This window comes from Dryas octopetala, chromosome 1 (genome assembly GCF_963921425.1).
Source record: "Dryas octopetala chromosome 1, drDryOcto1.1, whole genome shotgun sequence".
NCBI classification, from domain to species: domain Eukaryota; kingdom Viridiplantae; phylum Streptophyta; class Magnoliopsida; order Rosales; family Rosaceae; genus Dryas; species Dryas octopetala.
This window is the reverse complement of record NC_141366.1, coordinates 30,228,949-30,351,882: the sequence shown is the minus strand read 5'-3', so window position 1 is coordinate 30,351,882 and position 122,934 is coordinate 30,228,949. Positions and strand designations below refer to the sequence as shown.

Here is a 122,934-nt window from a genome sequence, read left to right as displayed (position 1 = left end):
GGATTTTCTTTTGCTTGCAAAGTTTATGGGTTTTGTGGTTTTTATATTACTTTTGAAATTTTGAGTTAAATAATGAAATATTGATTTGAGTGAAGTCTGTTTTGTATTAATAAATATTTTAAATGAATTGAATTATATGCCATGTTGATCTAAGGGTTATTAAATAATTAAACAAATTATTTAATAGGTCGTCTAAGTACCCACCGATTATTAAGTAGGTCTTTGGGATCCATCACGGCACACACATAGGCTTTGGGCCGTGTGCCGGGATGCCTTGCCCTTTGGGGGTAGTTTACGTGCACGTGCGACACTTTGGCTTATTGTATGACGGCGATTCGACGGTACAAGGGCCACCATGTGTCCTCTTGTATGACAGCGATTCGACGGTACAAGGGACACCATAAGTCTACTCGCATGACGGCGTTGCGACGGTGCGGGTGGAAGGGCAATCTACGTGCATGTACGACACTTTGGCTTATTGTACGACGGCGATTCGACGGTACAAGGGCCACCCTGTGTCCACTTGTATGACGGCGTTGCGACGGTACAAGGGACACCGTAAATCCACTCGCATGACGGCGTTACGACGGTGCGAGTGGAAGGTTAAGTAGACGCTTCACTTGGTGCGACGGTCTTGTACAGTACCAATGTGGAGCCCGTCAAATGGGTACTTATATGGCCCACGATAATCCTAAAAACTTTATTAAATAAAAATATTTTAGTCATTCTGTTTATCAGTTCAAAGCATATTTTAAATGGGGGAAATCTATTGTGTTTGTGCAATTGAGATTATTAATAAAATGTTTTAACTTATTAACTTTGTTATCATTTGATTTGTTCACCCACTCACTGAGTCCTTCTCACCGTGAGTCATTTTCTTTGTGTTTTAATGGTTCCCCAGGTGGAAGCGGCAGCCAGTCACAATTTTCTCGTCGAGGCAGGCTTTCTCTTCGTATTGTATAGTGTAGGATTTCCTGTAAAACTTATCTTGTAGTTTGGCTCTGATATTTGGTTGTAACCTTATAAAATTGTAAATTTTATGTTGGGTCGGAGACCCAAATTGGTTGTGGTAGGGAAGTTGGAAACTTAGAAGTGTGTTTTAACAGGTTATAAAATTTTGGGTTAGTCCTTTTTTAGGGGAGGTGCTGCCGAATTTTCGGTAGGATTTTCCTTTTTTTTTTTGGATCCCGCAGGACCTCTTTGGGTTTCAGGGTGGAAATCTGGGGGCGGTCTTGTCATATAGCCTTCTAGGGACCCTTAGAAGTCACCCCACCAGTCTTTAAAGAATTCAAACGTTTTATCCAAACCAAATATGCTTTTTATTACAGTGTGCTACAAAGATCTTCTCTTAATTCCTGTATGTGTGTCTCATTGATTTTGTCACGTTGGCCAGGGTTATGTGTCTGTAACTGCACTTTTGTGTGTTTTTGTTGTGTTCAAGTGTTGACCTTATACAACATCTAGCCACAAAATCAAGTTGGTCGCTTAATGCACGCATATGTTTTTTACTTTAATTTCTGTTTATGGTTTGAGTGATAACAATTTGCATGGGCTTACATGGAAATATGTTTTCATAATCAATGATTTCAGGTCTTTGTGACTTGTAAATTAATTAATAAATATGATTATATGTAATGATTTACTTACATAGTAATTATGTTCATGATTTTGCTCTTTACTTTTTAGAGTTTTATGTTTTGCTTGACAAAGACTGAAATTATGTTCTTGCATACAAAAGTTGACCTGGTGGTAACTCTTAGCGGTGATGGAATTGTCCTCTGGGTATGTGCAAATAATGTGTAAATAATTTACTTAAGCTTCACTTTAGTTTATTTCAGATTGTTCAGAACATTAAAGTTCTTTATTTTTTAACGATATAAAGTCATCGCATGTCAGTGATTCTATACTATTACTAGAAAATGAGTTGTGCCACCTTTTGGTGCCTTTTTAATAGATAACTTTCCCTGTCAATGAACTAATAGCTGAGTTCTGACCCATATATGTTATTCCTTGTTGTTGAATGATATTTTTAGTGAAAGAATATTTCAAGATGGTTGTTATTTGTTTGTGAAAGAATTTTCATAGATGTTGATAACTTGCCTAACATCGTGCTCTATCCAAATAAATGAAAATCTTGTTTAAAAACTAAAGGGTTAAATACAAAAATGGTTTACAAACTTTACAATGAATTTCAATTTAATCCATTAACTATAAAAAATGTTAATTTGGTCCACAAACTTTCTAAGTTGTACCAAAACAGTACAAACGCTAACTTGTATTAGAAAATTAACGAAATTGGTCACATGAAAATGTGATGAATGGACGAAAATGTGGTTACTTGATGTGCACATGACCAGTTTTTGTTAAAGTTTTCGATGGAAGTTAACATTTGTACTGCTTTGATACAACTGACAAAGTTTGTGGACCAAATTGACACATTTTATAGATAATGGACTAAATTGAAATTCATTATAAAGTTCGTGAACTATTTTTATATTTAACTCAAAACTAAAACCTTTAATTTGATGATTTTGATCAAATAAAGTCAACTTTAAAATAATTTATTTAAAACATAAACGTTCTTAAATAACAAAATATTTTTGAAAACCTTCATTTCGAATTTTATAAAAGGAACAAATAAGGAAATTGTTTTTGAGAAAATTTGTTTTTCTCAATTAAAATCCAAACAGTTATTGCTGAAAATCCAGGGCCTCACACAAATCGACACCAACAATGGTTAGAATTGCTGGATTTCGAAGAGAGAGAAAGTTTGAGGTTAGGGTTTCAAATTGGGGTTTTCTAATTGGACTATAATCAGACACATGCAACCACATGGGTAGGTAGAACAGAGGGTGTGGAGCAAAACCCACTAAGAATTGCCGTCATCCGCCACTGAAGATCGGCGGTGGAAGGCCACGGCTTTAGAGCTTTGATCCGTTACCTACGGCTGTTGGACGAACAACCCAAAGATACCGAGAGACTCAACTTGACGATAAGAGGCGCTGGGTACCAACGAGAAAGCCACGACGACGCCGAAAAAAGTGAGCTCAATGGGGTGTAGTTCTCGGACTTGTTTGGGTTTGATTCTCTGTGATGGAGCAAATTATGTGTGGTTGGAAGCTAGGGGAAAAAAAAAAGGAGAGGGAGGTGATCATTTTGGCGGTGGTCTCGCTGCCATTAGTCACCGGACAGAGGGAGTGGCCGGAGAAGACTTACAGTAATGGAGAGAGAAGAGAGAAAACGAAAGGGTGACGAGCTGGGAAGAGAGAAATGAGAAATGGGCTAGGCTCGGGGGTTTTTAAGTTTCAAAGCCCAATTTGCAAATTTACCAATTTGCCCTTTAATAAAAACATCCATAAGTCGTTAACTGTAGCTCCGATTTACGTATTCTTTGTGTCTATTGCTCGTAGTCCCGAGCTCTTTCCAATTACACCAAAAATTCATTTAAAATCTAAGAATTTAATTTTGTCAAAGAAAGAACCTTAAATCAATTTGAAAAATAAAATTATTTCTTTTAAAACAATTAATTTTGTAAATTCTCACAAAAACATTTTTATTAAAATACCAAATAAAAAATAAATTCAAAATGTTCGAAACTGTTGAATAAATTTCAAATATCAAAAAACAAATTTTTCAGGATCTCACAATCTTATAGAAAAATATTTAAGTTAAATAACTTTGCAATAATTTTTTTGTAAAAGTCAAATGTTGTCTATAAATTTTAAATATGTTAGAACCTCCTAAATTGGACGTAGATACACTACTTTTTTTTTTTTTGGTCAAGCACGTAGATACACTACTTGGATAATGTATTAGCATTGCTTTTATTTCAATGTTTTTATTAATTAATAAATTTTCATGTTTTTTCGACCAGAAATAAATAAATAAATAAATTTTCATGTTTTAAATTTAATCTTAACACTTCCATAAAATTAACGACTTTGAAATACTTGCAGTGAGTGAGGGCAGTGGGCCTCACCGACACGACCACCAACACGTCCAAAACTCTTCCTAACTATAAACGAATATCAAACAACAGCCGTCGATTCGTGAGGTTCCATCTTAAGCCAGAGCTCGACCTTGCATTCGCTTCCGCTCTCGAACTTCGCTCTCACGTCTGACACTCAAATCCGACGTGGCATTTAACTGCATTTAAAATCCGGATTTGAAATCCGGAATATATAAAATCCAAAGCATAAGACAATTAGTTAAACAAAAATAAATAAAAAAGAAATCGAAGCATAATGTTTGAGAGAGAAAGAGAGAAGAGGCACTGAGAGTGGGACTCGAAGACTTTTCTCGCTGAAGCTCCAAATCACCAGCAAAGATTCAAATCTCTGTAACTTTCGCATCCTACACTAATTTTTTTGTTTTTTTGAATTATTATTATTATTGTTGCTAATTTTATTGTTTGAAAATTTGCGATTTTTTGTGAGGTATTTGGGAGAAATTGTGGTGCAGAGCTTAGGGTTTCGAGCGTTTGTTGCAGCTCTTAAAATTGGTGAATTTTGGCTGGTTTTTACTGATTATTGTGCAAAATTGTTTTTGCATGGCTCTGTTTGGTTGCTGAGAAAGTGCAAACTGAAGAAGTGATTTGCAGTTTTGAATTTCAAATCTCTCGGACCCAAGGTGGTCTTAATAGAATTCCTTTATTTTTCTTCTCTCGTGGTTTGGTGAAGATGAACTTTACATCAGTTAAAGCAGTATAGAAGCTAAAGATTCGAAATTTGTTTCACTTACTTTGTCTCCTGTTTACTTAGTAAACAAACGGAGGGGTTTTGGTGTATATTAAAAATGCTTTTGTGTTTAGTCTCATGTTTTTATTTTTTATTTTTTGTTTTTATCCTTTTGGGGCTATGCGCAAGTTACCAACTTTGTCTAGATTTAGTTAGGGCTTTCAATTTGCTGGGGATTGTTATTTTATACTTGCCATGCATTTTTCTCCGAAATTCTATTTTCATTCTTTGGAATGTTTTTTGATAGCAAAGTGAAGTTCATAGTTGTTGCGTTTTCAAATTTAATGTATTTTGTTTAAATATTTCTTCAAACTTTGCTATTTGGATGAATAGTAGTAACCCTTTAAATTTCTATTAGAAGTCTTTATATTTTTAGTGTTTCCTCTCTTGGGGGGTTTATGTATGCCCTAAGTAAATAATAACATTCTCTTTCAGGAGATATTTACTGGTCAAATTTGGGAGAAAAGGAATCTGTTGTTTGAGATTAATTGAGATTGGTGTGATAATGGGTGATGAAGTGACTAATGGCACAGAAACAGTGGCGAATGGGACAAGCCAGTCAGAGAAAACTGGTGAAGCTGTCACTGGGAAGAAGGAGGAGGAAACTGTTGGGGTAAAAGGAATGGATGTAGATAAGAAAGGTGAAGAGAAAGGTGAAGTTGAGAAAATGGATGAAGACCTAGAGGCCAATGGAAACAAAGATGAAAAAGTGAAAGAAGAAACAGAAGAACCCAAAGGTGAGGAAATAGCAGAAGAAAGTGGTCCAAATAAAGATAGCAAAGGTGACAAGAAAGCTGAAGTCGAGAACATGGATGAAGACCTAGAGGCCAATGGAAGCAAAGGTGATGCAAAAGCTGAAGTTGAGAAAATGGATGAAGACCTAGAGGCCAATGGAAGCAAAGTTGAAAAAGTGAAAGAAGAAACAGAGGAACCCAAAGTTGAGCAAAGGGAAGAACAAACTGGTCCAAATGAGAATGAGAAGACTGAAGAAAAGAGAGAAATTGAAGTGGAAGATGAGAAGGTTGATGGGCCTAACGAGGAAGTAGGGAAGGAAGAGGAGAAAGAAGAAGAGAAGGAGGAAGAGAAGGAAGAAGAAATGGAAGCAGATAAGGAAGAAGAAATGGAAGAAGATAAGGAACAACAAAAGGTGGAGGAGAAGAGGGCAAAAGAAGCTAAGGTGGAGAAAGGGTCGAAGAAGCGTGGAAAAGGAAAGAGTGCGGGGAAATCCAAAGAGAAGAAAAAAAAAGTAGAAGAAAAGGAGCCAGAGCAAAGGACTCCTGCTACTGATCGTCCTGTACGTGAGCGGAAATCAGTTGAAAGGCTAGTGGCATCTATTGAGAAAGATGCTGTCAGGGAATTCCAAATAGAAAAGGTGTACTTTTTACTTATTTATTTATTTTTTGTTCTATAAGGTTTTAGTTATGTATTACTGAGGATTATTGTGCTTATAGTCTTACCTTAAATTATTGTAGGGACATGGTACACCATTGAAAGACATACCCAATGGTATGGTTCCTGCCCTATTGTTTTGTTCTTTTTTATACTATTGTTGTTGAACCTCACTTTTTCTTTTCTCTGTCAAAGTTAATCTTTTACAATTTTTGATCTTTTTAATTGAAATTACATGATATTAAATCCAGTAATCCACTTGCCTATTCTTTTGACGTTTTAAGGTCCTTTCAGTAGTCACGATATTGAAATTCTTTTAGCTTTTAATTTTTCTTTTTCAATGATCAAATCATTCAACAGGGCTGTGAAAGGGGTTAGAGCTTTGAATGCTCATTTTTGTTCAGGACGATATTTTTGGTTGTTGTCTATGAGCCCTAAAATATGAACTATATCTTCTTAATATTAACTGTCACTAATTATGTCATTCTTTCCTTTTTCTTCCGTATTAAAGCACAGATGTTCAAATGCCAAAATATGAAAAATTTTAGTGAGTGGAGAGTATGGAAATTTTGACTATCATCCACCTTTACCTAAATCTTTCACTAATAAATGATGTAGATTCTATGTGTAGGTATTGTTAATGATTTTATTTTTTCTTATTGTAGATTCAATTTTCTCTGTTTATATCTAAGTGTTTTTTTCCTTTTTATCTAGTTTGCTTGGAAGAAATCCATATAGAACTCTTTCAAGTGATATATAGTATCAAAATAATTATTTGTAGAAAGACTGAAGTCTTGTCTTCCTTAGCCTTTTGGTTTCTCTGCAACCAATGCGTGAAGCTAAATATTGTTGCTTGATTCACAAGAACCTAGTCTTGCAATTGGGGGGTTACTTAAGACCCTTACAAGCAAAATTAATTATGGTAATGCAAAATTTTTATGTTTCTCTTATTCGAATTGTTCAGTGGCTTTCAAGTTATCAAGAAAGAAAATGGATGATACCCTTAAACTACTTCATACGATTCTTTTTGGTGGAAGGAGAGGAAAGGTAATCCCTATATTGTTAACTTCTTATGTGTTCTGTTACATTATTTTTTTCCTCCACGTCTACTTGGTAATGAGGATGTCTGAACAGTCATATCCATACTGCTTAATTAAACTTTACTGATAGAAATATCTTGGGAGATTCTGAAGCTGGTATTCCTCATATGTTGTCATTGAATATTGAAAGGTTGCTCCTATGTGACTTTCATTTAATTTTGCAGGCAGTTCAGGTCAAGAGTAATATATCCAGATTTTCTGGTTTTGTATGGCATGGAAATGAGGTAAAAGGATGTATAATTAATTTTTCTTCTTGCATGTAATTTATGTTTGTATGACATGGTTTAGCACTTTGAGGAGTAATTTGTTTACCACTGAAGCATTAACATCTTTCTTTAACTCATGAAGTGTGGTTCAAATGCTGTTATTATTGCAGGACAAGCAAAAGACTAAAGTAAAAGAAAAACTTGACAAGTGTAATAAAGAGAAGTTATTGGAATTCTGTGATTTGCTCGACTTAGTAATTTCCAAAGCTACTACTAGGAAGGTTTGTTGACTTGCTGGAGCTGTGGCCTGTTCGGTTTGGATTGTTTGTCTTTAAATTTTGGGGATTAAATATCTGGTGAATCTATTGCTAAATTCATTACCCGTCTAAGTAGCAACTTTCTCATTAGGAGCGATTCATCAAATTGTTCAATATAGAGATATAGCCCTTTCACACAAGATGTGATAATCTAAGTGTGAGTGGACGTACAGATGAGATAATCCTTTTCGTTTTCTTGTCTGGGAAAAAAATAAAAGGTGATGCATACTGGGATTATCTCAACGCTATGGTTTTGGTTCTCACTGGGGGGGCATGTCAGAATGAATTTTTAGCCTAAGTTTGAACACTAATTTTGATATTGTCAAAGTTGGAAGTGCAATTGCTTAAATCCGGAAATGCAAATACAGGAGGATATAGTTGCAAAGCTTATAGACTTTTTGGTGGCCCCTCATGCTACAACTACTGTGCTACTTGCAGAAAAAGAGAAGGTTTGTTTACTTGGTTGCAAACTTTCTCCCCCCATTAAGAGAATTGTTTTCCTATACAGTATCTTATTTTTTTCATTTCTTGTTTGATTTCCAGTCAAGTAAGGGCCAAAAGCGCAAGAGGGCGACTAAAGGAAGCTCATCAACATCTGGGGGCTCAAAGCGCTCAGCAAAGGTGTTTTTTTCTCATCCCATTATATCATAGATAAATTTGTGACTTAAGCATCAGTGTAACTGCCTAATTGGCAATTCAATATTTGTGTCATCTTACTGTAACTGTAGAAGATTGCACCTGCAATCAGTAGAAGTAAGTTTTTTTGTTTTAGAAGAAAAATCGTATTTTTAATTTATTTTGGTGTTTCTTTTTTGGTGCATTAATCTATTGCACTTGGACAACACTTTGTCTCGTCATTTTGGTGTATCTTGAGTCCTTCGGTGAAGGTTAGCAGTTCCTTTGTCAAATTCGCAAGAGTTTCTGAGGGGTCCAGTATTCCATGGCCTCTGTGTAGACTGGCTTTTCTTTGAATATATGTACCATTGTTTTTTCCATAATTAGTATTGGTGGAGCTTAAGATAAGAATATCTAGTATGCCCATGCTGAAGGCTTTTGTACTGGATATGAATTTTAGTGCAATTCTACGTTCAAAGGAGAGACTTTTAAAAACTAAACTGAGATTTGGACTAGGAAGAAAAAAGCATGCATGCAAACCTGTATACCATTTTCTCTCTTCAGTCTATTTAGAGAGCTTTATACCATTTATTGCTGTTTCTCATATTTATCTGTACAATTTTTATTTTTTCTGAAAATTTTCCAGAATCGTAGAAAGAATGATGATGATTCAAAATTGGAGGACAAGAGTACACCAGATACAGAAGATGAGTCAGAGGAAGAGAAGGAAGAAGATGAAGAAAACGTTGAGGAGGAAAACGAAAATGGTGTTCCAGAAAAGTCTGAGGATGAGATGCCTGAACATTCAGAAAGTGAGGATAAACATGATTCTTCAGATGATACTGAAGAAGAAGTGGAAAAAAAGAAGCGAATTTCAAAATCATCATCCAGAAAGAAGGAATCTGCTGGAAAAGCTAAAAATAAAAAAGCCGCAGTTCCTACCAAATCTACTCCGCCGCCTAATAAAATACCCAAGAAGTCATCAACAAAACGCACTCCAGTGGATGATGACAGTGATACGAGTCCAAAGGCCTCCTCAAGGAAGAAGAAAAATGAGAAAGTGCCTAAAGCCTCACCTCCAACAAAATCTGCCTCAAAGGAGAAAACTGGTATAAATGAAAATCTCTCTTTCCATTTATAGTAGTAGTAGTAGTAGTTATAATAATAATAATAATAATAATAATAATAATAATAATAATAATAATTTGAAGTAAATTTTTTGTCACTTAATAATAATAATAATAAAAATTATTATTATTATTATCATTATGACAACTACTATTATTATTGTTATCATCATTATCACTATCACTATTATTATATATTGCTGCATTAACTGTGAAGTACTTGTATACCTTTTTTTGGTCTTTTTTGTCTCATTAAAATGTTAAAGAACGGTGGTTTATTTGGTCAAATTTTTGTAAGCTTTGAAAATGTTATAGTTGTATATGAATAATTTTCATAAGCAATTGACTCTTGTTGTGAATCCTTTCATAAGAATTGGAGCTTTTCTGTCACTCCATCCTTGACATCCACACTAAATCTTTTTGGTTATTTAAAGGGAAAAAGGTTGCTAAAGGGAAGGACAAGACCAAGGAGGAAAAATTGAGGCCAAGTGATGATGAGTTGAGAGATGCAATATGTGAAATCCTCAAAGAAGTTGACTTCAATACGGTAAGCCATCAGTATGAGTATTGTCTACCATGGTTGTAATGGCATAGTTCTTGAATAAACTGGTGAACATGTCTGCTTCTAAATTCACCTGAACTACCCTTTAGGTCCATAGAATATTAATGTTATTTCTTGACTTGAAGGCATTGATAAGGTTTAGTATGCAGACACATGCACGCCGCCCATGTGTTTAGGTTTGTATATCATTGTTCTGGCATGTACACCCTAGTTGTCGCTAGGTGGCATTTGAGAAGTAGCTCGGCTGCCTCGCTATGATAGTAATGATTTTTGTCTTCCCACTCATGGGTTGTATTTTCTTTATCTTGCAGGCTACTTTCACCGACATTCTGAAGCAACTTGGTATGCACTCTCAATTTTATTGTTTTATATCAAACTTAAGATTTTTTTTTGGGCCTGAATGTTACTGATATCTAATGGTACCACCTTGGGCTTAGCTTCTAAGATGGCCCTCCAACAAATTTTGCTATATTTGTTGATGCTTTATGCATCTATTAATTTGGTTAAAAATTTTGTGAACATTCATCTGCTGCATAAGAATAGTGGATGATAGAATAATAATCATCTTTGTTAAAGCAGGATATAAAATATTGCTTATGGTTTTAGGTTTTGATTGTAAAACAGAGTATCAACCTGCCTTTCCTCTTATTCGAGGATATTAAGAGTATTACTCAGAAATAGGGGAATGGTGGAATTTTTTACTTTTTCAAACTTAGTGTTTGATTAAATCAATGCCCATCGATTTTCTTATAGGGTGCCTTCCTAACTGCTGTCCTTTTTTCAGCTCGGAAATTTGATACAGATCTCACCCTGAGAAAGTCATCTATAAAGCTCGTGATCCAGGAAGAGCTTACCAAGTTAGCTGATGAGGCAGATGATGAAGAAGAAGGGGACGCAGAGAAAGATGAAACCCAGTCTGCTGGGCAAGAGGTGGAAGTTTGACCAAGAAGATGGTACATGACTGCATGGAAATAGTATAGCTATTTATGCCCCTTTTTGCTTTTTGGCCTTTTGACTTGGTCTGTCACGGTAAGCTGGCTGTAATTTATTGTTAGTGCTCCGTTTGCTGGCAAGTAAAACTAGTAAATTAAAAACCAGTGGATGTGAAACTACAACTACTCAAGTTGTGCTGCAGGATGGCAGCTTGTTATGTACACATTAACATAATTTGTAGGAAATTACTATCTAATACAACCAACCTTTTTGGATGGCAATGAGTTGCCATTACTCTCTTGTTTTACATCCTGATTTTCTGATTCATAACAGTGGCCCCCCATTTTTGGATGTTAATGCTTGATCGTTTGCTTCATGTTGAACTGACCACACCTTGCTTGTCAGTTGTCATTGAGTGCTGAATCAGTAATTTGTTAGGTATATCCAGTCATTTTTGTTGGGTCACGACTGTTTTTATGTTTTGGATAAAGGTAGCATTATAATTTGGCTGGCCACACATCATATATGATTGGTACCCGAAAGGTGAAGATTTCTGTGATTTCTTTTTCAGCTGTTTGTTTGAGAGCGGCAGTCACTTTTCGTGGTGTGAGAAAAGATAGTATGGATATTAGGAGACTTGCTAGCAGGGGGTTTGAGGTGCTTATACCACGGTTTCATTTCTGCTTTCTTTGTGGTTGTGGCTCTGTGCCAAAATATACAGGAGAGTCGGTGCATCTTAAGCTTTATGATTTGTCAAAAATTAGTCGCAGAGCTCAGTCTATTAGTTGGATTTCGTTTTCAATCGAGTCCCAGCCTTAAACAGATGTGCTGCGTTACACACCCTACCCCCTCTTCCGGTTATGCCATTACCAATCGCGGGCTATCCTTGGCCAGCCCCTCTTCTGGTTATGCCATTACCAATTGACCTCGACGAGATTTTGAGGTGTCATGCCTGAGTGTCGAAAACCCTTACACTCTTTCATGCGGCCTTCATGTGGCATTTCTATGTATTTAATTGACGGGTTCTTTAATCTCTCCTTAATGAAAACGAAATTGACCAAACTAATTATTGGTCTAACAATATTTTTTTTCTACAATGTTGGAGAAGTCTCAAGTTTGAATCCCTTCTCTCATTAGAAAACAAAATTTAATTACAGATACTTGATTCAAAAAATTAGAACTAGAGGGCCCAACTGAAAAAACATCTGAAGTATAAGAACCAAATTTGGTCATTCACTTTCCCCAGTTTGTAAGGCCTTGTAATATGACTGGTTTGTAAGGCCTTGTAATATGACTGGTTTGTAAGGCCTTGTAATATGTCATTTACCAAATCAGGTTTAGATTTAGAAAGCTCTAGCAAATGTAGGGGATTATGAAATATATTAGGAACTTTCACTAAGCCCAAATCCCACTCCTTTCTCGGCCTCATTCATTTTGCAGAAACTTCTCCTTTTACCTCTTTTCTTGTGTCCATCTACGTTCAACATTTCATGGCCCTCCCCTATTCCCTTTCCCCTTTATTTGGACAGAAAACTGACCCTTCGATTGCACCAGTTGTATTTATTTATTTATCTTTTATTAGGGGCGAAAGGGATTGAACTTAGGTGCATAATAAGCAATTCTAAGTCATTCCAACTAGGCTTACCCCACCAAGTGTTTCAATTGCACCAGTTCAGGCGCATATCTTGAGGCCATACCAACATGTGTAATAATTGACAAGTAGGGCCCTGAAGTAAACAAATCGAACTGTTTATGTTTGTTTCCTAAGAAACAATTCAAGTTCGACCCTCGTTTTCATGCTTTACATATAAACAATCCAAACGCAAATATATTAATCTGTTCAGGAAGAAGCTCGCGTGATTTTATTGTTCTCAAATATATGTCAAAAGTAATATTCTCTTAGATGTTATATTGTTGAACAATCATTTAGTAGCACATATACCTTCTTTTTTTTTTTTTTTTTTTTGGCCATAGTAGCACATATTCAAATATGATTTTAGCCTGTATCGCAAAGCTAGTTGACACTAGTTGTAATGGTTGAAAAAAGGCGACTCCCCCGGGCATATGGAGATCCTTAAAGAAGTGCCCACTTCATCTCTCCCCTTCCCCACTAACTTCTGCTGGAATGAGTGGGCCTTGAAGGGATTATGGCTATAGTAGTATCTTGATTAACAATTTGACAAAATAACATATTCAATTATATCACAGTTGATCATTATTGTCAATGTTAAATAAGAAAATACAAGATTTGAAAAAGAAATTCATTCCAATGCCAAACCAATCAATCCCAAACATAAATAAATATACTATATCTTGGAGAGTCATGATCCATGAGTCGGCGGTGGAGTTGGTGTTGGAGATTGTTAATGTGAAGGTCTTGGCACTATCTTTAGTTGCCTTCACAGTCAGTCACTGTGTGTGACCAATACTCAATACCCCACTGCCCACTACAAACTAGAAAGTAGAAGCCCACTTCGATCACCAGTAGCAAGCATTCAAGAGGAGGGTGGTGCTTTGCCTAGTAACAAAAAATAAATAAATAAATAGACATTATTATTTTATTGACAATGTATATAGTCATAGAAATGTTGTTTGTTTCTTAATCTAAACAATTAATTAATTTTTGTCCCCCCTAAAGCTCTTTGGGACCATAAACTTATTTAATTCAAAATTTTCATCAATGATAAAGACAGTTTATGAAGAAATAAAAAAGTAGAGCTTCTTAGCCTTGGAGGTGTCCACTGGTGATTTGCATTCTGAAGCTGCAAGTCATACAATGCATAAAATAAGTAAAAATAAATAAAGAATTCTTGGAGTGAACTCAAGGAGTGAGTGAGAAATGGTAGAAAAATAAGTGAACTTTGAAGATTGGCTTGATAAAATAATCCACTTCATGTGTTTATTGTAAAAAAGTTCAACCTATTACTTTTAAAATATTAATCGGCCACATTATAAAAAGTTCAACTATTATGTTTACAAGGCTGAGTGATTGGTAAGATGCCGAGCGCTCGATAAATTTTTCTTTCTATAGGCCGATTGAAATTGAAGAACAGTTTTTAGGGTCAGATTGAAAATGTTAAATAGTTTCTAGAGTGGGGAAATTTCTATGATAAAAAAGTCTGGCATGTATGTTAATTTGTTATTAAGGCGAATTACAAATAAATCAATAAAATTTTTCAAAGTTATATATTAATCAATGCATTTTTTTTTATAATTTCATGAAAAAAAAAAAAATTATAATAGATCAATAAACATACATTACTATGCACAGGGGCCTTTCAATGAGGAATCTCTCATTTAACACTAAATGAAGGATCCCCCTTGTGGGGCCCACACGAGTCATTTTATGTTAATCTGAACTGTTCATTTTTTATATCTTTATTGATATATTATCCTTGCAAAAACTAAGTCAAATCAGAAATTAGTTGCCTATCTAACTTTGCAAAAACCAATGGACGATTTTATCGAAAATATTTGGTTCATCTATTTGTTTGATCAAAGTTAGATAGGCAAATGATTTTCGATTTGGTTGATTTTTTGCAAAGATGATCTATCAATGGAGATGTAAAAAATGAATGGTTTGGATCGACACAAAACGACTCGTATGAACCTCATAGGGGGATCCCTCATTTAGTGTTAAATAAGGGATCCCTCATTAGAAGGCCTATGTTACTATGCATATTTAGATTTGTATTAGGTTTGTGTTTGACTGCTATACATCAAAACGACCTAGGGTTTAGCTCCCGGGTTTTGGGCAGAGAGACCTAAACCTAAGCCATAAGCTCTAAAACCCTAATTCTAAACCCTAAACCTCATTTATATGTATAACAAATTAAGGGTAACATCATAATTTTACGCCTAGCTATAAGTAATAAAAAAAAAATGAAATGGACAAATTGGTATTTTTCAAAACATAAAAATATATGAAATCAGCAAATGGATTGAGCTTAGTGACTAAAGTGGGATAAAATTTCAAAACTCATTGACTTTATGAGAAAAAAAAAATTTACATTGACCATTATGTAATATTGAAATATTTTATTGATTTAAATATAATTTTCTATTGTTATTAATCGAAATTATTAATTAGATTGATTTTAATTTCAATGTATGCTGCAATACTAATAGTCTAATGATATTATATACAAAATTCTTAGTATGCGTTGTGGATGCATGTTAAGAGTTTATTTTGTTATTATTATTGTACAACAGTTTTCTTTTATTTTTTATTGTAGAGTATATGGGTAGTTGGTGATGTGGATTGCTTGAAAAATAAGGTAACGTGATTTCCTATTTTGTTAGAAAGTGGTTTTGTTTCATTGTTTTTAATTTTTTATTCACTGTTATTTTACTGTTTACTCTTCATAAAGTAATTGCTCTCTTCTAATATTTTAATTAATTTAAAAAAAATCTTAGGGTTTTGAATGTTTTGCCTTATCATGTCAAAAAAAAAAATGTTTCACCTTATTTATATAGAAGTTTATAAATAATGAGGGCTCTTTCGTTGAGGCAATCTCATTTTAGACATAATGAGGTATGACTTGTAAGACCCACTCTGTTTTGTACTTCGATGATCGGAGACGTTTATTTTTTAAGTCTTAATTCAAGAATCATCCATACAAAAAAATTAGACAAATAAGAAATTATTTAACCATTTGATCAAATAGTCATCATTTCAAGTGTTTACTAAAATCAATATGTTCATCTATTTATTCAATCACAATTGGATGTCTTAATGGTTTCTGATATATCTAATTTTTTGCAAAGACGATCCTTGTATAGAGACTTAGAAAATAGAAGACTCAGAGATTAAATAAACAGCGAAAATTGAGTTTTTCTTAAATAAGAAAATTATAACAACACTAACTCATCGAGGTTACACAGATTAAAAGATATAACCTCGAATTACATTTTCAGAAATTATTTAATGAGCCTGAAGCAATTTATAAAATGATTTACAATTTGAAATCCAAAATAGAAAGAAGTAACTGCCTTCACTGCCATGCCTTCCTCGCTCTGCCTCTTCAGTCTAGTTATCATGCAAAACAACCAACTATACCGTGAAATGGTACGTACACCGGGTTACATGAAAAACCTGGTAAGCTATAAAGCTCGTACGGGTAAACCAACACATACTCAAACCATATCAATTAGATCCATACAAAACTCAGTTATTAAAGATAACCATCATGAGTTTTTGTAGTCATCATGTCAATTATTTCGCAATTAAGCACTCTGGGAAATTCATCATTGAAATCAACACTCAGGCTGTCACACGAGACATTGGCATGATCATCATATCTCACATACAGCATAACAGATATGCAATGCTGATAACAAACCATCAACAAATGTAACAACATGCAATTAATGGTGTCTCAGACTGTTTGCCTCAAAATCTATGCGGCCACTTGTCGACTAGGCCGCGGATCAAGGAAATTGTGTCTTTCTTATATGCGTTGGGCATGCCAGTACGCGGCTGCAGGCCAAGTGTACAATATGATGATATGCGCGAGGAAGGAACGGGATCTCGGTCTTAGGTTCTCACTGCCTTGATGATGCAAGGACTTTTGGGAGCGTGTAATGAGATAAAAGTGATTTGGTGGTTGGTGGGTGATTAAGGGTGTATGGATGATGTTGATGGGTGTGAAATTGATGAAAATTAAAATAAAATAAAAATGTGCAATAAACAAGTAGATGCAGGGAAAAGTAAAGTGCAATTAAAACAAAAGTAATCTCTAAAATTAATAGAACTAATACGAGTGTGAACTAATAAAGTGCTTAAATATCTAACACTATTCTAAACTATGAAAGCGATAAAGAAAGCAATAAACTTAATTATGTGCAAAAAATAAACCTAATTAACGATATGCAAATTAGAAATCACACTCATATTAAAACTAAGAAATCTATTGAAAAACCAAACATTCTGAAACACTAAACCTTTAAGGAAAACCATGAGATCTCCTCAAGAACGATCTACAAAATACTTGAAAAGAAAACTACAATCCTAATAAGTTCATGAGATTAATCTCAATCCCTCAATCCCTCAAGAACAAGAGAAAATACTAAATCATGATAACTAAAAAGCTTGATAGAGTTGAATGATATTTGATTCTGGGAAAAAGTATGGAGCTTAATTTGATTGGTTTTTTCTTGATTGATTTTTCGGGGGGGAGGGGGGGGGGTGTCTTGTTGCCTTTATGCTTCTCCAACTGCTTGTATTTATAGGGTTCAATGACAATCCTAATGGGAAGAAAAATCCTCTAGCCAATCTCAGGGATTTGATGGGATCGATAAGATCCTTATCTTCTATTGACTTGATCTCCAAGACTATCCAAACTCTTTCCATGGTGGGCTCGGAGTAGATTGGGCTTGAAGCTAACATCTTTGGCATTAAATTCTTGAAATACTTCTTGAGTACGGTCTTGATCTTGGTAATAAATATATAATTAGGTTGTTGGCCGTGGCTCATCGTCCTTGGGCATTGAATAGACTTCCATGATGCTCTTGAATCACTTCTACAGACCACAGTCGAAACCTCATTGTCAACATAAGCTGCTCACTTGCTCATTTGGAATAGCTTGACCGCAATCTAGCTTGGCTGTAATCTAGCTTGGTCGTAATCAAGCTTGGCCATAATCAAGCTTAGCCGCAATCAAGTTTGGCTTCAGCCATAAATTAGGTGAGATTGCTATGCATATATGACCGTCCATGTGGTTGATGACCGTAATAACATTCAACCTAAATATTGATTCACTTCTTAATTTGGCTGAAATAGAGGTCAGCCTAAACTAGAATCAAAATAATGATATAATACATCTCAAAGCCCAATCTTTGACTTTACTTTGGTCGTCGGGCTACGACCTAAATTTATAGCTATCTGAGTACGAGAACTCGGCTCTAAAGTCGCGGCCTAAATACATTTCAATCCAGGCCGCACAAGGATTAATACATAATAATCGCGGCCTAAATACATCGCAGCCCAAATACATCTTAATCCAGGCCGTACAAGAATATCTATTATATGATTTTCAACCCAAATTCACTCCAGCCGTTAGATTGCAACCTAAAATATATTTTGGCCCACGAGTAAAATTACAGTTCAAACACAGACACTACACAATCCACACGTATAATAAAGCGTACCGGATTATCTGAAGTAGAATTATTGTATTGATATGCAATAAGGCACGAATAACCAACCCATACGAGTCCACTGAGAGACCAATCCCATAATCAAAAACTCCAACGACTAAACTCATAGTGGCCAACTACCATCAACTTAAATATCAGTAAAAACTAATTGGTAGCGAAAGTATCCATTTCTGATTGTACAACTTGACTAACTGGCACATACAATTGCCTCTGAAAGTTTAGGGGATCGAAACCCAAGATTAACCATTACGTGACCCCTTACTCTCAGGTCGTACCAGTCTGTATATCGGCCTACCTGACCCATCAAACTGTATCTGGCATACCTGGCCTATCAACTGTACCTGGCCCATCAACTGTACCCGACCTACCTGGCCTATCAACTGCATAGCTCATAACAAAGTAACATCTCTATATGTCACAGTTAAATAATGGAGTCTCTTTCATTTTTTAAGAAAATGGTTATAATGAATACTAGGCCAAAGACCTCTCCGTTGATCTAACGATACCGGAGAGTTTACATAATCTTCCGTTGATCAGGCCGTAACCGTTTTTTTATAAAACTTGAGACTTCCATTGATTCCACTATAATGACACGAGAGATATTAGTTAACAAGAAAAGTGTGGAAATACACACTCACAACAAGCAGTTATCAAACAGGTAATTATTACCGTCATCACCGAATAATTGGCTAATCACATTATGATGTCCAATTATGAAAAGTAGGGTCACACATCAAGCCAAACAAGAGTTTATGTAAAATCTCTAGAGGGTGCCCTAATTCATTTCAAGTGATTAACAAGTATATATACAAAATAACTCATCATTGATCCGGTTGTTGAAAGCCTTAGCCATTATTCAAAGTAAGCATTAATATACTATTATGCCCTTCTCACACCCAGTCATGCCCCAATCCGGGATTAAGAATTAATCTCAGATTAAGGTGTGAATCACATTCTAATTATAGAATTCACTTCTATAACCAGAATGTGAAGGAGGAAAATAAAATAAATAGAAATAAACTTTGTCCTATTATTGTGCCACAAACTGGATTCAAGCTTAATATACAAAATAAGTCGTACTTCTGTAGATTACATGCTTCTCAGTTTCAAAATCAAAACAAACTCTGACTTGGTTCATGCCTAATCACTTTAATTACTCCAGGTCGATTTCACACTATCTCTCGCTAGAGAACCTGCAAAGTATATGATGGGGTGAGCTCTAACCAAAGGCTCAGTAGGGATATTCAACCTTATCATGAAAAATTAATTATCCTGAAGCTCAGTGAAAATATACAACATGAAGCTGATAATATATAATAGTAATATTACTGATGCATGAATGTTATGACTTCCTCGATTTAATCCCTTGAAAAGTAAATTGCATCACATCTTCACTTTAATCCGCAACTATAGTGCAAGACATCCTAATTTAAATACGCAATCGAAGGTTTCAATGCGCCTTGGAAAAATAGATTGTTTTATCCGTACGCAACGGAAGGGGCTTCACTCCCCACGCACACTACGAAATTTAAATTTAACTTCCAATCCCTTTTCACCACCATAATCTTCAATTCTCAATGAATCATGCTTCACGTTCAAATAAATGTCACATTCAAATAAATGCACATAATTATATATAATAATTAACTAACTCATATCATGCTCAAGTAATTCAGATAATTCATATTATTCACGTATTAGTACACATATCGCATTTTTGTTAACAAAGATTCAATACAATCAAATTTGCAGTCAAAGGTTCCCCAGATCCCCCTACCTCGAATACGAGCTTACCCCGCCGTTAGAAATAGCCTCATGTCTCCGAGTCGTTCTTCGAGCCTCTTTAACTCAGGGGCTCTCTTCCACGTCCAGTTTTCTCTCTCTCTCTCTCTCTCTCTCTCTCTCTCTCTCTCTCTCTCGGGTTGGCTGGGTTTGTTGCAAACCCAGTTTCTTAAACACACCCACACACCACCATCTAGCACACACACACCTCTTCCATCGCCCATCCCCTTAACCAACCAATAATTTTTTTTACTTTAAACCAAAATGAAGAAGTGTAGAAGCTGCTGGGCTTCTACACGTTCAACTTTTTTTTTTTTAATATATAATATAAATATAAATAAATAAATACAAAATATTCAAATAAAAGATAATTATAAACTTAAATGTAATTGTAATTAATTTAAACTTAATTAAAAAAAATTATTCTTATTATTAATTTATTTTTTATTTTTTTATTTTTAAATCTAGGTTATTACAATCCAACCCCCTTACAAAAATTTAGTCCTCGAAATTTGGCACTTACCCAAAAGTTAAAGAAATTGCTCAGGGTACTTCCTAAGTCATTTCTTCGGCATTCCCATTTTTCCACAATACCTTAACTAACGGGATTGTCTCTAATAATAATTGTTCGTCAAATTGTAATTAACATTGAAACATGGAAGATATGTGTCAAATCATCAATTATCAAGTTCTATCTATCTAGACTAGAATGAAATCATAAATCTCAATGAATTTTCTTGTTCTCCATGATTCACATTTCAAACCCTGAAAAGAAATCTCGTCCTTGAGATTTATAAACTCTTAATCATCAAGCAACCACTACTACTATCCAATTCACAAACGATAAGGTAATCACTTCTATCGATCATCTTTAAGAAATAAAATTCATAACCTCAAGTAATACTTCAATCATCGAGATCAGATTGAGATTTCACACTTTATTGTCTCCTAGAACTGTTTAAATTGAATCCACAAATAGATCACCAATATCTTATATCCAAAATGACCTTCGCACTTCATAATTCAAATACACCATAACCACAATAATAGATATCTTCTTCCTCTAATCCGATTGGTGTTATCCAGCAACTGATCAGGAAATCAGTGACACTCAGTAGCTACAATTTCAGCTTATCAGTCATAACTCATCATCTTAATTCTCAACTAAAACCTCAAAGTGCATTAGATCACCGCTCATAGTCAAACTTATGTTCTAAGTACATCTACATATATCGATCATCAAACTTAAAGAATATATAAATCTGCTTCACAAGAACATAAAATTCTCTCAAATAAATCCTCCATAGTAATTTAGTATCACGAACTTTAAGGGAAAAACAATCCTTAAGATTTGTCACAAATTCAGTTACTTAAATATCCAATCCACTCTTCATGACTAAAGAAAGATTCATAAATCTAAGGTACGCACTAGCATCAAGTAAATCACCAATCCCACTTTCACTATGCTCAGAAGAGCTTAAAAGATCTATGTTCTCGCAAGAGTTCTTCCAACCCAAAGTTCCCAACATCTAAATCTCCCAAGAATTAAATATCTTTGACATGATCTCCTTCTTATTATAATATTGTCCAATCTATCTCTTATAGTAGCCACCAAAACACACTTACAAATTATCACTCTCTATCTAGATCCACAATTCTCTTAACTCATTAGTAACATACTAAGGTCATTAGTAACATATAGATTCACCTTAGTATGTTACTCATTTCATCAACTTCCATGTAGTTCCAAGTCTACAAATTCCACCACAAGTCTTATTGTCTAAATTCTTCAGATATTCACCTTAACATCTTTCACAAATTGGTCTCCACTAAACTTGAAATAAGATGAGTATCTTAATCAGGTCGACTAGTTCTCTTCAATGCAATGTCACCATTTTCATTTCTCAAATGTCCTCGAGTTCAACTTAATTATATATAACTCCCAAATATAATTTTCTTTCACAAATTCATAACAAGCATCTTTCGTATCTCCAAGTTAAAATACTTCAGAATCTCTAATAATCATGAAAACCATCAAAACTTTTGCATTTCACTTCAAACCTAATTACTCCACAAATATCAATCCAGAATTAAAAAAACAAAATTACTTAACATGTCATCCATATTAGAATAAGTAATCCTCAAAGTAACAAAGAGTTGTTCTCAAAATTTCATTCCTTAATATCTAGTATGAGAATACAATTCTCCAAAGCAAACCACTCAGAGTTTGTAGTACCTGACAATTATTCTCAAAATAATTTCTCAATCAACATGATCACCATCGTTCTTCTATCCTTACTCCTCAATTCTTTCCATGCATTCCTCAATTCTATTCTTCCATTCCTCAATTCCATCTAACTCTATGCAACACAACAATCATAAACCATATAATCTTTCAATCCCAACTCTTATTCATATTCCACTTGTTTCATCTACCAAGATCATGAATAAGTCTAAACATAGTATCATAATATCAAACCTTTTTATGCTTCCAATATCACTTGCCATTTCCCGAAGAGCCACAACCACATCTTGATTAACATTCGTGTTATCTTATTGGGATCCATCTCTTTCCGTCATCTCTTAAAGGGATTTAATCAACAACCAACTTAAATGTAAATATAAATTTCTCAAAATAAAACTTTAAATTGCTTTGAAATAAAATTTACTTAAATAAAGAACACAAATAAAATTAATAAATAAGAAATGCACAACAAACATACATATTATATATAAAAATATATAATTCAAAATAATTTACACATTACATAAAACTTTTTACGAAAGAGCAAACAAAGTTCAGCAAAACTTCACCATCCTAACTAAGCACAAAAGTTCAACTCTAGGGTCTTGTACCACTAAGTTCACATTTTACCAACTTCCTATCACCTAGGCTACTAACTCCTTTAACTGACACAACAAAAGTAGCATCATCCTCCGTATCCTCCAAAGCTACAAGGCCTATTACAGAACCTCGAGATTCAACTTGTCCAAGGTGGGCTATGGTGATGGATTCAAATTCCAGCGGTAGGTCTGGATCTTTACTAAGGTCTTCCTTTTCTGTAGATATTTCTTGAGGTGATTTCAGGGTAAATCTATCCATTCTGGTGATCCATATTCATTAATCAAAATATTCACCTTTCGGTATCAGGGATCCGGTGGCCAGTCGTTTCCCCAAACCCAAAACCAAAATCGTAATTATATGAATACATATATCGTTTTCTCACTGACAATCATACTAGCTTCCGACAAAACTAACTACCTACCAACACTCTGGAAGCATGCCACACTCATCTCTAATAAAGATTACTTTTCCTTAATCAACTATGAAGTCACAATCTTAATAAATACTAAATTCCTCTATAGTATAGATCCAATCATCAAAAACACAATCCTAAAATCTAAGGGCACTAAAACTCAATGATTCAAACTTATTCCATGTAATTAACTCATCTACACCGGCTCTACCCAAAGCTATCCTTACACTTAGCACATCTCCACAGGTTCTACCCAAGGTTATCTAATCCCTGGACTCTGATACCATTCTTTCATGCCCCAATCCGGGATTAAAAATTAATCTCATATTAAGGTGTGAATCACACTCTAATTATAAAAATTAACTTCTATAATTAGAATATGGAGGAAAATAAAATAAATAGAAATAAACTTCATGTTATTATTGTGCCACAAACTTGATTCAAGCTTAATATACAAAATAAGTCGTACTTCTGTATATTACATCCTTCTCAGTTTCAAAATCAAAACCAACTTTGACTCGATTTCACACTATCTCTCGCTAGAGTACCTGCAAAGTCTATGAGGAGGTAAGCTTTAACCAACGGCTTAGTAGGGACATTCAACCTTATCATGCAAAATTAATTATACTGAAGCTCAGTGAAAACATACAACATGGATATGATAATATATAATATAATAATATTACTGATGCATAAATGTTTTGTTGCACTTCCTCGATTTAATCCCTTGAAAAATAAATTGCATCACATCTTCACTTTAATCCGCAACTAAAGTGCAAGACATCCTAACTTCAATACGCAATCGAAGGTTCCAATGTGCCTTGGAAAAATAAATCGTTTTATCCGTACGCAACGGAAGGGGATTCACTCCCCACGCACACTATGAAATTTAAATTTAACTCTCAATCCCTTCTCACCACCATAATCTTCAATTCTCAATGAATCATGCTTCACGTTCAAATAAATGTCACATTCAAATAAATGCATATAATTATATATAATATTTAACTAACTCATATCATATATGCTCAAGTAATTCAGATAATTCATATTAGTCACGTATTAGCACACATATAGCATTTTTTTAACAAAAATTCAATACAATCAAATTTGCGGTCAAAGGTTCCCCAGATCCCCTATCTCGAATACAAGCTTACTCCGCCGTTAGAAATAGCCACATGTCTCCGAGTCGTTCTCTAAGCCTCTTCAACTCATGGGCTCTTTTCCACGTCCAATTCTCTCTCTCTCTCTCTCTCTCTCTCTCTCTCTCTCTCTCTCTCTCTCTCTCTCTCTCTCTCTCTTTTTCTCTCTCTTTCTCTCTTTTTCTCGAGTTGGCTGGGTTTTGGTTTGGTGCTTGCTGGGTTTGTTGCAAACCCAGTTTCTTAAACACACACACATACACCACCATCTAGCACCCACACACCTCTTCCACCGCCTAGCCCCTTAACAAACCAATAATTTTTTTTACTCTAAACCAAAATAAAGAAGTGTAGAAGCTATTGGGCTTCTACACGTTCAGTCAATTTTTTTAATATATAATATAAATATAAATATATATATATACAAAATATTCAAATAAAATATAATTATAAACTTAAATAAACAAAATTATTATTATTATTCTCAATTTAATTTTTTTTTAAATCTAGGTTATTACACACCCCAAAACAAGGTATGCATCAAAACACTTGCCTTCAGGATACTCGAGACCTCAACGCTCGTAACGAGTGCGTTTAAGCCCCCAATTGCTCCTGAAACAAGTGAATGATACATCCAAGTTTCAAAGTTCAAGAGATCTCTATGTGTCCACGTCCACACAACAACACATCATAAATAATCTCGCAGATTCAATAAAAGTGAATCATAAAACAATTCCAGTGCTCGAATACTATTTGGCAGGATTATAATCAACAACTCAAACTAAGTCAAATCATCCAACAAGCACACATTCACTTGGTATATGCATTATTTAAACATATACAATTCACCAGAACAAACAAGCCAAAGGCAAGGTTTTACCCACCTAAGTTTCGAGCAAGTCTCCACTTAGCTCATACAACACCAACAACACATAAGATCAACCACTTAACGTGTCATTCCTCGAAGGGTCACGTAAAATGACCATTTTGACCTTACAAACAAACAAGAGCAAAAGAATTAGCGAATGATGAATCCGAGTTCAACTTCGGAAGAATAGCATCAAGGACGAGTCGGGTAGACTCTAACATTTGTCGGAAACACCCGATCAATGTTCCGGATCGGTCTTCCATTCGGGAATCGAAATGGTCTTTCACTTTGACCGAACAAATCAGGTTTGGCTAAACCGAACGGATCAAACTCACGATGATAAAAAAATGAGTCTCGGGAAAGAATACAAAATGACCAAACTACCCTTTTGACCTAACCGAAGGTTTAGAGTCCCATCAAAGATCGATCCAAGGCTAGATCAGTTTGGAACGAGAATCAATACCCGTGACTTGAGAAATCAAACCAGCAAAACATAGGCTCCAAACTTATTCCAAAAAAGCCACCATGGTGGCAGATGGCGATTAGACTAGATTTTTCGATTTAGTGACTCCTGGGCACATGCAAGTGCACCAGCAGATATGAGAAGCCAAGAAGAGTCGTAGCATGCCCGAGTTGGGCTGGGCGGCCATCGGGATTGCGAGAAATTGGAGAGGAACCGCTGCAGGCTTCGAGACTTTGATATGCTGCACACGATGGTTGGATTGGTGATCCAAGGACACCATCAGACTCATCTCAACAAGAGGAAGAAAAAGGTGGTGGTGAAGGGTTGCAATGCCGCCGAAAAAGTCGAGTCGAAGAAAGAGGCCATCATCTTCTTCTCTTCAAGGCGAGGACACCCTCATACTTGTCGTAAGGAGGGGAAGAAGATGGCGGTGGTTTGTCACCCTATCGTCGCCGGAAAAGGGGACTTGCCGCTGAAAGGGTTTTAGACCTTCTTGGTTTCAATATGAGTTTTGAATGGAAATCTAGGCGAGTGATCCACTCTGTGAGGTAGAGGAGAGAGCGACAAAGAAATAGAGACCGAGAACGCCGACAATGGTGGCTCGACAACGCCTCACGCGCCGGCGAAGCTGCACGGGAGGAGAGAGAAGAGAAAGATGCGGCTTGGGCTGCTTTGTGGTTACTGAAAAATGGAAGGGACATTTCAGTAAAGTTGGTATTTATACCCATAAACCCTAGAGTGCAAAATTACAAGTTTTCTCCTAAACTTCGCACGTCCATAACTCTTGAATTGTAACTCTGATTCACGCGTTCTTCGAGTTTACGCGCTCGTAGAGTCGAGCTCTACGCAACAAGACCAATGTTGGGTTCAAAAACAAAATATTTATCCAGGTCAAAAAAAAAAGGGTCAAACAAAATATTTATCCAGGTCAAATATTTTGGTATAGAAAAATAGAAAGATAGATGTGGAAAATTCTCAATTCTCAAATAAAATTCGAAAAAATTTCAGGGTATCATATGCATGTTATGTTTTAACTTTGAGATTTTGGGTTTCGTCCAAAATATCAGAGTTAAAACCTAACATAAACTAAGTGTCATTTGATTAATCTAAGGACTCTTATAATATAGTACGTCCCTCACAGTCCCTCATATTATAGTCGAAGTCTCTATATATATAAAGCAAATGCTTCTCGAAGGTAAAACATTCATAATTCCAAAAAATTCATAATGTGTGGAAAATTATTGAAAAAAATAACAATTTCATTCAAAAATGGTAAAAGAGTGAAAAACACTGAACAATGTTACTCTTATAACTATCCACTATTAATATTTCAAATATAATAAGTGATTTCTCAAATAAAAGATCAAAACAAAAACAAAATAAAATAAACAAGACAAGTTCATGTTGCACTGGTAAAATTAAAAGTCAATTGACGTGCATGTGAGCTCATGCCAAAAGACTAATATATATTTTATAGAAAAAATTACAAGTTACGTTAATGAGGTTTGAGGTGATTCACATCTTTTTAATTTTTTCTATTGAGTAATCTACTATTTTAATTTTGATACAATTTGGCATTGTCATTTTCTTGATCATTAATTAGGCGTTAAATACTGTAAGGCCCACGTTTTGACATCAAATTAGACATCAAAACATCCAGGGCCCACATTTTGGCCAACCTGTAAGGCTGATCAACATCCTTTTAGGGGTTGTGAGGTCTAGGCAAGCTACTGGTTACATATCTAATAAAATGCATGTTAGAGCATGTACAATGGCATGGCTAAATGATATACTATATGCTAAATATAGCATAATTGATAAAAAAAAGCTCACCACAATAGCATTGCTAAATTTAGAATTTGCTATGCTATTGCTAAATTTTTCACTATATATAGCAAAAAATTTAGCAATTGCTATTGAGGAACTCCAGAAAAAAGTAGACCCATCATTTGAAAAGTATGGGTAAAGAAAGAATTAAAAATCAAGTGAAAGAAAGTAATTGGTTGAAAAAGTGCTGGGTCCCACGAGGAGAAAGAGAAAGAAAGAGAGAGAGAGAGAGAGGAAAAGATATTCACATGGATGGAAAAAGTTGCAGCAAGAGGCATGAGGATGGGCAGCTGTCATGAGTTGATTGGCCATTGTATTCAAATTTTACAATTCTTAAATTTGACTTTGACATGAAAAATACAAAAATATTAATTTGGGTATTAAACTAATAATATTTAATTATAAACATACTAACATATAGCTATACCTTTTGTGTCATTGGAGCAAAAAGCACAAAAGCTATTGCTAAATGCTAAAAGTTATGCAAAATATAGCATATAGCATATAGCATAACATATAGCAAAAAGCAAGGAATAAAATTTCGGGTTTCGAGGAAATTTCAATGGAAATTTTGATGGAAATTTCGACGGAAATTTCGAAGATTTTTAAATTTCGACAAAAATTTGACGGAAATGATGGAAATTGATATCAAAATACGAAAATTTTGAATGAAACTTTACCATATGTTTATTTATCATATTATCTACTAAATTGATAAAAAAATATTGAAGAAACCAAATTATATAGTAGGTTTCATGTGATATAAGATAAATATAATGCACGCTGAAGACAATTACTGTTAAATAAAATTAGTATAAAATGAAATTAGTATATTATCTATACTCTATAATATATACACTAAACCCTATATATTTTATAATCTATATTCTATATCGTTTAGGATATGGTATATGATACTAGGGTTTAAGCCCTTTAGGGTACTTTAAATTATTTTTTATATAAAAATATATTATAGTTTACTAGTTTAGGGTTTAAAAATAACCAAACGAAACTCCAAAACGGCAAATGAAACTCCAAACTATTTTTTTTCTTCACAATTAACCCAAAGGCCCCAAACCCCAAACAATCCTAAACCTTTTAATTTTTTTTTCTTTTTTTTTCTTCTTTTTCTTTTTTTTCTTTTCTTTTTTTTTTTCTTCTTTTTCTTTCCTTCCTTTCCCTTTCCTTTCTTTTCCCCCGAGGCTCCACTGCTCCAGCAACCCCCTCTGTTTTCTTCATTTCTTCTCTCTCTCTCTCTCTCTCTCTCTCTCTCTCTCTCTCTCTCTGCATCTCCCCCCGCCGTCGCCCCTGCCCTCGCCCCGTCGCCCCCTGCCCTCGCCCGCGTCGCCCGCGTCGCCTCTCTCCCTCGATCTCCCCCTGCCGCCGCCTGCCACCACCCCTCTTTCTCCCCCCTGCCACCTCTCCATTTTTCTGCAAAAACCCAGCTCCAAAACCAGATCTCAAATTCAGTGTAGGGGCAAGTGGGCAACCGACTTATGGGAATGGGTTATGGGCACCGTCGAAATTTCGGCGAAATTTCGACGATTTCGGTGAAATTTCGATAATTTCGACAATTTCGACGAAATCATCCCGAAATTTTAGCAAATATGGGTTTCGATTTCGACACCCCTAAAAATCGAAATTTTCGGCGAAATTTCGCCGAAAACTTCGAAATTTAACACCCTGACAAAAAGTCATTGTACATGCTCTTAATAAATTAAAATTATTAAAGTACTTCAACGTTTATTTTTTAAAAAATAAATAAATACTTGAATGTTTGGAAAGGGCTTTTGTACAAAATATTATCCACGTCCTATCCATACTCGTGGCACTATAACAAGCACTCGTATTTTGTTAATATTTTTTTTTTCTTTTTGCTGATATGTTTTGTCATATTCTCTGTTACATTTTCACAAACACAATATTTTATGGAAAAACTTTTAAGAAAGGTGACCTTATTGGCACGTTTTATTTTTGTTCTAAGAAATTATTGGCATTTCACTCATGCCAACCCGCACTTCGATGGACTTGCAAATAAAGCATTACAAGAATTCAAATGATGAAGAAATCAAATTTGTAAATGATGAAGATAAATAAGTATTTAATAGCGTAAGTTGTTCACGCGCGTTTGAACACGAATTTTTACATCCCGCAGGCCGCAACAAAGTATTCTTCCTTTTTTCTTTCAAGATTTGTAGAGCTAGTTGTAAGAAAATTTGGTGAGAATTTAAATATAATGAGCTGAATAGAGAGGGTACGTTTGAGCCCCACACACAGTTGAATATCTTCTGAAAAAAGAAAGTGTCCAGGTCAGACCAACCACGTGCCGGATTCCAAAACGACGGTCCAGATCATCCACCTCAACCAATCGAACGGCACTAGTGCCTTGGGTGCAAACTCACACTTATCGGCAAACAACGGCCTACATTCATCCACGTCACCAAAGGATAGGCGTTATTAACGCCACGATCCAACGGACCCAACTCAAAACTTATTCGCTCCCATACACAAACACCCTCTCTCTCTCTCTCTCTCTCTCTCTCTCAAAATTCCATCGAATTCTCAAAGCTTTTGATTTAAAATTTTCCATAATTTTCTAAAAAATCTCATTTCCACTCTCTCTTTTCTCAGTGAATTTCAAGAATTCGATCAAATTCAAAGCTCAAGTCAAGTCCTTCAAAACAAATTCTCAAAAACGAAAAAAAAAACAAAAAAAAAGTCCAAAATCCAAAGACTCTTCCACTGAATTCCAAAACTCAAAGGTTCATTTCTAGTTACTGGAAATTAATTAAACCTATATATATACAACTATTAAAGAAAATAATCTAATTTTTAATTAAGAAGAAAAAAAAAAAAGTTTCAACAGCTTCATCAATGGCGGACTCGGACAACGACTCGGGAGGAGGGAACAACAGTAAAGCGAACAGCGAGCTCTCACCTCGAGAACAGGACCGGTTGCTGCCGATAGCGAACGTGAGCCGGATCATGAAGAAGGCTCTGCCGGCAAACGCGAAGATCTCAAAGGACGCGAAGGAGACTGTGCAGGAGTGCGTGTCGGAGTTCATCAGCTTCATCACCGGCGAGGCCTCCGACAAGTGCCAGAGGGAGAAGCGGAAGACGATCAACGGCGACGATTTGCTCTGGGCGATGACGACGTTGGGGTTCGAGGAGTACGTGGAGCCTCTCAAGGTTTACTTGCAGCGGTTTCGGGAGATGGAAGGAGAGAAGAGCAACATGGCCGCGCGTGATAAGGACGCGCCTAGTGGTGCGAATGGTGGGTTTGAGTCTGGTGCTGGTGGAGGAAGTGGTGTATATTGGCAGCAACAACAACAGCAGCAGCATCAGGGACACGTGTACGGCGGGAGTGGGTTTCATCATCAGATGGGTGTGAGTGGGGTTGGGCTTGGGAAGAGTGGGCCTGGATCTAACATGGGTAGGCCCAGATAATTAATTACAATGTTATATAGTTTCATTCTATGTGTATGTGTGGCTTTTCTATATATAATTTTAATGCTAATTTTCTACTAATGTGTCTCAGACACTGTCTATGTAAACTCTCCTACTTATTACTACTTAGTGCTTTTGGACAAGTGTTTTATTTATCACAAATACTTTGATTTTGGGATTACAGAGAGAAGAGATCAATAGAATTTGAGTAGATTGTGGTTCATGTTCTCAAATGAGTCTGCCTATGATTTGAGTAGAGTAGGAGGAGTTTTCTTTGCTTGCCCACGTTATTTCATTTTAATTTATTTTTCTGTTTTTCCTTTCTTTATTGTTAGCAAAGAATAATGATGATGATTTCATTGACCATAAAAATCTAAAATGAAAATGGAGTCTTGCAAAACCCATCATATGAATGATATGATGACCCTGTAATGGTTTGGTTGAACCTCATCCATCCTGTTATTTTCTCTTTTGGATAAAGGTGAAGTGTGGGACTAGACTGGAATGCTCAAAGACTCAAGTCACTCAACTGTCACTTTAACTTCAACTACAAGTCTACAAATAGTAGGAGGCATTTTTTTTTTTTAGGAGGGGAGGAGGGCATAAATAACTAGAAGGAAGCTAGAAAACCAGTCAACCCCAACAGTTTGCTGCTCAAAAGTCAGAATTATCAGTAAAGCAAATAAGCAATGGCTTTCCAATTCTGCACTATATTGTGTTTTTAATTTGGATGCCAAATTATGTGACAGTGTATTTCAGTTTTGGGGCTCATTTATTTATAAGTAAAATACTTACACATACATCACCACATCATTTTAGATCTTTTGGATCTCTAACAATACTCATTAGGCCTTCTACTATGGTAAGACCCATTTTTTGTGACCCAAAATGGGACAAATAGTGCTATGACCCATTTTTAGGTCACAGTGTTTTATACCTATTTAAAAAATGACTAATATTGATTAAGTGATACTTTATTTATAATTTAAAACTCAAATAATTATAAAAATTATATCATTGGTATTATTTTAATGAGATCTTTAAAATAATGTCAACATTGAATATATTTAAAATAAAAAAATTTCATAAATTAGACAACATAAGCCGTACAACATTGGGACTTCAACAACCATAAACAACAAGAACAACACACATTAAGATTTAAAGAAAAAACAACAACAACAACAACTGCATTAGACATGACAAAAAATGAAGTGAACTTCTTATTCGGAGTTCGATGATGAAGAATTGACACCCACGTAATTATACCAATCTGAGATCTTCTGTTCGGTTTCACTCTCGTCATATGGTTGAACCGGAGGGTTCTTCCCGTAGGTGCATGGCACGATTGGTTTGGGCTTTGGCAGGTGGTTCAACCATTGGTGGCGAATATTTGGGTGACTGGCCAAATCCTTGAGCTCCAATCTCATGCAAAATTCACACAAATGGACCAAAATATCATCTGAACACTTGCAGAACCTTCAGTCTGGTTCTTTTGCACGCTCCATCATTAAACAATAATTGCACAATAGTGCAGCACAGTTAGGGAGGCACTTATACAAGCTTTGATCGCACTGTTGTTTGGAGCTCTCACCAACGCCTTGCTTGGAGGAGGAAGCCATTTCTAAACGATAGTTATGTGGATGTGCTGGCCTACTAGTTAAACCTTGGTATTTATAGGGGAAAAAGACATGACAACTTGCCCATTGGATTCCCTGATAGATTCACAGATACTCGAATCTCACATGTGAAGCAACAGTATTGTGCATGGGATGAAGTGTGGAGTCAATGTATGGTCTTGTCATTGGTTGAGTGAATTATTTTGCAAGCATGTGATGGTTGTGTTATGTCAAGCCAGCTAAGAGAAATCAATGCCTTTATTTCATTTCACAAACTGCAACCGACAGACACAAACACACTTAAACAGCAAACACAAAGACAAGAAACAAACTTCGAAGATAAACAACGAAGATTAACCTAACATACGATAATGAGAACAACATTGACGGACCATGATTCCGATCTCAATGTGTTGGTGTAAGTGGTGGGTTCCTTTTTCGGATCCAAATGTGCTCAATCAAATTGGCTTTTAGGGATTCGTTGACATTTTCGAGCCCTAAGCAAAATCCGACGAGCATTCATCTCAGGTAATGATGATAGAGCGGCACCGATCGGACATGGTTCTACACCTTCGTATTCTTGTTCTGCCCTTCTAGTGCTCACTTCTGGGTCTTCTAGGTCACTTCTGGGTCTATTGGGCCATCCTCCACAATCATATTATGCAATATTATGCACGCCTTCATGATATACCCAAGGTCAATCGGACGCCAACAACGAGCATATTGTTTTATAATCTGCCACCGGGCTTTTAGAATCCCAAACGCCCTTTTCACATCCTTCCGGTATCCCTCCTGTCTAGCGGAAAACAACTTGTGGTGGGGAAGAACAGGACTGTGCAATGGAGTAATAAGAGTTGACCATTGAGAGTAGATTTCGTCTGCAAGATAGTATGGAATGCTGTACTCTATCCCATTCACAGTGAATTTCACCATGTGGTTCCAGCCGGAAATCATATTATCAAAGAGATGCGAATAGTCCAACACGTTGATATCATTATTCGACCCAGGTATACCAAAATTTGCATGCCATATCCCTGTTTCGTACGAGGCAACTGCTCCAAGGATAATTGTTGGGACGCGACAATGCCTACGGTAAACAGCTAGCTTGCTCGGCCATTGGGCAATTTTGTCATACCCAATGCATGCAATCTAAGCTACCAATCATACCTGGAAATCCTCTCAAGTTCCCATTTCGCAAAAGTTTTCTCAAATCAGTCGGAGTAGGCCTCTGGAGATACTCTGGTCCGAATATATCAGTGATGGCTTTCACGAACTTCTGGAATGATTATCGTATAGTGGATTGGCTAATGGTCAGTGACTCTGAGACCAAATCAAACGGAATGCCATATGCCATCACCCGCAGTGCCGCAGTCACCTTTTGGTGAGGTGTGCAACCCACTCCACCAAGGGCGTCAGCTCTTGGACGAAAATACTCATCCTGGAGGCAAACTGCTTCGAGAATCCTATTGAATAGCGGTTGGTGCATGTGGTATCGCCTGCGAAAAGTCACGGTGTCCTCGATTGGAGAGGGGATGAAGTAGTTGTCCATGAGACTTTCGTGGGCGGCTTCTCTATTCCAGTATATGTACCGACAACTTGAAGACGTACCGCTATGCCTTGGACGTCCGGCAACGACGGTATGACCCATTGACATGATCAACTGCCCACCATTTCCCTTCCATCCTTTTCCCTATCTCATTCAGCATCAGAGTCCGAAAACGAGGAGGAGGATGAATACAAGTATAAAGGATTCATCTTAGTGTTTATAGAATGAGAAATTATCCTGAAAAGAGATTGAGTGTAACATGGTAAATATAGTGATATTTATAATGAAACCACATGCATTTGAGATAAGGATTGAATGGTCCACATTCATTTGCTTTAGGATGGTGTAGTCATTTCATGTAGTTTGATTGAGTAGTCGTGTTCAACAGTAGGCCTGTTATGCAGTAATGGTAGCATGCATCAGTTTTATCTACTGTAGCATGCATGCATTCATTGGAGTTGTACCGCAATAAGTGGGAATCCAATGCTGGGTGAAAATGCAATCAAGATTAAGAATACAATTAAAAAGAAAACATGACTTAAAACAAAATTAACATTCAAAATAAAAAATACAATTAAAGAGCAAACATGACTTAAAACAAGATTAACATTCAAACTAAAAAATACAATTAAAGAGCAAACATAATACAAGGTTTCATTCTAATTGTTAGGCGGGTACCCTTGGTTTGACTGATTGAGGTTGGAAAAATTCGGATAGTATCCAGATGGAGTGTACTCCGAGCTGTGGTTAGCACGCATTTGCCTCATTGCAATGACTTCAGCCATCTTTTGCTCCCAATACATCCGTTGCCCCTCATTCATCTTGGAGAGGTCTTGGCCCATAATATTTTGTTCTTCCCATTCTAGCCGCCTCTCGATCCTCACCCTCTCTGTTGCTTCCTTTGCGGCGTCTCTTTCACTTTTTTCACGCTCCCTGTCAAGTCTCGTTTGTATGAAAATCCTTGAATTTTTATTATAATGATAAACTACCTCAACCATATGAGTTTGGATTGGCTCAGCTGCCTTGGCCCGTTTTGCATGGTTTCTCCCTAGTGGACTTGGCCGCGATGGACCTACTGGTTAGAATGGTAGTGGGTTTCGTCCTCATAAAGTGGTATGATTGGATTGGCATTGTCATTCTCGAGATCATCATCGGCGGGAGTGTTGGCATCGTCGGTGGCGAGGGTCTCTGGATTACTAAACCGAACAGGAGCATGAGCCGCAGCGTACTTCGCACTTTCCTTTATTTGTTCCCAAATGTGCACCCATGGAAACTTGAATCCAATCTTGTTTCGAAAGCCTTCAAGTGCTTGCGTAAACTATAATAATAAAATAATAATACAAATATATAAATATGCTTGATAAATAAATAAAACAAAAAATAATAATACCATTTTATAAATATGCTTCATAAATAAGCAAAACAAAAAATAATCATACACCTATATAAATATGCTTAATAAATAAACAAAACAAAAAATAATAATACTATTATATAAATATGCTTGATAATTTGATAAAACAAAAAATAATCATACAAATATATAAATAAATAAAACTTACCACATTGGCATCATTTACACCGCTTGCGCGCATTCGCTCAACCTCCAATAGGCAACCATAAAATTTGTTGCAATCACGCACGGTATCTTTGAATTGTGCTTTAACGCCGCCAACCTTACGAATGGTTTCACCCCCCATGTTACGCTTGAAAATTTGATAAATTTGTTCCCAAAGCACGGCGGCTCTTGCTTGGGCACCAAGACAACCGTCGGGAGACCTTTCTAGGTATGCCATCACTAGGGTTTCATCTTCAGCTACCCCCCAAGCATTTCCTCTAGGAGTCATGACAAAGAAAATATTTTTTTGTGCAAATTTGGTAAACAAAGGTTGATGTTTGTGATGAAAAACTATGGGTGTTGTATAGTATATATACACCCATTTGAGAATATAGTTGTTGGAGGGTTTGGGGAATTTTTAAATATTTTTCTGAAATTTTTTAAAATTTTTTCAATTGTTAATTTTATTTTTACATTATTTGTTTAAAAAAAATAATTGTAGTGCGATCTGAACCGTTGATTATCAACGGTCTGTTCATCTAGCTCGTTTATTTCAAAATGGGCTTTAAAAAAAAAAGAGCCCAATGGCCAATAAATCTCAGCAACACATCACCAACGGTCAAACAATCCAAGTCGTAGGTGATGTGCACACGGGATGTACTGGGGTGGAACAGGTTGCAGCCGACAGCCACTATGCACGCGTCAGTCTCTTCTCTCTCCTCTGCTGGATCACGTGGTGGGCCCCAGCTTCAATTTGGGTCTCATTCATTTTGGGTCACATTGTGACCTTGAAGTGGGTTACACTTTGGGTTACACCTGGATTTAGCTCCCTTTTTCCGGCCCATAGTGAGTGGGTGTGACACAATTGTGACCCATTTTGGATTTTTGGGTCCCTTTTTCGGGTGCATAGTGGTAGGCCTTAGAGTACTTATATTTTCACCCACCTGTCATACTTTCCCACCCACCATTAAATTTGAAAAAAATATAAAAACATTATTCTCACATCCCATTATTCTTATAATACCCTTTGTATACTAACTCAAACACTCATCTATTAAACATCTTCCCACCCTTCTTAACTATCATTCCACCCACTCATCTTTTTCCAAATAGAAGAAAAAGAATCTTATACCCATCCTATAATTCATTCCTAAATTTCAAATTAAATCACTAAAATTAATATTTAGTTCATAAATCAATAGAATCATTAAAATAGAATGACTTATTGATCTAAAACTATAAATAAATAAATAAATAAAACGGGTTTAAGGTAATCATACATTTTAATAGATGTATGGGCATCAAACAAATAATATAATCGATTTTAAGTTTTGGTGGCAGAGTAGAATTAGAGTTTATGGAAGAAAAGAATTATGGAAAAAGATGGGTGAGATGATAATTAAGGAGGGTGAGAAAAGTGTTTAGTAGATGGGTGTTTGAGTTAGTATATCAAATAATATTATAAGAATAATAAGAGGTAGGAATAGCCTTTATATTTTTTCAAATTGAATAGTGAGTGTAAAATAAGATGGGTGGAGAAATATAGCAAGAGGTGAGAATATAAGCACTCTAATCCTTATATATATTTTAAAGAAAATTTTTCATACAATCACTGTATGGTGTACAATCACTTTTTGGTTCTTAATTGTTGAGGAATTCACTTTCTCACTTTAGATATGGTTTTATTGTCATGCAAGTAATGATCCAATATAGTAAACTCATGATATACTAGAATGACCCTACTTAAGAGGACACCAAGGACGTAGGTGTCGGGTATGGGTTTACCGTCAAGCAAGGGAAAACCTTACAACTAGTATAAGATAGCATACTAGTTTAAGTAAGAAAGACAGACTCATTTGGTTATAAAGACCCATCCATGAAGGTAGCAGACATTCCCCAAGATTCCAAATGAAGCATGCCTCAATGCTTTCAAGGAGTGATGTTTGTATTTCATGCATCATTATAACAAAACAAATGCTGGTATGCCTCGTTTTGAAGAGTATTCAAAATAATAAATTAGCAAAACATTGGTGAGTAGGCACCAAGAACAAATCTGCATCTTTGACAAAGTTCAGAAAGGAATCCATGCAAAAAGAAAGAGAAGATAGACTTTGAAGAGGAGGGCAGGAGATCATAAAAATGAATCTATTCAACAAAGAATTCACTATGTACAAGATAGGATACACCAGCTTTTTGCTATGTACATAATGGGGAATATACAATTCTCAGGTTCTAGATAACTGCTTTAAAAGAATGGTTAGTTTCCTACATCTTCACAAAAATTTGGCACAATCAGCATGGTGGTAAACCCAAAACAAAAAAAGGGGGGAAAAGATGATACAACAACTAGCCAATCAGAACAAGGCACATTAGCAACATCCTCTGCTAAATCCTATTACAACGTTCATATATCAAGTTCCAAAACAATCTACCACATTTCAGACTTCAGCAGTTTCAAGCCATAACAACATCCACAACATCTATTTGATCAAGTGCTGATTAACTAAAACATAAAGGCAAAAGAAATCTAAAACTAAAAGCAAGAAGAGTTCAGCTTCTAAATCCAAGTAGAGAAAGGGAAACGGAAACGCCATGCATCATCTCTTCAATGTAGAAGTTTGAGGTCCTCTTCATCTCCAAGGCAACTCTGAGTCCTAATTAGCAGCTTCAATTCTCAAGATAGAAGGCCCTTCAAACTATTAGACAGTGAAACAAGAGAGAGTAATATTTTCAATAAGCAGGCCAGAAATAAGCATAATCATCAGGAAGCAATACAATTCTAAAATATATAACAACACAGCAGTAAAATTAAGTTATAAAGGGTTTAATGCCAGTCTGGCAAAAAAATATTGCAGAACAGGATGAAAATATGAAATATAAAAAAATAATAAAAAGTAACAACATCCTCAAAATACAACGATAGGATCCCAAACAGTTACATCACAATTGCAAGAAAAATTACTAGATTCTATAGATCTGGTGGCCAAAGTTAATCTAGAAAATTACATGTGATGCAGAACCTTTAGCACAATGGAGACCAGAAGCACCCTACACGCCGCCTACACTGAATTCTTCAATTTGAAACCCACAATCATCACAAATATAAAGAACAAGTTTTCATTATATTTATAACACAGGGAAATCACTGGAAAGTAGATATGTTCAGCTTTGCAAAGACAAGTCTGTGTTAATCCAAATCAATTTACTCCTACCACATGTCCTGAAGAAGTGTCTAGCACAGACATTAGAACCAATAAACTATTATAACCGCACCATCCAGTAGAACTATCCAAGTTTCCAGGTCACTGTTGTCTAGGGTGATTATTTAATTTTAAATTTAGAACAGTGACATATCAAATAAGCTTAGCAGCCTTGAATTTTGGAAAATCATTGAGGGGAGGAATGGATAAATTCCTACAGCACTAAAAATTGTTATAATCCCCGGTCCCCACATTCATTTCCAACTGAATGTTATAATTCCTACAGCACTCAAAGATGTCATGAAGTTACAATTTAACAAAGAATTTGAGCAAGTATTTAACAATGATACTACAGTGCTTAAATTTGAGCAGACGTATTTAATATCTGAGAAAATACTTATAACATATGACCAACACTTAACGCATTGTTAAGAACAACTTAACAATGCGAGTAAGAGAAACTATAATTCGTGAATTAGGCAAAGTCCAAAAACAGATCAACTTTTTGAATAGTTGAAGCATGGTAAAATCAGAACAAGGGCATGAAAAAATCTCAAGATAAATCAACATAGCACCAATATGACTATGCAGACAACACACAAGAGCTTTACTGGTATATAACAGAGTAGTGACGTATAATAAAAGCATAACAACACAAGTATTACACATCCAGACAGACAAACGAACATTCAAAACTATAAGAAAAGAAAATTAAATTGAATTTTAAAGGCTTACCTTTTTCCACACAAGAATTAAACTGTGCTCCTGTTAGACAGAGGCAATGAAGCAAGAGCAGCCATTGGATGAATCAAGGACCCAAAAACACCACTTAAAAGAGAGTCCAAATGAGCATGGCGAACCAACAGTTTCTTTTACTTTCTATTTCTCTTCTTTCTCAATAGGAAGAAAAGTATGAAGCAACAAAGCATTTACTCGGAAGTAAGCCGCCGCCTCTTTCCATAATCAGCATCCCTTGATCTCGAACGACGTTCATTCTCCTGAGATAACCGTGCCTTACTATGAGTCCTTGATGACCGTCCCCTTTCCCATTCATCCTCATGTTCTGGTTCACGGTCTCTGTACTTATGATGATCAGCATATCTGTCTCTGTCTTCCCTGTACCTGTCACGGTCCCGTTCCCGTTCCCGTTCACGATCTCTATCACGGTCACGATCACGATCTCGAGAACGTTCTCGGCCCCTATCACGCTCTCTATCCCGTTCTCGACTAACATCTACATCATCACGATACCTTTTTTCAGACCATTCATTGTCATGACCCACATCTTTCTCTCTAGGCATGTCTCTGTCATATCCCTGATCCCTATCATCCCGATACCTTCTATCAGAAGATCCAGACCAGTCCCTCTCTGAACCTCTATCTTTCTCCTTTATGGCATTAGGCCACCCACCTCTCTCATGACTACCCTCACCATATTGATGGTCAGAAGCAGCTTCCTCACCATAACTAGATTCCCCGGCTCTCCCACCACCATGGTCCTCACCACCCCATCCACCCATATTAGGATCCGACCACATTCCCATATTAGGTCCATCAACACCTGATGTGGGGATCATTCCCATTCCATTCATGGGCATCCCTCTTCCAAAAAATGCAGGATTCACGTGAGGGGCTACTCCAGGCAGCCCAACACCCCCAACAGGTGGGAATGAAGACAAAATTCCTGAGAAAGGAGGCGTAGGAGCACCAGGAAAGCCTCCATAACTGCCCATTCTCCCCATTGGTGCACCAAAAGCTGGATCAAAACCCTGACCCATCATTGACTGAGGGTGCAACAAAGGAGGGGTTGCACCAATACCTTGCCCAAACCCATTTCCACCATTCCCCATTATACCTCTGCCACCCATCCCACCACCCCTATTCCGCATTGGACCAATCGGCCCTCTATTTCCCATACCCTGAGCATTACCTCTCCCCCAGTTACCTCTCCCATAACCTCTATTGTTATCCCCACCTTGATAATTCCCGCCTGTTGCAATGTTACTCCCACCCGTTTTATTCCCAGCATCATTAGGGCCCCTCCTTGCTTGAGCTATTGAAGTTTGGGCTACCTGCTGGTTCCTGTTCACTTGAGCCTCCCCCATTCTCTTAACACTATATGGTGATGCAAAAGCAACAACACATGGCCGCCCATTAAACACATACCCATGCATCCCTTCCTTGCAGGCTGTTGCAGCAGCAGGATCAAAAAACTCAACCTGGCAATATCCTTTTGACTTCCCACTCGCTTTCTCATCAAAGAACTTCACTTCCTTCACCGGTCCATATTTACATAACTCTGACTCCAGCTCTGCATCTGTAGTCCACCAATGCAAATCACCCACAAACAAGATTGTCCCACCTCCACCACCACCACCACCAAATCCTCCTACAGGGCCACTATTCCCACCAACCCCATTCACATTCCCACCTCCAACACCACCAACTTGCCTCAGCAAGCCCTCATTTCCCACATTCCCAACAGCAGCAGCACTATGCAATTGTTGCTGTTGCTGTTGCTGTTGCTGTTGGGGTTGTGGTTGCTGTTGTTGTTGTTGTTGTTGTAATTTTTGCTGCTGTGGAGCAACAACCCCTTGAACCCCAACACTACTATTATTCCCACTTTGCTGCTCAAACTCATTCATTTTACTTGACGCTGGCCCTAATTCAACCCTAATCCCACCTCCGCTGCCCCCAATGGGACCCAACCCACCACTCCCTTTCACACCCATCTCGTTCCCTCTAAACCCTAGATTCTGATTATTATTATTATACCCAGAACCCCTAACCCCTCCATCGGCCCCACCAGTACCCTCACCGCTACCGCCACCAACACCTGGTATCGGAACACCGTGATGCTGTTCCGGTGCCGCCGCAACCTCAGGTGACTCCCCTATCTTCTTCTCCTCCACCACCTCATTTCTAAACCCTAAATCCTCGTTCTTTCTCATAGACTGATAAAAGCCCTCACCGACATTGACATCGTTGTAAAGGTCCTCGTAATCATCGTCCTCTTCGGCTAAAAACCCATCGTCAGCCACGGCCGAGATCGCCTCGTTACGGTGGAACTGATCCATCTGATCGGCTCCGTCGCCTTCATCCATTATTAGTTTTTCTTCTTCTTTGTCTTTGAATGTTAGGGTTTTCTTTCTTTTCAAGTGGGTAGTGAAAGAAAGTGTTTTCAGAAATCAAACGAAAGCATTTGATGAAAGCAATGAAAGGAAAGAAAAAGTAAATTCAAGAAATGATTTGGGTTGGAGATCTTACCAGTAAAGATTCAGTGAGTGAGGGTTCGAAAGAGCAAACCCTAATCTGGAAACTTGAGACTTGAGAGAGAGACACAGAAGACAGGTGAGTTTTCTGGTAATCTATTCTCTCTTAATTCTTTAGTTCCTTGGATGTTTTGCTAACGTACGCCTCTGTGCGTAATGTTTTTGTTTTGTTTTGTGTTTTTTTTTTTTTTTTTTTATGTTACGTGCGTGATGCGCACTGTGACTATTGTCCATCACCTTTTTACACACCCACCTAATTTCACAATTGCTTGTTTTGTTTTTATTTGTTTAATTTTAAAAAATAAATAAATCAATCAAACTCAAATATTTTTAGATGATGATCCAAAAGTCTTTTTTAAGTTTTAATTCTTTAATTAATCTCATTAATTTAATTTATGTTAAACATGTTTAGAAGCTTTAAAATCATGACCCAAAAAAAAATTGTGACAACCATCCTAAGCCATGAATAGGTATATGTCGATCCAAAATAAAATTTTTCTAAACTTTTACTTGATAAATTGATTGACATACATTTACCAAAGGTTTTTTTTATCACAAATGGTCCCTCAACTTTCACCAATATATCAACTTGGTTCTTAAAGTTTATTTTCGCTCAATATGGTCCTCCATATTTACCACCACACATCAATGTGGTCCCTCTGTTATTTAAACCTCAAATAAATTACATAGAACCACCAAAAAAAAAAAAATTCATTGTCTCCAAAATCATTTAGAAAAATTCCCCAAAGATCAATAATATCTATAAGGATGTATTTATAGAGAAACACAAGCAGCTGAATGACCTAAATAATCTGACACTCCTAAGAGGAGATCACATATCTCGAGTTTCAGATAAGCACAATAGGACTGTTAGACAAAGATATAGAACTTAAATAATTGATCAATACACTGGCCTAGTGTATCAATTGAAAATTCATGTAGGCTTTTTGTACTGATTGAAGAAAAATAAGGTTTTTAGGGACTCTATCAATTGAGCATGTGACCCCATAAATTTTTCTAAATGATTTTGGGACAATGGTAATTTTTTGTGGATTCATGGGATTTATTTGAGGTTAATGTAATTTTTGGAGAATTATTAGAGGTTGTTAGAATTTAATTTGGATTATTAAGAATTATTTGAAGATGTAAGAATTTTGATTTAAATTTTTGGAAGTCAAATCCTAAAATTGAGGTCATAGGAAAATAATACTACTTGAGAGGAGTCTGTAGGATTTTTCGGAACATTTTTGGGACTCCCGAGCTATTTTTAGTGAAAATTTGAAATTAGAGGATTTTAGAAAAATAGATAATAGGAAAATGCTGACGTGGACTGGCCATTTTTGACGGAATATCTAATGGATGGAACACATTGATGTGCAGTGGTAAATATGGAGGACCACATTGAGCAAAAATGAACTTTAATTAAGGACTTCAGTGATTCCATCCACATCCCAACACTCATTTTTAATTTTGAAGTTATATTTACCTTTCATTTTATAATTGAATCAATGCATATTGTAAGGTAAGACTTTATATGTTGATGTATTCTCAACACGTTCTCTAACCAAACGCTCACTCTTGTAATACATTTTATTATATTAATCTTAATTACACAACTAAATGATTTATAGATGATTGATGGTTTACATGTACAATGGATAGATGAACATTAAAAAATGACATGCTCGAATATTGGGTAATAGATCAATAATTGAATTAGGTATCACTAACTTCAATCAATTAATACAACTTGATTGAAGTTAGTCGATATTGAGGATACAACAATTGATAGCCCTCTTACACCACCCTCTAGTGATCAGTGATATATTTGCGAGTTGCCATGTCGATAATGTGGTGATAAGGATGAGTTTCAGTGTAATTACTAAATAAACATACTGCTACTGACCATTGATTTTGTTTATTTATACTCAATTACTTCATCGATCATCCATTTCACTTGATGATTACACATGTTGTATGTTAATTTATTACTCCATATAAATGACAATATAGGCATGCATGGTTGGACTGATTTCTAATTATCATTTATTACTACATAAATGATAATGGTTGTTGTGGATCGGTAAGCAAGTAGGGTTGTTTTTTCTTCAATTCGAATACAACCATCTATGCAGTGCAACACTTCTCGCATGTTGTAAGGAAGTCTTTTCACCAAAGATTGATGCATCTTTGATCCAGGTGTTAGCCCTTTCCGAAAAGCCATAGCAGCCGTTTTTGTGTCACATTCCTCGAGGGTTAATATCTCAGTAACGAACCGCCCGAGGTAATCATTCAGCTTTTCGCTAAGGTTCTGCTTGGTGCTGAACAGGATGCTGATATCCTTTTTCCTTTTCGAATTGCAGATATACTGGGCGATGAAAGCTTCGTAGAGTTCTGCGAAGTTTCTGATGGATCTTGGCCTAAGTTGCCTAAACCATGTCAGGGCCGATCCTGACAAGCTCAAATGAAATAGCATACACATCAAGGCCTCATCATGTGCCTTTAGGATCATCTGTTGTTGGAAGTGATAAATGTGTTTGACCGAGTCGGTGGTTTCGTTGAACATCTTGAACTTAGGATGTATGAATTTAGTAGGTCTTTTTGCGTTCAAGATTTCTTCCGTGAAGGGAGATCGGCATATTCCCCTCGTAGCTTCCAGGGCAAGTTCAGCATGAGTTTTTGCCTTGAGACCTTTCACCATTTTGTGGATTACCTCCCTTAGCTCTCCTTCCTTCTGTCTTTTCCTGTGTTCATGCCTAGATAGGCCCGAACCGTTTCCCCCATGGCTTCTTTGAACATTTCTCTCGTCCGAACTTGCCTCAGTGGATGATCCTCCTTCCTCGAGATCTTCTGGTTCAATCATCCGCTCCTTCCATTTTTCTCACCTATTTTTTTCATCTCGTTGTCTCTCATGTTCTCCGAATTTCTTCAGTGCGTATTCCGCTATCTTTCGAGTTTCTCGAAGTTCATTGAGCAGTTGCCTTATGTATGAGGGTGCATCCCCTGCTCCTTAAGAGCCTGAGTTTTGATGTTGCACAGTAGCAGCAGCAGTGGTAGCAACAGTAGCAGTAGGTGACCTTGAGTCGAGTCCGATTCCGCCAGTCATGGTATTTGAAGAACGGCTTTTTGTTCTAAAATTCCCACATACGGCGCCAACTGTTGGATCCAAAATTTTCAAAGAAGATAACTTGACCTACAGGTTGTTGATGTTGACTTCAGAATTGAACTTTGGATCATGCCCGCTATGTGACTTTAGTTTGAGTTTGTTTTTGAACGGGGGTGGGGTACCTGCAAAAGATACTCCGACGCTCAAGTCAGTTTATGTCGGATGTTAATGAATGCTCAAATGGTTCGATTGCGTACCTTTTCCAATGACTATGATTACGTATATATAGTTGAGGATTTCTTGTGGGTAAAGTTTACGACGTAATGCGCAAGTTTCCCCTTCCAAGTGTCTTCCGTCCCGACGTTTGCATGATGTTACTTTCACTTCACGCCTACATTCTCAATTGAATTTAGTCACGAGGATAAACTCAACCACGTCCTGGGCTTTTTGACCATAATAGCTTTACAAACCCAAACTCAATTAAATTACTCTTATGGGTTCAGCCCAAATGTCATTTGTTATTCTCGGCTTCACGCTTTTAATTTGAATTTTGGGTTAAGAAAAAACCTCCCCCACAAACAGTTATTTTGTTTTGATAGGTACACGAACATGAAGTTGGGTGAACCAAAGAAGTTCTATGTTGTGATTAGGGGCCTAAACCTATATATTCATAGCCAATAACTCCAAAAGAAAAGCAAATATTTTGAATCCTAACCCCAAAGGTCAGAGTGGTTTCTCTCATTCTATATTTCTTTTAATTTAATCAGGAATTTTATTTTCAGTTATTGATCCTTTGTTTTATTTATGAGAAACTAGCTTTAAGGAAAAAAGAACCATTTTAGTAGTATTCTTGCAGTTTATCTTGAATTAGAGAGAATTATGGATTTAAGATTATGATTAATTTGTTAGGAAAATATTGCAGTTGAGGATTAATCTGATTTCACTTTGTTCCAATTAAGAACTATAATTAAATGTTAGTCTCAATCAAGGAATTTCTGTTAAATCTGTTAAAATATCTGTTAAGTTGGTTACGTGACCAACTTTTAGAGGCAAAAACATTTAACCATTAAAAAATAGTTATAAAAAACTAAAAAAAAAACCTAAAAACAGTGAAAAAAATAAAAAGAATGAAAAACAAATTGGGAGGGAGAATGCAGAACCCTCCCCTCCCCTCTCCGGCCGGCTGGTGACTCTCCACCCCCACTGCGGTGACGCCTTCCTCTCCCCTCTGCCACATCTCTTTCTCTCTCTACTAGGCGCGATGCTGCCGGACCCAAGGGATGCTAGCGGCTTCACCGACCTCTCTCTTAATAAAGAAAAATATAGGCTATAGATACTGTAAAAGAATAACAATGGCACTACAAAGAGTAGGATGATTCATTTCCCTAAAAATTTGCAACTAATTCACTACCGTAATGATTGATAGCCAAAAACCAACTACCAAAGTTCAACCTGGCCTTTCCCATCTTTGATGGGTAGACCACTAGTTTCCTTATGCATCACAACATTCACCTTTTGAATCGAATTCACCTTAGTTAACAATAATTTTACTAGTATATTGAATGAATCAGGTGGTTGTTTTCAACCTCTCAAAAGGTTCGGTAGTCTGTCAACTCAACATCATTTAAAGGTTTAATGGATCTGCCTCGATATCCCTTTCCTTCAATGCTAAGCTATCTTTAGTCTTTATTAACAAAACCAAATAATTCCAACCATAAGCACCAAATAATTCTGATTTGGAGATCGAAGAAGCCACCGGCACCCCTTGGGTCTGCGGCATCGCGACCAGTAGAGAGAGAGAGAGAGAGAGAGAGAGAGAGAGAGAGAGAGAGAGAGAGAGAGAGAGAGAGAGAGAGAGAGAGAGAGAGAGAGAAGTGGAAGAGGGGAGAGGAGGGCGCCGTCGCCGCTACCGTGGGGGTGGGGAGTCGTCGGCCGGCCGAAAAGGGAAGGGTGGTGGGTTGGGGGAGTTGGTGGTGGGGGGGTTTCTGCATCCCCTACCCTTTTTTATTATTTTAAAATTTTTTATTATATTTTTGTTTTATTATATTAGTTTTATTTTTAAAACCATTTTAGTTTCATTTTTTTGTAATTTTTTTTTAGAGGAACATACACTTTTACCCTTAAAAATTGGTCATGTGCTTGACACATGATCAAGTTTTTACGGAAGTTATAACAGTATTAACGGAAAATCTTTAATTGAGACTAACAATTAATTATAATCATTAATTGGAACAAAATGAAATCAGAATCCTCAACTGCAAAATATGATATAATTGGAGTCATTTTGGTAAAAGTTTCCTAATTTTGTTTTATTCATTTCTTAGCTGCCACACAGTGTATTAGTGAGTTAATCTCTTGTTCTCTATTTTATTTATTTAATCACGAAGTTGTGATATCTCAAAACCATTTGACGTATATGTTTTTAGTTGAAGGTACATCATCCTTTTCCAAGCACATCAATTGTATTCTTCAATCCCAAATTTTTTTGATATTCAAGTCCTCAATTTTTTAACCATCTTCTAGGCTCATGATCTTCTACTCTTCAAGTCCTCTATTTTCATATTCAATTCCTTCAATTCTTCTTAGCAGACCATTTATAATGTTCTTCGAACATGCACATATTTCGGGATCAATCCAAGCCCAGTAATCACAAGCTTCATGTCTCTGAAAAAATGGAAAAAATTATCTCAAAATTCAACTCAAAATTCCAAGAAAAACCACACCCGAATATCAAAACACCCAAATCTTAGAGGACAAAAAAGATAAGAAATAACCTCTGTTTGTGGATAAATCCACCTGGATTATTCGGACCAACCACATGCTTACACACAATCTGGCAAAAGTCTTATATGGCATGTTGACTTTTCAACGACTGACACGGTCAACACTTCAGATCCACGTCACGACTCATGACCTAACTAATGGAGGCACCGCCTCCACCAACACTAGTGGCTTGCCTTTCCCTTCAGTTAATTATGCTCGATCGAGCACCAAGATCCCTTAGCGGAGCGCGAGCTCAACAACCCTACCAGTCATCGCCAAACAACTTGTGCAGATAGTTCAGTTCAATTCGGCTCGACTATGCGAGGCACCTTACCGACTCGACCACATGGGACTTCATTCTACAATGATGATCAACAATCTGTGGTGAGTGACACTCGGCTCGGCTGCCATGCCAAGTAAACTGCCATTCCAAAATGATAAGATATTATTCTGGAATACACTCAAGTACCTATAACCTGGCACTCTATACCATATGAATTCTGACAGTCTAGCCTCATATGGGACATTTGCCTCCACCAACTCCCATGGAGGCATGCTCACATTGAATGCTTCTTTCATTGGTGGTTGTGCATGTTACTATTTCGAGCTGGTGACGTGTCCTTATCTCCACCGTTCATCAACATGCAGGTAAATATCTTTTTTACCTCCTTTCTGCCTATATACATGAACCGTCACAAAACATGAGAGGGGTTCACAACCCTAAACACTTACACAAAATCTCATAGAGAATACGTACCCAAAAGTTATTGCATGTTCTTTCTTGTTCTTACCTGACTTAACCATCAGAGTATAGTTGGCTAGTACCATACTGGTACTACTTTCGGTGACCTTTTGTTCACGCAGGTGACTTCCACTGGAGCTTTCAACAAGATAGTTCATCCAAACTCTTGAGATCATCCAAGAGAAGACTAAACAGAAGACTTGATCCATGGTTTGAAGTTATTGCATTGACTCATCGATTTTTGCATCAACAACCCCAAATATCAAAAATCCCAAATCTCAACCTTATACCAAAACCACATAAACCTTACCCCATCAATGCTACAAATAACAAATCTTCTCCTTGGGTGGCACGGTGTCCATGAAGTTCTTAGTTGGACAGCCAAGCCACACTTGCAAAATCTTTTACTCGAAATAGAGTTGCCACTCGTATGCTATTTGGACTTCATCCTCTCAGTTTTTCTCCCAAATATGTCAGTAACCCTTTTCCATATACTCTTCCCTCCATTTTTGTGATATATACCATATTGTTGTCTAGGGCAAGCTTTTCATGTGTTAAGCTTAAATTATAACATATTTCATATCCTTAAATCTTACATTTTAGTCCTTGTGTTTTAGCAATTTTAGTATTTTAATTCTCATTTAAATTATCTAGTTATTTATTAGGTTGCATTGATTTTTATGTTATTTTAAAGATTTTATTAGGTTTTATTTTTCTAGTTGGGATTTAATTTTTCACTAATTAATGTATTTTTATTTTGTAGGATTTTTAATAAAACCCAAAAAAAAAATAAAAAATAAGAGAGAAGAGAGATGGAAGCCCAAAGCCAGCCGGCCCAGCCCAGAAGAAAGAAGAAATGATGCCTAGCTGTAGCCCAAATTCATGCACTAGGCCCAGCCCAAGAGGAAATAAAAAGAATGAAGACAACAGCCCAGGCTCGCGGGAGGCGAAGGGTTACAACTGGAGGAAGCTTCCTCCTCTCCTTCCTTTCGCCTCCCAGCTGTCTCTCTCTCTCTCTCCATAGATTTGCTGACACGCGTCCCAGCCACTCATGCAGCCAAGCTTCAATCAACGCCAGCAGTCACGCCCAGCAATTGTTTGATTAATCTTCTCTGCAGCTATCTATTTAGTGACACGTGGCACAGGCAGCTGTGCACTCACTCAGTTTTTCGTCGAGAGATGCCGCACTGGGGCATGCCCCATACAAGATTTAGTCATTTTTCGTCCGCTTCTCTCACTAATCTTCCTCTCCTCTAATCAATAGGCAACACGTGGCGCGGGTCAGCTATTCCCAGTTTCCAGCCAGCCTTCCTCCCGTGCGTTCCTCTCTCTCTTCCCAGCCTGTTGTTGCGCGACACGTGGCAAAAATCCCAGATATTTCCAGCCTTGCACCAGCCTTTGTGTTGATCCTTTCCTCATCACATGACCTAGTCTTTGCCTATTTAAAGAAGCTTTCAGCCCCTCCTTCACATCTTTTTTCTTCTGCATTTAATTTTCTGCCTCTTTTAGCTACTATTAGGATTTCTCTTTCAAAGCCTTTTGGCTATGATGTTTGAGAGAGAATAGGAATGTTATTTATTTTGTTGCACTTTTATTTAATGAAATGAAATTTTAATTCATGTCTCTATTCACTCTTTTCTTTATCTTTTATTTACCTTATGCTATTTAGTTATTTATTTAATATCTAGTTGCTTATTTAATTTTTCCTTGTTCTCTCTTAGTTTAGTTGTTATTTTGTTTCATCTTATCCTTTTATTTTAGTTCTAAGCTCATGGGTGGTCACTAACCCCCTTACCAAGGTAAGGGGAAAGCACCACCATGAATATTATCAAGTTGAGGCTTTTATATTAATTTTTCCCTTGCCTAGATCCTACAAGTTCTAGATCTTGTTTATAAAATGAGAAAGAAATCATCTTTCACCCATAATGTCATATATTATAAGTAGTTAGAGCCTTTTTCCACATTTTTACTTCATGATTAATCTTTTAAACACAAACCTTTTTGAACTCTAGTTGTTTCTTAGTCTTTGGTTCACTTGGATTGCTTAAAGTTTGTATTTTTAAGCAAAAACAAGGTCTACCATATAAATCTTCAATTTTTGTGCTTAAATCATAAATATCTTTGGAAGAGGGCATCAAGTTAACTCTTGGGTGCCCTCTTTTTTAGAAAATTACTAAAAAGCTCACTTGATGTGTTCATAGTGGTGTGGAACCCTAACCTTGGTTTTTATACTATTGTTTAACTTCCAATACCAAAAAGTTGTTATTTTTCCTCTCTATATTTAATATTTAAATTCTTGCCCCTTTATTTACTTTATTTTCCTTTCATCTACTTTATTGTTTTATATTTTAGTTGTATTTTGTTTTAGTTACCTCACAAACTAACAATCTTTCAAACTAGGTTAATTTTAAATTAATTTAGAGTTTTAAATTTAATGTATCTTTTTGCAACACTCCTCGAGGTTCGACCTTGTTAGTATACAACTTTTACTACAAGACTTGTATATTTGCGAGTAATAAATAAATTACAACAAGTTTTTGGTGCCGTTGCCAGGGAGTGTTCAATACATTAGTTTAGGCTCTTGTTAGTTTAAATCTTTCACTAGTTTTCATTTACTTTGCTTTTCTAAACAAAAAGAAAAAATAAATATATATTTAAAAACAAAAAACAAAAAAAATTTCGACAAAAAAAAAATAGGGAGCTGTGAGGATAAAAATAACCCTCAAAATTGGAGCACGTGATGATTTTATACAAAAATTTTAACTATGTTGACAGAGAGGACTAAATTAAGACACGATTAAAAGTTCATATACTCCAGAATTTAAAAGGAGAATTGGAAAACCAAAGTGAGAATCTTGGAACAAATAGGGGACATAGCTGCAATAAACCCGTTAATTTATTAAAAGTTGAAGTAATTAATGACAAAGTGTAGTAAACAAAAAGTACATAATAGAAAACACAAATTGGGGAAATATTGGTCTCCCCCTCTCGCTTAACCAAACTCTCCCTTCACGCAGGGCCGGTCCGAGGATTTAGGGGGCCCTAGGCGAGAAAAAAATTTGAGGCCCTTTACCCATTCATTAACTAAAATTAATTGACCAAAAAATCAATAAGCAATTTCTAACTTGATAACCATCAATTTAGTAAGAGAAATTAAAAAATAGAACTGATTTGAATTAATTGAGAATTATTAAGTACACAAAAGTTGGAGTCAGTTTTAAAGATAACTAATACATGTAGCAAGCTTTAGGCTGTAAGAAGCAAGCTTCTTAGCAATCTATATTCCAAATTCCCTGCTAACAAACCTTTGTTACCAAATTAGAGAGCTTCTTTACTTCTTGATATTAATTAAAGGAGGCAAAGTATAAAGCAACTAAGTTCATGTTTATATTCCAAATTTAATTATTTATTCATGCATTAGTATTCTCATACTACTGTCTGCATAACAAGCTAATTATTAATCATATGTATTAGGATTCTCACACATGTAAGTCATTATAGAGCAATCAGCCACATTAAAGTAGTTCACCATGATATTAAAAAAAATGATATAAAAACAAACACAAAACATGAAAAACTGAAATGTTTTTTTTTTTTTTTTAAGAAGCCTAACTTAAAAAGTAGGAGGCCCTTTGGGTGGGTGGGCCCTAGGCGGTCGCCCAGCTCGCCTATTCTGAGGGCCGGCCCTGCCTTCGCTTTATATATAAAGATAATACATGTTTTACCCTTAAAAAGGCAAATAACCATTCTAGTTCATGTAACTTGGCCATTCTATCATTGGGATCCCCGTAATAGCGTAATGTCATTTTTTCCAATCAAATCCTCGTTTACATTTGGTTACAATCAAATTCAAAATTAAAAGTTTATCCAAATTTTAGACGGTAAACCCTTGCTTTGTCAACATTAGAGTGCAATTGTTCAAATTTTATGAACGCTTTGCCCCTAAACTTACAAAAGCTAACATTTCGCGTGGTTTCCACATGAAAATTCCATCTAAAATTTGGATGAAGTTTTATATTTGGACTTGATTATAACAAATATAAACTACGAGGACTTGATTGAAAAATTTAAGACTACAGAAACCCAAGTGAAACAATGACCAAACTGTGGAGACCAAATTTATTAATTAGCCCAAAAAATATTGGATTTTGAAAATTAACTTATTCTTTCGATTATCGAAATGTTAATTTTGTCAGGTCCATGAAATCCTTATGTTTTACGACTCAACCCCACCAAATGGATTTAAACTCTAATTGTGCATTTGGATAAGTATGTTTGGAAATGCTAGGAAATTTTAAAATGACAAAATTTAGATTCATAGAATTTGTAAAGCTTTTTGTTTGACTTACTTATTTGGCATGATGAAACTAAAAGCAATATAGGTGGTGGGTGGTGGAAATAGTGCTGGTGGTAGTGGTAGCATGGATGGTGATAATGGTGACAATGGTATGATCCGAACGAATCTAAACATCCATCCCAAACCAATTGGTTATAAAAGAAGAGACCCAAGACCCTTATAAGAACTTTTTTTTTTCCAGGACACTTATAAGAACTTACACAATACTTGTAATTTTCTAATGTGGGAAATTATACTCCACATTCTCACACACTCCCGCATGTGCGGCTTTACTTAAGTCAAACACGTGAATAACTCGTATTGGGTGACATATAACACATGTGGCCATTCAGCCTAACACACTTAGGTCAACTTGCTATGGCCATTGAAGGAAGTTGGTGCATCCAACACAACTAGCACAACTAACTAGTGGTGGTGGTGGCGGCGCTGGATATGAGGGTGGTAGCAATGGTGTTGAGGTGTGGAAACCCAACTTAAACAATGACCAAACTAGGAAGACCAATTTTGTAATTTACCCCCAAAAAATATTGGCTTTATTGATTTTTTTATTTTTCTGTTGTCAAAATGTTAATTTTGCCAGGTTAAATCCTCATGTTTAATGGCTTAACCCCACCAATATAAAATTACACTATAATTGTATATTTTTATTTTTATTTTGGATGGTCGTCCATGAAGTTCTTAGTTGGATAGCCAAGCCACACTTGCAAAATCTTTTACTCGAAATAGAGTTGCCACTCGTATGCTATTTGGACTTCCTCCTCTCAATTGCTCTCCTAAATATGTCAGTAACCCTTTTCCATATGCTTTTCCCTCCATTTTTTTGATATATACTATATTGATGGCTAGGGCTAGCTTTTCATGCAAGAAAATGGGGTTCATTTGGTGGGGCGTAGTTGTTAACCTTGGGTGATTAGTTGTGTGTGTGCCTAGGAGCTGTGAGGATAAAAATAACCCTCAAGATTGGGGCACGTGATGACTTTAGACAAAAGTTTTAACTCTATTGACTTAGAGAACTAAATTGAGACACGATTAAAAGTTCATATACCCTAGAATTTAAAAGGGGAATTAATTGGGAGACTGAAGTGAGAATCTTGGAACAATTGGGGGACATAGCTGCAAAAAACCCATTAATTTATTAAAAGTATAAGGAATTAATGACAAAATGTTGTAAACAAAAATACATAATAGAAAACAAAAATTGGGGAAATATTTGTCTCCCCCTCTCGCTGAACCAAACTCTCCCTTAACTCTTTATATATAAAGATAATGCATGTTTTACCCTTAAAAAAGGCAAATAAGGCCTTCTACAACAATAAAACCCAAAAACCCATTTTGTGCATCAAAAAGTGTCCAAAATTTGGGTTTGGGTATCAAAAACACCAATAGTGCTGAAACTTATTTTATTTTCCACTCATTTAAATTATGGATAAATTTGATTAAGTGTCCATTAATTTAAAAGAGTGAATGATGTCAAGAAAAAACTAAGAAGTATAAGGTATATATAGACATTTTTGTTTACTAGCCATTATAAAATTAGGAGGAATTTTTAAAACTTTTTCTACAATTTTTTCGGATTTTTCTAACATTTTTTCGAATTCTTTCAAATTTTGTATGATTAAAAAAAAAAAAAACAGATAGAGTGATTTTGGCCGTTAATTTGCAACGGCCCAAAAATCTAAGCCGCTGGATTCATTCAAAAAATTAAGGGCCTCGCTCGCAAGCATGGTCAGCTGATGTCCCTCATCTGTCGAACGCACGTGGTGGCCCAAAAACAATTTGGGTTTGGGTTTCCTGGGCACCTATATTGAGGGTTCTGATTTTGGGTTTGGGTATATTTGGGCTTCCTTTTCCGGCCCATTGGTGTTCAGAATAGCCATAATATACCCAAAATGGCTTTTGGGTTCCTTTTCCGGGAACCGTTACTGGAGGCCTAACCAATCTAGTTCCTGTAACTTGGCCATTCTATCGTTGGGGTCCCCGCAATGTCATTTTTTTGAATCAAATCCTAGTTTACATTTTGTTACAATCAAATTCAAAATTAAAAGTTTATCCAAATGTTAGACGGTAAATCATTGCTTTATCAACATAAGAGTGCAATTGGTCACATTTTATGAACGCTTTGCCCCTAAACTTACAAAAGCTAACATTTTGCATGGTTTCCACATGAAAATTCCATCTAAAATTTAGATGAAGTTTTATATTTGGACTTGATTATAAAAAATATAAACTACAAGGACTTGATTGAAAAATTTAAGACTACAGAAACCCAAGTGAAACAATGATGAAACTACGAAGACTAAATTTATTATTTAACCCAAAAAATATTGGATTTTGAAAATTAACTCTCTTTTTTTGGTTGAAATGTTAACATTGTCTGGTCCATGAATTCCTTATGCTTTATGACTCAACCCCATCAAATGGAATTACACTATAATTGTGCGTTTGGATAAATAAGTTTGGAAATGGTAGGAAATTTAAAATGACGAAATTTAGATTAATAGAATTTGTAAAGCTAGCTTTTTTTTTTTTACTTACTTATTTGGCATGATGAAATTAAAAGCAATACACGTGGTGGGTGGTGGTGATAGTGCAGGTGGTAGTGGTAGCATGGATGGTGATAATGGCGACAATGGTACGATCCGAACGAATCTAAACATTCATCCCAAACCAATTAGCTATAAAAGAAGAGACCCAAGACCCTTATAAGAACTTTTTTTTTTTTTTTTTTTTCCAGGACCCTTATAAGAACTTACACAAGACTTATAATTTTCTAATGTGGGAAATTATACTCCACATTCTCACACGCTCCCGCATGTGCGGCTTCACTTAAGCCAAACACGTGAACAACTCGTATTGAGTGACATACAACATATGTGGGCACTCAGCCTAACACACTTGGGTCAACCTGCTATGACCATTGAAGGAAGTTGGTGCATCCAACACAACTAACTGGCAATAGGAGGAGGAACCCAAGATGGTAGGTGATGGTTATGAAGGTAGCGGCAATAGTGGTGGAGGCAAGGGCATGGTGGAGGTGGTGGTGGCGGCGCTGGCAATAACGATGGTAACAATGGTGTTGAGGTGTGGAGACCCAACTTAAACAATGACCAAACTATGAAGACCAATTTTTTAATTTACCCCCAAAAAATATTGGTTTTTTATTGATTTTTTTATTTTTCTGTTGTCAAAATGTTAATTTTGCCAAGTTAAATCCTCATGTTTAATGGCTCAACCCCACCAATATAAAATTACACTAATTGTATATTTTTATTTAATTTTGGCTGGTCGTCCATGGTCCTGCTTCGATCCCCACCAAATTAGACTATAACTGTACGCATTTGGGCTCATACCATAGATAACCGACATGCTATGACAATTGCAATTTGTAAGGAGTCGAAAAAATTCTTCCACATTAGATTAGCAGCGACCGTAATGTTACATACAAATACAATACAACAGGCAGAGAGTCTGCTATCCATTCAGAGGCCGAGGGTACAGCCCACACTCTCCGTGAATTTTCTTACAGCCTCATCGCTTGAAAACCTATATGAAAAACTAGCTTTCAATGAGAAATGAATTGGCAATAATAATAGGTGCTTTACCTATTCTATCAACACTGTGGAAGATGCAACAAAAAGAATTTTACAGCAGAAAACAATAGGCCTTGTTAGACCATGAAGAATAGAAGATTCGGTCTGTACGTGGCAAAGCTTCCTTATATTTGTGCAACAAGGAGTTCATTCCATGTGTCTGGAATTCCAGGTAGGCACCAGTGCAAGCAATCATTTATACCGGCAGTTCTTCTAATGCTGTAGTGGGACATATGACCCTCATCCCTCAATTGAGAAAGAGCAGTGATATCCAAAATCTTTGTCTTTGTACCTCTCAAAGAAGCCTCGACTACTGAATCACTTGATCCTTCTTGGACCACTTCACTTCCTCCAACCAAAGGAGTAGTATTATCACAGGTGCCCCCAGTATTCCAGTCACCATTAAGGTAATGCCTTGGTGACATAGTCCTAAAGAATGTTTTGAGGCCGGGATGTGATAGAAGTTGTGAATCAAGCCACCTCACAACACTATGCACAGTAAAATTCTTGGCATGCCCAACATCTGCAAGCCTTTTATCTTCATTCGGCTTTCCATCTACATACATTACCCACCGATTTCCATTAATCTTTCCCCTGTTCCAATGATGCCCTGTACTAAGAACCAACACATTAAACCGATAAAGAAATTGTCTCATAAAAGCTGGTGGACGGTCCAAATGCATGGCAACATCAGTGGCTTTGTCTGATATGTTAAGGGGCACTAGATCACAGAGGCTTGCTGACCAATAATATAAGATAGTGGTATTGGTGTTGGGGAATCGATAAGCCCAGCCATCAGGACGAATGGCTCCACGGCGTTTGACAAGGCCATATTCCTTTCCCACATTTTGCACTTCTGGGCTTTCTTCTCCACCACTTGCCATGCACATTAAAGACTGGAACTGCTGTCGACCCAATGAATCTCCTATAAAAGAAATTGTTTTGTCCTGCATTCTGAAAGGCAGTAACAGTTAGAACATTGACGACACAAAATAAACAACTTTTCTATATAAAATGGCATCAAATCTCAAACTCACAAGAAAACCATGCAAACACCGTATGAGGGATCGATCATTCATGACTCTGGGAAATTTTTCTAGTTGAAAAGTTTAGGGGAGCTTGAAGTGGGAACCAGGGGGAGCATATGCTTTCATTGACATCACTCAAACTGTGAAATCATTTGAAATATTATATAATAAATTGAAACACAAGTTAAAGAATTGCACAAGTCAACCAAGTAAGCACTTAATAAGACACACCAAGTTCTGTACTTCAGAATAGTTTGTAAAAATACAGGTAAGAATAATTAAACGAATAAAAAGAAAAATAAAACAGCATAATCAGATTAAAGCCTTTTCTCATCCAATGGAAAGGTCTTTGAAATGAATGACAAGAACATCACTGGAACATCAAATAAAAAAGTTCAAACAGAATAAAGCTACCTTCTCAAGAATGCAGACCGCTCAAACTCTGGGATTTCACAATTTTTTGGCTGCCATCGGTATCCCTCAAAAGAGAAATCTGTACGCTGTCAGTCTACAAGCCCACATTTCTGATAACCACTGTTTACATTTAGCCCCAGAATACATTGGCCGCCTGCTGTCTGCAACCCATCTACCCTTGGCATAATTACAAACTGCAGAGGTGAAACTGGATAATCTTAGAAAACATTGAACCGTGAACTGTGACATGTTAATGTATCTATAACTTAATCTGAACAATGGTAGCTTTTCAACATAGTGGAAAAAACAATTTAAACAATAATTCTACATATAGATAAGTCTTTCCATCAACAAACAAACATGTATTTATATTTCGCTAAACTTCAACAAGTTTAATTGAACAATTTCACCATTGAAATAAATCAAGCAAAGTCAAACTTTACAAGAGTATACAAAACAAGTGACATAAAACACCCGAAGTGAAATTTTACAAAGCTATGACTCTAATTATCTTCCCAACAATATATACCTCCACCTGAAGATGTCTGTATGTGTGAGGGACAGAGAGAGAGGGAGAGGGAGAGGGAGAGAGAGGGAGAGAGAGGAATCTAAAGCTTAAACCCCAAGTCCTAAATGGAATCTAAAAGTTAAAATAAAATATCATAATCAACTAAGGTGTAATTTTCAATAAGTTACAATTGGGTATAGTCAGGTATAGTAGGTTAAAATCAAATTTAGGCCCTAATAAACCCTGAAAAAATAAAAAAGTGAAAGGTATTAGACAAAATTTCTCAAGGCAACAACAATCTTACCCTAACCAAACTTCTGTAAAATGGAAAATTTAGAAAGATAAACTTTAATGGTAAGCAATGCAATGCTGATGGCGCACGGAGCTTTGCTGACGTATATATGAAGGTCAACTGACAGATGACCTTGAACAGGGGAAACATCAAGGCAGGCAAGTTGCAATGGGTGTAACAGAAGGAAAGTTGGATGGATCAAGGATGAAGTAAAAAACAAAATACAAGATGATAAATAATAATAATCAAGATTATGCCAGATTAGCGGGCATGTCAGTATATGTGGACAAAAAATTCAGCCATGTCATTATTTTCTTGAAACCCAATGCGGATCAGACAACATTGACACAGTTAAAACGAAAAAGAGTTAATGACTATTAAGGATCCAATACACTAACATACTGATAATCTGCATACGGGGGGTTTTGAACTTTAAGGACAATAATTGTGCTGATTGATCTGAACTTTACACCAATCAATCATAGCTTTATGCCGATCAACCAGCACTGCATTGCAGTTACACCCTTACACTAATATATCCCTAACAAAAAAAATTCTAAATTCTAAATCTTAAAACTCATAAATCCCCTAAAACTACTAAACCATACCTAAACACACTCAAATAAGCCCCAATCAACCCAAAAATATATTAATAAATGTAGAAAATAGGAAACAAAAAGTTGCGTTGCAGTTGCACCTACAAGTGTTACTGCACTGAAGTTACATTGTTAGCTCATTCTCTAACAACTTAAGCTTTTAGAGTATAGTGGTTGCCTTTCATGGTATCAAAGTTTTGTTCTTGAGAGGTCCTATGTTTGAAACCTTCATTAACAACAATTCCCCTTCTTTGTTGGTTTGCAGGGTGTCGGGTGGGCTGCACCTATATATTTCTCTCTCCCACCATCTGTTTGCCTCTCACAGGCAGTATGGGTCTGCACGTGAGTAAGCTGTAAGCTTCATCTACATTATTGATTTACTAGACTTTCAGCACGCACTCATGCGCATGCCAAGAGTCTATTTCTAATTTGTAGCAGTTAAATTATACATAGGTAGTTGGTGGAATAGTTAAAAGGATAATTTTGATAAAGAAAATAATATATAAATAATAACCAAATGGATAAATAGATAAGCTGTTGACAGGATAACTTTAGATTAGTGGGTAAAGAATAGGGAGAAATTGTCAATGGACGTGTTATTTTGTTATTTTTTCTTAAAATTTGAAGTAGTTTATTTTACCATTTTACCCTCTACTAATAAGATTTTTTTTTTTTTTATGTTGGCATTTTAGTTAAGCATGGGCATTTCTTGGTAAATTTCACTTAGTACACATATTTGCATTATATATATAGATTCCCTAACATCTTAAGTTTTTGGGTCTAATGGTTGTCTAACATAATTAACAAAGGTATTCTTCTTCCAGGATCCGATTTCTATTAAGGACTAAATTCAATTTCTATTTTAATTGAAGAATTTTCAAACTGGGAATATGCCATCAAGCCCAGAAAAGTTAACTCTGCATCTGATGGGTCCAATAAATTTTATGCTGTACTTTGCAAAAAAATCTTTTGAGAGACCATCAATCTCTAAAACGGAATCATCACTGGTAAGGGCTAGGGTTGGCATGTACTCAACCAGTGACACAAAATCAACAAACATCTTTTAGTGCAATAATTCAGCAGGACAAGGTGTAAAATAATATGAAAATGTGTGGATACGCGGAGTCGGCACATTGGCTAACCAATTTCTATAAACACCTCCTTCAAGTTTTAAGAGCTAAGAATGCACAATTAATACTATAAACAATTCGCAGAGGCAGCTTTATCGCATTTTTATTCTAGAACTATCATTTTAACTGTATCTAAACTTGAAGTTGAAAAAAGCACTCAAATCACAGGTTCAGTTGTGACTAAACAATGAAGATAATCATTCTGTAATTAAGTAGAAAATTTTAAGATGATGAGGCTTACAGCCCTATGAAAAAAAATCGTACCTTTAGGTGGGAGAGATGATGCCATGTTCCCATCACTTTCTTGCATTCTAGAAGAGAAGGCAGACATAGAATCCACTGGTTCTGCACTAAAATTTTCTACTTTTGTTTCTTCTATTATAATGGAATTTGAATCCTTCCGTTCAACATTCTCATTTTCCTTCATAGATTTTGAGGAATTATTTTGGGAGACCACGAGAAAATCTAAACCATAAAATACAAATCCATGAGCAGGCAGACAAATCTAGAGGCAAATTTGAATTGATTCTTTATATCGATAAAATAGTAGTGGAAATATATAACGAAGCACATCAAATAAAAAACAAGGTGATAAGTAGCTGAGACTGCAGCATTCAATAAGTTAGCAAACATTTCAGCAAGCACCATATTCTACCAAATGTGAAGCTGATGAGGTTAGCTAGAAAGAAAGCCTTAGATTCCAATTGCATTGGAAGATAGATGTGTTCCCATATATTATTCTCTTTTAGCCATGTACTAAGTAAATAACCACCAACCATGTCATTCTCCTACCTTCATCTGTCCCTTCCTTCCTTTCAACACGGACAAATTAGACAGGCAAGACTTTCTTTCATCTCACCCCTAATTTGTACCACCATTTTTTTTGGGGCCTTTGGGCACAATATGCTTGGATGAAACATGACCAAAATGTGTCATACATGCATGTCACAAGCATGTCATAAGAAGTGCTATACTGGGCACAATATGCAAGGAATCAACAAAATATGTGATACAAGCATGTCACAAATATTAAACCAAATGATCGTCCAAGTAAAAAGGTATGGGTAATACATCTTAAAATATTTTTAAAAATCCCAAGAAAATTGTTGGCCACTTTCTTGTAAGGTACTCTTTAAATATTTTAATTCGTGGTCGTATTTTTTATTATATTGTATGAATTTTAAAAATAAATATAACAAGAATCCTATTATTGTAGAAAAGATAGATTATATGTATTTGCACACATGTATTGATTGGCAAACAAACCTATTGACGGCTTTGTAAACCGCTCTCGGGCCAATAGTAGAGTATCAGCAAAAGGATTTTTCTCCCAAGCCCAAAGTAATATGGTTGTAAAAACAAGGGCACCCAGAGTGAGAGAGAGCGGTCTCCCCACCAATCTACAATTATATCCTCCTTTCATCTCCCAACCAAAGGCAAACTCTAAGGCACACCTCAACTTTGTGTTGGTTGAATATGTTCAGCAAAAATCCATCATATAACCTTCAGTAGTGATTGTTGCCTTACTTCAGGCCTCAGCTGTATGTGATGCAGAAAAGGGAATAAATGAATAAATAAAGAGAACAAAAAACAGAGAAGGAAGTAATCTTAAAATGAAATAACAAATAAAAATTTAGTGTTCAAAATATCGGCCAACATTCCGAAATGTCGCTTTTTGGAGTCGGCGGCACCAATACCCGTATCCCCGAAATTAAGTCAAATTAACCCTAATTTTCCATACTCATTTACTAATTCAGAAACTTAATCAATGTATTAACATTACAATATCAAAATCCAATAATTAAATCGGAAGAATCTGACATACCTTTACATCCCATCCTACATTTACTGTTGAGTATGTGAACCAGCCCTTATTGTGGAGTCTGTGAATACACAGCCTACTCACAACCCAAAAGGAATCCCATCTACCATTCAACCCCAAACTAAAACTCTCAATTGCACCAATTTATGAGAGTTTCGGCACCCACACTTTGTTTGAGCAGGAACATCAATCAGCAGCTGTTGATTTGTGAAGGTGAGTCTCCTCCTCTTTCTCTGTCTCTGTCTCTGTCTCTCTCTCTCTCGCGTCTGGTCTGTGCTCAAGAACGATTGATTTATCTGCTCTGTTTGTTTGAAGTTTGAACGGGCAAAACTTTTACCACAAATATTTTTTGATTAATAGGTGTTGGGCCTTATAATATTAACCACAAATATTTTTTGATTAATAGTTGTTGTGCCTTATAATATATTTTTGATTAGTGGATTTGGATTCAAACTTTTACCACAAATATTGGGATTAGAATAATATTAGGAATTTCGGCTCTAAATTTACTAGTTTTTTAAGAGTTTTTATATTAATTAAATATCTCAATTTTACATTATAATTTATTAATTAATAGAGATAACGGTGGATATTGTAAAGTAATGGATTGAGCTTTATGTGAAACGGTGGATACCATGGAGCTTTAGATTGGGCTTTATGACTAAAACTTGTAAAATCAAGTTGAGGTTGTTGAAATCAACTGTGTGTGTGGAAATCACTTGTGGACTCGAGTGAGGAGGTTTATTTCAAACACTATGAGAAATTCTGATCGTGAATTCGGATTAACATGGACTCGCTTGTGAAGTCCTTTAAGGCGGGGGTATATGTGTGAAGCATAACGGGCTTTGATTAGCTTAGGGTTGTAAGTCGTACATATACCCAGCCATTTACTTCATTGTGGATTTTGTGTCTGGACTTGCGTCCGACAGTTTTCACCCTGATGAGGGTTTTTGTGTTACCATATGCTGTGTTGAATGCTTAATGGATTGATTATATAGATTAAACAATTTAGTTTTGGATATGTATTAATCTAAATACATAGACTTATCTAAGTTGGTTAATCTTTTATGTTTTACTTCTTGCATTAACATGCATCTAACTTGTGAGCATATTTCTCTTTAAGCATAGAACGCTTAGTGGTTCCTAAAGAACTAATATATTTTGTTCTGTCATTGCGGGCTTATTATTTGTGTTCTTTGTAGGTACACTTTGTTAAGAGTGTTCGATATAATTGGGGGTTATATTCACTGTTCAAGCTTGTATGTGAATTTGGTTTCCCATTGGTATTCCGCATTTGGTTTAATTACATTAGACCATCGAAAAATTGATAAAGATCTATTCACCCCCCCCACCTTTACACACACTAGTGGCACGTACTATGGAATTTCAATCCAGCATGGAAATATGTCACTGTTGTAGAAGGCAATAAGTATGATTTTAAGAATCCATTTCTTAAGATAATGTGTTATCCTATCGGTCGTTGACGATTTTAAGAATCCATTTTTTTCTTTTGATCTTGGATATCTTCTCTTTCATTCTTCGAAACATCATACAAGTTAGGCATGGTAGGCACTATCTCTGTGTCGACAATACGAAGGATACTGTACAAAGGCTCGAAGATGTTGTGCACTCCCTCCATAGCATCCCAAAATCGTTGGTCAAGGACTTGTGCTTCAATCTTCCTTGCATCGATTGATTTTCGATATAGACCGGTACTCCATTCATGTGTTGTAAACAATTGTCAAAGACCAACCTTTTTCTTCAGCATGCTTGTGATTGCAATGTAGTTTGTTGTAAACCGAGTAGCACCAGGCCTGACCAAATCTCCTTCATCTTGGCTAGTAACCAATTATGATTGTAGATAAAATTAGTTACTGCCCTTGCCTTAGTTATGAGATTAGCCACCGACTCATGCTTCCCAATGTGATGCACAAGTGGTCCAATATAGAGTGTATTTCTTCATAAGATTCTTTCACGCCTTAACAAAGGTTGATCCGTTGTTGGTGACAATTTGGACAACATTATGTAGTCCAACCTCTTTCACAACCTCCTTGAGTAAGCCCCATATGTACGTATTATCCTTGATTTTATTTGACGCATCTACAGACTTCAAGAAAATAGTTGACCCATTCAAGTACACCATGAAATTAATGATAGACAGCTTTGTTGGACTAGTCCAGCAATTATACATGATGGTGCATCCCTACTTGTCTCAACCTTTCTACTGTGTTTCAACATATTCTTTCATTTCTTTGTACTATCCAAGAGAATACTTTGTCTTAATTTCATAAAATGAAGGGGGTCTACACCTTGATGTAATAGTAAAAGCATATAATCCTTATAAGTAAATAAAATAATTACATTATATAAACCTGTAAATGAAATGTCATAATGGATGCAAAAGTACTTAATTCTTGCGTTGCCTGAATCATGCTCTTGAAATGAACAGATTGAGTTTTGTGTGCAAGCAAATTCTTCATTTACCTACGTACTTTCCCAACTTTTCTTTACTGTTTTTCCAAATTAATTTCTTTAAGTGTTATTTGTCTTACTTTCGTAGTCTTGTAAGGCATAGGTTTTGGAGGAGGTGGTAGTGGATCCCTTAAGCTTTATGTGCGAAGATATTTTTGTGGTGTTTGACTACTACCACTTGGACCACTTTGTTGGCTGCTCATTTCATTAAACCTAACCTGTCTTGATGCTTGTATTGTAGCACGATAATCATCTCGCTCCGAGGGGTGCAAATCATTGGGATACATGTATCCACCATCTTCATCGTCATTAACTGGGATACTTCTTTGACTAGATAAGTAATCGTTTCTCATTTTAAATCGTATGTTATCGACGATAGTTGACTTCTTTTGTTTAGCGGCATTTTTATTCTTTATCCATGCTATAACCTCGGTCTTAATGGCTGGAGGTACATTAATGCACTTATTTACACTCTTTGATGAGTCATAATTGGCCAAATGATACTCCAAGCGTGTAATTCCTCCACTTTGAAAAGTAGAATGACGAAATATGCATATGGTCCCATACCTATTGCCTTCTACAGCAGTGGCATATTTCCATCCATAGTACGTGCCACTAGTGTGTTTAAAGAAGGGGGGTGAATAGATCTTTACCAATTTTTTGATGGTTTAATATAATTAAACCAAATGCAGAATACCAATGGGAAACCAAATTCACATACAAGCTTGAACAGTGAATACAACCCCCAATTATATCGAACACCCTTAACAAAGTGTACCTACAAAGAACACAAATAATAAGGCCGCAATGGCAGAACAAGATATATTAGTTCTTTAGGAACCACTAAGCGTTCTATGCTTAAAGAGAAATATGCTCACAAGTTAGATGCAAGTTAATGCAAGAAGTAAAACATAAAAGATTAACCAACTTAGATAAGTCTATGTATTTAGATTAATACATATCCACACTACAACAAAAGAGGGCTATGATAGCATTTAATTATAGCATTTTTTCAATTGTGCTATTATATACAATATATAATAGCATCATTTGAAAAAAACGCTACAGAAACAAGCCCATCTAAATTATACACGAGCGGCAAAGGAAAGTAAAGGCCCGGGCTGAGGAAAGTAGAGGAAAGTGAATTCCCTCTCTTCGTTTTACTCTCCTTCTTTGAGAAAGTGACGATTTCTCCAGTATGACACGCGATGGTTTTACTCTCCTTCTCCTTCAGCCATGGGTAAGCATATTTACTTCTTCTATTTGTCTTGCCTATCCTCTTCCTCTTCCTCCTCCCTATTTCTCTTTCAAGGGTATTTCAATTTTGGGTTAGGGTTAGGGATTTTTGATCAATCAATTTCTCTATGCCTCTAATTAATTTCTCTATGTATTTCAGTTTTGGGTTAGGGAAGAAGTTTTCAGTGACTTCAGGGATGTGGGTCTCTTTCATCTAATTGACATTGTTTTGTCTCTTTCTTCTTCTATAAATCTATATGCGTTCATATGTGGATGTGGGTCTCTTTCAATTTCCTCCTCATGGGTTTACTCTTTTTTTATTTATTTATAATTTTTGCAGACTTTCACAAATTGTTCCAGTAGTACAATCCTGGTGGATTAGCTTTGGGTTTTTCAGAGTTGTGATTTTGGGTAGCTCGAGTGAGGGATTCAAAATCACTAGATTGTAAGGTTCAGAATTCAGACTTGTGTTTTTGACATTATATTTAGATTAGAAATTTATGAACTCGTACATGGTTTGTGATTTTGAAATTTAAATGTTGGTGTTTTTAGCTTGAGTTTGAAACCAAAGTATGAAACCTGCACATCTCAGTCTGCCATTTGTTTTCAATTTATGAAAGTTTATACCTAGTGATGTACTTGTTAGGTTTAACAAGCAAACGATTGATTGTTGGACTTTTATTTTCTGAAAATGCAGTTGGGACATAAGCTTGTAGAAAAGGGTATCATATACTTATGTTGCTTACCCTTCATGAACATTTGATTTTTCATGTGTATGACTTTGATTGTTGGCCGGAGTAAAGAGTCGTTTGTGTTTCTTTTGAATTTCTAATTGTTGGGTTTTATTTATAATGTGAATTTGATAAACCCATTAAAAAGAAGTTGTGCCCCTGTGTGTTGCGTGTTAAAGCCTCAAAACTTAAATGAGTACGTTAATTCTAAAATGATTTACAGATTTTTATCAGTGGAATTTTGGGAATGAATTGGCTTGATTTCTACCTTTGTTATTAGTATAAGCTTATGGAATAATGGAAAACAATTGTACATTTAATGAAATTTTTTTCTGCATCACAAAGAGCTAATCTTGTAAATATTTTAAGAATTAGTGATTGCAATGGTGCTTATAGGAGTGTCAATTTGATCTGGGTTTCCACTTAAACTTCGAATTGTTCAATTTTCTTAATTCTATCTGTGATTTCCAGGTTCTGCTTCCTATATTGGTTGGCTTTGTTTTGTTTCGTTTTATTTTCTTCCTTTTTTTTCTTCTCCATTCCTATTTTGCAGACATGCTTATTTAAGTGTGAGAGGGACAAAGCAGCAATGGCATTCTTTGTTTATCGTCCTTCAACTCCACATTGCAGAGGTTGACCTCAAGAGATGTGAGCCTTGGTCCTCCCAGGTATACATTCATTCATTATCACATTGCAATTTGCATGCATATATATTGAAAGTACGTTCTACTTATATTTATTGATTCCATTTCCTTAATCTTTGGTTGAAAATCTTTGTTAATTAATTAATTTTTTCTTTTTTGTGCTAATTAATTAAGTCGATCTTCAATCTTCATGGGTTTCAAAGGTCCCCTCTCTGCTACTAGTGGGTCTCAAGTCCCACAAATTAAGACACAGCTCAAGTAGCTAGCTAGTGTTATTATATATATATATATATAGCTAGCCTTACCAAGCTTTTTTCATTAACATTTTAACTTGAGCAGAAACAAGTAAATAAACATGTTTAAGTGTTTAACAAATGAACAATCATTAATTCTCTCATATGTCTGAGGAAGAGTTATTGCATATATTATTCTCTCATATGTAATATGTTATATAGTTCTGTATATAAGTGTCTCTGTCGCTGTCTACATGCAGACTTGGAGTTGAGCATACCTTTTTCAAAGCTAGGTAGACTTAATTAATTATTTGAGGGGCATATATTATATGATATAATTAATCTGTGGGCAGAAAATCTATGTATATGGATCTCATGGCAGGCTGTTATCTGACAAATTAATTTGAATCATTTAATAGCATTGATGGCTGGGTGTAGGGTAATACTTCTTTATATTAGACATAAAAGTAATTTTAGATGTTCTAAACCTTTATTACAATATGCATGTGGCAAATATTTTCTTAGTACCTATTTTTACATTGTTGTCTAATATGAGTAAGTGGAGATACAATTTTGTAAGAGGTTGTTTTACAAGAATATATAACATAAGGTTTTTGTTTGAACTTTGGAATGCAACGGGTTTTGTCGTCCAAGGAAATAAACTTTCCTTATCCTCTTGGATTGACTCTACTTCACATGGTCTTCTCCTCTGTCTTATGCTTTCTACTCACCAAAGTTTTTAAGGTATTTATTTAAGTTACCAAATACTGTGATGATTATTAAGTAAAAAATACCTGTACTCTAAAACTTATTTTTTTACTTAACAGATTATGACAATTGGATGGATTAATAAAAACAAGGAGTAGCTGTGTTTTCTGTTTACTGTATTATTCTCTAGCTTTACTCTAATAATATGTCCTATAATGTCTTGGGGTGGATATGGAGGTGCACCCTGTATTAGATTAAAACATAAAAGATTAACCAACTTAGATAAGTCTATGTATTTAGATTAATACATATCCGGCCAAAACTAAATTGTTTAATTTATACAATCAATTCATCAAGCATTCAACACAGCATATGGTAACGCAGAAACCCTCATCAGGGTGAAAACCGCCGGACGCAAGTGCAGACACAAATCCACAATGAAGTAAATGGCTGGGTATATGTACGACTTACAACCCTAAGCTAATCAAAGCCCGTTATACTTCACACATATACCCCTGCCTTAAAGGACTTCACAAGCAAGGCCATGCTAATTCGAATTCACGATCGGAATTTCTCATAGTGTTTGAAATGAACCTCCTCACTCGAGTCCACAAGTAATTTCCACACACACGGTTGACTTCAACAACCTCAACTTGATTCCACAAGTTCTAGTCATAAAGCCCAATCCAAAGCTCTATGGTATCCACCATTTCACACAAAGCTCAATCCATGGCTCCACAGTATCCACTGTTCCGCGTACACAAAGTCCAATCTAAGGCTCCACGATATCCACTGTTCCACACAAGGGGTTTTTAATGGTGTTAGTTCTCACAAGGTTTCCCAGGGCATAATTAAGATGCAATGGCAAGATGATATGCAATATGACATATATAAATCATCAACCAATCCTAGAAACCTGTGAATGCATATGATATACAATGAGAGCATTCAAAGGGGTTTCTTCAAGAACATGCTTTCTAGGTTATATGATTGAATGTATGAATCTAGATGTCAAGAACACAAATCATGTGCAATCTATATTCATCTAGCAATCTAGAATAAATGAGAGCATGTACATTTAGCAATGAAAACTCTTCATGAAGTTTTCCCCAAAATCACAAAAACTAGGCTATGAATCAAATCCAAAAGATGCACAAATGGACAACAAGTATTTGATTCATAAACATCCTAGAATCATTTGAATGAAAGGATTTATCCAAGAACATAAAGAACACATTCAAATTGATTTTGACTCCACATAATGAAACATAGGGTTTAATTACAATAACTATAAATATTCAAGAATCAAACAAGCTATTGAATCATAAACAACCTAGAATCATTGATGCTAAAGGATGGAAGCTTGAAATGAGCATCAATGGAGTTTTCCCCAAATCTCAACCTAGGGTATGAATCCGTATGCAACACAAATGAAGATATGAAATCATGGTATAGATTCAATAAACAACCTAAATAAACATGAATGTATAAGATATGAACTTTAATCATGCATTCATGGAGTTAGGGAGGAGAAGGAAGAATGAGAGACCTTCGAGAGATTAGAGCTCAGAGCTCCCTATTTTTCCTCTTTCGCAGAACTAACTAAAAATGGTTTATCGAATTTGTCTTTAAATAACAGACTGACCTATCAGTTTCTCAAACTGACCGGTCAATGCAAGGCAGCCCATGCCTCTGTGTGCAGCTCAGTCTTATTTTAATTAATTTTATAATCATTTTTTATTTTAATAAAATCAATTAATTTAACACACTAATTACGACCCACAGTGTAGTTGACAGACAATAATATCCTGTATGAAATTATGCATGAAATGTCTAATCACCTACGAGTCTGAGTCACTAAGTCACTTACCGTCCTAAGTTGATCAAGAGTGTAATTTGTATTTGATTATGAAACGCTCGGCTCTGATCGTAGCAAGGAACACCAAGAAAGTAAGACTAGGACAAAAACAGACCCATACATGTTTTGTTCAGGGAATAATGCCAATACAAAATAATGGACCTTTCATGGATCAATCCTAATACTTCGACTACTACTCGCCATTTGAAATCTATCACATAACAAGGTGTCCCCAAATCAGATTTTAATGGATTCCAATAAAATCTAGGTGTCCTAAAAAAGTCATGGATTTCATTAAGTGAAGGATTTTAATGGATTTGGTTGGATTTGAATGCATTTTTTACACATAATAAATTCCATGAGAATTCTAGCAAATTCCCTTGAATTTTGATAGATTCTATGGATTTTAAAATCCATTAAAATCCTTTAAAATCTAAGTTGGGGACACCCCCCCTAAGTGTATAACTTATACAATAAACTTATCAACATGAGTAAGGGAGGTGTCCCCAACTTAGATTTTAAAGGATTTTAATGGATTTTAAAATTCATAGAATCTATCAAAATCTAAGGGAATTGGCTAGAATTCTCATAGAATTTGTTATGTGTAAAAAATGCATTCAAATCCATCCAAATCTATTAAAATCTTTCACTTAATGAAATCCATGACTTTTTGAAGACACCTAGATTTTATTGGAATCCATTAAAATCTGAGTTGGGGACACCTTGATTTCTTTGAATTCCATTAAAATCTGAGTTGGGGACATTTAGATTTCATTGGACATTTAAAATCCAATGAAATCTAAGTTGGGGACACCCCCTAAGGCTTTATAGTATTTAATTGTAAATCTCTAATAAAAAAAGGCATGCCCAATACGAAAGATTAATAAGCGATAAAATTCTTTAAAAAAAAATAAATAACAAACATATAATCAAATAAAAAAAACCATTTCCATATGCATTTTTTTTAATTATTATTAGAATGTTATCTCTATTAATTAAAAAATTATAATGCAAAATTGAGATATTTAATTAATACAAAAACTCCTAAAAAAATAGTAAATTTAGAGCCGAAATTCTTAATATTATTTTAAACCCAATGTTTGTGGTAAAAGTTTGAACCCAAACCCACTAATCAAAAATATATTATAAGGCCCAACAACCAAGGGTTTAAATTTTGAAATTTTCGGTGAAATTTCGCCGAAAATTTTGATTTTTAGGGGTTTCGAAATTTTAACACACATTCGACCAAATTTCAAAAATTTTGAGCGAAATTTCGAACACCCTAACAAGCAAATTTTTTTGAATTTGAGAGAAATTTCGCTCACTTACCCAGCTTTCAATATTCCTCACCTGCACAGTCGCACGCCTCTCTCGATCTCAAACTCGATTTGCAGCGCCGCTCTCTCTCCTCTCTCCTTCATCTTCTCCTTGGCTTGCTGGATGCCTGGATTGGACTGGACTCATCTCTCTCTCTCTTCTCACCGGCGTTCTCTATTTCTATTCTCTAAATTCTCTCTGTCTTCTCACCAACTCCGACCACCTCAAAGCATCCGGCCACCTCGAAGCCTCCGGCCACCTCAATGCCACTCCGACCTCTCTCTCTCTCTTAACCCCAGAAATCAGTTTGTAATTGTAAGCCATTACTATCTCTATTTACAGTTAAAATTTTTTAGCATCAAGATAAATTATTATCACCTATTATCTAAGATCAATATGTGATTGAAATACACTTAATGTTTTATATATATATATATATAAATCTGATTAATGGTTAATAATTTACAGAATTTGGTCTAATCATTTTTATTGGATTTTTGTATACTAAGTTTGTAACCCAGAGAAATAGCATTGCGCGCAGCCAGTGGAGAGGGTGTGCGTGATTTTTTCTTTTTGGCTCTCTGTGCTGGGTTTGGGCTTCGATCTTCTCTTTTGGTGGTCACTGGTCAGGCTCTTTTGGGCTTTGAAGTTGAAAAAGATAATTTCACATTTTTAGTAAAAGAGGGTTTGTTTCACCGATTCCGACCACTCCGACCTCCAATTACCAAAATTTTTGGTTAGTTTTTCTCCCATCAACATGGGCTTTAATTCCCCTAATATTTAGTTTTCAAATTTTGAGTATTTCTGAAATTAAAATTTTAGGGTTAATTGAATAATTTTGGAATTGATTGTATGATTTTTGGTTAATGTGGAGATTTTGCATATTTGATTGTATAATTTGTATAATTTTGGAATTAATTGTATGATTTTGGGTTTATTTTGATTTATATAATTTGTATGATTTTGGGTTAATTTTGAATCTTTAATCGTATAATTTTGGAATTGATTGTATAATTTTGGGTTGATTTTGATTTGTATGATTTGTGTAATTTGTATGATATATAAATATTGATATGGAAGATGAAATTGGTGATATGATATGGAATTGGAATTGGTATGATTTGTTAATAATTAATATGAAATTTATATGATTTGTTAATAGTATCTAATATGTATCATGTATGGAATTGCCGAATTAGTAATTTAGAATTAGTGAAATTAATATGGAGTTGGTAATAAATTGATAATTAATATGAAATTAGTAATATGGAAATGGAATTGGTGATATGATATGAAATTACAAATTAGTAATATGGAATTGCTAATTGGTAATATCAATATGATATGAAATTAGTAATAAGTTAATAACTAATATGATATTAATTTCTTGGTGATATACTGATATGATATTAATATAAAATTTAAGTATTTAACTCTCTTGTTAATTGTTATTGTGTTACTGTGTTACTGTGTATGTCTTTTTGTTATTAGGAATTTAGGATTCAATGGCCAGTGGAGGGAGATCACGTGATCCAGCTTGGGATCATGCCGATCCACTACCGGGTAGCAAACAAGGTTCAATATGCAAATATTTTGGCCTAGTAATGAAGGGTGTTGGAGTGACACGATTGAAATACCACCTTAGTGGTTTGGATCTTGTAAACAATGTGCAACGATGCAAGAGTGTCCCACCAGAAGTGAAACAATTCATCATTGCATGGATGCAACACAAACAACATCAAAAGAGCAAAAAAATACAGCGGATGGAAGAGCTCAGGGAAGAGCTTCGAGGACAAGGTCATATTGAGCTGAGTGATGATGATGATGAGGATCATAATGATGATATGGGGCCTCAAGAGTGAAGAGAATTTCGAGCTGCACTTCGAGCCTCTAGAGCAACAGAATGGGAGAGGGAACACTTACATAAAGTCCCAAATAGGGGACAAGGTTCTAGGTCTAGTAGTGGTGCACAGATGCGAAGAGGATCAAGCATGAGGGAATCACAACCAACACTTCCAGTAGCACCAATTTTGTACAAGGCAGCTCAAGTACGCCAAAAGAAAGTTAAAAATCTCTTTTCTGGAGGGTCAATTAAAGATGGGATGCAATGCTTGATCAGCAAGTTCTTCATATATGAAAATGTTCCTCCTTCAAAAGCAGCATCTCATCATTTCAAAAATTTGGTGATAAGATGTCAACAGGTAGGAGTAGGAGTGGAACCTCCAACACCCTATCAGATACACACCAGATTTTTGGACCAGGAGTTTAAAGAAATGCAAGAGCATGTTAACAAATTAAAGACCGATTGGGCAACTTATAGTTGCACAATCATGTGCGATAGTTGGATAGGTCCAACCAAATTGTCTATCATAAACTTCATGGCCTACTCAAAAGGAAAGTCGGTATTCCTTAAGTCCGTTGATTCTTCAGATTGCATAAAGGATCATAAATATATTTATGGGCTACTGAAGAATGTAATCACGAAGGTTGGAGAGGAGAATGTTGTTCAAGTTGTGACTGACAATGGTTCCGCTTTTGTCAAAGCGGGTAAGAAGTTAATGAACAAATACAATGTGTACTGGACGTCGTGTGCATCACATTGCATTGATCAAATGTTTGAAGAGATGAGGAAGAAAGAGCAGGTTGCTAATGTGATTAAAAAAGCCAGAATGATCACGAATTATATTTACAACCATAACTGGTTGTTGGCAAAGATGCGAGAGATCACGAAGGGAGGTATTGTTCGTCCTGGTGCCACCTGATTTTCTACAAACTATATTGCATTGGATAATTTGTATGGTAAGATGATGGGGCTGAAGCAATTGTTCACCAGTGATGATTGGGGTCGTAGCAATTTCCGGCGTTCAGATGCAGGCATGACGGTTGAAACTATAGTTATTGATCACTCTTTTTGGCAATAGGTGCATAAGGTTTGCGGTCTGTTTGAACCTCTCTACGTAGTTTTACGTATTATCAACACATAAGTGTATCCTACAATGTGATCAATTTATAAGTTGATGCGTGTCGTGAAGGAAGAGCTAGAAAAAAAACAGGGTGTACGGTAGGTGATAAAAATCATTCAACGATCGATGGTTTAAAACGTTACAACACGATTTGCATGCAGCAAGTAATCCAATAATTTATTTGTTATTTTGGTTCCGCATTTTTTTTAATTGATTTAGCTTTCAATTAATGTACTAAATTACTAATTATGTATTTTTATATTTACTTGATGCATGATTGCAGCCTATTATTTGAATCTTCGCTATCAATATAGATCTGACGTTGGAGATAATGGTGAACTTATTCGGATTGTACACAACGTATTCTCCAGATTGAATCCCTATTCACCAGAAGTTGGCCAATTTGGAAATGAGGTAAAAATAATTTACTACAAAGCCCATAAGAATCCTTACGAGAAATATTAATACTTTATATAATTTGATTGTCTTAAATTATATATTGATTTATATTGTATAATTTGTATTGTATTTGTATCTAGTTAACATATTTTAAAAATGCGCAAAAAATGTTCGGAGAGCGAGCTGCAAAGGCCGCTAGATCACGAATGTCTCCTAGTGAGTACACATCGTACTTGTATAAGTTGGATTAACTTAATTATTTATTTCTATAGTTACACTTACACAAACAAATTTTTCATTTTAGGTGAATGGTGGGTTATGTATGAGAGTGATGCGTCTACTGTGAGAAAGTTAGCCATCAAAGTTTTATCACAAACGGCGTCATCATCAGCTTATGAAAGAAACTGGAGCACTTTCGCACTCATACACACCAAGCAACGAAACAGGCTCTCATATAGTAGGTTAGAAAAGATGGTGTATTGCTACTATAACATGAGGCTTGCACTTCGAGACAAGAAAGTAGAAGAGGATCGCGTCGATGAATATGATCCACTGGATATATATGATGCTGCTATAGAGGATAATGATGTGGAGGGAAACCAACTTTATCAGTGGATCAGGCCCCTCCATTTAGATGATGATGCAGGCAATCCAGATCCTGATATTGCAACTCAAGCACGCTAGGAAGGTATCAATGTGGACAAAGTTCTAAATGAGGAGGTGAGCCCTACTGAAAGTTTTAACGAACTTATGCAGCTAAGGTCGACACATCGTAACGAGCCAGTTCCCACTAATCCTTCTCGATCAGGCAATTCCGACACAAGATCGGGCACTCCTTCCAACAGTGGAGGTAGAGGTAGTGGTAGAGGTAGAGGTAGTGGTAGTGGTAGAGGTGGTGGTGGAAATGAAGATTGCATTAGACATTCTTAAGAGTATATGAGCCCATTTTCTGTCGAAACAAATTACACACATGCAACACAAGATGAGGATCATGGAAGTAGGCGTGCCAGACCAGGAATTGGTGCCATATGAAAAGACTATAGTCGCAGATAAAGAGGTTATGAGAGTCTGGCACAAGAAGAAGATGATTCATTATCCACTACTTTTGGCTCTTTGGGGGTAGGAAGTGACAATTACAATTATGGGCAAAACCCTCTAATATTATACCTACCACATCTGCCTTATTCGGTTGAGTCTGATAGTAACTTATTGACACAACAAGAGGCAAACTCTTCAAATGAGTATGTTTATAGGCAAATTCAACCACAACATGTTCCTGATCCATATAGTTGGCAAGTTGGCAATTATATACAAAATTATGCTGGAGAAGTATCTTGAGTTGATTATTTTTCGCATTACACATACTCTGGATATGATGATACTGAAGACAGCAAAAATTTTCAACCTAAAAACTCTATGTGGTATTGATTATTTTTGTAATTCATGTGACAATATTATAGTATAAATAAAATTGATGTAATTATTAATTAGTGAAGTATTTGCGTAACAGTATTTGTCTCCAACGCATATTATATTTATCACATATTACATGAAAACTATCATATAATTTGATTTCTTTAATATTTTTTATCAATGTAATAGATAATATGTTAAATAAAAATAAAGTAAATGATTATAAAGCCCAATTTTAGGCTTTCACTACTTTTAAGACCCATGTCTTTTTTTGATATTCGAAGCAAGGCCAATTTATACCAACCCGGTCCTTTTTTCCTTCCTCCGTTTCTTTCTCCGTCTCTCCCCCACTCCTTCTCTCATTTCTCTCGTTTCAAACTCAGCACCATTCGCTCTCTTATCTCTCTTCAACGTCACTCTCTCTCTCTCTCCTCGATGCATCGTCGTCCAGCCATGGATGGCGGCGAGACCCACCTCTCCATGCTCGCCTCTCTCTCCTCTTCCTTCCCATGGCCTTCGATCGTCCAACCACCCAGCGACGGCGGCAGATCGACGTCAAGAAGCAGAAGCTTTTCGACCAATTTTCAGGTGAACTCGACGGTGACTCTACTCGATTGTGGTATTTTCCTACTATTCTAATCAAGAGCTTTCTTTTCCCCATGGTTTTGCTTGTCAATTTTGAGGAATTACGATTTTGAAATTTTTAGGGTTTGAAAATTTGATTTTACTGTGACCGTTGGTCCTTGCAATTTTTCATAAATGAGCCAGAAATTTTAAATCTGAAAAGGCTACTGAGAAAGCCTTCTTTGGCTTTCCAATGTGCACATCTTCTATTTCAAGTTTTTAACACTGATCCTATATATCATTTCAGGGTGAAACGCCATACAATTTCTGTATTTGTTGGGGATGAGAGTGGAATAATAAACCGAATAGTTGGGGTTTTCGCTAGGAGGGGCTACAACATCGAGTCCCTTGCTGTTGGTTTGAACAAGGACAAAGCTCTCTTTACCATAGTCGTGTCTGGAACTGAAAAGGTTTTGCGACAAGTTGTTAGCTCAACAAGTTGGTGAATGTGATAAAGGTTATGATTCAACCTTAATTATTTCTAATATTCCATAGAGATCTTAGTTTATGGTGTTACTTTAGTATTTTACATAAAATATCTCAGCGGTCGGGTGTTTTCCAAAATGTATTTGGTAGCTTACATGAATTTGATGTAGGTGTATTTATTTGGATGCTGAGATTGGAATAAATTGAACTAGATTCAACATTATTATGCTTATATTAAATGATTGTAGATAACACAACCCTTCATTTTCATTCCTTTCCCTGTGGACCACGAAGATGTGCTGGATGCTTTGACATGCTAAATTTATAGTTTGTTCATCTTATTATCAAAATTTGGCACAGTAAAATCAAAATTGGCTATGAAACTATTGTTGTCAATGCTTGACTTATAATTGAAAAGCTAAGTGAAGCTTTGGTTGTTACTATTTGGCAGTAACAAATTGTTACTGTTTGATAGTAACAACATTTTATTGTGATTTTTATATATGTTCTTGTAGATTATGAAATTAATCTCACTTATTTTGATTTTTTTTTATGTTGAATATTTGAAGGTGTAAGGCTTGTTGTCAATTTTTGACTTAGAATTGAAAATGTAAGTAAGGCTCTAGTTGTTACTATTTATCAGTAATAACCTGTTATTGCTACTGCTTGACAGTAACAACCTTTTACTATGATTTTTATGTTCTTAGGGTATGAAATCTCACTTATTTTGATTTTTTCATACTCAGTAGTTGAATATGTAAGGTTTTTTGTCAATTATTTACTTAAAATTGAAAATGTAAGTGAGGCTCTAGTTGTTACTGTTTGTCAATAAGAACTTGTTATTATTATTGTTACTGTTTAACAGTAACAAACTTTTACTATGATTTTTATGTTCCTGCAATATGGTATGAAATCTCATTAAGTTTGAGAAATCTGAATGGAAATGTGTTAGGTTGGTTTACCTATTTAGTTTGGTTTAGGAGAAAAAGATGAATAAAAAAATATTAAGAAAGAAACTTTCAGATTGTGGAGTTGAGGAAGCAAAAGCCTCAAGTCAGTAATAATATGTTATTGTTATTGTTTGACAGTGGCAACTTATTTGATGTATCATGTATATAATTTTTACATGCACTGTGCACACATGCTTTGAATTTTTTGGGATAATTGATGTAGTTAGTGGCACAAAGAAGCAGCATATGGCCAATGATTATACAAAACGACTTTCAATAGGTTACAAAGAGGTATAACTTGATCGCTCTTGATATTCTTAGTAGTTTCTTTACTTTCTCATAATGAAATATTTTCCTTTCAATTGTCTCTTGCAGTCTGAGAAGATTGTTTGTTGCATAATCACTTGCTTGCATGACAGAGTCAAGATCCAAAACTGGTTGCAAGAGTATAATAACTAAGTTTCAACATGCAAAATAAATTACCTTTTAGCCTACACTTTTGGGCTGTTTCACTTCACCGCCATATTCAATCAATTATTTCGTATAACAAGTTTCAAGTTAGATCTGGAAGTTTCAAGTTATTGTGATTTTGTTTTATTTTGTTGTCATTGTATCATAGGTTTATAATTCATTTGGTTGTTTATGATTTCACAAGGATTGTATTAGGTTTAAATTATATCCTCTAATTTATTTTTATTGCTATTGTTAGGTGATTGTTACTGTCGGGCAATAGCAATAGGTGATTGTTATGCCGGACAGTAGCAATATGTGATTGTTACTTTTCGATAGCAAGTATTGTATTAGGTTTAAATTATATTTTCTAATTTATTTTTATTGTTATTGTTACTTGATTGCCACTGTCTGGCAGTAGCAATAGGTGATTGTTACTGTTGGGCAATAGCAATAAGTAATTGTTACTACCGGACAGTAGTAATAGGTGATTGTTACTTTTCGATAGTAACAATTATATTTACTAATAAAATGCAAAAGATTATGGACATCTTGATTTTTTGTGTTTTATGTTGGTTATTATTTAATATGTTTATGAAATAAAAAATACCTAAATTATGATTTTTTTTTTTTTTGAGTAATTTATGTACTAAATGGCACTAAAATGAAGAAAAAAAATTGCATTTTAAAAATACTGTAGCGCGCTACAGTAACTGTATATTTTTTTTTTAAAGTGGGCCGCTACAGTAGTTCACTGTAGCGGTTGGGCCGGATGAATAGTAAATTTTTAAAAATGGACTTAAAAAAAAAAAACCCATAAAAATATAGTAAATTTTTATTTAAAAATTTTATATTTTGATTTTTTGTCGAAATTTATTCCTTGCGAAGAACTATTAATCAAAAAATATTTGTGGTTAATATTATAAGGCCCAACACCTATTAATCAAAAAATATTTGTGGTAAAAGTTTTGCCCGTTCAAACTTCAAACAAACAGAGCAGATAAATCAATCGTTCTTTGAGCACAGACCAGACGCGAGAGAGAGAGAGACAGAGACAGAGACAGAGAAAGAGGAGGAGACTCACCTTCACAAATCAACAGCTGCTGATTGATGTTCCTGCTCAAACAAAGTGTGGGTGCCGAAACTCTCATAAATTGGTGCAATTGAGAGTTTTAGTTTGGGGTTGAATGGTAGATGGGATTCCTTTTGGGTTGTGAGTAGGCTGTGTATTCACAGACTCCACAATAAGGGCTGGTTCACATACTCAACAGTAAATGTAGGATGGGATGTAAAGGTATGTCAGATTCTTCCGATTCAATTATTGGATTTTGATATTGTAATGTTAATACATTGATTAAGTTTCTGAATTAGTAAATGAGTATGGAAAATTAGGGTTAATTTGACTTAATTTCGGGGATACGGGTATTGGTGCCGCCGACTCCAAAAAGCGACATTTCGGAATGTTGGCCGATATTTTGAACACTAAATTTTTATTTGTTATTTCATTTTAAGATTACTTCCTTCTCTGTTTTTTGTTCTCTTTATTTATTCATTTATTCCCTTTTCTGCATCACATACAGCTGAGGCCTGAAGTAAGGCAACAATCACTACTGAAGGTTATATGATGGATTTTTGCTGAACATATTCAACCAACACAAAGTTGAGGTGTGCCTTAGAGTTTGCCTTTGGTTGGGAGATGAAAGGAGGATATAATTGTAGATTGGTGGGGAGACCGCTCTCTCTCACTCTGGGTGCCCTTGTTTTTACAACCATATTACTTTGGGCTTGGGAGAAAAATCCTTTTGCTGATACTCTACTATTGGCCCGAGAGCGGTTTACAAAGCCGTCAATAGGTTTGTTTGCCAATCAATACATGTGTGCAAATACATATAATCTATCTTTTCTACAATAATAGGATTCTTGTTATATTTATTTTTAAAATTCATACAATATAATAAAAAATACGACCACGAATTAAAATATTTAAAGAGTACCTTACAAGAAAGTGGCCAACAATTTTCTTGGGATTTTTAAAAATATTTTAAGATGTATTACCCATACCTTTTTACTTGGACGATCATTTGGTTTAATATTTGTGACATGCTTGTATCACATATTTTGTTGATTCCTTGCATATTGTGCCCAGTATAGCACTTCTTATGACATGCTTGTGACATGCATGTATGACACATTTTGGTCATGTTTCATCCAAGCATATTGTGCCCAAAGGCCCCAAAAAAAATGGTGGTACAAATTAGGGGTGAGATGAAAGAAAGTCTTGCCTGTCTAATTTGTCCGTGTTGAAAGGAAGGAAGGGACAGATGAAGGTAGGAGAATGACATGGTTGGTGGTTATTTACTTAGTACATGGCTAAAAGAGAATAATATATGGGAACACATCTATCTTCCAATGCAATTGGAATCTAAGGCTTTCTTTCTAGCTAACCTCATCAGCTTCACATTTGGTAGAATATGGTGCTTGCTGAAATGTTTGCTAACTTATTGAATGCTGCAGTCTCAGCTACTTATCACCTTGTTTTTTATTTGATGTGCTTCGTTATATATTTCCACTACTATTTTATCGATATAAAGAATCAATTCAAATTTGCCTCTAGATTTGTCTGCCTGCTCATGGATTTGTATTTTGTGGTTTAGATTTTCTCGTGGACTCCCAAAATAATTCCTCAAAATCTATGAAGGAAAATGAGAATGTTGAACAGAAGGATTCAAATTCCATTATAATAGAAGAAACAAAAGTAGAAAATTTTAGTGCAGAACCAGTGGATTCTATGTCTGCCTTCTCTTCTAGAATGCAAGAAAGTGATGGGAACATGGCATCATCTCTCCCACCTAAAGGTACGATTCTTTTTCATAGGGCTGTAAGCCTCATCATCTTAAAATTTTCTACTTAATTACAGAATGATTATCTTCATTGTTTAGTCACAACTGAACCTGTGATCTGAGTGCTTTTTTCAACTTCAAGTTTAGATACAGTTAAAATGATAGTTCTTGTAGAATAAAAATGCGATAAAGCTGCCTCTGCGAATTGTTTATAGTATTAATTGTGCATTCTTAGCTCTTAAAACTTGAAGGAGGTGTTTATAGAAATTGGTTAGCCAATGTGCCGACTCCGCGTATCCACACATTTTCATATTATTTTACACCTTGTCCTGCTGAATTATTGCACTAAAAGATGTTTATTGATTTTGTGTCACTGATTGACTACATGCCAACCCTAGCCCTTACCAGTGATGATTCCGTTTTAGAGATTGATTCTCTCAAAAGATTTTTTTGCAAAGTACAGCATAAAATTTATTGGACCCATCAGATGCAGAGTTAACTTTTCTGGGCTTGATGACATATCCCAGTTTGAAAATTCTTCAATTAAAACAAAACTTTGATACCATGTTAGGCAACCACTATACTCTAAAAGCTTAAGTTGTTAGAGAATGAGCCAACAATGTAATTTCATTGCAGTAACACTTGTAGGTGCAACTGCAACGCAACTTTTTGTTTCCTATTTTCTACATTTATTAATATATTTTTGGGTTGATTGGTGCTTATTTGAGTGTGTTTAGGTATGATTTAGTAGTTTTAGGGGATTTATGAGTTTTAAGATTTCGAATTTAGATTTTTTTTTTTTTTTTTTGTTAGGGATATATTAGTGTAAGGGTGTAACTGCAATGCAGTGCTGGTTGATTGGCATAAAGCTATGATTGATTGGTGTAAAGTTCAGATCAATCAGCACAATTATTGTCCTTAAAGTTCAAAAACCCCCGTATGCAGATTATCAGTATGTTAGTGTATTGGATCCTTAATAGTCGTTAATTCTTTTTCTTTTTAACTGTGTCAATGTTGTCTGATCCGCATTGGGTTTCAAGAAAATAATGACATGGCAGAATTTTTTGTCCACATATACTGACATGCCCGCTAATCTGGCATAATCTTGTTTATTATTATTTATCATCTTGTATTTTGTCTTTTTACTTTATCCTTGATCCATCCAACTTTCCTTCTGTTACCCCCATTGCAACTTGCCTGCCTTGATGTTTCCCCTGTTCAAGGTCATATGTCAGTTGACCTTCATATATAAGTCGGCAAAGCTCCGTGCGCCATCAGCATTGCATTGCTTGCAATTAAAGTTTATCTTTCTAAATTTTCCAATTTACAGAAGTTTGGGTAGGGTAAGATTGTTGTTGCCGGTATAGTAGGGTAAGATTGAAGTTTGGGTAGGGTAAGTTTTGTCTAATACCTTTCACTTTTTTATTTTTTCAGGGTTTATTAGGGCCTAAATTTGATTTAACCCTAGTACCCTACTATACCGGACTATACCCAATTGTAACTTAGTGAAAATTACACCTTAGTTGATTATTATATTTTATTTTGACTTTTAGATTCCATTTAGGACTTGGGGTTTAAGCTTTAGTCTCTAGGGTTAAGGGAAGCCATAAACACTAAATCCTAACCCTAAGTCCTTATATACCCTACTAGACGAAATGAGCTCAAATGTAATTCAGTGAGAATTGCATGAATGTGCTAAACCCTACCATAATAAACCCCAAATGAATCAACCCAAATCGTACTAAACCCTAGTCTAATAACCCCAATAACTACTAATAAACCCTACTACACTATTTTTCAGAAAAAAAAAAAGAAAAGAAAAAATGAAAAAAAAAGTGTGTTGATCGACGGCAAGTCCATACCGCTCGGGCACCCTCTGTTAGAGTAATACAACAACATAAAAATAACGAGAAGAAAACATTGGCCTACATGCAAACCAGTATTGTTATAACCATGTTATTAATCTTAATTGAGTATCCATATTGCCTATCTGATGGAATCTTATTTCTATAAACAATGGGCTTATATCCTGTCTGTCTGCCTCTCTCTCTCCCCCTCCCCCTCTCCCTCCCCCTCCCCCTCTCCCTCTCTCCCTGTCCCTCACACACACAGACATCTTCAGGTGTCCCTCACACACACAGACATCTTCAGGTGGAGGTATATATTGTTGGGAAGATAATTAGAGTCATAGCTTTGTAAAATTTCACTTTGGGTGTTTTTTGTCACTTGTTTTGTATACTCTTGTAAAGTTTGACTTTGGTTGATTTATTTCAATGGTGAAATTGTTCAATTAAACTTGTTGAAGTTTAGCGAAATATACATACATGTTTGTTTGTTGATGGAAAGACTTGTCTATATGTAGAATTATTGTTTAAATTGTTTTTTCCACTATGTTGAAAAGCTACCATTGTTCAGATTAAGTCATAGATACATTAACATGTCTCACTTCACGGTTCAATGTTTTCTAAGATTATCCAGTTTCACCTCTGCAGTTTGTAATTATGCCAAGGGTAGATGGGTTGCAGACAGCAGGCGGCCATTGTATTCTGGGGCTAAATGTAAACAGTGGTTATCAGAAATGTGGGCTTGTAGACTGACACAGCGTACAGATTTCTCTTTTGAGGGATACCGATGGCAGCCAGAAAATTGTGAAATGCCAGAGTTTGAGCGGTCTGCATTCTTGAGAAGGTAGCTTTATTCTGTTTGAACTTTTTTATTTGATGTTCCAGTGTTGTTCTTGTCATTCATTTCAAAGACCTTTCCATTGGATGAGAAAAGGCTTTAATCTGATTATGCTGTTTTATTTTTCTTTTTATTCGTTTAATTATTCTTACCTGTATTTTTACAAACTATTCTGAAGTACAGAACTTGGTGTGTCTTATTAAGTGCTTACGTGGTTGACTTGTGCAATTCTTTAACTTGTGTTTCAATTTATTATATAATATTTCAAATGATTTCACAGTTTGAGTGATGTCAATGAAAGCATGTGCTCCCCCTGGTTCCCACTTCAAGCTCCCCTAAACTTTTCAACTAGAAAAATTTCCCAGAGTCATGAATGATTGATCCTTCTCATACGGTGTTTGCATGGTTTATTTGTGAGTTTGAGATTTGATGCCATTTTATATAGAAAAGTTGTTTATTTTGTGTCGTCAATGTTCTAACTGTTACTGCCTTTCAGAATGCAGGACAAAACAATTTCTTTTATAGGAGATTCATTGGGTCGACAGCAGTTCCAGTCTTTAATGTGCATGGCAAGTGGTGGAGAAGAAAGCCCAGAAGTGCAAAATGTGGGAAAGGAATATGGCCTTGTCAAACGCCGTGGAGCCATTCGTCCTGATGGCTGGGCTTATCGATTCCCCAACACCAATACCACTATCTTATATTATTGGTCAGCAAGCCTCTGTGATCTAGTGCCCCTTAACATATCAGACAAAGCCACTGATGTTGCCATGCATTTGGACCGTCCACCAGCTTTTATGAGACAATTCCTTTATCGGTTTGATGTGTTGGTTCTCAATACAGGGCATCATTGGAACAGGGGAAAGATTAATGGAAATCGGTGGGTAATGTATGTAGATGGAAAGCCGAATGAAGATAAAAGGCTTGCAGATGTTGGGCATGCCAAGAATTTTACTGTGCATAGTGTTGTGAGGTGGCTTGATTCACAACTTCCATCACATCCCGGCCTCAAAACATTCTTTAGGACTATGTCACCAAGGCATTACCTTAATGGTGACTGGAATACTGGGGGCACCTGTGATAATACTACTCCTTTGGTTGGAGGAAGTGAAGTGGTCCAAGAAGGATCAAGTGATTCAGTAGTCGAGGCTTCTTTGAGAGGTACAAAGACAAAGATTTTGGATATCACTGCTCTTTCTCAATTGAGGGATGAGGGTCATATGTCCCACTACAGCATTAGAAGAACTGCCGGTATAAATGATTGCTTGCACTGGTGCCTACCTGGAATTCCAGACACATGGAATGAACTCCTTGTTGCACAAATATAAGGAAGCTTTGCCACGTACAGACCGAATCTTCTATTCTTCATGGTCTAACAGGGCCTATTGTTTTCTGCTGTAAAATTCTTTTTGTTGCATCTTCCACAGTGTTGATAGAATAGGTAAAGCACCTATTATTATTGCCAATTCATTTCTCATTGAAAGCTAGTTTTTCATATAGGTTTTCAAGCGATGAGGCTGTAAGAAAATTCACGGAGAGTGTGGGCTGTACCCTCGGCCTCTGAATGGATAGCAGACTCTCTGCCTGTTGTATTGTATTTGTATGTAACATTACGGTCGCTGCTAATCTAATGTGGAAGAATTTTTTCGACTCCTTACAAATTGCAATTGTCATAGCATGTCGGTTATCTATGGTATGAGCCCAAATGCGTACAGTTATAGTCTAATTTGGTGGGGATCGAAGCAGGACCATGGACGACCAGCCAAAATTAAATAAAAATATACAATTAGTGTAATTTTATATTGGTGGGGTTGAGCCATTAAACATGAGGATTTAACTTGGCAAAATTAACATTTTGACAACAGAAAAATAAAAAAATCAATAAAAAACCAATATTTTTTGGGGGTAAATTAAAAAATTGGTCTTCATAGTTTGGTCATTGTTTAAGTTGGGTCTCCACACCTCAACACCATTGTTACCATCGTCATTGCCAGCGCCGCCACCACCACCTCCACCATGCCCTTGCCTCCACCACTATTGCTGCTACCTTCATAACCATCACCTACCATCTTGGGTTCCTCCTCCTATTGCCAGTTAGTTGTGTTGGATGCACCAACTTCCTTCAATGGTCATAGCAGGTTGACCCAAGTGTGTTAGGCTGAGTGCCCACATGTGCTGTATGTCATCCAATACGAGTTGTTCACGTGTTTAGCTTAAGTGAAGCCGCACATGCGGGAGCGTATGAGAATGTGGAGTATAATTTCCCACATTAGAAAATTATAAATTTTGTGTAAGTTCTTATAAGGGTCCTAGAAAAAAAAAAAAGTTCTTATAAGGGTCTTGGGTCTCTTCTTTTATAACCAATTGGTTTGGGATGGATGTTTAGATTCGTTCGGATCGTACCATTGTCGCCAGTATCACCATCCATGCTACCACTACCACCTGCACTATCACCACCACCCACCTCATTTTAAATTTCCTAGCATTTCCAAACTTTTTTATCCAAACACACAATTATAGTGTAATTCCATTTGGTGGGGTTGAGTCATAAAGCATAAGGATTTCATGGACCAGACAATGTTAACATTTCGAGAACCCAAAAAAAGAGAGTTAATTTTCAAAATCCAATATTTTTTGGGTTAAATAATAAATTTAGTCTTCGTAGTTTCATCATTGTTTCACTTGGGTTTTTGTAGTCTTAAATTTTTCAATCAAGTCCTCGTATTTTATATTTGTTATAATTGTTTGGGCTATAAATTGACATTTACCATGGCAAGATGATTGGAAAAGAGAATGGGTAAAATAGAGAAGCCGGCCTACATCTTTTAATTGAGTTTTTAGCAAAGAAGCCTAGGTGAGGAATAAAATCGAATACATGATGTGCGTCGTTTTTCTTGGAACTAAGAGAGCTCAAAGAGGCTGCTATGGGGTCCTAAAATCACAAGTTGCAAGAGATAAAATATGTTACTAGCATGGTTATGCTGCTAGGGGGATGCGAGCAAAAATGACTCAAGCATGGGCTGCTGCATAAAGTGCGTATGTATGTGGCTGGTTTGCTTGGCGTAAGTGGGATAATAAGATGAGTTTTTATGGCTGGGTTTGTTTCAATATATCCAAGGTCAGCAAATGATATACATATATCTGGTTAATCAAGTGGCTTTAGTAGAGAGATGGGCTTTGTTGTTGATTTGATATAGAGAAATCATGAAAAAAAAGGGTTGCGGTGGTACCTGCGTGAAGTAAAGAAAATATGAGAGGATGGCTGCAGTGGTACTTCGTGAAATTGAGGAAAGATGGAGGAATAGTTGACTTAATAAGTGCCAAAGCCAATTGGTTTTTGGCTACCTGTGTGTGTGCAGTGCAGACAAATATATATATGTATAGTACAAAAGAAGATTGCCAATAAGTGACATTAATCACATTTAATATACATTTTTAGTTTTATATACATATATATATATATTGAAAATATTTGGTTCGTTCATTTCTTTGATCAAAGTTAGATAGGCAAATGATTTTCGATTTGACTAATTTTTTGCAAGGATGATCTATTAATGGAGATGTAAAAAATGAATAGTTCGGATCGACACAAAATGACTTATGTGGGCCCTAATAGGGTATACCTCAACATAAATAAGTTGAGATATACCTCAATAGAAGAAATCTGTATATACATATATATATACATGCAATTGGAAAAGATGGCCAGTAAATGGCGTGGCCTTTTATGTATATGCACTAACATATATATTATATATATGTATTGTTAGATATTTAGCTTAAAAGTATATGTATATATATGAGGAATATGCCTAGCCAAATACATGTTTTTAAAGACCAAAAAGTGGTTTTATTTTTTTAAGTGAGCTCAGACTATTTTGAAAAAAAGACATAAACGTTGGCCATCCAAAGTCTATAAATATTTTGTCCAGCTTCATTCTTCTTGTTTTGTCAAGCCAACTTTTTCCTATTTTATCCAGTCTCTCTCTTCTCCTCTTCTACTAAAATTCCTTCTAGGCGATCCATGCTATCTCTACCCACAAAATATCCTATGATTGGCCTAGATTGCTTTTTTCCCATTATTTCTATCTGTCCAAACTACTCTAACATTTTTCACACCTAAATACCTTCTACATAGCCCGGACAACTTTCTTTCCCTATTTTTTTATGTTTTGAACGCCCAATCTCTTTTCATGATTATTTCGCCCAAATATCAACTATGTTGATCGCCCAATCTTGTGAGCATGATGAAAGTGAGCAATTTAAAAATAAAAAAAAACCTATATAGGCCCCTTCAGGTGTGGGATCTCACATTTAGGCTTATTTGTGGGATCCCTCATGGGGCCCACTCCATAATCGAAACCATCTACTTTTTTAGTCTCCATTGAAGGATCATGCTTACAAAAAATTAGATTAATTGGAAATCATTTGACCGTTGATTAAATGATCACTATTTCAAGTGTTTATTGAAAATATTTTGTGTGTCTATTTATTTGATCAAAGTTTGATAGCTTAATGGTTTTCGATTTGCTTAATTTTTTGCAAGGATGATCTTTGAATATAGACATAAAAAATAGACGATTCGGATCGTTGAAATATAATGTAGAGTGGGTGCCACGTTGGAATCATCCCACAAATAAGCCTAAATATGAGATCTTACACCTGAAGGACCTGTCCATATATACACAGAAGTAAACGAATATTTATCATTCAACACATAAATGATAAATGATACAAAGTTCAATAATTAATACTAAAGAAATAACTCTAAGAAATAAATAATATGAATATAAATAATCTGAAAAAAAAAAAAAAAAAAAAAAAAACGTATAAATTTGGAGAGCCAAAGCGACCCAAATAGATAACCCACTCAAAATGACTCGAACCCCAAATTTCAAATCCAAACCCGACTAATCATCACTAGACGGACCCTGCGCACCATCTGGTGAAAGACTCGCGGGCGCCGGACTTGGTGGGCTACTGCTTGATGGGAACACCGCGGGGGCTGAACTCGAAGGAATGCCTATTGAAGACTCATGGGTTGACGCTATCTCCGGACTCTCTGCAACTGGCGTAGCCTCGACTGGAGCTGTTGCCGGTGTACTCACCGGAGTCGTAGCCGGAGTGGAAGCAGTAGGCGGAGTGGTCGTCGGGGATTGAACCAGAGAAGACCCATTTGCGGACGGGCTTGCCGCTGACGAATCCGGCGCAGGAGGAGGAGGTGCCGGAAAGATGGTCGGTGTGGCTGCCGGTGGAGAAATTGTCGGAGAGATTTTGGGAGAAGCGCTAGGTGGGCACAGAGTCGGAGGCTTCGAAGGGGGTGCCGGAGAAGCTGTGGGAGGAGAAGTTGGCAGAGAGGGTGGCGGCGGCGGTGGCTTTGTAACGGGTGTGGCGGGTTTGGATGAAAGAGCAGGCGCATTGGCTGCTTGTACCACATGGGAATGTGACACTCAGAGAACAAAAATAGAACGTACAACAAGTTTATGCATCTTTGGAAATCTCAAATCTCAAATCTTTGTTGAAGGTTGAAACACAAGTAAGTTTGTGTCGTTGATGATGAGTCTATTTTTTCTGATTGAAGTATTATTTTTCAATAAAAACTTGATAAAGTAGCCTTTTTTAACTTTCTTGGTTAAGTATAGTTTAAATATTTATATTTTATTATTTTTAAAAAATTAATAAAAAAAAAGAAAGTAGCTTTATCAATTATCATTAACTTCCATTTTTATCTTTACTAACCATCAGTTTTTATTTTGTTTGTAACTCTTTTTTCTTTTGTCTTAACTCTGATCTCTTTCACGTCGCTTCTGTCTCCTTCATGCATCTTCTCTTACACAGTTACACGCTACATTTTTCTTTTTTCTTTTTTCTTTTTTCTCTTATCTTTGTTGGCTATTCAACTACACCATTGCCTCTCACCTCCAGTTTACCGTTCTTCACATTCATCTAGCCATTGAAAAAAGACGAAAAGTTATTGAAGTTTTATAGAAGCCGATCAATAAAGGTTTGTCAATCAAAGGATATTATGGTGGAAGTCTATCAATTTTTTGCATACAACATCATTGTCTTTTTAAGTCAATACACATTTAGGTGGGACTGGGGTACGAGGGGACTAGGGAGGAGTTACAAAGAGACACTTTCTTTTATGCTTGCAAACCAAATGGATTGTGGAACAACAAATCTCATATATAAAAGTTTTATTTTCCCTTTTTCCTTTCACTGCGCTTGATTTTGGTGCGTGGCTTCTTTTGCCTTCTATATATGTGTTAAAGGCTTTTGCAAATACTTGTAATGTAGAATGAAAAAGAGGAATGGTAAACATAAAAATTTGTAATATAGAAATTTGTTGTTCTTAGTTCTATGTTTGGACACAAGCATGTCGCACTTTTAAGTAAGAGTAAAACATACTCAACTATCAAAGTCGTTCATGCTTTCTGCATTGTATTTTTTGGTTCCTTATTGTCTGGTTATAGGATTTTTTTAATTTTTTAATTTTATTTTTTTAACAGGGTACATGGAAAATCTAGATGGTGAATTTTATTCTCAATATCCTAATGACAATATCGAAGATTTTATTGATGGTGTACACTTGGATTTGGATCCTAACAAGGCTTTCAATGAGCAAATGAAAGAGATATGAACAAAGAAATAGTATATTTACAAGCTATGGAAGGAAAGAAACCAGAAACTCTATTTACAGATCAAGCCCAAAGAACTTCTGCTGCAATTGGTGAAGTATTACCTAATTCCCATCATGGACTTTGTTTGTGGCATATATTTCTAAATGCTGCAAAAAAAAACTTGACTCATGTTTTTTATGAGTTTAAACATTTTCACAAGATTTCAAAAGATGTGTATATGATCCAGAGACTATTGAAGATTTTGAATCAAGTTGGGAAGTTTTACTCGATACTTATGGATTGAGAGAAAATAAGTGGCTAACAGGTATGTATGAATTGAGGGAGAAATGGGCACAAGTCTATAGTCGATCTCACTTTTGTGTAGGTATATATGAGTATATACAAATAAGTTTTTTTTTTATATTTTTTTTTAAAGTTTCTTTTGTAGAAACCTTATGCTTTGTGTTGTTTTTAATTTTTTTTTTCAAGTCTAACAACAACACAAAGAAGTGAAAGCATAAATATGTTTTTGAAAAGATTTTTTTGCTAGAAACCTTATTCACTGTGAGTTTGTTGTGCAATTTGACAAAGCTGTAGCGGATCGAAGAGAAAAGGAAAGGTTAGCAGAAATTGCAACTAAACAAACAAGGCGCAACTTGCTGTCTAAATGGAATGTGGAGGTTGAAGCATCAAAGAGGTATACAAGTAAAATTTTTCATTGTTTCCAAGATGAGTATAAGAAAATTTTAGATTTGAGATTGGAGTTGGAAAGTGATGATTGAATGACATGTAGATATATAGTTGTGAAATCAGAGACACGAGAAATGAGAAGGTCACTTACATATACCCCTTTGAATCAGTCAATAAGTTGTAGCTGTAGGAAATTTGATTTTGAAGGGATTCCTTGTTCACATATACTAAAAGTATTTCGTGAGTTAGACTTGTCTAGTTTACCTTCTAATTCTTATTTAAAAAGATGGATCATTGATGCTACAAATAGTGTTGATTTTCACTCATACGGGGAAGCAAGTTTGAGTAATTTGGACTCATCTTCCATGGTTCAATATAGCGTGTTGTCTCATATAGCACAAAGAATTATAACAAAAGGTGTAGAGAACAACCAATCATGCACTTTTGTGAAGTATGAATTGTTGAAGTTGGAAGCAAAATTAGAAAGTCTTACAAATTCTGGACAAGAGCATGCTACTATAAATTATGTGAATGAAGATGGTATAAATCTTAAATTGCGAGATCCAAAAATTCTTTAGTCTAAAGGTCGAGCTAAGGGTAGAATAAAAAGTGCTTTGGAATCTGAGCATCCTAAAAAGAAAGCTCAATCGAAAAGAAAAGGTTAGTACCTATATAGTTAATTTATTATATTAATTGTTTATATTGGAGTTATGATTTTTACCTTGTAATTGTTATTTGATATCTTAATAGATTCTAAGGAACTTAATTCACTTGTACATGAGATGAGTGGCTCATCAAATCTACATGAACATGTTGAGGTTGTATTTTCTTTCTTTGTAATTATTTAAAAATTAATGTTTGAAGTTCAAAACTTCTGATATTGATCATGTATTAATTTTTAGGGATCAATTGGACTTGCAAATCAAAACATATAAGCCTTATGTCATGGCACTTCGCATATTCCTTATGAATTTTCAACTGTTTCTGATGTTCAAGGCATTTCTAACTCTCTCACATGGAACCAAGTTATACATTCAATGTCATGTGATTCTTCATTTATGCATTCTCAGGTTTTTCATTTACAAAGTGTTCTACTCTTGTATATTCCCTTTTATAATTTTTATTACTATTACTCCTTTATTTGATTAACTAAGTGATCCACATTCTCACAAATTTGATAGGAAAACATTCAACCAAGACCTCCAGGACCGTCACGTCAACTAAGATTTTTAGATTCATCAACGTTTTAGGCCAGGCTCACCAATTTGAAGCATGGCATGTGCTAAGAATTTTAATCATGTTGTAAAACTTAGTCATTTTGAACAATAGTGGGTGCATTGGAAACCTATGTACGTGTTTGAACTCTGTTGCATTGTTAAACAAGAGAATAGTGGCAACATATTTTTTTTTTTTGTGTGTAATGCCAAGATATAGAGTACTCATCATTTTCTATAATTTTATTGGAAGAGTTTCCATGTAAAAGATTTTTTTGGACTTGATTGAAGTTATGTCATGTTGTTACTTAAATCTTTGGAGGGATATTGCTGGAAGGAATGTAAGTGGTTGAAATTCATTTACTCTCTCTTCTCTCTCAAATAGGCTTATTCTGATGTGCATTAGTTGTGCAGGAATGACTGTTCTGTTTTTCTATAGTTGGTTTGGTTCTTAGTTATTTTTTGCTTGTGTTAGTGGTTGAGGGTGTTCTAGTGTTGTTTGTTCTCTTTGTTTTGTTTCCCTAGCAAAAAAATATTAGAAACTGTGCTAAGCTTAATATTTTAGTCTATGAGATTATATCCTGGTTTAGTGGCTGTGTTTGGAAGCATACGCCAATGGTAGATAATCTCATTGACTGGACTTCCTCAATTCACAAATGATGTATTGAGGAGCTTTATTTATTTCATTTTATTTATAGATTATATTTTTTAAGGGATTAGTTTCACCTTTTTATTTTTCAGAGAAAACAAAATATAGATAATCTTTTATTCTTTTGGGCAAAAAAAGAGAGGCAATCCTACAGGAAAAACATGAAAGGAATCGAGCCGAAGAAAAAAAAAAAAAAAAGTGAAAGAAGAGTTGGCGTGAAAGCCAAAAAAGAAATAAAGAAAAAAAAAAAAAAAAAAAAAGAGTATGTGAAGTGGCATGAAAGAGTCAAAGAGAGTTAGAACGGATAATAAGAGTAAGAGTGGAAGTTAATAATAAAGTTACTTTTTTTTTTCTTCATTAATTTTTTAGAAATAATTTTTAAACTATAGTTAACCAAGAAAGTTAAAAAGGCCACTTGTCAAGTTTTTATTGGAAGGTAATGCTTCACCACCTTTAAGGATGGTGAGCAAAAATGGACTCTTAATTAATTACAACATCAGCCTTTTTTTATGTACGAACCTTTGGCCTCTTTTGTATGCATAACAAATAATAGTACTGTATCCTAAAACAGAAAACAATATTACCTTTTACAAGATTTGTTTAAATTATAGGTATATTCTAAAAAGTCCCATTTTTATTAAAGTGGGGAATTTTCTAATTACTAATTTGCATTACCTTTCAGCAGGGTTGCTTCTTCTTAGTAATTCTGAATTAATTATGTTAAATAAATTTTGAATTTTCATCTACTAAAAGAATGCAAATTAGTAATTAGAAAATTCCCCACTTTAATAAAAATGGAACTTTTTAGAATATACCTATAATTTAAACAAATCTTGCAAAAGTGTTTGTACCATGGTTTTCAGAAGGTAATTTGAGCCGAGTCTGAAGTTCAGTTTCAAGGCTCAATTTCGCTAGGCCCAAGTCTTTAGCAAGTATGATTTACCCTGGCAAAAGAATTCCTTCTCGGCTACACCAAGCTGAGAAGGTTATGAAAGAAGGGGCCAATAATGCAATGACACGTGGACTTAAAAAGCTGTCAAAAGTTAATTAGCAGCTGTCATAGAAGGATAAGTACAAGACCCCAGACGTGTTCAAAGCCTTACACGCGGAGATAATCCAAGGACACATTGCTTAGGGTTTTTAAGGCCCAATTTGATTATAAATATTCAAGCTACTGTCAAAGTGATCTCTGTTGTAACACAAAATCTCCAAGTAGCTTGAGTCCAGAAATCTTCGGTCCTGAAAACATAGAAAACCTTCGGAGGTAAGGGGGCACCGGTATGGTGCCGGCCAAAGGCTCTCCGACGGTCAAGTTAGAAAACAAGATCAATTATCAACTCAAAGCATTGGCTTAGAGCTTTGAAATTACTTACCTTTGAATGATCTTATGAGAGTCTATTTATAGGAGATGATGTAATCCCTATGGCCTTAGGATTGTAAGTTGATTTAAACTTGTAATCACCGGGAAGTATAATCCATATTGGATTGAACTCCTATACTTGAATCCTTGTTTGGAGAGGATTCAAGCCATTTAATTCTTATGAAAGTTGGTTTCCTAGTAGAACATGAAGTTCTTAGGTCCCTTTAGTCGTGGCTTGTATAGTAATACCTCCGTGAGCTTGCAATTGGAAGCGTCCGTGAGTTTGGATAGGAACATGGACCCATCTGCGAGCTTGAAGGAATCTATGGGTTCGGATGGTTCCATGGATTTGGGTGTGTCCATATGTTTGGAAGCATCCGGCCCTCCTAGATGCATGTGAAGATTGTTCCCCTTGCTCTGTGCTCAATGGGTCCTCCCATTTTATGGTGTTCATACCCCCGGTGTTGTTGATGATGGCGCCTTGTCCATGGGACCCTTTTAGACTTCCACAAGTATGGGTCCTATTGTTTGAGTCAAGGCACCTCCTTTGTTATAGGTAATAGAACCTTATCTATTGGTCTCATCGTATTTATAAGAGCATAGGTCCCATCATCTAAGTCAAGGCATCCCCCATTTATGTAATATCTAGGGGCCCTATGCCTTTCTCTAATTTCTCCGGACCCACTCCAAATATGTGACATAGGTCCCATGTAGAATTTATCTATGGTCTCACAACATTCATAACTTGTAGGTCTCTCAAAACATAGGTCATGTTCTTCTAACATCATGGGTCCTATATTTCATGCATTTTCCAATGGACCCATGAGAATGGATAGGTCCCCTCATTTCTTTATGAGAATGGATAGGTCCCATGCTAGAATAAACCATGGTCTATGCTAGAATATTTCATGGTCCCACAATTGCCCCCAAAATATATCCCTTGGAAATCTTTTGAAAGGGATGTATTTTTTAATAGGACTCCTTCTAATCTTCCATCTTGCTACCGGTTCGTGCGCACTATGGGTCCGCTCAAGAGGAGATCATGGCTTTGAAAAAAGCTCTACTTGGCGGCCCGAGGATTTTTAAAGACTTTGACTTTAGTGCAACCAATGATGACTCTGAGGAGAAGCCTTTCGTTGACGATGAGTCCTCTTACAGTGAAAACCACTTGATGCCGATGCTACCACCCTAGAAGATGCCATCAAGAAAAACCGAAGGGTCCGAGCCAAAAGGTTCCATGGCTCCTTGATTTGCTTTATGTCTTATTTGCACTGTTTGTTTTGTTAATTGCCGTTGGGGCCGTATTGTGGTGTTTTATAACCTTTGTTGGGGCCACTACTTATCTTTTATGCTTCGAGGTACTATTGTGTTTCATGAAGTATATTCCAAGCTCTATTTTCTTGAATGTTTGTAGTCTATTGTTTTGTACGCTAGAATTGTGTGGAGTGAACACATTGAGACCACACCGGGGAGTATAAGACCTCAAGGGTTTGCCCATTTTCTTATGGGAGGTATCAGACCTATAGGTCCGCTCCCTTTCTTCTTCGCCTCGAAAGGTCCGCTCATTTGCTCATGGGAGGTAGTGGACCTATAGGTCCGCTCCCTTTCTTCTTTGTCGCGGGGGGTCCGCTCAATCTTTCATAGGAGGTATCGAACCAATAGGTCCGCTCATTTTCATTGTATACAGCGAGGGGTCCGCTCATTTGTTCACTGGCCGGAGGTATTGGACCCATATGTCCACTCCTTTTCTTGTGAGAACCCACGGACCAATCGGTCCGCCATTTCTGGTGAAGAACCATGGACCTATATATATAATTGTCCACCATTTTTGTGACAAACTAGGGACCTATTGGTCGACCATGTCGGCATATATATGTTAAGGAAATTTTCAGGGGCTTTTCAAAAGTTTTTCCATGCATTGAACTTGCTTATATGAGGGATTGACCCGATCCCTTAAAAATGCGCATTGGGTCCTTTAAAACATTTCAAAGGTGCCTTCCTTGTTGCCCCCATTCATTCTCCGGACTCTTAGTTTCAGAAATAAATTTCATATGACTTTTCTTTGTTGAACTAAAGGTTTTTCATCATAGGACCTTGTCCTAATGACTTCGGACCGATAGTGATAACTTTTGCCCCCGAGTGGGGTAGTTGAATGGGTGTGAATGTTCCATGAATGCGCTTTGCCTTTAAAACACCCTTTTGGTAGGCAATCCCTGGGTCAGTGAGGCCTATGACCAGTGGAACCAAGACTTTTTAGATGTAGTATGGACTTATATGCCATGGTACCATGAGTTTGTGTATCTGGCTAGCCTCCACTTGCCCCATGTGGGTCTTAATTTGGGAAATACCTCAGCGGGTTCTCAGGAATAGATAGAAACCCGTGAGATTAGATAGAAACCCGGATACATCCGTGAGATTAGATCGGATAGATCCATAGGCTCGGATGTATCCATGTTCTTGGAAGCATCCAACCTTCCTAAGTGATCATGAGTGTGGGGGTTGTTTCCCTTACTCTGTGTTCAATGGGTCCTCCAATTTATGGTGTTTCATACCCCTAATATTATAGTTGATATAATCTTGTCTATTGATCCCATTAGATTTATAAGAGCATAGGTCCTATCACTTAAGGCACCCCGCCTTCATGTAATGTCTAGGGGCCTTATGTCTTCTTCTTATTTTCTCCGGACCCATTCCAAATGAGTGACATAGATCCATGTAAAATTTATACATGGTCCCATAATTGCCCCCAAAAATACATTCCTTGAACTTTTTATAAGAGATGTGTTTTTAACAACTCAATCTTCCATGCCAACCCCCGAAAAGGCACGCTATATAGGTCTGAAAATTTCCATGGCTCCGAAATTTTTTTTGCTTCACTCGATCATTTCCTCATTTTCTTCTTCTTCCTTGGACTTTGACCTCCAACTTTCCAACAACCATCTTATTTTTAATTTCCCATCCAAAACTTCCGATGATTTGAGGGTCAATAGCAATGGGTCCCCCTCCAAGGGGGTGCCTACCTTCATGGACGTTGATAGCGTCGCTCCGATGAAAGCCGGTGGTACCACCGAGATGGTTCGGACCCGAAGATCTTCATAGTTTCTTGATTTCTTGTCTTGTTTGCACATTTTGTTTTTGTGCATATTTAAAATTTTATTTTATTTTGCTTGAATTGTATAGAGTAAATACATTGAGATGATAACACCGGGAAGCATAGGACCTCAAGGGTCCGTTTATTTGTTCATGCGAGGAGGTTTCGGACCTATGGGTCCGCTCCCTTGTTTATGGGAGGTACCGAATCTATGGGTCCGCTCCCTTGTTTATAGGAGGTACCGGACCTATGGGTCCGATCCCTTGCTTATGGGAGGTACCGGACCTATAGGTCCACTCCCTTTTTTTTTTTTTTTTTTTTGCTGTGGGGGGATTGTTGCCAAAGGAATGAGACCTTTAAAATATTTCCAAGGTCCCCTCCTTGTTGCCCCTATTTATTTTACAAACAACATAGCTCGAAAAATAAATGTTGGGTAGAGTTTTTTTTTTTTATTGAACTAGAGATCTTCTATCATAGGACCTTTTCCTAATGAGTTCGGACCGATAGTCATAACTTTTGCCCCCAAGTGGGGTACTTGAATGGGTGTAAATATTCCAAGAAGGCGTTTTGCCTTTAGAACACCCTTTTGGTCGGCGGTTCCTGGGTCAGTGAGGCCTATGACCCGCGGAACAAGGACCTCTTAGATGTAGTATGGACTTAGATGTCATGGTACCATAAATTTGTGTATCCAGCTAGCCTCCACTTGCCCCATGTGGGTCTACAAGCAAGCACTAGGCGAGATGAAACAACCAAATTTGTTTACAGCTAAGACCAAATGCAATATAGTTGGAGGAACTATGATACATTGAATAAATTGGTCGGAGTCTGTGTAACATTTTTGTAGTATGGGACGAGGCTTCATGTTACTTGCATGTAGAGTGAAGCAACACCCTCATGTTGGTGAGGCTTCACATTACAAATTCGTGGTACGGGCCTAGAGTTTATTCCTCTAGACCTTGTGTCACGCTTAGGTGAGGACCCTTGGTTTTTGTTATCGCGATGTGCATAGATGGTTAGTACCGCTATAGGAGGTGATGATTGTACCGCCAATTTGAGGTCTTTTTTGAATTAGAACCCTTATGAGTGATGAAGTTTTTAGGAAGGTCCCCCGTTTTCAACAAATATGGTGCGGACCATTGTTTTGCGCTTTTTGGATAGATCCATGTTTCGCACTTTTGAGGTGAGGACCCTTGCTCTTCGTGCTTTTGGGGTAAAGACCTCTACCTTTGCATTATTTTGGAAAAAGTCTATATTTCATGTTGTCTTGGGCAGGACCCATGATTTATATCTTAGTCGGATGTTTAAATCATTTGACATCGCGCGGATGAGAACCCATGTTTTGTTTGAATCATATGGGCGAAAACCCATGTTTCTAAACTATTTGGGTGAAGACCCGTGTAACATTTTGAAGATTGGCAGTGTTCCACCCTTTATCACTCACGATCCTGTGCATCTTTGAAATTGAGTAAGGACCCTTTCCTATGACTGTCATCACTTTGACGGTCCTTTACTTTTATGGAAGAGTGGTGGTATCACTTTTAGGACCTATCAATATTTTGTTTTGACTCCAGCATTGCTTTTCACAACGGTCCGTTTCAATTTGCAAATTGCTTGGATGTTTTCCTAACAAGTGTCAGTTTCAAGAAATAATTTAAACATGATATAAGAATGAGTGGTAATAACCTTAGCATTTTCCTTTTGAATGACCAAATGATGAGTGAAAATATTATCGAAGAAGTCCTTAATGCGTAGGAGCACGAGTGGGTGATCCCCGAGTTGAGAAGTGTCAAGATAAGTTAATGGATCCTAAGTCGGACCGTTCGAATATGGGTCCATTGGAAAAGTTCGCATCGGGATAGAGCCGCATCATGATAGAGCCGCATACGGATAGAGCCGCATACGGATAGGTCCGCATACCAATAAGTCCTTGTTTTTCAAAGGTCCGTTAGAAGCATGTGATGAAGAGGTGGAATCAAGCCGGGACTATGAATTCCTAGGTAGAGAGCGATGTGAAAGGGGCGGTATCGTTTTTCTATCGCCACCTACGTTCAGGTTCGGACCTTTCAGTGGGGGTCCCTCGTATTGCACTCCTGAAATTTCGGAGGGTACTTGGCGGATATGTGACACCAGATGGATCCGGCGATATCATTAGCTATACGCAATAGGTCCGCGACTTGGAGCGAGGTTGGTCCTTATGCTTAGAAAGTGCCCCCAGCGATGTCACGATCCCTTCCATAAAGCATATTGTATGGGTTCACCAATATGGTTTTTCTACCCACATCAAGAATATTATGAGAAGTTTAGTAAATCGTCAACTTTGAATGATGAATTTGAGAATTTAATTGCAATAAGAGTAAAAATAATATTGAAGGTAAAATCACAATTCTTATCTTTTTGATGGTCCTTCATCGAAGCAAGAGAGCGGACCCATTCCGAGTTTGGGTAGGGCTGTGCAACTCAAAGTCTTATAGGTCCGAATACAGACGATTCTGAATGTTGATGAGCCGACATGATGATGGATCCGCATGATGACGGTCCACATTCTCGCTCCTTTTGTTCTTGAATTATATAATTCCTAACTTTTATATTGGTATGAGACCTTACATCAAACAAGCTATGGGCTTAACCCAACATTTTTGGAATTGTGGCACCGGACAGATCTGACGATATCGTTAGCTATACTCAATAGGTCCGCAACTCGAAGGTTGGTCTTTAAGCTTAGAAAGTGCCCCCAGCGATGTCATGGTCCCTTCCATAAAACATATTGTATGGGTCCACCAATATGACTTTTCTATCCACATCAAAAATATTATGAGAAGATTAATTAGTAAATCTTTAACTTTGAATGGTAATTCAGAATTCAATCGCAATATGAGCTCGTTAGCATGACAATAGCAAAAATAATATTGAATGTTGTAAAATCATGATTCTTATCTTTTTTATGGTCCTCCATAGGAACAAGAGGGTGACAACCCATTGTGATTTTGGGTAGAACCATGCAACTCGAGGTCTCCTAGGTTCGTTGGCAGTAAAATTACACAGGTCCCATCGTTTGATGGTATTTGTGTTTTTTTTCCTATTCTTGGGTCTTCGTAGATTGTAAGATTGCGAAAATATCGCCTTTTATCAAGAGCTAGATTACACTCTTTCAGTAGAATAAATTTGAGAGTCACTCGAAGCGAAAAGTTCTTGAGTTCGGCTCTCAATGAAAGCACCAATTGTTGTAACACAAAATCTCCAAGTAGCTTGAGTCCAGAAATCTTCGGTCCTGAAAACATAGAAAACCTTCGGAGGTAAGGGGGCACCGGTATGGTGCCGGCCAAAGGCTCTCCGACGGTCAAGTTAGAAAACAAGATCAATTATCAACTCAAAGCATTGGCTTAGAGCTTTGAAATTACTTACCTTTGAATGATCTTATGATAGTCTATTTATAGGAGATGATGTAATCCCTATGGCCTTAGGATTGTAAGTTGATTTAAACTTGTAATCACCGGGAAGTATAATCCATATTGGATTGAACTCCTATACTTGAATCCTTGTTTGGAGAGGATTCAAGCCATTTAATTCGTATGAAAGTTGGTTTCCTAGTAGAACATGAAGTTCTTAGGTCCCTTTAGTCGTGGCTTGTATAGTAATACCTTCGTGAGCTTGCAATTGGAAGCGTCCGTGAGTTTGGATAGGAACATGGACCCATCCGTGAGCTTGAAGGAATCTATGGGTTCGGATGGTTCCATGGATTTGGGTGTGTCCATATGTTTGGAAGCATCCGGCCCTCCTAGATGCATGTGAAGATTGTTCCCCTTGCTCTGTGCTCAATGGGTCCTCCCATTTTATGGTGTTCATACCCCCGGTGTTGTTGATGATGGCGCCTTGTCCATGGGACCCTTTTAGACTTCCACAAGTATGGGTCCTATTGTTTGAGTCAAGGCACCTCCTTTGTTATAGGTAATAGAACCTTATCTATTGGTCTCATCGTATTTATAAGAGCATAGGTCCCATCATCTAAGTCAAGGCATCCCCCATTTATGTAATATCTAGGGGCCCTATGCCTTTCTCTAATTTCTCCGGACCCACTCCAAATATGTGACATAGGTCCCATGTAGAATTTATCTTTGGTCTCACAACATTCATAACTTGTAGGTCTCTCAAAACATAGGTCGTGTTCTTCTGACATCATGGGTCCTATATTTCATGCATTTTCCAATGGACCCATGAGAATGGATAGGTCCCCTCATTTCTTTATGAGAATGGATAGGTCCCATGCTAGAATAAACCATGGTCTATGCTAAAATATTTCATGGTCCCACAATCTCTCCAGCAACTCGTACACAAAAACCCAGACCAGCCTCTGAAAATTCTCTGCAAGATGAATTGAATCATTCGTTTTGTTTGCCTTTTATTACTCTTAACGATTTGATCTTATTTCATCTATTGCAACTTCGTTTGTTATTGCACATTTAACAGCTATATTTATTACTCTTTCCCTTGCATTTATTTATTGAAATTAAATGTATTCCTTCAATTGAAGAATGAATCAAGGAAGCAATTAATTTTCTAATCATTAAGGGTTTATTTTGGCTTTACTTCCTTTTCTTTTTATTTGAATTTTGTGGTCTTCATTTATGGCTTGATATTTCAACCGATACCATTGTCAGATCTAGATCTCCATAGTATTTAGTTTAGTTGCTCATTTTATTTAATATGAATTACAATATGAACACATCTTGACTTAAGCAAAGCTTTTAGCATTTAAGTCCTGGAATGCCCATGCATAAAAAGAGCCAACCACAGTCATTTGATTTTTTTTTTTTTTTTTGTTTTATTCTATTTTAATTATTTTCACAATCATTCCAAGTATGACCCATTACTTGGTGGCACGCCCCTTCTCGCACAGATTAAGTGATGCTATGGATCAAATCTAAGCCTAAATCATGAGCGAAGCATTTTTGACCATAACTAAAAAGTAATATTGTTTTCTATTTTAGGATATAGTAATATTATTTGTTATACATACAAAAGAGGCCAAAGGGTAGAGTATTGGTTAGGTTTATAATTTGAGTACCTGTTTGAAAGATTTTATAGATCAGGTACTAAGTTGAAATACGTCCTATAGTTCCATGAAGTCTTTTGTAATTGCCCTAAAAAAAATTATTCAAGGTAGTTGTACTCTTGAGATTGAACGAAGAAAGCCTGGATAAGTGCAACAGTCAAAGTGCACAAAGAAAACCAGGACCAGTCTCATAACCAATTTCAACCAAATCAGTGAAATCACACAGTAGTCGAGTCGTACACTCATTCCACGACAAGTTAACCGGACCAGCCAGTGATGTCGTTCCAAGTAACGGCTACTTTACCCGTTATAGCCAGTGACACCGCACCCCACCATCCCAACGGTCACTTTTCTCATTTCCCCTTAAACAAATTTATTAATTTCCTAACACTCACAACGTTTTACTTTCAAAAGCCCAAACTGTCTCTTCCCCTATAAATTCATTCATTCCTCATCACTCTCTCAGAACCACAAACCCCCCCTCCACAAGCGTCAACAACAATCATCAACAACCCAAACTTACTTGTGTTTCAACCTTCCACAAAGATTTGAGATTTGAGATTTCCAAAGATGCATAAACTTATTGTACTTTCTATTTTTGTTCTCTGTGTGTCACATTCCCATGTGGTACAAGCAGCCAATGCGCCTGCTCCTTCACCCACTACAAAACAGCTGCCGCCACCCTCTCCCCCGACTTCTCCTCCCACCGCTTCTCCGGAAACTTCTCCGGCACCCCCTTCGAAGCCTCCGACTCTGTCTCCGCCTACCGCTTCTCCCAAAATCTCTCCGACAATTTCTCCAGCGGCGGTCACACCGACCATCTCTCCAGCAAGTCCTCCTCCGGCGCCGGTTTCTCCAGCGGCAAGCCCGTCCGCAAATGGGTCTTCTCCGGTTCAATCCCCGGCGACCACTCCGCCTACTGCTTCCACTCCGGCTACGACTCCGGTGAGTACACCGGCAACAACTCCAGTCGGGGCTCCGCCAGTTGCAGAGAGTCCGGAGATAGCGGCAACCCCTGAGTCTTCAGCAGGCATTCCTTCGAGTTCGGCTCCGGCGGTGTTCCCATCAAGCAGTAGCCCACCAAGTCCGGCGCCAGCGAGTCTTTCACCAGATAGTGCGCAGGGTCCGTCTAGTGATGATTCCTCGGGTTCGGATTCGAAGTATGGGGTTCGGGTCATTTTGAGTGGGTTGTCTATTTGGGTCGCTTTGGCTCTCTAAATTTATAAGTTTTTTTTGTTTTTCTAGATTATTTATATTAATTCATATTTATCTATTTCTTAGAGTTATTTCTTCAGTATTTATTATTGAACATTGTATCATTTGTGTTTGAATGATAAATATTCGTTTACTTCTGAGTTCTGAGAGTATATATGGATTAGAATGTTACTATTCTCACCCCCAAACATCTCATCACTACACCCCACACCCCAAAAACAATCTTCAGATCGAGCATTCTTACCCGTCTAATTTATTTAATTCAGTTTTTAATTAAAAATTTTTGGAGGTCATGACCGGCCTCCACTGTCTGCCTTGGATCTCGATTGCTTTATTTAAGTTTTTATTTTATTTTTTAAGTTTCAGAAAAGTATTTTTTAAAAAATCTTGTTTTTTGCTGGATTTTAAAACAAGTCTTGTGGAAAATGGTGATTATTTTTATTTTTATTTTTTTATTCAAGATTGAGAATCCTCATACAAGAATTGAACCGAGCCAACGAGGGCCGAAATCCATATCTAACCAAATATTAATTACAACCATGATTAGCTAAAGAATGAGCAACTTGATTAGACTCACGCCGCCTAATTAAAGTGGCATCGAGCGCTGGTGAAGCTCTCCAAAATGTCTTTAAGATCAACTTGTTCGACACAGCCATCACTAGTCATTGGGGAGGTAATGCATGGTTTGCATGCTCGTACTCCTTCGAAAACTGCATCATCCTGTTAAAAAGCCCCTCACCATTTTCGACTATCTCCTGCATGACGTACATAGTTGTTCCTGGCATTCCATAAACCCTTACAAAGGAAAGCAAAATAATTTTTTTCCCTAGCCGATAGCACCACCATTGCATACCGATAGAAAACCGACCTCAAACCGCTCGTCGAAATAGAGCTCCAACACCTCACTTAGCGTTGAGAATTGCCAAACCGCTGGGCAAAGGGGCAGCTCCATATAGCATATAGTGTAGTTTCCACAGCACCACCACAACGCGAGCAGCGAGGGGAAGGTTGAATGGTTCTCCGGAATAAATTTGCATTACAAGGAATGATCTCATGACATGCAGCATCTCCACAAAAATATTTTAATTTTCCCCGGCACCATAAGAGACCAAATATCCATCCATATGTTTAGTGAAGAAGAAGAGTGCGAAAAGAGTGAATTTTAGAAGATGCTATTTGTTCCAATTTTCTTTTCTCAATTTTTTCTCTTAACTTATATTACATTCATGTATTAGACTCTTGTCAAATGTTTTGATATAAGAAATAAAAACAAAAACAAAACAAAAAAAAGTTGAGGTATAAACATTTTAAGTTTAAATCCCCTAGTCATCCCATAGTGTAGGTAGGGTTTAGCAGAAGCGCTAGTCATCCCACGTTTTAATTCAAGTGATCGATGTGGAAAAGGGTGAATTTTAGAAGATGCTATTTCAATTTTTTTTTTTTTCTTACCTTACATGACATTCATATATTAAACTTTTTCAAATGTTTTGATATAAAAAAATTTAAAAAAATTTGCGGTATAAACATTTTAAGTGCTTAATTTTTTACCCTATAATTAAGTTATAAGTTAAACTTAATGTAGCATATAAGTTGACCAAGATAATCCCAGTTAGTTAGGGATGACAAAATTTGTCGGCTCTTCTAATCCCGCGGGCCTTAATTACCTTGATAATCCAGGTTAATTTATAAAAATATATTATATAATACATATTTATAACTATATTTCAAATTTTATAATCTAATTTTGTTATGGGTTTTAGGGCTCGTTTGACACTGCTTCTTAAAAGCACTTCTAACTGCTAAGAAGCACAAACAAATTTTTATAAAAATTTTTAAGTGGTTCATGCAAAAGCATTTGGAAGTGCTTCCTCAGGAAGCACCTGACATGTGTTTCTCAAAAAACTTCTTAAAAGCGTTTTTATTCATTTTTGCCAAATACAACAAAAAATGTTTTTACTAATTTGAAAGCATTTTTGGCAGTTCTAAAAGCAGTGTCAAACGAGCCATTATATTTAATAGTATTATTTCATAATTTAATATTGTTGCGATGTAGTATGATGTGTGGTCAGTTTTATCTATACTATATTATGTATTTATGTTAATTTGGTGTCATATATTTGAATAAGAAAAACAGTTAAAAAAAACAAACGATATGGGGAGCAAGTAGGATCCCTGTATTATTTAGGTAAACGTACTGATCAGTCTCATATTGGATAGGCAAAGTGTCTATTAAAGCCATAAGTATTTACTGAATTTTTGCACCTAATAGCTTATATTTTTAGGATAAATATTCAATATGGTATTAAAGTCACTAGACAAATTGCTCTTATATTGGTGGAAAACGAGATGCAGCACCAAATTCAGGAAGCCTTAGCTGATCAATATCTTTGGGGTAGTGAAGGGTTATTTGGGCCCAACAATTGATGAACGTGCATAGGGTGGAGGCATCAACAACCTTATGTGAAATGTTCAACCCAATTGCCATTCCACCACACTCAAACATGTTGCCTTGTACAAGCACCAGTGGACTTGTGCCTGCTGGGTCTCTAGACTTGACTTCAATTGGAAGGAAACGTTTCAACATTTTGGCATCTGGGTGTGTTCCAAAATCTCTGATAAGAAACAATTGACTTGTGCTTGGACAAATTCGGCTCCATCATCGTTGCATTCGATCATGACATTATTACCTTTAATTGATCTTCCTGCTAAAGGGTAGAAGTGAGTGAGAGTTTTGGCTAATGAGTCTATTAGATGCTGACATCTAAATTTGTTGGCCATGGCATGGTGGGTAGCTTGAGCAGTGAACTTACTAGAAGTAGTACGTAGGATTGGGATAGAAGAGGAGGAGTGGGATGTAAGCTTCAGCAGCAATGATCTGATCGAAAATAGAGAGCTTAAAACTTCTAAGGCGATGAGGAGTTGGAGAGGATGGTTTGATTGTTTGCCTCTCAATGATTTCTACCTTGATCATTTCTGTGGCTATCTTTAGGTACTCTAATCTCTATCTATATACGTCTAGAGATTATGTAAACAATAGTTGTGAATTGTCCTATTTATACCAACATAATTGTACATGAATATGGAATATAACATACGTACGTACACGTACATTAGGTTTGAAATTATCCAATGAAATACTTTTCTAGTGTTCACCAATTAAAAAAAGATATACGTTTCTAGTGCAAACCCCCTGCCTGTTTGACCACAGTTGCCACCCCCTAATTTCATTTTTTTTTTTTATTAGTCCAGCCCCTAGTCAAAGTCTGACCACAGAAATTTCTTAGTCTTTAGTTAGAATCTTAATCGAAAACATTGTTTGGCAATTCTCTTTGACGACTGCCTTGGCTGCTGGCTGTGAGTTAGAGATATCTAGCGGTGGAAAAAGCGATGCAGCACCAAATTCTAGAAGCGAATGGCTGTTGTGGCCCAACAATATATTGACGAATGTGCAGACTGTGGATGCATCAGCAACCTTTGTGAATTGCTAGCTCGACCCAATTGCCATTCCACCGCACTCAAAAATGTCCCATAAAAGTTTTTTCGTTGCAATGATCATGGGGCTGCATTTTTTGAAACCTGGGTAACAGGCGGAGCCATAAAATTGTCTTCAAGCTAGGAGATGCGAACGTGATGAAGTAGTCTCTTTAAGACATTTTATCAAACACCCTTTAAAACAAGTATAAATAGAATATCTCAAAGAAAACACCTCAATTCCCAACTATTCATCTGGGAATAAATAATTGTTTGACGTGAGCTATGATTATGATATTTCTGGATATATTTGATTGATGATTTTTAGTTTTTAACTGTAAATAAATTTGAAGTAGCTGTCATGACAAGGGAGAGATGAGAGTGTGGGAAAGAAGTTAAGAGAAAAAAAATATTATAGCGTCTGGAATGGACACATGCATAATGTTCATAACTTCATAATTGCTAGTAATATTATTTTATGGGAGTAAATGAATGTGCTAATGGTGTGACTTTTCTTCTTCTTATTTTATTATCATTTGGTGGGACAAGTTGGAGTTATATGTGGCTTTTCTAATTTGAAGTGTGAATGTGAAACATGCTTTTAGCTCGCACAAATGAAATGGAACAAAAAGAACCAAACAAACCATCTGCATAGCGAATACATACTAAACAAAACAATTCAAGAGAGTTAAGTAATAAAATTATTTGGATGATCCCAATCTAAAAAATGCATAGTGATACATAATGTATAATTTAGACAATAAGCCAAATAGAATAAACTTCATTGCGCAAGGGGGCTGTCCTTGTGTGGGAACTTTGTTTCTTTATATGCAGGGTCTTTATCATGAAACTCAGTAAGTGTTGAAGCAAGCAAGATCAAGATGGGTTCTGAGATGGGTCCTGAGATCAAAGTTGAAATCATACAAGAGGTTACAATTAGACCATCCTCTCCAACTCCTGATCACCTTAAAATTACCAACCTCTCTGTTTTTGATCAGCTTACTCCTGAAATTTATGTCCCACTTCTTCTCTTCTATCCCAGAAATAGTGAGGTCCTGGATCATCATTCTTTGGTTGCTGACAGATCCAAGCTTCTACAAACATCACTATCTGAAGCCCTCACTCACTTCTATCCTTTAGCAGGAAGTTACTAATATAATGTTTCAATCTGTTGCAATGACCATGGGGCTGCATTTATTGAAGCCAGAGTCAACTGGCCCATATCCAAGATTTTGGACAAGCCAGACCTTGGGATGCTAAAGCAATTGCTTCCAACTGATATCCAATCCACACAAGCAGAGGCAGGCCATCTTCTACTTGTCCAGGCCAACTTGTTTGAATGTGGTGGATTGGCAATTGGGGTCAGCATTTCACATAAGATCACTGATGGGTTTACACTCAGCACATTCATCAATAGCTGGGCTTCCATTGCCCTTGCCTCCACTACTACTGATCATCATGAACCACCTCCTGCTGCTGCAGATTTTGGGGCTGCAGCTTCTCTTTTCCCACCAGTAGAATTCCTCAACTCACCCCCAACTACAGCTGTGGAATTTGTAAGAGCAAAGGTTCTAACAAGGAGGTTTGTGTTTGATGCCTCAAAGATTGCTGCTCTCAAGTCCAAAGCTGCCAGTGCCACCGTGCCAAACCCCACACGCGTTGAAGCAGTGTCCGCGCTCATTTGGAAATGTGCAATGGAAGCATCAAGATCAAACTTGGGTTCCGTGAGGCCATCTGCGTGGTGTCAACTGGTGGACATGCGGAAAAAACTGGGCCAGCCCTTGGCAGAGAACTTATTGGGAAATCTTGTGGGGTTCTTTGCAGGAAAGACTGATGAAGAAAGTGAAGTAGATGTTCAGAGCTTGGTTGCTAAACTCAGGAAGGCATTGAGGAATTCAAAGAACATTATGCTAATGGAGTAAGTGGGGGTGATGTATGTGAAATCTTCACGGAATTTGGGAACCTCATGAAAAGGGGTGATATAGACAACTATAATTGCACCAGTTGGTGCAGGTTTTCCTTCTATGGAGCCAATCTTGGATGGGGAAAGCCATCATGGGTGACTGTTCCAAGTCTACATTTCAAGCATATGATTATATTGATTGATAGTAGATATGGTGATGGCATAGAAGCGTCTTTGACTTTCAAAGAAGAAGACATGGCCATAATTGAAACCAATAAGGAGCTGCTTGCATATGCTTGTCTTAATCCAACTATCATTTAGTACCCAAAAGAACAATGCCTCTTGTGTTTCTTACTAGATCAAATGTTATGCTGGACCTTTGATGATCTCTCATTGTTTTGATGCTTGTACACTCAGTTTGTACAAATAAATTAAAGTCCGGTACGTGCTTTCATTACATTAGTAAAGGGGTGGCAAGGATCAATCTGATGCTCTAGTAGATGCAGGGTATAGTGGCAGATCCTAGCTATGTATTCCACAAGCAGTGATTTATAATCAAGGAACTGCTAGGATTAAGTTTAAAATTAAAATGTTCTTTCTCCATCTGCAAACATATATACCAGCAACTTTCTTTTCATTTTGGAGAGTAAGAGTTAGAATTTTATCAATGTAGACTCCATCCGTCGCCAAACAGAAAGATGGGTCATCAACATAATTTACTGCCTCTGCAGCATCTATCTCCAATATAACATCATGAAGGCCTAAGCCAGCTGCAAATTGAAGACCAACAATGGTTGCCAATGCCATCCATTCAAATAGACACAAACACAGTGTTCCAATCCAAATTATGAGGCTCCTTGCAGTTGGAGTTAAACTTATTTGAGCCTTTCTCATTATTATGACAATTTGAGGTGTGAACATGAATTAACTATAGCACAATATAAAAGGAATATAAGTATCAAAGATTCCTTTTGGCATAAAACAAAGGTAAACAGATAATTAAGCTAACCAGACCTATTAAAACTTAGAAAGTTAAAATGTCATATTCTTCAAACAATACTACTTAAGCAAGTATTTATGTATGACACTGACCTATTTATTATTTATGTTTGTGGCTCCTGTCATATATGTGTTCATGTTAACTAATGATCAACCTCTTGGTTCAAATCTTGTGATCAAACCTAATTATTATACACATTTAAAATAATCAAACAGAAGTTTGGCTTTTATCTCGCAGAAGTTATCCTTGTGAGTTAAATCCGAGTCTTTAAATGAAGGGTCGTCATTGTAATGCAAGCCAAGCAGGGAGCAAGAGCAAGAGCAAGATCTATATGAAAGGATCAAGGAGTATGGGAACCTTATGAAAAGGGGTGATATAAACAATTATCAATGTACAAGTTGGTGCAGGTTTTCCTTCTATGAAGCTAATTTTGGATGGGGAAAGCCTTCATGGGTGTGTGCTCCTAGTGCACAATTCAAGCATATAATTCTATTGATTGATAGTAGAGATGGTGATGGTATAAAAGCATCTTTGACCTTCAAAGAAGAAGACATGGCCATAATTGAAACCAATAAGGAGCTGCTTGCGTATGCTTCTCTGAATCCAACTATCATTTAGTACCTAAAAGAAAAAGGACTCTTGTGTGTGTGTGTGTGTGTGTGTGTGTGTATGTGTGTGTGTGTGTGTGTGTGTGTGTGTGTGTGTGTGTGTGTGTGTGTGTGTGTGTGTTTTTCGGTACAAATAAATTGAAGTCTGGTGCTTTCATTACATTAGTCTGGATCAACGAGGACTCCATCCTTCGTGAAATAGAAAGTTGGGTCATTAACATACATTACCGCCTCTGCAGCATCCATCTCCAGTATAACATCATGAAGGCCTAAGTCTACTGCAAATTGAAGACCAGCAATGGCTGCCAATGCCATCAATTCAAATAAACACAAACACAGTGCTCCAATCCAAATAATGAGGCTCCTTGCAGTTGGAGCTAAACTTATTTGAGCTTTTCTCATTATTATTATTATTATTACAATTTGAGGTGTGAACATGAATCAACTCTAGCACAGTATGAAAGGAATATAAGTATAAAAGATTCCTTTTGGCATTAAACAATGGTAAACAAATAATCAAGCTAACCAGACCTATTAAAAATTAGAAAAGTAAAATGTCATTTTCTTCAAACAATATATCTACTACTTAAACAAGTATTATGAATGGAGATGACCAGACCCCTATTTATTATTTAGAGATAATACATGGTTGGTTTACTTATTATTTCATAATTCCCGTGTTGGTTTACGAATTTTTTTAAGTGCCAAATGAGTCCACGAATTACCTGATGTTTACCATGCACCTTAGTCCATTCCGTCAAAATACCCCAAACGTGTGTTAAGTTTTGTCACGTGGGGGCGCACATGGAGGGGCAAATCAATGATTTCATGTCCCCTCCTCTCCCTTATGCACTTCCATGTGCTCCCTATGTGACCAAACTTGACGTCCATCTGAGATATTTTGACGGAATGGATTAAGGTGGTAAACTTCAGTTAATTCATGGACTCATTTGGCACTTACAAAAATTTGTGAACCAACACGGGAATTATGAAATAATAAGTTGACTAAGCGTGTAATTATATATCTCTTATTATTTATGTTTTTGGGTCCTGTCATATATGCGTGCATGTTAAGTAATGATGAACCTCTTAGGTCCAAGTCTTGTGAACATTTGTCAAACCCAATTAGTATACACATTTAAAATAATCAAACAGAAGTTTGACTTTCATGGCGCAGGAGTTTTCCTTGTGAGTCTTTATATGGAGGGTCGCCTTTGTAATGGAATTCAAGCAGGGAGCAAGAGCAAGAGGATGGCTTCTGATATCAGAATTGAAGTCATTCAGAAGGAAACAATTAGACCATCCTCTCCAACTCCTCACCAGCTTAGAAGTTATAACCTCTCTGCTTTTGATCAACTTATCCCTGAAAATTATGTCCCACTACTTCTCTTCTATCCCAGAAATAGCACTAGTGAGGAAAGCGATCACCATTCATTGGTTGCTGAGAGATCCAAGCTTCTAAAAACATCATTATCTGAAGCCATCACTCACTTCTATCCTTTAGCAGGAAGTTACCAACATAATGTTTCAATCTGTTGCAATGACCATGGGGTTCAATTTATCGAAGCCCGAGTCAACTGTCCCATATCCAAGATTTTGGACAATCCAGATCTTGGGATGCTAAAACAATTCCTTGCAACTGATGCAAAATCCACACAAACAGAGGCAGGCTATCTTCTACTTGTCCAGGCCAACTTGTTTGAATGTGGTGGAATGGCAATTGGGGTCAGCATTTCACATAAGATCACTGATGGGTTTACACTCAGCACATTCATCACTAGCTGGGCTTCGATTGCCCTTGCTTCCACTACTACTGATCATCATGTAGTGCTTCCTGCGGCAGAATTTGGGGCTGCAGCTTCTCTTTTCCCACCACTAGAAGTCCTCAACTCAGGCCCAACTACCGCCTTGGAAATTGTTGAATCAAAGGTCAGAACAAGGAGATTTGTGTTTGATGCCTCGAAGATTGCTGCTCTCAAGTCCAAAGCTGCCAGTGCCACCGTGCCAAACCCCACACGCGTTGAAGTAGTGTCGGCGCTCATTTGGAAATGTGCAATGGAAGCATCGAGATCAAACTTTGGTTCTGTAAGGCCATCCGTGTGGTGTCAAACAGTGAACCTGCGTAAAAGATTGGGGCAGCCCTTGGCAGAAAACTTACTGGGAAATATTGTGGGGTACTTTGCAGCAAAGACTGAAGAAAGTGAAGAGGATGTTCAAAGCTTGGTTGCTAAACTCAGGAAAGGCATTGAGGAAATCAAAGAACACTATGCTAATAGAGTTAGTGGGGAAGATCTATGTGAAAGCCTCAAGGAGTATGGGAACCTTATGGAAAGGGGTGATATAGACAACTATAGATGTACAAGTTGGTGCAGGTTTTCCTTCTATGGAGCTAATTTTGGATGGGGAAAGCCATTATGGATGTGGGCTCCTAGGGCACCATTCAAGCATACATTTTTATTGATTGATAGTAGAGATGGTGTGGGCATAGAAGCGTCTTTGGCCTTCAAAGAAGAAGACATGGCCATAATTGAAACCAATAAGGACCTGCTTGCTTATGCTTCTATGAATCCAACTATCATTTAGTACCAAAAAAACAAAATGTCTCTTGTGTGTGTCAGTGTGTGTGTTTTTTCTGTATAATAAAGCCTCATGTGTTTTTTACTAGATCAATTCTATGCTGGGCTTTTGACGACCTCTCTTTGTTCTGATGCTTGTACACTCATTTTATACCATTAATAAAATGAAAAGTCAGGGTGCTTTCATTATATTAGTAAAGGGGTGGCAAGGATCAATATCTGATGCTGTACGTAGGAGATGCTGGGTTGTGACTAGTGGCAGATCCTAGCTGTATATTCCACAAGCAGAGATGCATGTGTAATTAAGGAAATGCTAGGATTAAATGTGTTTGAGCCTTAAATTAAAATTAAAATGTGGTTTCCCCATTTGCAACAATCCAAATTAGACCATCCAATCCTCTCCAGCTCCTCACAACTTACAACTTCCAACCTAGCCCTCTGTTTTTGATCAATGTACCGGCAGGTCAAGATATTGTGGTTTAACACGACCTGAGAATAATAAGTGAATTGGGTAGGTTGAGATACCAGTGTGATTGTATGATGTGGCATGTAGCTCAAACATTACTGTGGGCCATTGTACGTGGTTGTTGTTAGATCGTACAAATGTACATAAAGTATGTGTAGCAAGTGGCCATGTTTACAATCAGAGATGGTCACTTTCTCTACCAGTTCATTTTTACGTTGGATTGATCGTGAGATTGTTGATGTTGGTGATTGGCCAAAGTGGATCGGCCGTTGTGTTGATTTGGTGGTTAGTGCTTTGTTAAGCACATGAACGCTTTAATAAGAATGATTGTTGGAGATGTTTGTTTTCGGCTTAGTTCTTACTTAGCTGAGTTAGTGGTAAGTTTCGGTATCATGTTTGGTCTAGGAACACTTGGAGATGTGTGTTTGTGAGTGACTTGTAGTCACTGTCTGTTTGTGGTTGGGTGTAAGTCGCTTCACCCATACGAGCTTGTGAAAGTTTATCGGATTTATTCTTTAACCCGGTGCACCATTCAACGGTGCAGCGGTTGGTTTTGCAGGTTAAGTAAGACTGAGGAAGCAGCATGGAGAAGATGTGGCAATTGATAATCCAGAAATGGTTTTCTCTTTTATTTTGTAAAGAGTGGTTTGTATTGACTTCAGCTTATTAATATTCGAAACAGTTGTACAAGGTTACTATTTATTTATGTAATCTTGGAGGTTGATTTTTAATCAAAGTATTTGATTTATTTATTCCGCTGTGTAATTTGCATTTTGATTCAACCCAATATTTTTCTTTTAAACTCAAACTTACATTGATTGTTTGGTTCTAGATGCGAGTTGCCGAGCTTGGTAGTTCCATTTAGGGCTGAATGGTCAGTGTGGTGCTGTAACGTACCCGAATCTTCCAGCCCGGGAGTTTGGGACGTCACAACGCCAACCCCCCCCCCCCCCCCCTCTCATCTTTTTCAATAAATGCATACCATTAGACTATTGACCATTCTTTGCTAGGCATTTGGTTTTTCTTTACTGCCTATTGTCTATTCTCTCTTGGGCTTTTAGCCCAATTTTCTTGTTTTCATATGGTAAACTATTTGGATAATACAATAAACTCATGAACAAGCTTGACTTTGATTTCACAGAAGCGGTTGTGTGGATACTTTGGCCAACAACAAAGAAACAAATAAACATGTTTTTCCAATTAAGTTGTGCCAAAATACAATTAGTATACTGCTTAATGCCGTTGTATACTATGGCATACTATTTGGACAATGCAATAAACTGAATAAAGGTTGACCATTGCACACGAGCTGTCCTTTATGTTCAAATATCTGTGTATTTAACTATTTATGTTGAGGGTCTTTGGTATGTGTTAGAATTATTTATATCAATGCAGTAATTTACATTCCGTAATGTAACAGTTGACATCTCATATGGCAATTACTAAGCAGTTAAATGTCAATTGGAAATCAAATGCCAATTGGAAACCAAACTGCAGTTCAGATTACTTACTGTGCGGAAGCGTCTTGAATTAGTGTAACCACCTCGATGTTACGGCCTCGACGTGCAGTAATCTACCCAGCTGCTGTGGAAACGCAAATCACAACTTCTGTGCACGTTCTTGTGTCTCCAAGGTAAGGGATTTGCTATGAAAGTCAGATCCCAAGATTTCCACGATCCCAAAGCTCCCAGACTCTTTTGGTGAATTGTCTAAGGTTGAGTTACTGTATCCCTAGAGTATATGAACGAGAGTTTTTATATATAAGTCTACCATCAGACTTTCTTCTTTTCTTATGGTTTCCTAGAGAGAGAGTTATGGTGAGATTGGGTCTCTGTTTGAATTCAAATTCAAAGACCACAATCCTCATCTGCCATCCTTATCTCTTAACTGAGATATGGGATTTATCCACCCCAAGTGGGCGGATAATTATTGAAATTACATGTCAATAATTTCAGATAATTGTAACAGTATGAAACTCAATTGACCGAGCAAGATGGTTTCAGAGATCAAGGTTGAAATCATTCAGGAGGAAACAATTAGACCTTCCTCTCCAACTCCTCACCACCTTAGAAGCTCTAACCTCTCTTTTTTTGACCAGCTTATGCGTGAAATATATGTCCCACTACTTCTCTTCTATCCCAGTGATAGCAGTAGTGAGGTCATTGATCACCATTCTTTGGTTGCTAAAAGATCCAAGCTTCTAAAAACATCATTATCTGAAACCCTCACTCACTTTTATCCATTTGCAGGAAAATTCCAATACAATGTTTCAATCTCTTGCAATGACCAAGGGGCTGCATTTATTGAAGCCAGAGTGAACTGTCCCATATCCAAGAGTTTGGACAATCCTGATGTTGAGATGCTGAGCCAATTGCTTCCAACCGATCCAGGTTGCACACAAGCAGTCACAGGACATCTTCTACTAGTGCAAGCCACCTTCTTTGAATGTGGTGGAATTAATCACAATTGGAGTCAGCATTTCACATAAGCTCGCTGATGCATCTACGCTCAGCACATTCATTAATACCTGGGCTGCAATTGCCCTTGGCACCACTACTGATCATGCGCTGCTTCCTGCTGCAGAGTATGGTGCTGCAACTTCTCCTTTCCCGCCATCACTGGATTTCCCAAATTCACCCCCAACTACTTCCGTGGAATTTGCTGTAAAACCAAAGGTTATAACAAGGAGATTTATATTTGATGCCTCAAAGATTGCTGCTCTCAAGTCCAAAGCTGCCTGTGCCACCGTGCCAAACCCCACACGCGTTGAAGCAGTGTCAGCGCTCATTTGGAAATGTGCAACGGAAGCATCAAGATCAAACTCGGGTTCAATAAGGCCATCCGCGTGGTGTCAAGTAGTTAACATGCGGAAAATACTGGTGCCACTGCGACCCTTGGCCGAGAAAAACATACTGGGGAATTTTGTGGGGTTCTATTTAGCAAAGACAGGTTTAGAAAGTACTGAAGTCGATGATGTACCCTAAAGCTTGGTTACTAAATTGAGGCAGGGCATTGAGGAATTTAAGGACAATTATGGTAATGAGGGAGATAGTGTGGAGGATATATGCGAAAAGTTCAAAGAGAATAGGAACCAGACAAGAAAGGATGATATAGACATCTATAGTTGCAGCAGTTGGTGCAGGTTTCCCTTCTACGCAGCCAAGTTTGGATGGGGAAAGCCATCTTGGATGAGTCAGAGTATGGAGCTCAGCAATATGATTGTATTGATGGATATAATAGATGGGGATGGCATAGAAGCCTGTTTGAGTTTGAAAGAGGAAGACATGACCATAATTGAAAGTAATAAGGAGCTGCTTGCATATGCTTCTCTGAAATATCACAGTGTCATTTAATTAGTACAAAAAGAAAAGCAGAAAAGCCTCCTCTTGTATGTGCTTCAGTTTTTGATCAATGCTTGCTTTGTTTGTCTTCTCTGAATTAACCTAGCACACATAACCGATTTGCACACTTTTTGATAAATAATAAGTTTTTCTGGAACGTCACATACAAAATTCATTTCTCATGTGGAGTTGGGTTATGTTAGATGTATTGGTGGGATCATGGTCCCACACAAATGCGGAAGCTTCTCTTTCTATTATCTTTTGTGGGTGAGAATGCGAAGCCAGCTTGTATGTATACAAGTTTTGTCAACATATATAGCTGATAGCTCGATCTTTAATTAGTCGGTTGTAGCTAGATTCCACACAGAGTGGACTTGAGAGTAATAATTCCAAAAAGAATTGATATCTCGAGATAAATTTGCTTCTTCTACTGGAAAGTTTCATCCACAAAAAAACACATTATTGCCTTTTCTTTTTGTTCAAGCTAGTCAAAATACATTATCTCTTTTTCCAAACCAATAATATTGTAGGCTTTGTAGGTACTAAAATTTGTTTGTCAAATGATTGGGAGTAAATATATCAGTTTTCACCCTTTTTAGAAATAAATCTATGAGAATTAGAGTGAGTTCTATTTGAATAAACAAGAATATTACAGCTTTATTATTATTCATAGATTTAATATACAAATTTGATGAGTGTAATAATACTCTTTTTAATGAAAAAGTTTACTACAATTTTCTCCCAAAGAAAGGATTACATGCATGCAACTCGTGGAACTGATTGAGAGCCCACACACCTTGGTGTCTCAAATTAATTGATTGTCATGGATATTCAACATTTGATGGCCCAGTTGGAAGATGGCAGCTGTCCAGGTTTCTCATGTGTTCCGTAAAGCATTGGAGTTTCTGGTTGACTTTCATTCCACAAGAGCTATCGTTTTATGGTGACTTTGCCTCTTTATATAGAGGGTTTGTGCATGTTAATTTTAGAAAGACCACACATAAGAATTTAACTAAATTGTGCATTTAGTCCTTGTGATTTAACCGTTTTTTCTATGTTACTAATTTTCGTCACAGTCCAAAGACATTTTTTTCAATTTCCATCGAATTTTCATCAAATTCATTAATTAGCAGAAGTAGTACTATATATTAATTGGTTGTATCCTATATGTGCAGCCAAAAACATCGCAAAATAGCATTCCTGAGTGTGGCTAGCTAGGTTCAGGCCTGTTCTTGCTTAGACTAAGTTTTCTTTTCAAGTTTTCACCACCACATTATTAAAAAAAGAAAAAAAATCCATTAGCAATTTTTTTTTTCTGCCATTTGAATATAGTGTGAGTTTGACAGCTTTTGAGTGCTCAAAAGTGAACATATCATGCGATATGTGGCACTAGCTACATTCACATCATCACATGTTGATCACTGTCCTGTAGCATTGGTCCACAGCCTCCCTTCTGCATGTGGAAGGTCTCAATTTAGATGTTTGTAACTAGAGGAGGCTATGTTAATTCACAATGATAGACTAAATGATCATATGCATAGTAAACACTGAACTTGAACAACTAACCTTGTCCTTGAGTAGCCATAGCAGTTGAAGAACTCGAGTAGACTAACCTTCTTTCTTTGCCTCTAATTATTAAGAAAAAAAGTGAAACCCAACTACCCCCACCCTCTCCTCATCCCTCCCTCCCACCAGGTGAGGCTGGCCAACCGATACGGTAGCTAAGTGGTAGGGAGGGGGGGTGTGTTGGATTAGGTGGAGGTGGTTGGGTTGTTTTTGTAAAATTTTTTTTACATAATAAAGAGTAAAAGTTGGAATACTCGGCAGAAAAATTCAAGTGGGGTATGGCAAAGAATTTTGTGGGTTTTCTTTAACGCAAATTAGTAATAGTCTCTCCAAAAAAGGCAAATTAGAAATGTTATTGTACCATATCTTTTTAGAGACTTTGAGCAATAAGCCATCCCGGGATAACATAAGTCTTCTCCCCGTAAAACAATTCTTGACTACCATTTGGTGAAAACTCCTTAAGACTGAGTTTGGCTATTGGTGATTACTGAGTGTTGATGGAGACATCTCTACAATCTGAGTATTGGTAGCTAATTTTGAAGAAGTATTGGTGGCTATAAACTAGTTGCCTATTGCAACAAGACCCAAATTTTTTGTTAAGTCTATATGTAGCTACAAAATAGAATTACCATTAAGCTCACAAGTCTTTAGAGCCACTAACAAAAAAGGGCTATCATCGACCGATTTTTTTGCCAACAGTGGCTCAAAACCGTTGGAAAATGTCTTTACGGATTGTTATTTGTCACTAAAAATTTTCTTCTCACAATACTGTGTTTTCATGATTGCCAATGGTTTGTGACTTTTAGCCACGCCATCTCTACTGACGATTGGCAAAATCGAAAATCATTATTTTTCCAATGAAATCCATTGACAATAATATTGTTAGTAAGATAATTGGGACCTTTATCGATGGAAGAATTTAGTCTGTAATGCGATGTTTTTGAGTAGTGAGCAATAGAAGTGGACAAATCTCCTAGAATATGAAATAAGTAAATATACATTGTTTGCTCATTTCTTAACAATTTAAATTTTTTGGGTTTAGTAGTTAAGTGATATTTAGAGTACAATTCCATTTTTTGGGTTTATCGCAAATTCACCTATTTACTAAGCTGCTAACTTATGCCATCCAGCTCAAGTGGAAGACATGTACTTATCTCCACGCTTTGATTTTGGGCAAACTGTTGCAGATCTTCCGAATAGGATTGAGAGGTGAATCGCTACGATGCATTGATTATTTTTAATTTTGGGTTTGAAATGAGTATTAATGTCTTTGTGTTTGCCCCTGCCTGTTTAAATTTTGAATTGTCATAATTTCCCCCAATCTAGTATGGTGCCCATTCATTCCCCATATTGCAAACACTATGGTTTTTGCCATGTTCTTGAATATTTATTCCATGTGGATGATATGACAAATTTCATACGGAAGGGGACATTGTTGAGGTGTCCCAAATAGTTGAGGAGACACAATTGTCAAGAGAGCACACACAGATCGCAAATATTCATATACAAGCTCCACCTCCTCCAGACGAGCCTTCAGAGGATAATCTTGAAGGAAACAAGCTTTGCACTGATTATGATATTATTAGTGAGCTGCACATCTCTCTTTGAATTATAAATGATTATTTTATTGGGTTGTCCAACAATAATTAGATAATTACTCCCAAATGTTGCACATAGGTAATGGGATCGAGATGGAAGCTGTATGTTTCGTGCTATTGTTCGATTGCATCATATGGAGATTGATGAGGACAATCTGATTAAGGAGGAGAATATAGCTTCAAAATTGAGACAAGAGGTATGTTTTTATTTTTCTTAATTTTCTTCCTTAAAAGAAACAACTTTTATTACTCCTCTTAAAAATGATACAGAAACTGTGGACAAGGAGTCCAAAACAAAGCACACCAGCCAAAGAGAAAAGAAACTACACCAGAAAAAGAAACCCGAACAAAACAAAATGGTTATCTTACAGTTGTTTCCCAATTAATCTAGGTTAATGGACAAAAGACTAAGTCCTTGAACGAACAAAAGCCCACAAAGCTGACCAAAACCCCACTCCCTGCCAAAGATACTCGATCCCGACTAAGGCTGCCCATTCGTTTAGTATTTACTGAATCGATCGAAATTTTTTGGTTTGGTAAATCGAAAATCCAAAACTGAAAATTTACGAAAAAGTTGGTTTGGTTGGTAAACCGACCGATTACCGAAAATTATGACCGAAAGAAATTAACCGAATCGATTATTACTGAAAAAATCGAAATATATATCGAAAAATCCGAAACAATTACCGAAATTTAGTTATATATATTTATATGTAATATTATTACATTAATAATTTAATATGGTTAGTATATGGTTATATATATGGGATTAATACCATTTTGCTCCCCCGACTATTACACTTGTATCAGTTTGCTCCCCAGACTTCTAATTTGGAAAATTAAGGACTCTGACTTTTTCAATTTGGCCAATTGAGGTTCTTTTGTCAATTTACACATTTTTTATCCAAATCTTTGAGGGCAAAATGGTCCCTTCCAATTAGATCTTATCATTTTTTCCTCATGCATCATTTTTCCTCTTTTATTTCTTGCTAAATTTTGCTTGATCATCTCGACATTTTAGATGAAAAATGTATAAATTGACGAAATAACCTTAATTGGCAAAATTGAAAAAGTCAGGGTCCTTAATTTTCCAAATTAGAAGTCTGGGGAGCAAACTGATACATGTGTAATAGTCTGGGGAGCAAAATGACATTAATCCCTATATATATTTATATGGAGGAAATTACAGATTTAGTCCAGTTATTTTATACCTAGTTCAATTTTGGTCCACAATCTTTTTTAAGTTCTGTTTTGGTCCACTAATTGTTTCACTTGTTCAATAAAGGTCCAGATTTGTTTTCTCAAATTTGGCCTGTTTTTTACCCTATCAAATCTCACCCAAATTCAGCAAATATATATTTGTTTTAAAGCTATGCATTTCTTCTTTACAACCATATAAAGATCATTCAAATTGGAGTTCTAAAACTCAAGATAATTGACCCTAAAGTAGGGTACCCAAAACTGCCAATTTTTCAAATTTCACCAAATCTCAATTCTTTTAGATTAGGGATTAATGTCATTTTGCTCCCCAGACTATTACACATGTATCAGTTTGCTCCCCAGACTTTTAATTTGGAAAATTAAGGACCCTGACTTTTTCAATTTTGCCAATTAAGGTTATTCCGTCAATTTATACATTTTTCATCTAAAATTTCGAGATGATCAAGCAAAATTTAGCAAGAAATAAAAGAGAAAAAATGATGCATGAGGAAAAAATGATAAGATCTAATTGGAAGGGACCATTTTGCCCTCAAAGATTTGGATAAAAAATGTGTAAATTGACAAAAGAACCTCAATTGGCAAAATTGAAAAAGTCAGAGTCCTTAATTTTCCAAATTAGAAGTCTGGGGAGCAAACTGATACAAGTGTAATAGTCTGGGGAGCAAAATGGTAGTAATCCCTTTAGATTATAATACTCCAAATTTGTTTTTATGACTAAGAAATGATGAAATATAACTTATACTTCAATTATAATTGAAGAAAACACAACCCAAAAGATTTAAAGTCACAAATCTGGACCTTTATTGAACAAATGAAACAATTAGTGGACCAAAACAGAACTTAAAAAAGATCGTGGACCAAAATTGAACTAGGTATAAAATAA

The 122,934-nt window shown here is 36.4% G+C and overlaps 8 protein-coding genes and 7 pseudogenes across 11 annotated transcripts; 9 read left to right on the top strand and 6 right to left on the bottom strand.

The window, feature by feature from the left end:
- The first annotated feature begins 4,210 nt into the window (after positions 1 to 4,210).
- LOC147299673 (DEK domain-containing chromatin associated protein) lies at positions 4,211 to 11,292 on the top strand. 2 transcript variants are annotated; one of them, XM_086246578.1, is made up of 13 exons: positions 4,237 to 4,339; positions 4,576 to 4,629; positions 5,172 to 6,108; positions 6,209 to 6,242; positions 7,090 to 7,172; positions 7,390 to 7,449; positions 7,602 to 7,712; positions 8,117 to 8,197; positions 8,292 to 8,369; positions 9,010 to 9,472; positions 9,925 to 10,037; positions 10,364 to 10,394; positions 10,837 to 11,292. In XM_086246578.1, the coding sequence occupies exons 3-13, from the start codon at positions 5,242 to 5,244 to the stop codon at positions 10,992 to 10,994; spliced, it is 2,079 nt and encodes a 692-aa protein (XP_086102704.1). In that variant the 5' UTR covers positions 4,237 to 4,339; positions 4,576 to 4,629; positions 5,172 to 5,241; the 3' UTR covers positions 10,995 to 11,292. The 2 variants fall into 2 exon arrangements, with proteins under 2 accessions (XP_086102697.1, XP_086102704.1); XM_086246571.1 differs by lacking the exon at positions 4,576 to 4,629 and having other exon boundaries at positions 4,211 to 4,339.
- Positions 11,293 to 29,966: 18,674 nt separating this feature from the next.
- Positions 29,967 to 31,153, top strand: LOC147299672 (nuclear transcription factor Y subunit B-3 pseudogene; annotated as a pseudogene).
- Positions 31,154 to 33,160: 2,007 nt separating this feature from the next.
- On the bottom strand, positions 33,161 to 34,193 carry LOC147299671 (uncharacterized). The gene is made up of 3 exons (XM_086231672.1): positions 33,921 to 34,193; positions 33,713 to 33,821; positions 33,161 to 33,597 (listed from the first exon to the last, which is right to left on the bottom strand). The coding sequence occupies exons 1-3, from the start codon at positions 34,191 to 34,193 to the stop codon at positions 33,161 to 33,163; spliced, it is 819 nt and encodes a 272-aa protein (XP_086087798.1).
- Positions 34,194 to 37,695: 3,502 nt separating this feature from the next.
- Positions 37,696 to 42,238, bottom strand: LOC147299670 (RNA-binding (RRM/RBD/RNP motifs) family protein). 2 transcript variants are annotated; one of them, XM_086229743.1, is made up of 3 exons: positions 42,117 to 42,238; positions 39,585 to 41,999; positions 37,696 to 38,345 (listed from the first exon to the last, which is right to left on the bottom strand). In XM_086229743.1, the coding sequence occupies exon 2, from the start codon at positions 41,951 to 41,953 to the stop codon at positions 39,779 to 39,781; it is 2,175 nt and encodes a 724-aa protein (XP_086085869.1). In that variant the 5' UTR covers positions 41,954 to 41,999; positions 42,117 to 42,238; the 3' UTR covers positions 37,696 to 38,345; positions 39,585 to 39,778. The 2 variants fall into 2 exon arrangements, with proteins under 2 accessions (XP_086085869.1, XP_086085868.1); XM_086229742.1 differs by having other exon boundaries at positions 39,585 to 42,201.
- A 14,249-nt stretch (positions 42,239 to 56,487) lies between these two features.
- LOC147299669 (protein trichome birefringence-like 14) lies at positions 56,488 to 62,784 on the bottom strand (annotated as a pseudogene). Its single transcript, XR_015122857.1, has 5 exons — positions 62,473 to 62,784; positions 61,914 to 62,186; positions 60,912 to 61,112; positions 58,122 to 58,315; positions 56,488 to 57,633 (listed from the first exon to the last, which is right to left on the bottom strand). The product of XR_015122857.1 is annotated as a protein trichome birefringence-like 14 (transcript).
- A 1,657-nt stretch (positions 62,785 to 64,441) lies between these two features.
- Positions 64,442 to 66,179, bottom strand: LOC147299668 (uncharacterized; annotated as a pseudogene).
- A 7,867-nt stretch (positions 66,180 to 74,046) lies between these two features.
- Positions 74,047 to 75,714, top strand: LOC147299667 (uncharacterized). Its single transcript, XM_086231648.1, has 4 exons — positions 74,047 to 74,404; positions 74,915 to 75,045; positions 75,171 to 75,246; positions 75,335 to 75,714. Exons 1-4 carry the CDS (start codon positions 74,047 to 74,049, stop codon positions 75,712 to 75,714), a joined length of 945 nt encoding a protein of 314 aa, XP_086087774.1.
- A 4,166-nt stretch (positions 75,715 to 79,880) lies between these two features.
- On the top strand, positions 79,881 to 86,058 carry LOC147299666 (protein trichome birefringence-like 14). The gene is made up of 5 exons (XM_086244425.1): positions 79,881 to 80,187; positions 80,474 to 80,746; positions 81,548 to 81,748; positions 84,226 to 84,421; positions 84,912 to 86,058. The coding sequence occupies exons 2-5, from the start codon at positions 80,590 to 80,592 to the stop codon at positions 85,738 to 85,740; spliced, it is 1,383 nt and encodes a 460-aa protein (XP_086100551.1). The 5' UTR covers positions 79,881 to 80,187; positions 80,474 to 80,589; the 3' UTR covers positions 85,741 to 86,058.
- Positions 86,059 to 89,037: 2,979 nt separating this feature from the next.
- LOC147299665 (uncharacterized) lies at positions 89,038 to 90,358 on the bottom strand (annotated as a pseudogene).
- A 720-nt stretch (positions 90,359 to 91,078) lies between these two features.
- LOC147299664 (protein FAR1-RELATED SEQUENCE 5-like) lies at positions 91,079 to 93,242 on the top strand (annotated as a pseudogene).
- Positions 93,243 to 103,588: 10,346 nt separating this feature from the next.
- Positions 103,589 to 104,387, top strand: LOC147299663 (uncharacterized). The gene has a single exon (XM_086229753.1). It carries the CDS (start codon positions 103,657 to 103,659, stop codon positions 104,302 to 104,304), a length of 648 nt encoding a protein of 215 aa, XP_086085879.1. The 5' UTR covers positions 103,589 to 103,656; the 3' UTR covers positions 104,305 to 104,387.
- Positions 104,388 to 106,627: 2,240 nt separating this feature from the next.
- LOC147299662 (salutaridinol 7-O-acetyltransferase-like) lies at positions 106,628 to 107,278 on the bottom strand. Its single transcript, XM_086231616.1, is given in 3 exon segments — positions 106,628 to 106,900; positions 106,903 to 107,125; positions 107,127 to 107,278. Coding segments are annotated over 3 exon segments (642 nt in total). The 5' UTR covers positions 107,273 to 107,278.
- Positions 107,279 to 108,653: 1,375 nt separating this feature from the next.
- On the top strand, positions 108,654 to 109,996 carry LOC147299661 (BAHD acyltransferase At5g47980 pseudogene; annotated as a pseudogene).
- Positions 109,997 to 112,528: 2,532 nt separating this feature from the next.
- LOC147299660 (BAHD acyltransferase At5g47980-like) lies at positions 112,529 to 113,904 on the top strand. The gene has a single exon (XM_086227961.1). The coding sequence runs from the start codon at positions 112,535 to 112,537 to the stop codon at positions 113,864 to 113,866; it is 1,332 nt and encodes a 443-aa protein (XP_086084087.1). The 5' UTR covers positions 112,529 to 112,534; the 3' UTR covers positions 113,867 to 113,904.
- Positions 113,905 to 116,318: 2,414 nt separating this feature from the next.
- On the top strand, positions 116,319 to 117,678 carry LOC147299659 (akuammiline synthase 1-like; annotated as a pseudogene).
- The last annotated feature ends 5,256 nt before the right edge of the window (positions 117,679 to 122,934 follow it).

Excerpts from the sequence above, each read along its gene's own strand:
- LOC147299663 (XM_086229753.1), top strand. The coding sequence starts at position 103,657 with ATGCATAAACTTATTGTACTTTCTATTTTTGTTCTCTGTGTGTCACAT.
- LOC147299673 (XM_086246571.1), top strand. The coding sequence starts at position 5,242 with ATGGGTGATGAAGTGACTAATGGCACAGAAACAGTGGCGAATGGGACA. Across the intron at positions 7,173-7,389 it reads TTGGTGGAAGGAGAGGAAAG|GCAGTTCAGGTCAAGAGTAA; the intron begins GTAATCCCTATA and ends TTAATTTTGCAG. Across the intron at positions 9,473-9,924 it reads TGCCTCAAAGGAGAAAACTG|GGAAAAAGGTTGCTAAAGGG; the intron begins GTATAAATGAAA and ends GGTTATTTAAAG.
- LOC147299671 (XM_086231672.1), bottom strand. The coding sequence starts at position 34,193 with ATGGGTCATACCGTCGTTGCCGGACGTCCAAGGCATAGCGGTACGTCT. Across the intron at positions 33,822-33,920 it reads GTTGCACACCTCACCAAAAG|AAGTTCGTGAAAGCCATCAC; the intron begins GTGACTGCGGCA and ends TAATCATTCCAG. Across the intron at positions 33,598-33,712 it reads GAACTTGAGAGGATTTCCAG|TTGCCTCGTACGAAACAGGG; the intron begins GTATGATTGGTA and ends TCCTTGGAGCAG.
- LOC147299667 (XM_086231648.1), top strand. The coding sequence starts at position 74,047 with ATGGCCTACTCAAAAGGAAAGTCGGTATTCCTTAAGTCCGTTGATTCT. Across the intron at positions 74,405-74,914 it reads GCGAGAGATCACGAAGGGAG|CCTATTATTTGAATCTTCGC; the intron begins GTATTGTTCGTC and ends GCATGATTGCAG. Across the intron at positions 75,046-75,170 it reads TTGGCCAATTTGGAAATGAG|TTAACATATTTTAAAAATGC; the intron begins GTAAAAATAATT and ends ATTTGTATCTAG.
- LOC147299660 (XM_086227961.1), top strand. The coding sequence starts at position 112,535 with ATGGCTTCTGATATCAGAATTGAAGTCATTCAGAAGGAAACAATTAGA.
- LOC147299666 (XM_086244425.1), top strand. The coding sequence starts at position 80,590 with ATGAAAGGAGGATATAATTGTAGATTGGTGGGGAGACCGCTCTCTCTC. Across the intron at positions 80,747-81,547 it reads GTTTACAAAGCCGTCAATAG|ATTTTCTCGTGGACTCCCAA; the intron begins GTTTGTTTGCCA and ends TTTGTGGTTTAG. Across the intron at positions 81,749-84,225 it reads ATCATCTCTCCCACCTAAAG|TTTGTAATTATGCCAAGGGT; the intron begins GTACGATTCTTT and ends TCACCTCTGCAG.
- LOC147299670 (XM_086229743.1), bottom strand. The coding sequence starts at position 41,953 with ATGGATGAAGGCGACGGAGCCGATCAGATGGATCAGTTCCACCGTAAC.